At 36.1% G+C, this 144179-nt stretch overlaps 3 protein-coding genes and 1 long non-coding RNA gene across 7 annotated transcripts; 2 read left to right on the plus strand and 2 right to left on the minus strand.

The window, feature by feature from the left end:
- The first annotated feature begins 1211 nt into the window (after positions 1 to 1211).
- LOC131432923 (mucin-2) lies at positions 1212 to 103677 on the plus strand. 4 transcript variants are annotated; one of them, XM_058599517.1, is made up of 14 exons: positions 25854 to 26184; positions 26357 to 26812; positions 48740 to 50510; positions 84364 to 84481; positions 84612 to 85240; positions 85580 to 85703; positions 98906 to 100307; positions 100372 to 100539; positions 100610 to 101033; positions 101091 to 101259; positions 101428 to 101648; positions 101712 to 102496; positions 102554 to 102799; positions 103361 to 103677. In XM_058599517.1, the coding sequence occupies exons 3-14, from the start codon at positions 49021 to 49023 to the stop codon at positions 103438 to 103440; spliced, it is 5856 nt and encodes a 1951-aa protein (XP_058455500.1). In that variant the 5' UTR covers positions 25854 to 26184; positions 26357 to 26812; positions 48740 to 49020; the 3' UTR covers positions 103441 to 103677. The 4 variants fall into 4 exon arrangements, 3 of the variants coding, with proteins under 3 accessions (XP_058455501.1, XP_058455502.1, XP_058455500.1); XM_058599518.1 differs by lacking the exons at positions 25854 to 26184; positions 26357 to 26812 and adding an exon at positions 1212 to 1532; XR_009229994.1 differs by lacking the exon at positions 103361 to 103677 and having other exon boundaries at positions 25853 to 26812; positions 101712 to 102315; positions 102390 to 102496; positions 102554 to 102570.
- A 10532-nt stretch (positions 103678 to 114209) lies between these two features.
- On the minus strand, positions 114210 to 117904 carry LOC131429075 (uncharacterized protein K02A2.6-like). Its single transcript, XM_058593126.1, has 3 exons — positions 117806 to 117904; positions 114930 to 117398; positions 114210 to 114710 (listed from the first exon to the last, which is right to left on the minus strand). Exons 1-3 carry the CDS (start codon positions 117902 to 117904, stop codon positions 114210 to 114212), a joined length of 3069 nt encoding a protein of 1022 aa, XP_058449109.1.
- A 10046-nt stretch (positions 117905 to 127950) lies between these two features.
- On the minus strand, positions 127951 to 131303 carry LOC131432924 (eukaryotic translation elongation factor 1 epsilon-1). Its single transcript, XM_058599521.1, has 4 exons — positions 131118 to 131303; positions 130853 to 131065; positions 130665 to 130760; positions 127951 to 128156 (listed from the first exon to the last, which is right to left on the minus strand). Exons 1-4 carry the CDS (start codon positions 131196 to 131198, stop codon positions 128004 to 128006), a joined length of 543 nt encoding a protein of 180 aa, XP_058455504.1. The 5' UTR covers positions 131199 to 131303; the 3' UTR covers positions 127951 to 128003.
- A 2541-nt stretch (positions 131304 to 133844) lies between these two features.
- On the plus strand, positions 133845 to 135734 carry LOC131430881 (uncharacterized). Its single transcript, XR_009229580.1, has 2 exons — positions 133845 to 133940; positions 135227 to 135734. It is a non-coding gene; the product is annotated as an uncharacterized LOC131430881 (long non-coding RNA).
- The last annotated feature ends 8445 nt before the right edge of the window (positions 135735 to 144179 follow it).

Here is a 144179-nt window from a genome sequence, read left to right on the forward strand (position 1 = left end):
CTAAATTTTGAGGTCATTACTCGTTACCCAAAATTGGGGAGATGCACTTTAGTTGATTTTGGGTAGGTTTTGACCCAAAATTAGGTAGCGGCTGGTAAGAGTGTATAATTCAGATAAATCTACACTCTTACCAGTCGCTACCTAATTTTGGGTCAAAACCTACCCAAAATCAACTAAAGTGCATCTCCCCCAATTTTAGGTAACGAGTGATGACCTTAAAATTTAGGTAAATGTAAGTTTGGTACAAGTGTTATTCCATAACAAAGCACGCTACCCATTTTTACCAATCAACTCAAATTTGATTAGATAACAACTTAATTTTGGGTAGCTCATTCATTCGTTTTTGATATACACTAAAATTTGGGGTAACGATTGATGACCCAATTCTGGGTAACGAGTGATGACGTCCAAATTTAGGTAACTGTAAGTTTAGTACAAGTACATTTTTACCCATCAACTCAAAGTGTGAGTACATAACGACCTAATTTTGGGTAGCTTATAGAAAAGCTCGACAATAAGTGATTTCTCCTAAAAAATAGGTAGAAATGATTTGAAGTGTAAATCGTCTTTTTATACTATGGGCTTTGTTGAACAGGCTTTTTCAATGACGTTCGGTGGCCATATTTGTTTTGATGCGTATATATAATATGTATTACATATTTGTATCGCATCTGGGTGTGAGTTCTTTGAATGATCTGTGAAGTGAGTTCAGAAATTTTATAGAATATGTTTTATTTGAGCAAATTATTACAAAATAACAGTCACAACCCATTAAAAAGATTCTCTAAGCAGGCAAACCGTAGTACATCAAGCGTTTTTTATAAAAATAAGTGGCAACATGATTAAACATCTATGCTCAAATCAGAAGATAAATTTTAATCAAAAAAGAAACATGGTGCGCGTGTGAAATTTCTTGAAATTTTCAAAAGCTCAATGTGTGAAACAGAAGTTTGATGATACGTCTATCTTCCACCTGGTGTTATCGTTCAGCTAAAATGAGAAATAATGAATTATTGTTTGATATTATTAATGTATGAAACGAAATTACAATATATTTAGTGTTTTCTGGACATAACCGCAAAACCCATTCCTGCATGTTTTCGCAGATAACACTAAAAGTCGACATTGAATTGGTGGGATAATGAGCATAATCAATGAATTTTTTTTTGTGGATGTTGTCTATATCTTTGATTGTGAGCTGTAAGTATAACCTACTTTTTTAAACACGTTGGAAGGATAATAAAGTTGGAAGTTCGTCTACGATTAATTACTGTGCTGGTGTATACGGTAATAATACACTTGAAAGTTACTTTAATCGGCATTTTTTGATGAGCCATAAATTAAAACTTCAATAAGTGAACACTACAGCCAGCGCAGTTGGCATTATGATTTTGAAAAGTGCAACATAATAGTGACAGTGAGATCGACAGAATCAATGAGGATAATACTGTAGAACTAATAAGTATTGATTGTTTACTGAATGTACAACACAGCTGGTTTACAGGAACAGTTCACCCTACCGTCTCAAATAGGTTTGTAATACTCTCTCATTTTTATTTATATTATTTTATATCTGGTTTGAAATCTTGGTTGCTGATTACACAAATCGTTAAACTATATTGACAGCTTGAACATCGATTATTTTCCAATTGTGTTAGTTAATTTGATCTTGGTGATATATTTGTAATCGATAACCTTTTTGTTTGACTTATTTATGGCCTGAATCTGTAACAGGTCAAAGAAAAATGACTGTAATACTACACAAAGTTGGAGTAAAGTAAAGCTGATCGAAACTTTATCGACGAACCCAGCCAAATCTAACTAAGGTACTTGGATTTGGATAGACCAGGAAAACTAGGTTACATCGGTTACATATTTTGAACTATTAGGGGGTTTAATCACGCATATAATTGGTTAGTGCGATATTATTTTCTTTCGCGTTTCGTTTTCGTATTTTTTTTAGATGTGTTGAAGTTCTTGAACGCCATCTACATACCCAAGATTATAATATTTTTTTTCTTAATTCGCGATTCTCGTCTTCTTAGAATCATAATGAATGCTAAATCGTTTTTGAAAATGAAAAATGAAGCTCCACTAATCGCTCAAACCCCGGTATTCTCGGCATTTAAGAGCTAAGGCACTGTGCCTTATTTAATATATCTTTGAAAAAAAAAAACACTCAAAGCACAACCATTGATAATGAATTCTGCTCACTTTTATTTTTCAACAGAAATTTTCATCAAAGCTTTCAGTCGCATCACTCGCCCGGCAGCAATTCTATTTGAAGGAAAATGATCTTGCAATTGAAGATAGTTTTCTTCAACTTTCTTTGATATGTCGGAAATATCAAATCACTAAAATAATTGTGATACTGATACTGAAGACGTACTTGAGTACTGATTATTCCATACTATTCGCGATTTTATTCTCACACATTAGCATACACCAAAGTATAAACGATGCTTAAGAGATTCACATGGGTTTGTCTAAATGGACTTATTCGGTTCATAGCAAAAAAATTCTATTCGATGTATAATCTGCTTGTTAGTGAAGTTTTTTAGTTCACGAATTTAAAAGTCTGATTACCAGTTGGATGGCAAACTTCACATAATTTGCAATTTATTAGAACATTCTATTCATGAACAACATAAATTTGAACCAAGTCTGTTTTATTCTATTTAAATACAATAACTCGAAAACAATCCAACAAAATGTCAATTTTTATAATAAATTATACATGATGGCAAGTTGTTTAGTTGAGTTTACGTTTCGTCTTCGACTCATCAGTGCGTCAGCAGATTATGTTGAACTGCTGACGCAAACCCCCGGATCAACATAATCCGCTGAGCAGACGTAAAGTTAATGCTATTTGCAAGACACTTGTTGTGTACACAAGAAGTGTAACGTCTAAACTGACGTCTCGAACGAAACAAGTTTCGGCTTGCTGGCCGTACAGATTGTGGTAATTTGAAGGGGAAAAAGATTGCCTTTACCCCCAAATTTATGCTAGGTGCACATAACCATTTTTACTTAAGTTTACGTTTCGTCTTCGACTCATCAGTGCGTCAGCAGATTATGTTGAACTGCTGACGCAAACCCCCGGATCAACATAATCCGCTGAGCAGACGTTAAGTTAATGCTATATGCAAGACACTTTTTTGGAAACACAAAAAGTGTAACGTCTAATACATATGTATAAACATATGCATATAGACGTACATATATATGGCGCGTAAATTGAGACCTTGGTGTAAGCACGATTTTCTGTCAAAAGACACTTCGTACTTTGTTCGATCAAAAGGTTTTTAAGAGTCCAAAGTACACCAAGATCCAGAGTACACCAAAGATCTCGCTTTATATATGTATATATGTATTCATATATGCACGTATATATGTGTATATATTTATACATTAAATGATTAGTGCAATGAATGTGTTTATACATATGTATAAACATATGCATATAGACGTACATATATATGGCGCGTAAATTGAGACCTTGGTGTAAGCACGATTTCCTGTCAAAAGACACTTCTGAATTTCTCAACTAGCGGCCCTTACACGAGAATTATTTTTGTCATTTTTTATGACTAAGTAATGATGTATTTCAAATTTACATAGAAAACTCAACATTACTGCACCATACACGTTCATTAAAATGAACGGCCGCTACTGGTATCATTACTGGCGGTCACCAGTGAGCCCAAATACACGAACTCGTCAACCCCCACACCTTCCAAAACAATATTAAACAATTTTCAGATTTTGGTGCGATGGCGCGGATTTTGCGCGAATTTGAAGAAACATTATTACACATTTGTGAAAAACTTCGGGAATATTTTAATAGTTCTAAAAATAGATTTGTGTTATTTAGTTGAGTACTTTTTCCCACAATTTATTCATCTACACCAGAACCTGAATATTGGCTCTGAATTCAGTTGCCAAATACCGTGTTTGGACTCCAGATCAATAATTAAGTTGGTGAAATTAGCTCTAGAATTCACAACAGCAGGCTCAACGATAATTCCGAACCTGAACTACAGTTCCAAAATCTAGTTCCAGAACCCAAGATCCAAATTCATTTTCAACATGCAGATTCTGAGTTCTGGAAATGAATTCTAACACTGAATTTAGGAATTAACTGAATTAGGAATCAACTTCTGGTTCAGAAGGCAGTTCAAAAATTCTGGTATGGAGTTCAGATCAAAAATTTTGTTTAAGAATCCAGATCTAAAATTCATATCTTGAATTTTGTTGCAAAATTGTTGCACAATCAGAATTCGGGATACGTATTCCGAACTTAATATAAGGTACCAAATTCAGTTCCAAAATTACCTGTTAGAGGATACTTACCTAGACGTCCAGTCCCGTCTAACGCACAAGAAGAAATCGGTTTTCAACCATGGTTTAGCCTTTGTACTTGTTGGCTTGCGCCAACGTTTGATGAAAGCAAGTACTCAACTGATACCTACTGGAATACTTGCATCTCTTGGAGCACCACAGGGAGGACGGCGAACGATTTGTTTAATAACTTTCAGTAAGGTGCATCTGAATATCGAAGAACTCTTTGTAGGGGATGCAACGACTGTACTGACGCATTAAAACAATACCGATCGGAGAAAGGTCACTGGAAGAAATCGAAAGCAAGCGGAAGACAAAACCACTCTGGCCGAGAGCGTTTCCACCGGCAGTCACTTGTGTCCTGGCTGTAGACCGTTCGAAAGCACCAGAAGAATTGTTCGGATGAACTTGTTCACTTGCTTTTGCTTTTAATGTTTTCTATTCGAAGGTTGAAATCTATTGAAAATGTGTATTTATAGCTGAATCGGTTGTATTGTCTGATGTATCCTGGCTTCCCATTGGCTGCAGTGGGAGAATGAGCGGGAGTGATGGTATTGCTATTTGTTGCTTTGCGTAGTTGACGGGCGAGAGACGCGGCATTTCCCTCCACGGAATGGATCATTCTCGAACGTTCCTTATTGATGTGTTGGTGTGTGAGTGAATTGAATGAAAGGTTGACGCTTCGCTGTTACGAATGAAAGGTTGACGCTTCGCTTGCTGCGAATGGAAGGTTAACGCTTCGCTGTTGCGAACATACTCCCCGGGCGGAATGTGATGTGTATCATAATCTGTTTTGAGAAACTTATTTGGAATAATTAGTAAGATTGTTTTCTATAGGTAAAAGATATAACTTAGTTATTGGGCGGCGAAAAGTTATGTTCCCAACCCTTAAGTTAACTTGGCGAACTATATTATTCTCTCCAGGATACGCTTTTATGATTCGTCCTAGTTTCCAACTCTGCGGAGGTAAATTTTTATCTTCTACTAAAACTATCATGTCTGGCTGAACATTGGACATTCGAATACTATTTTCGTTTCTTGGTTGAAGACTTGACAAGTAGTCGCGGGTCCAGGTTTTCCAGAAATGCTCTCGCATTTGCCGAAGGAGCTTCCATCGAGATAAACGATTAGGTTTCATTCCTTCATATGACGGTTCAGGGATTGCCGTAAGAGGACGACCAATTAGGTAATGAGAAGGAGTTATTACTTCGATATCTGTAAGATCTTCGGAAAGAGCAAACAAGGGGCGAGAATTGGCTTCCACTTGTGAAAGCAAATGAGATAAGTCTTCAAAAGTTAACGAAATCTGTTTCAAGATACGCTTAAGATGTAACTTCGTACTTTTCACCGCAGCTTCCCATAATCCGCCGAATTCAGGGGCGTCAGGAGGAATAAATGACCAGTATATTTTCTTTTCGTTACAAAATGATTCGATTTTATGGATAGTTACATTGTCTCTGAATAATCGACATAGCTCGTGTAGTTCGGCTTTAGTTCCATGGAAGTTTGTGGCATTATCAGAATGTAATTCACGTTCAAAATCAGTAGTATTCTCGAGAAGAGCTTCATTATTAGCACACGATGTATGAATTGGGAATCCACCCTTACTAAGCAAGGAACGAAATTGTCGTTGACATTCTACCGTTTGTGAAATTGTGTCAGCACCGGTCAAAACATCGTCTACATAACAATCATCTTTCAAAAACATTAAGAAAGACGTTGACTTGGTTGAAGCGTTCAAAACTAGTCTAAGGTTTGTACTTGAACTATTGGGACGACTTACGTCGTGATGAAGTATATAATATTTAAGTTTTCCAGGCAAATCTTTTCTTTCATCTACTTCTTGACAATGTCCCAAAGATTCGTATTCTTGAATGAATTGAGAGTACTCATTTGGCAACTCGGGATTGCGCAAAAATCGTTTTTCGAAATAGAAAACTCTATGTGCTCGATTGTCGTCCAATTGTGATACATTATCGCGGAAAAGTACAATAAAGCGACCGGATTCATTTTGCTTATGAGTCTTGAGAAATATTTCCTCACATTTCTCCTCTCCTTCGTTATCAGATGGTTTCTCTACCAGTTCTTAAATTTCCCAAAAGCGCCGAATCATTTCATTCACGGATTCAGTTGATACAGAATAAACGCCTTGAGTATTATCGACAACATCTGATTTCTCACAAACTTCACCGGAAACAACCCATCCCAACTCTGTTTCACGAATCTCGGGTAAACCAATTGGCGCAGATAAGCACCCCGGCCTCAATAAGGAAAAGAAATGTTTAATGCCAATTAATAAATCTATTTCTGATGGTACGTGGAATTGTGGGTCAGCTAGGTGTATGTCTTGTGGAATATTCCATTTTAAGATATTAATCGGTTTACTAGGTAGTGGATTAGTGATACTTGGAACTATTAGACATGTTATAGAAGTTTTGTATTCATTATACTGGGAATGTAGTTCAATTGTCACAAGACCTTTCGTTTTGGTTCTAGAATTACTAACACCCGCAATTTCAACACTCACTGGAACAGCTTCAATCCCTAGTTTGTGAAACATTTTACTTGATATAAGGTTTGTTTGCGCTCCGCAATCTAAGAAAGCGCGACAGGGAATAGGTTGACCATGCTAGTCAATTAGATTCACGATAGCTGTTAGTAATATTACGTTCGGAAATTGTTTTCCACTTAACCAGGTTGACGATGAGACAGACATTGATGGAACCTTATTTATTTGCTCGCTGGATTGATCGAGGGGAATAGAGTTATCATAATATGTTGAATCTGTGTTAGAACTCTGAGGTGTGGAGGAATCTTCGGGTATATTATGGTATTCATGAAGAAGGGTATGGTGTCGTTTTTGGCATTTGGTACAGCAGTTCTTCGACGCACAGTTAGCAAAACGATGCCCACGGCGGAGGCAGTTATAGCACAATTGCAATTCTCTTACCTTCGTGAGCCGTTGAGTAATCGAGCTTTTACGAAAATCAGGACACTTAAAATTTGGATGGTTATTTCCACAGATCTGGCAAAGGTAATTATGATCTTCATATATAGTAGTATAAATCTTCACACTAGCAGGTTTATAGGATTGAATGAACTTTGATTGAGTAACAGTACAGGGATAATCAGATTCACAACGCTCAAGAACGCGACATTGATCCACAGACTAACAGACAGGACACTCAAATTAGATTCTTCAATCATTTTAACGGTCATTTCGAATATTCCTTTATTTGGGACAGTACTCACATGTGTCATGATGGCGCCACGTTACCCTATCAAAAACATCCTGTCTGTCATCTAGACTGTGTTTATTTTTTTCATTTACCAACAGAGTTGCCATTCATACAGAATTACCTGTAATGTATTGATTTGTATACGTCCATGCGAATTTCATGCAGGATACAGATTTAATACATATTGCCAAAACTATATACATAATTGTGTCTACTTCTCATCCTCCAACGCAATACAAAATCGAACCCGTTTTGTTACAATATTTACTTGCTTCTGGTCTGCCGCCACTTAATTTCGGTTACCTTCCAACATCGCGAAAAAGTTAAATATATTATCAACGTAATCCAATAATTTATTGTGACGATCCGTTTTCAAATATTTTGATGAAATCAGGCATCCCTGCAAGCAGCTGATCGGTGTTGACAAACGAGGGGAAACCAACTAGTAAAAAAACTTGTACATAACACAAGGGGTGTACAGGTAGTAAATAGTTCGCGCAGTACAAAATAGGTGGAACTAGTGCATCACGAAAAATTATTTTTATAAGAATTTACTCATACTGTCATGTCTGTTAGTCTGTGATTGATCCTTGAGGAATTGTAAAGTATCATCTAGATTTGGAAGCTCCCCATGTTGCAGTGTTCTCTCCCATTGTTTGTGTGTAACGGGATCAAGGCATGAGGTTAATAATTTGACTATTATCAAAGCACTAGAGCCGTCAACAGCTTGCTTCAGAAATTTCAAGCCTTCTATATGGCGATTACATGTTTCAATAAGCGCGCGTAATTCAGAATAGGATTCTTTATTCATTTTTCTCATACTAAGAAGGCCAGTAATGTGTGTGTCTACTATAACGCGTTTGTTCTTAAAACGCTCAACCAATGTTTGCCAGGCGTGGTCATAATTATTATCTACCAGAGTCTGTGAATCAATAATTCCGGCAGCTGCACCGATCAGAGCTTTATCAAGATAATGCAATTTAATCGCATCGGAATCAGAACAACGACCTATGATGTCGGTGAACATCGCTTTAAAACGAGGCCAATTTTCATAACTGCCATCAAATGTGGGAATTGGGGCTTTAAGAGGTTGTTGTTGCACAATTACTTGTGTAGGAACAGTAGAACTATTGGGCACAATAGGTGCAACTGCGCTGGATGAGGGTGTAATACAAAGTGATTCAATCAGACATTTAACACGCACCATGGCATCTGTATGGATGGTTTCAAATTCAGACATTTTTTCATCCTGGTCTTCAATTTTCGGGGTAGGGACTAATACGAGTATTTCTTTATGCAGTGTGTTGAATTCACTGTAATATGCGTCGAGCTTCTTAGAGAATACTCTCAACATAGGGAGACTCACCTGAGAAATATCATTTTCTGCTTTTTCTACATGCTTGAGGATTGCGGTGACTTTGGCCTTCACTTGACCACGTTGGTGTATGAGCGGCTTTACGTCGTCCATTCTGGTTGGTTTGCTTCTCTCTGGAGTGTATGCCAGCGGCATCGGGAAATCAGATTCAATGAACAGCTCTCAATTGAAACTAGGAGTTGATTAGCAATAAGAATTGGTTTGGCACTTGTTTTTCACACTTTTTGCATTGTCACTAAAGTTTCTCTTTAAACTATTCTTGAAAAGTTCACTATTTGTTCATTTTCAATCACTTTCGAAAGATAGTTTCATCATTCAATTTATATGGATTCGCACATTATCACACACTGCTGGTATCCGGTTCGAAGGACCATTATGTTGGCTTGCGCCAACGTTTGATGAAAGCAAGTACTCAACTGATACCTACTGGAATACTTGCATCTCTTGGAGCACCACAGGGAGGACGGCGAACGATTTGTTTAATAACTTTCAGTAAGGTGCATCTGAATATCGAAGAACTCTTTGTAGGGGATGCAACGACTGTACTGACGCATTAAAACAATACCGATCGGAGAAAGGTCACTGGAAGAAATCGAAAGCAAGCGGAAGACAAAACCACTCTGGCCGAGAGCGTTTCCACCGGCAGTCACTTGTGTCCTGGGTGTAGACCGTTCGAAAGCACCAGAAGAATTGTTCGGATGAATGATTAGTTCACTTGCTTTTGCTTTTAATGTTTTCTATTCGAAGGTTGAAATCTATTGAAAATGTGTATTTATAGCTGAATCGGTTGTATTGTCTGATGTATCCTGGCTTCCCATTGGCTGCAGTGGGAGAATGAGCGGGAGTGATGGTATTGCTATTTGTTGCTTTGCGTAGTTGACGGGCGAGAGACGCGGCATTTCCCTCCACGGAATGGATCATTCTCGAACGTTCCTTATTGATGTGTTGGTGTGTGAGTGAATTGAATGAAAGGTTGACGCTTCGCTGTTACGAATGAAAGGTTGACGCTTCGCTTGCTGCGAATGGAAGGTAAACGCTTCGCTGTTGCGAACAGTACTTGTAAAGTTTAAAATCGTAATTGATATGTGCCTAGCGCGATGAATTTTTCTCATTGTTTCCAAAAGTTTGAGAAAACTAAAATTTTGGGTTTTCATGGTTATCTCACACTGTTGAAAATTGAATCGTAAATTTTCTGACCATATTTCTGATGGCATGGAGAAAGAATTATGTTGTTGCGTTTTGTACAACTCGAGATGTTCACGGGGGGAGTGTTTAACCCCTAACCCAGGACAGGCGGGTATAAATATAGAATATAGTAATTTAGTTAAAAGATGTGAAAGATTAAGAAGCTCAATTATGAATATTATAGATAAAAGTATAATACCATAGAATGTCTCTACCAAATTTTATTTATTCCAGTTGCCAAAATATTAGAGGGGCATGACCCCTCCATGAAAAACTTTAGAAAGAGGGGACCAAAAAAATCATTAAAATTTTGGGAGAAAAAGTAAAAGTTCTTGAATTTGAGAATAGGTTTACAAAACACTTGCAAAATTGTTTACAAAGTTTCAAGATAACATCGGTAAAATTTTTAATATCATTGAAAATTCGTATGAACCTTCATGTTTTCGAGTTAGCTAATGATTGCCTTAATTTCAACAAAAATTGTTTCAGTAATTTAATCTTTAGATAATAATTGTGTTATGCGTATATTTGTGTGAGATATTAATTTCAATATCACTAACAGAATTGAGAAAATTGTCGGCTTTGATCGACTTATTATAGAATATGGTTAGATGTGTTCAGTGAATTTATGTTTAATTTTCCTTTGGTTCACAACTATGGATTCCATATCACAAGAATGTTGATATTGATGTCAACGAAGGAACAGTTGAAGATTGTCGATGATGGGGAATATTAATTTAGATTAAGCTTTTGGAACTGATCAATCATTTAATGATTTAAATAATCTATTTCTGTATCGATATCAGTCGAATTCCTAAACAATTTCATGGTTCAAATTATTTTCTTTATGAGATCTGTATCTTAGCCGTTTAGTTCTAAGGTTGCACAATATAGAATTAATTGAATTGAATATTACTTTTTTTGGAATCCTGAATGTTATTATTTTTTTTTGTTTTTTGTTTCAATTATAGAGGTTTTAACATTAATGTCATTCGCCTCTTCGGGCCAGAAAAACTTTCTGATCCTATGTGCGGGGTTGGGAATCGAACCCAGGCGGGCTGCGTGAAAGGCATCGACTTACCCATCACGCTATACCCGTCCCCCTGAATGTTATTGGTATATAATCTGAATCAGTCTGTTTGAGTAATCAGTTCACAACAAATGTGACATTGATCTACTAGAACCATAACGATTGTAGAAAGATTTCTCATAGAAGTTGAGCTATTACATTCGGGATTTCATCAGTAAATACACGGTGCTTTGGTAAAAGTCTCTCCAATAGAAATAGCTCCACGTCTGCTTAGCGGTTTATGTTGAATTGCCGAGTGGCGTGGCATTCAACATGAACTACTATGCACTGATGAGCTAAAGACAAAATGAAGTACAAACCCATGACTTGTAATCAAAATCCCTAGATCACCAAAAAAGGCAATACCCGTAAAATATTTCAATCCTCAACTAGTGGATCTATTATAAGAACAATTGCAGAAATTAAAAGTAGAAAAAGTGGCAAAAGCAGAATCGTTTTTTTTTTCAATTTGATCGAAACCTGGCACACGTTTCCTAAATGTCAAATCATTGGTTTTGCACGGATGAAGAGACCAATTCAACTCAAGACTGATTTTTTAAAAGGGCGTATGTTTTTTGCATGCACTTTCTTCCAATTGTGATAACTCGGAAACTGCCAATTATACAAAAAATTTATCCAAAAAGAAGTTGTAAGAAATCGAAGCACTCAGTTGTAAGCACTCTTGAAAAATATACAGTGTAAAAAGAAACAGTTGAATACTTTTTCAAAAATTAGAAACCCAACCGAAAAATAAAAAAAATTGAAAAACGTCTTTAATATTTTTCGAATAATTAACTGAAGCCTACATCTTGCTGCAAATTTGATTTACGTGAATTGAAAAATGACAAAGTTACAGCTAAACAATTTACCAACATTTGCAAAACTTGAAGTTTTATTTAAAAAAGTAATCATTTAGACACCAGAATATAAGATTTTCCGGACATCAGAATAAATTTGCTCATAACAAACTCTCTCCTAGGAGCAGTCGTTCTCGAGATATTTAGAGATGAAAAACAAAAAACTCGGTTATCGAAGATATGAAAAACAAAAAACTCGTAGTCGAAGAATTGAGAGTTTGAAGCGTAAGGCTGATTTGAATACCACATTAACCTCCGCCTGACTGATGGATTCAGCCCGACATTTTTCAAACTACTTATGATCAGGAAAAATCGTTGATTATTTTCGATAAACGTGATCACACTTATTTTTTTTTTACTCCTGGACAAGGGTGGGAAAAACTCGCTCATGAGGCTCGATTTTTTCTATTCATCAGCTCACCTCATGATTTACGATGCAATCCGTAAAAAGATGGTAAAGATGAAACTCATCGCTGATTTAAACAGACACACTCATCTATACAGAGCACCACTGACATCAAATTATGATAGTATTAGGTTTTGTACGATGACGACACAAATGAACTGCCGATGAATCAAGTTCATCTTTGACAGTTGCCGTGTACTTGTTTTGTTTTGCGACTGCAAGTTAAACATTGAAAAAATGACGAAAAAGTGCCTGTTAAAAACGTATTCCAGAGTGAAAATAACTAAAAAGATTGCCCTGTATGTGCATCAAGGAGCGATATATGTATGAATCTGTTGAGTGTGAGGTAGAGATGGTCGGGTATCGGGTATTTTACCCGAAACCCGACCCGTACCCGTACCCGACGGGTTTTTGGTCGGGTTCGGGTAAAAATTTTTATTTTCAAACGGGTACGGGTCGGGTACGGGTAAAAAAAATTTACTGCTTACTCGGGTACGGGTCGGGTCGGGTAAAATAATTTACTGCTTACTCGGGTACGGGTCGGGTACGGGTAAATTTTTTTTTCTGATCGATTACCCGACCATTTGTACTTCACATAAATATGTTTACACGTTGACGAGAATTTTTTATTGCAAAACAGTTGTTCCGAAAAATAAACAATTTGATCCAAGGGGTTTTGACATTCGCGCCTAGGACCAGACCTGAAAACTGGCATCATTTAAAAAAAACGATCAATCATAGTTACGTGAAAAGTTAAGTGAATATTTTACACCCTACTTTTTTATAACATATTTAATAAGACACACTGCCTTAGCTCTAAGATGTTGCGGTCAGACCCTACTTTTCACATAGGTTTAATGGACTGCCATTTTAAAGCTGTTTAATGCACAATCCAGTTAAAATTATTTGATTAATATATAAAATGTAGTGTAGTACTCATATCACATTCAGATACCAGAAAACTGTTATTTTAAATATTGGTTGGAGATTTTCAAAATTGACATATAAATCATTATTATTCTAACCATAAAAACATGAACATTTATTTCAGAAAATCTGCATAGAAGTTCTTCTTATTCTTCATTTCTGGGTGGTGTCACCTCACTTGAAATGACACCGATTGATGGCACAGCAAGTTGAACTATATTGCCAGTTCGATGTCAACATTTCATAAGGGCACATAAACCAATGAGAGTTTCTCTTTGTTTACTTTCTCTTTTGTGAATATCTCCTTAAATTTCACGTGTACCTACAAAGTATTCGTGTAGAATTAAAGACAATATCCCCATGTTTCCAACATTACCAAATATGTAACGAACGTTTGTATAATAACGCAGATATAGTCGAAAAAGAAAGTAAACAAAGAAAATCTGTCAATTGTAAATTAACTCGACGTCAACATTTCAAAAGGGCCTAATTTTGAAATGTTGACGTCGATGTATTTTACGTTCCTTTTCACTGAAAATCTCGATGCGTGACAGTCGCAAAAGTACGAGTGAAAATCTTTTCACGCGAAATGCTCAAATTTTAACCGTGTTCACTTGTTGAGGGTTCCAAGGGAGGTGGAAAAGAAGTTTAATGGCTGTAAAAACCACCAGCTCCCGTTAACATCGTTGGTGTGGGTTTGTGAGGCTTACAAAACGGGCATATTTGACAGATTAATTTAAATCAAAATCATAATTCATTTCGCTTTGTAGTAAAAAAAATGTAACCAAAAAAAATTTCTCACAAATGTTCAAACTACAGGGTGATTTTTTAAGAGCTTGAGAACTTTTTTAAACAATAAAACGCATAAAATTTGCAAAATCTCATCGGTTCTTTATTTTAAACGTTAGATTGGTACATGACATTTACTTTTTGAAGATAATTTCATTTAAATGTTGACCGCGGCTGCGTCTTAGGTGGTCCATTCGGAAAGTCCAATTTTGGGCAACTTTTTCGAGCATTTCGGCCGGAATAGCCCGAATTTCTTCGGAAATGTTGTCTTCCAAAGCTGGAATAGTTACTGGCTTATTTCTGTAGACTTTAGACTTGACGTAGCCCCACAAAAAATAGTCTAAAGGCGTCAAATCGCATGATCTTGGTGGCCAACTTACCGGTCCATTTCTTGAGATGAATTGTTCTCCGAAGTTTTCCCTCAAAATGGCCATAGAATCGCGAGCTGTGTGGCATGTAGCGCCATCTTGTTGAAACCACATGTCAACCAAGTTCAGTTCTTCCATTTTTGGCAACAAAAAGTTTGTTAGCATCGAACGATAGCGATCGCCATTCACTGTAACGTTGCGTCCAACAGCATCTTTGAAAAAATACGGTCCAATGATTCCACCAGCGTACAAACCACACCAAACAGTGCATTTTTCGGGATGCATGGGCAGTTCTTGAACGGCTTCTGGTTGCTCTTCACTCCAAATGCGGCAATTTTGCTTATTTACGTAGCCATTCAACCAGAAATGAGCCTCATCGCTGAACAAAATTTGTCGATAAAAAAGCGGATTTTCCGAATGGACCACCTAAGACGCAGCCGCGGTCAACATTTAAATGAAATTATCTTCAAAAAGTAAATGTCATGTACCAATCTAACGTTTAAAATAAAGAACCGATGAGATTTTGCAAATTTTATGCGTTTTATTGTTTAAAAAAGTTCTCAAGCTCTTAAAAAATCACCCTGTACTTACACTTGAAGGACTCACAGTTCACCATTTTCAAAATTGAATTTTTCACACCGGGAATACACGTACATTATTTAATGTTTGGTCAATTCACGTAAACGAATCGATGATACTCTATTCATTTTAGGGGATGTTCGTGATTTTTCAAGTGATTCTAATGTGATTTTTATTTGTGTGTCAAGATAATCAAAAGTCGCACTGTTTCGTAAAAACCATACCTACCCAAAATTGAATACAACGGGTATTACGACATTTTGGATAAATATGCTTCTCGAAAAACTTGAGTAGATATTACTCTCTTTTGTTGACATTTGTAATTGAGTATAAAGTACCAAAGACATTGGAAATCTATTCATGCTTCACAGTGTATTTATATGTTTAAATGTAAACAAGCATTTTAATGTATTTTACTTACAAACTAGAGCCTGATACGGCTCGCTATCTAAAACACTTTATTTTTTCCACCCTAAATTTCGGTAAATTTTTTTACTACTCATTCGGGTCGGGTACGGGTACAGGTAATTTTTAATCGGGTACGGGTAAAATTTTTTATTTTTTATCGGGTACGGGTCGGGTACGGGTAATTTTTTTTTATTATTGATCGGGTACGGGTCGGGTACGGGTAATATTTTAAATTTTTAATCGGGTACGGGTCGGGTACGGGTAATTTTTTTTGCTGATCACTCGGGTACGGGTCGGGTTCGGGTATAAGAATTTCTATACCCGACCATCTCTAGTGTGAGGCGACTTGCAATTTTTACATTTGAACGAAGAACTTCTGATGAACTTTTAAACTGTAAACAAGTACACGTCGACTGTCAAAAAAAGTTCATTCTGTTCATTTTTGTGAGGTTATGTCATGTTCGTGCAAAACCTAATTGATGGTTCTCAGTTTTGATTTCATAGCATCTAACTCTCATTCCTAGTTTTAAAAAGTGAGTACTAAGTTTGGCATCACTGTACCGAGCTACACCGGTGAGTGTATGTGTATGGCCGCTCATGGCTACTCTGGTGGATGGGGAATATAAGCGAGACATAAGTGTCTCGAGTGTCATAAGAATAAGAATCTAATTCAATATGTTGATGTACAAACACATCAAATCACAACTTACAAATCGTCTCTCAGTGGGTTCTAATATTTGATGTGCACTCAGCGCTCATTTGCTGATTGTTTGACACTACGATGTTGAGACGATGTTTTCACTACACAAATGGTTACCCAGTTACTCAATTCGCTCAGTGATGCTTCTGAAACCGATTTGCAGGTGAGCTAAACTCAGTGATGATGAAGTACGGAGTTGATTATTGTCAGCCCTGCTCTTGGATGCTGTCCAAAGTTACTTTAGAAACAACAAACAGGTAAAAATCCATCCGTTTGAAATGTTTTATAGAGAGTTGGAGGAACTTAATCATTTATTATAATGTATCAAAAGAGCTAAGCTATTGCAGTTCAACAAAATATTTCACACTTTTTTTTAAATACAGAACTCAAATACAGTCAACTGAAATTGTCTCATAGTACAAGAACCAGATAAATTTTGCAAGTCTTTGTAAATACAAATGTATGGTATAGTACCATGTGATAATGGCAATTCAAAGCAAATGGCATGGCTCGAAAGCTTGATGAACCTCCCGATGAGGGAAGTGAAAGGAATTTATAGCTAAAGATAACGCGCGCCAATAAGATTTTCAAAACCATGGAAAATTGTCAGTTTTGTATGTTTAGAGAATGCTCCTTTAACATTCCTTATCACCAGAGTTGGGAATAATACCGGCATTTCGTTACGGCATGCTTTACGTAATTTCAACATTCTCGTTCGATGCACCCCGTGTTCTATTGCGCAACCGGTTGTTTGATTCGCAATAAAATGAATACTAGAGAGTAATCACATGGATATTGTTAATTTGACAGCATTCACTACGCAATAGCAATACGCAATGCAAAATTAATAAAACAAAATATTTCGCACCACATAGTGATTAGAGCGAAAAAAGACTTTGTTTTACTTCGCGCTGGTTGATGCCAATGATGATGTTAATGCACTATTTTGATTCAACCCAATAAAATGCTTTGTGGCATGAATTTATTTTATAGAATTAGTGTAGGATTTCAAACATAGAGTAGGCGCTGCGTTTGAGTTACCTTAGCAAAACGTGCACTCCTGTTTTTTTTCGGTCAGGCACGTCTCAAAATCAGAAACAGACACAAAAATAAAAGTTTGATACGAAACGAACAGTGTCAAAACGAAAAAATGGAAGTCTAATCCGGGGCAAAATAAACGACCATAATTAAAAAACACTAAATTGTACAGGAGCTTACCATAGTTGGACAAGATTCTGCAAATGAGAAAGTTAACCTGTCACTGGATCCCGTACATACAAACTTTGGACTAAAAAGGCGAACGCAAGTGCATTTCGAGTACATGTTTGGCTGGATTATTATACGCCAAAGAACAAAATGATTACCCGATAATGGACTGAAGTCGTGCTTCGAAGCGGCACAAGTGCCACAAGTTTATCTGAGGGCCTCTCCCGAAACGAAATCCTGGCTACGGACCTGACTTCTGTGTGCGATATTCAAGCTAAATAGGGTAAATAAATCAGCTGCATAACATACGTTGTGGTCGAACATGATTTTCTTATCGTTATAATTATTACTTATTAAAGCCTATATGTTGATATTATTTGCTGTTTTCATTCATGATATTCAGTAGTATTGCCAAATTCTCGTGGTTTGACAATATTACTGTCACGCGAAAAGCGACCCAGAAATTCGTATCTGTACCGCTCTTCTGGAATCGGTTTTATTTTGTTTATCCCGTGCACGATATCAAACTCCGCAAATTGTGATCATCGTTCGTGAATGCTATGTTGTGCTTTCTTCATCCCTACTATTGTACGTACCGATGTAGTTTGTAACCCCTGCTTACCATCATTATATTCTCGAAAGTTAAAAAATTGATAATTGTCAACGCTTCGCGCATTCAAGCTCATACAGATTGACTAAAATTATCAATGGAAACGTTTAAATGTTTGAAAGCATCATCTTTCAATACTCATATTATGCCAAATTTATGGATTTCACTCATTTACCCGACCCTCTGATTACAGTTAATCTGATCTTGATTTGACATGATCATGATTTTTACTTGCGATCTGTTAAAATCGCTTGGGATGAAATCGGTAGTGATTTTTGTTATATACGTGATCTCAGATCACCAATAATTTTCGCTTTTGGTGATTTTTCCAACATTAAATATATTGAAATTCAAATCAATTATAATCAAATTAACTCCAATAATCAAATACTATGTTCTGATATATTGAATAAGATTGAAAGTCACGCTTGTCGAAATATATTCTCAAAGAATATTGCACAGCATTCGAAAACTAACCAACGCATGGGTGCTCTTCGGTGCCTCCGCGAAATTTAAAACACTCGGCTTCGGTGTTTGACGAAACTGGAAACATGCAACCCCGGTGTAGTCCGAAGCTTGAAACACCAGCGCCGAAAATAAAACACTGCCACCAGCACTGTGACTTCGGTCATTTATACACGCGGTTGCAGTAGTTATATGAAGCACGCGGTGCAGTTCAGTGTTTGAACATGCCTGGTAGCGATGTTCATATGCTTTACGCAAGGCCCTTTCACAGCGTTCTCGGTCTTTAATCGTTCCATTAATGTACCTTAATTCTTGCATTGAGGTAGTCCTCCAAAAGTATACTATGACGATCCTAGCTAACCGGCATCATGATCTTTCCGGTTGAGCCTTTCTTCCATGTACTAGCGCCACTTTGAAGCACAACTTCAGTTCATTGTCGAGTAATCCTTTTTTTCTCTGGCCTATAATCCACCCAAACATGTAGGGATGACCGGGGCTAGCTGGCCGAAGGAGCAGGTTTATTCTTTTTTCTGCAATTTTGAGTAAATTTATATTTTTGTACAGTAATATGCGTAACGCGAATCAATTATCATCCTAACTCCAAAAACATTGTACCGCTGGAAAGGGCATTCAAAACCATAAAAGATGGTATGATGGATTCCAGTTTTCTCTTATTTCGATTAGTGTAAATCGAGATTGTTCTCGTAGACATCCATTGGGGTAGATTGGCCGAGTTTTGTGCGGGGTTGGTTGGCCGAGTTGTAAATTTAGTGTATTCGTGAAATGCAAACTTTTTAGTGTTGCATTCATAGTTAATAAATATGCATGTACATACTACTATTCGCTCGGTATTATTATTATCTCATACATATTACTTACTACGAGTTACTATAGTTTTCTATACGATTCTCTCCTCTCATGATTCCAATTGATCTAAGTTGTTTCCACTAATAAACGTTTTCCATTGTTGGATTTGATGTGTAACACATATTTCATCATACTCGGCCAACCTACCCCGGCCCAGGGGTTAGCTGGCTGTTTTTTCCGCATTTGATTGTTAATAACTTTTTCCCTCGTTTTGCTACAGTGATAAAAAAATTCACAGATGTGCTCTAAAGATATATCTTGAAGACAAAGTTTATCAAATAGTCTAACCAGAATGAGTACAGAATTTCCGAAACGAAAACTCGGCCAACTAGCCTCGGTCTCCCCTACTCGAAGTGCACTTCCGTTCGTCATTTTAATTCTAAATAAGTATGTTCGGGATCCTGCGGCAGGATAATCTGACAGTTTCGTGATGCTGACTTCCTTGAATATCAGTTAAAATGAGTTTATAATTATATAGATGTATTCCAATGTTGGTCATCAAATATTTGCAAAAATATTTCCACTTTAATTTGTGATTTGTCCGTTGATTAATAACCTTGTATATCGTCACTGCAATCAAGTACTAAAAGATAGCTAAAACGGAAAGGTAAAATTTTTGGCTTGGTTTGACAGCAGTTAGACCGACAGCTGGATTAGATGGATTGGCTTAAAACGAAAACGACATGATGTAGTCTTAAAACTGAACCAAAAATTGCTTTTTTTTGCCTTTCTCTAAAGAAAGGTATTAGAATTGCTGGAAAACCCGGCTTTCGAACGGAGCCTCGGAGACCCATAGTGTTACATACCATTCGGCTCAGTTCGACGAGATCGGAAAATGTCTGTGTGTATGTGTGTGTGCACTTTCCGAAGATATTTATACGCGCTCAAATTTCTCAGAGATGGCTGAACCGATTTTAACAAACTTATGCTCGTTTGAAAGCTACTGTTGGGCCATTGATCGAGTTAAAAGATCAAATGGTTGTGATTTTTGGTTCCGGAGATATGATTGTAAAAGTGACGTAACGACCACAAAACGCGTTATATTTTTGTGCGCTCAATTTTCACAGAGATGGCTGAACCTATTTTAACGAACTTATGCTCGTTTGAAAGCTACTGTCGAGCCATTGATGAAGTTCAAAGTTCAAATAGATCATGAAAACGCACCATAGGAGGGAGTACATGAAATTTCCGACATCGAACATTTTGTTTGATGCCAAAAATCTTAAAATTGCATCAAACGTCGAGATTTAGTGTTATCTCAAAAAAAATTTTTTTTGAAAAAATCGACTTATGGGACTTTTTTCTGAGTTCCAGAAAAATCGATTTTCTCCCCCAATGGTGATTTTTCAAGATATATGAAAATTCCACTAAATGGACTAAGAAAGGTTTTTTTTTTTATTAGAATCACTCTTCTCATACAAATAGGCAACGCAAATGTCAAGCTAGGTTGGAAAAATGATGCCGACTGTGTGACATAAACACTGAAGCATGCTTTTGTGAACTACTCGAATCAAACTGAATCAATTGGTGTCAAAATTAGTGTCCGAAATTATTAAATAAAAGTATGGAATATGTTTTCATGAGACTGTTATGAAAGAAGAGAAAGGCATTATCACACCACTAGGTGAATTAAGAAGGGTTTTTTACAAATATTTCCTCTTCAACTGTACAAATCGAACAACTGTCACTGACCACCCACGATAAAAGCAAGTACTTTATTGTTTTAATGTTTGGTTCAACAACAGTATCAAATTTAAAACCATTATTTATGTTTGTGTTGAATTTGTCCGAAGTATGGGTTACTAAGACATCACATTATAAAAAAGGAAATATGAAATAATGGAAATTATTTCTACAAATGATACTATAGTAAATCACACAGCGGCGTTTTGTTATGTATTGATAGTAATATTTGTTCATCAAAAAATGGCCAATCTCTACATATACGCTCAGCATTCATGCTGAGTGGAGAGAAATGTCAAAGTCTGTTTATAGCTCTCCTTCGGTGGATATGTCGAGTAGAAGCTTTCAAAGATATTTCTACTATGAGATGGAAGCATATTAAAATACACTTCATTGATGGACTTCAGGTTGTAATATGAATACGGCTATGGCTGTATGACAGTATGGGACAGAATTAACAAATGAAAAAATTGATATATTCGACACAAATACTGTACTTGACACACTCATTCTAAATTTATACTCATGCAGTAAATATTTTCATTGCACGATTGAATAAAATGTTTGCTGCATTTCCGCAAAAACTATGTTTTAAAACTGGGAGAGTAAAAGCTCTCAGCATAGAAATCCCACGTGAGTGCAAAGCTTTAAGGGAAGTGGCTCATGTATTCATTACATTGTTAACATGAATTACTCAGTATAAAAAAGAGTGAATGGGTGAGCAAGTGTTTTTCATGTGAAATTCGTCTAATTATTTTAATGGTTAATGTAAAGCTACTGTTGGACCATTGATCAAGTTAAAAGATCAAATGATCTTTGATGATTAAAATGATCTTGTTCACTCCTGTCCAATAGAGATTTGAATCTATAGGGGATAGTGTGGCAAGTGTGCTACACTAAGAAATATCCAACAGTGCACAGAATGAAATTCAGCAAGCATGGGGACCGTTCATAAACCACTTAGACCAAAATCTTGCATTTTTAAACCCCCCTCCCCCCTCGTAGACTTTCGTAGACTTTCCAATTCGCTTTCGCAATTCCAATCATTTTGATTTTATAAATCTGTTTATCGTTTATGTGTTTATGGTAGTACTCTGGTAGTCTACGTGGTTTTGACATCTTCTTACGTGGAAAATCCGTTTATACATCCGTACCATCGTCTACAAACTTATTATTAAATTACAAACATATAAGTTTTTTAAAACTGTTCCTTTGAGGTTAGGTTTTCTTCTCATCTTTTATGACACGCGTGTTTCACAGCAATATGACGAACACACCCAGTAATGAACCGATTGAAAATTCGAATTATGTTGCAAATAATACAATGAGTTATATTCAAATTTTAACGAATATTCAACTAAAAAGTAAACCAAAAATTCGATCTGGTGTTAAAATTAAGTTATAACAAATCGAGAATAATTGAAGAACTCTTATTTTTATGGTCTCATTTTTATATTATTATTGTTATAATAATAATAATAATAATAAGAATAATAATAATAATAATAATTATTATTATTATTATTATTATTATTATCTCCATTAATAGCAGCAAATGCATTGCTAATTCAGTTAATATTCAATATTGTTTGACAAAAAGTATTGATTGGATTAAGTTCCAAAGTAATATTTCAAGTGTCTTAAATTCAATGGAAGAACTTCCCTTGCTGGAACAATATGACTTGCTCGTTTGTTCTATTCTGGAGGGCGCAGAACAAGCCCAAACCAAACGATTTCTTGGTCCGACGACTAACAGAAGGCCTCCAAACCCTTGGTGGGACAAAAAGTGCGCAGATGCTGAACACACGAAACAAAATGCTTGCATTTTCCGGTTTCAGAATGACAGGGTTATATGCACAAAAAAAATGAAAAAATAGTCACACACGTTTCTCGGAGATTGCTGAACCGATTTTCACAAACTTAGATTCAAATGAAAGGTCTTACGGCCTCGTACAATTTTCTTGAATTTTATTTGGATCCGACTTCCGGTTCCGGAATTACAAGGAGATATGTGCAAATTTATTGAAAAATGCGCACTTAATTTTCTCGGAAATTTCTTAACTGATTTTCACAAACTAAGAAGCAAATGGAAGTTCTTACCATTATTTAAAAAGTCCCCGATAATGTGATTCAGATCCGACTTCTGGTTCTGGTATTACAGTGCGATTAGTGAAAATTTTCAGTTTCATGAGTACTTTTTCACAAGCGATGGCGAAATGAGGTGCACATTTTTATAAAACTTACTGCTAAATTCATATGGTTGGCAGACCTTGTTATTTAGAGAACCCTACTTTGGGACTACTTGTCCCCGGATTCCGCTTCCGATAGTAGTGAAGAAAATCTCCAAAAATGGAACTCACTTTGATTTCTCAGCAGCGGTTTAACCGATTTTCACGATTCATGATTCAAATTGAAGCTCTCGTTGTCTTTGAATATACTGTGCAATTTCATCCAGATCCGACTTCAGGTTCCGGAATTATAGGGCATTCAATTTGCCATTCAAAACGACGATGCAAATCTAGTACGCGACGGTACGTGCGGTTTTGCTCCGTTTGCAGCGTGCTTTGTTCAATTTCATATAGCGTGCAGGGTTGCCACATTTAAATTTATATGTTCTGGTGAAAAAAATGTAAATTTCTAAAGCTTTTATTTAATTTGTGTTATTACAAAATCATGATAACGATGCTTTTCTATAAAAGTACACTTATTGCCGTCCTCATATCGAAAGTTTATGCAATCACTTGAAAACTAGTGAAAATTGGCCCAGAGGGCTAAATGTACTATATCATTCGACACATGTCATCAAGCTGAGCAATGTATGTTTCTGTGCGTGTATGTGTGTGAGTATGTGTCAAATAATCACACTCAGAAAATAAAAAATGTCGTTGTTCCATAGGTTGCTATTGAATTTCATGATGCTTTCATAGGGTGAAGTGTTGCACACCGCCATTTAGAGCGACGATACAAAAAAGGGTAAAATTCTTCTAGATTTGGCTTAAAAATAATTCAATTTGTAGGTTATGTAGGCTACATTAGTAACTTAAACGAACCGACTTCGCCTATACTGGTTCCAAGTTCCCAAGACACGCAATTTTCTCAGAGATGATTTGAGGCTCAAATAAAAGTTCTTATAGTCTCATAGGTTGCTGTTTAATTTCATGCGGGTCCAACTTCCGGTTCTAGAACTAATATGTGTTCTATCATTTAGTGCGATGATGCAAAATGAAGAAAAATTCTTATTAACTTGACATGACTGTTTACAAATTGAAAAGGTTATGATAGTTTATACCCAAAGAAAGTTTCTTATTTTGTTCAAGAATGAAAAAAAAAATTTCTTCCCAGAATCTTCTAGTGATATTTTTGAAAGTATAAGTAATATGAGAAAGGCATCATTACACCACTAGGTGGATTACAAAAGGTTTATATTATTAGGCATTAAAATTCCTGATGATGTTTCTGGCAACCTACATAACACCAGCAATAATCGAATTTGATGTGCAAGCTGCGCTTAAGATCATCATTGGAAAAAGCATGAAGTCTGAATAAAATGTGTTTATTTTTCGAGTAAATTGCAAGAGTTTTGGTGCTTCATTCTTTCGTGAAATGCAAGACTGATCACTTTCATCACGGCCAGATATGTTTCTTGTTTTAATCTTATTGTTACATCGAGGTTACTGGCAAAGTAACAGAGAAAAAAAAGATGGAATACATTGAGCTGGGTGGTTGGCTTGCCACCCTGTATAACGAAATGAAATTAACGAATTGAGCTGTCGTGCCAGCGATTCAAATTATCATTTGCCGTTTTTCATTGAAAAACACTGGTGGCGTGGATTGCTCTGATTTTGCACTTTCGAGCAGAAATGCAATATTCTGACGGTGTTTCATTGCCATTTCTGCTCGAAAGTGCAAAACCAGAGCAATCCAATCCACGCCACCAGTGTTTTTCAATGAAAAACGCCAATTGTGATGCGGAAATTCCGAGGACACACTTATTTCTTTAACCACAAGCAGTGCGGCTTTCGACTATTCTTTTGTAAAGACAAACCCCATAATATATATAAATTTAAATATTACCTTAAGAAAACTTGCCAAATTCTTCAGCATCTATTTTTCTATCTTGTGGCAGATTTAATATACGCTTTAGTTCACATATGACTTTTAATCAATTTAATAAGCATTCAATCCGTATGATAAGTCTAATGAATATAAAAATTGGGCTAAATTTTATTAACTTTTCGCAGACTTGTATACAATATTCTTGCCAATTTCATAAAGGCATGAACATATAAAATTTATTGAATTTTATTTAGATTATCTATTCCTATGAAGGTTATAAGCTGTCATATGTTTCTTTATGAAATATCATCTGCATACGACTCATATGATACATCCAATGGATATAACGAGTCAGGTTTCATCGGGTTTTCATATAAACTGTGTGATTTTTTCCAATTTCAATTATTTAGATTTTACGTGCATTTTTTATCAAAATTAAATGTTTCCATATAACTATTATAAATTAAAATCTACTTACGATTCATATTACACATCTAATGAACATAAATAAGATTTTCATTTCAGTGTATATTCGAACCATACTACTCAAAGCACATCTGTTAAAGGCTGTTCCTCTTTATCCTCTTTGTGACTTGAGTTCGAGAATTAATATCGTTGTGTATGTTTCACTGTGATACTGTCGTGCTGTTTATTGCATGTAGAGAGCAGAGCATCAGAGAAGCAGCTTGAACTGAGTAGCCATTTTTGTTACAACACAGTTTAACGCGTCACTTTGAGTGCTGGGTTTGGTATAATAATTGATGTTTTTTTCCCACAACCAAATTCTTCCTATTTTACTTGCTCGCATAGTGAAATTGCTCGATAATACAGTATCAAAGTGTAAATTACCAATAACTGAAGCGGATTAATAATGCTACAAGTTGGTTATAATGCTTAATATCTCACAAAAAAGGTTTGAATTTGCATCGGATAGAAGAAAGTCAGAAGAAAAGTGAAGTTGCATTTGGCCAAATAATCCCTCATCTACAAAACCAACAATACCGCTTCGGAGAGCAACTGAGCACGAGAGAGAATTGTTAAATGTATAAGTGAGGTGAATAAATTTGATGAATGTGAAATGATCAAGTATTTGTGCTTGAGTTATCCTAAATGTTTATGTAGAAACAAAAAGTGAAATATAGCGAATCCAATTTTTTTTCTGCAAAATATACAAGGGTGTTTGTGTGAAAAATGGATTGTTCATGATATTTTTCATTGATTTATAGAATGAATAGTGCATTTATCGCCCGTTACCGTTTTTGAAGTTATGAAATGAAGAAGAGAATTGTTTAATGAATGGTGGTGACAGACTGGGGTCACCCGGTGACTGCCTATTTCGATTGCAAAGTGAACGTCATAAAAGTGAAAAAACCTACAAAGAATTACAAATGTATGCAATAGAATTGAAGTGGCTGGATAAAGAGTATTTATAAAGCCAGTGGGATAAATATGAAGTTTGTTGAAAATGATCGTGATTCTTTTATACATTTTATGCGATAGTTCGGGCAGTACCAAATTAGTTCGAGAAAGCCGGTAGCTAAAAAATATTTCGAGCTGACATTATGGAATTTGATAAATATAGCAGCATAAGTATATGATGAAACAAAATATCGAGATTATTCTTCGCGTATTGTGAAACGTCGGCGAAAAATTTAGTCACAGAGTACTCCTTCGTTAAATTGGTAAGCCGACTAGTTCTCCATTTGTTACATTTGTTGTCTTTCTGTGTAGTATTTCACTTACGTCTATCGGACACGCGCATTCATGAAAATATAGTTTGATTTGAAACAATACAATATTTCAAACAATTTGTAACAATTACTTCAACTTTCGTATTTCGTCAATAGTTCGAGGATTATAATATATTTATCTTATGATATCAGGAACAGAAGAGATTTGTGTAGTTCCAATCGAGATATCGGCTTAGAGTTATTTTCTGAAATTATGTTTTTTTAGATTATCCTAATTTTCTCCATTGCATTGTTCCAATTTATCAGTAAGTATTAATTGGCTTAAAGAATGTGCTGTCGATTTGAGCACAACAATTTAAACTCTTCAGAACAATTCTCGGTTAATTTTTCAAAAGGGCGTATAAGCAAGTGACAGTTTCTCTTTGTTTACTTTCTTTTCTATTAATTACCAAGTGGTTTCCACGTTTATCACTCAACTCTTTGCATGAAATGATACTCGAAACTTTCGACTCGACCTCTATAATTGAAACAAAAAAAACTCAAATACTCATGTTCTTGGAGTTTTTATTAATTTATTGCGTAGTCAGCCATTTCCCAATCAGTTTTTCAGTTGGGCTTTGAGGAAAGTTACAGGTGAGCATAACTTCAGAAATTAGAATTAACAATCGCCAAACTTTTGAAAGCTGACTTCGAAAATTTACAAAATATAAAAACTTTCTTATCTTTAAGATCTGATCTCGATAATCAAGCTCTTGTTTTTTGACGTCGTGTTCGAATTGCGATCGTAACTAAGCTGAATTAAAGCCGTAATATATTAACGGGTGATTCGCGGACGAAACTAGATTTGACTTGCTGGCCGTACTAGCAAAAGTGTTTGGCAAATAGCCTTAACTTTACGTCTGCTGAGCAATTCATATTGAACTGCTGAGCCGTGTTAGCAGTTCATTGTCAACTGCCAACTCACTGATGAATAGAACACACGACATTTAATATAATATAACGCAACGCAAAAAAAAAACAAATGAAATTGATTTCTTCGCGTTGTTTCCCTTTAATAATATTTCACTAGGTACCATATCCTATCTAACGTCTCGGGCGAAAACGAGTAACGACCGACTATTGGCCGCCGCAGAATTTGAACATTTAGGGGTTTATGGTTTGTGCAAAAAGTACATATATCGGCCCTTAATACCATTCCCACTTCCACATTCACTTCACTTACATGTCACTTCAGTCGATTTTCCCTATTATCAGTATAACGCATAGTGAAATAATCACTAGTGAAAAATTCATTTTTCCAACAAAATTTTGGTGATGTGATGTTCGTAATAACCACAAACTCATCTAAGTAATTACTTTTTCCTCTGAAGCGACTTCCGTAATAAGGACCAACATTCACTTCACCTTTAATAAGGGTCACAATCACTTCACTTGGTTTTCACCGTCTAGTGATATCGGTAATAAGGGACTTCGTTTCGATTTCTTCGCGTTTCGTCTTCGGCTCATCAGTGCGGTTCATTAGCGATTCAAATTGAACCGTTAGGCGGAGATGGCAGATGACAGATGCCAAGCCAAAGGCGAAACGCAAAGAAATCGAAACGAAATTCGCAGAATTCCTTTTTTAAATGAAAACAAAAAAGAACTAGTTTCTTTTTTACATGTTTATATAAAAATTTATATAGGTTATTTATTTCGAGGTTTTGCGCACTTTGGAAAAAAATTGCTGATCAATTTGATATATTATTTGATGTATAAGAATTAGACTTCGAATGACAACGGGTAAACGAAAAGACGAAATGAATCTAATTCAGTTTCATCTTTTTCCTGCTTAAAATTGTTGAGTTATATTTTTTATATTGAGTCGAAGTAGGGTTTTGCAGAACTAGATAAAGATTTCTTTCAAGAATATTACTGCGTCGACGACATCGTATTCATATAAAAATCCTAATATTTACTGCATTCATAAACATGCTTGAGTATGAAGAAAATGTTTGCATGTAAACTGAGAATAAGAGTCCTGAATTACACCAGATATTGCATTGATTGACACAGACAATATGTTCAAAAAAGTGTTTTGCAAATAGCAGAAACTTTACGTCTGCTTAGCGGCTCAAATTGAAATGCCGATTTTTGCATTAAGCTGTTCAATTTGACCTGCTGTGCACTGATGAGTCAAAGACGAAACGTAAAAATAATTAAAATATGTATATGATTTCTTAACACTTCGATTGTAACGTTTTTATATCAGCTACTACTCAGTTCCGTAGATTTCATCGAAAGAAGAGTATAAATTTTTTGACGAACTTTTTTCATATCGATTGGGCTTTACATGCGCCTGAAAAGTTAACCATTGTTTAGAGCTTAGGTTTGATTTGGTTAGATTGGATGTGTGTTGAAAAACATGTTTTCCTACCTACAGATTGATTTACAAATTTTGATAATACATTCACTCAACGCACTTGAGTTTGAAGTATTAAGACTAGTTTGAAATATTAGGACTTGTTTGGGGAACATACGCATGTCTGGCGCATGGAAAACTGATTCATGTTTATGATATTCTTTTGTAGATTATGGTCCGTTTCCTTCGAGTTTATATAAAAAAAAAACTTTCCATTCGACATAATTGTTTGATTCTTCCGATTATTCCGATTGGCAATTCAATGCATAGGGTGCTGGTCTGACAAGCCAGTTGTCGTATGTTCGAACTTCAACCTGGAAGGATTCTTATGGCGTTTTTCATTGAAAAACACAGGTGGCGTGGATTGTTCTGGTTTTGCACTTTCGAGCAGAAATGGCAATGAAACACCGTCAGAATTAGGGCCTTTGTACCAATTAGGTTTTGCAAGGTGACATCGTAAATAAACTCGTGTTGAATAACGTTCACGTTTGACATGTACCGGTGGTTTGTTTATATTTCAAATTAGGTTTTGCACGAATATAACATAACCTCACTAAAATGAACAAAATTAATCAACTTTGACAGTTATCAGTGGTTTGTTTATGTGTTCATTGCGTTCATTCTAATTTGAATACGTATTAATAGATATGTAAACAAATAACTGACAGCTGTCAAAAGGTGAACTTGATTCATCAGCAGTTCATTCGAGTGGTTATCGTGCAAAACCTAATTAGATTTTTTACCGTCACTGCTAACCTCAATCGGATGAACACTTTTTGACAGTCCAGCAGTACTGTTTGTAAACAGAAATTTCTTTTGTTTGTTTATTGACAAATTGGATCAAACCATTTACGGTCCGTATCGCCTAAATAAAGTTTTAAAAATGACGAAAAAGTACCTGTTAAAAATGTGTTTCACAGTGAAAAGAACTAAAAAGATTGCTCTGTATGCGTTTCCAGCGTCAAGGAGCAATATTTGTATAAATCTGTTTAGTTTGAGGCAACTTGCAATTTTTAAATTCGAACGATAAACCACTGATGAACTTTTAAACTGTAAACAAACCACCGGTGGCTGTCAAAAAAAGTTCACTATGTTAATTTTGTGAGGTTGTGTCATGTTCGTGTAAAACCTAATAACACGTATTCAAATGAGAAATGATACGTGAAAAAATGAGAAATGATACATAAACAAAAAAATTGTTGGCTGTCAAATGACGTTCATTCAGTGAATTTTGTGAGGTTATGTCATGTTCGTTCAAAACCTAATAGCTATCTAATTAGTAGCATCGCAATATGATTTTGCTTATTACTCGACTTTCATTCAACGAATTGTGATGAAATCGGACACAATATCTGCTTCGGTTCTAAGAAGTAATACAACAGAAATAATAATTCGAAAATTGCGCATTACTGCGAATGCCACTATTTTTATCTTGCCCATGAAGTAAATCTATCGAACAGAGACAACATATCTCTCTAACTAAAGGTTTTCGTATATGAGATGACTAGACGACATGGTTGCTACGGTGCGAAAAACTCGATGAGAAATATCGTTACCAAAGATATGAATGCGCACGCCGGCAGCTCAGTCAACCGAAGAGCGAAAAAAAGATCGTCGATGTTGGCATCGGTCAGGTGCGGTTAGGCCTTTATTCACTGATTTTGCTGTAAAGCCAAAGGTTTTTCAATCCATTTTTTACACAGAAAATGTGCCACAGATCACAGATTTTCTTTACACTCTAGAAAAAAATAACAGGTTTCTTTAGATCTTCATGATTTCCCAAAAACTGACAGATTTTCTAGATGATTCGCCAAGATTTTCAAAGATTTTTATGTACTTTATGCATCACAGATTGTAAACAGATTCCTAATTTTGAAACAGATTTTTTTGGTAGCACTGTACGCAATAGAGAAATAAAAGTAATGTTATGGAACACCATGATGTATAAATTTACACTGGTGGTTTTGGTTGTGCTGGTAATTTTCTCACGAAATTAAGTATGGCGTCGGGATCCATGCATGTAAACATCGGAACAAAATATAATTCGGTATTCTTATTGCAGAGCTACTATGTGGAGTTTTCGGGTATGTAGCATAAATTTACATGTTATCCAGTATTTTACTCATTATAAATATAATATAAAACTATCTATGTATGAGTAGCCACCATCTGTTCAAGAATTTACCAAGGTATGCGGGTAGACTTACAGTAGCCCCTAAATCATTCACCGAGTAATGTTCACGTTATTGTTGTTACTGAAAAGAAAACAAAAAGGGTTGGGTGGATCCGTAGGTCAGGGAGCTTACGCGTGTACCGCGGGAATGCAAGACTCTTTTCCAACAATAACATCCAGCTAAACGATGAACAATTTCGCTTGAACCCACCTGATGGCTTGCTTGAGAAGGGCGCGTCAAACTTAGGCCTTCATGAGGAACAAGCTCCGTCAAGTGACTCAGGCTGGCTTTACACGTTTCCTCGTCTAGTCCTCAATTCGTATGATATCTTGATGCTCCCTAGCCTTAATATCCCAATGGTAAGTGTCAAATATTATAATTTGAGGTATGAATCAGGATGAATCAGGAATTATTGTTTTATGACAATTCGAAAGCGTCTATCAATACGAGAATATAATTTATGAAGCAGTTTAAATATAGTTAAATGTATATGTTTAATTGTACATGATGTAAGTGAACAGTTCATTGGCTCCAACTAGTAGTGATAATAATAACAGTAATAATAATATATAATCAAATATAATGTAACATAATTTTTTCCCCTTTTTGGGCTACTCTGGCCGAGGGTGGGGGTTACAAGGCTCCACACTTTCCATACCGGACGAACTAGGCTATAATGCCCAAATGAACACTAGTAACGAAGGAGGAAACCCTCCAGCATGTAACCCAAGCGACAGATTCCTTTAGGTTATCAATTTGAGACGAAAGATACGAGTATCTTCTATTGCAAGTTCGCCAGAGAGTTTATCACTTGGGCGAAAATGTGCTTCGCCCGGTAACCAGTCAATCATTGAGTCGGGAGTCTGTATCGTATTGGTATTTTGTCATCCTACCAACTGCTTCTGTGTCTTAAATGTCCTCGTCGATGAAACTTTGGAAAATTTCACATTGTATCCGCTTCGGTATTTGCCCTGCTTTCCTATATAGTCTTTTATGTCTAAAGCAGTACAAACGATTATTACTTTAAAGTTCTTAAATCAATGTAGATATGTTTGGTCTACTAACACTATCCATTCTAATCTACTCTGATTGTTTCTATCTTTGTCGATGTTACGTTACGTTTCCTTTGCCCCATTGTATTCCTTTTTTAACTATGCCGGATAAATCTGCTAATATCTCAAACTGATAGATTATAAATAATAAAAGAATAATCAATAATAATAACAATAATAAAAAAGTGATGTATTTACCTTATTTTTAACCATATCGCAGAAGTTAAGTTATTACATAAAATACCTATTATTCATTATTTTCCTGGGATACTCTGGAGTTTTTCCTCCTTAAACCAAAGTAGTTCAAATTTTTGACCAATCCCAGATATAAGAATGCTCGAAACCACCCAATGACCTATTGTCAATTTCAAGCAGTATTAGTCCTGTTCACTCCGTGATGGATCCAGATAACACAATATTTTTTTTTTTTTCATTTATAAGCGAACGATCGATCTCGGTATGGTCCGACTTTGTCAATACGAAGTATAAATTGACTCCCAACCCCATCCGCCAAGCGGGGGAACGCGCCTAGGGCTAATATAATGTTATATAATTTAATACATTATAATATAATGTAATTTAATTTATTACCATATAATACAATACAATATAGTCAAGTTCTAGTAGATTTCATGGCATACATACAGCGAGAAGGAATCTGGGGCCGTATGTTTATTTGAAAAAGCGCAGAGACTATGAGCCCTCTGTTATGGTGAAAAACATATGCTCCGAGAACCGGATTATCTCAAGTTGACATTCGAATTCTTTCATCACCAACGACATCAGCAGCGACGGGGAGATCCTTGAGCACATTCGGCTTAATACATAAGAAGAGGTAATCGTCTAACCACCGAACGAGCCGGAAAATTAACTTATCTTTCTTATAATTACAAGTTGTGCAAAGTAATGTGGGTTCAACCCGATATTGCGAATAATTTAAGCGATGATGAATCAACAGATTATTTAATAAAACAAGTGATTCCAGAAATATAATTTATAAGTGTTTTACTTAGAAAAATACCCAAAAAAGGAAAAAACTTAATTTTTCCATGAAAAAACCCAATTGACCGGGTTTCTTCCCACGGAATTATTTCCGAAAAAAAATCGATTTGATACATCACTGTGCACATTGCAATGACGACGAAACTGATTCGGTAAGGTGTAACTACACTCTAAAATCAGAGAATGTTTGAATGTACCTAAATGTTTTTAACTTTGACACAGATACCTTCTAACTGAAAGTGTGAGATGTGTGTTTATGGAATAATACGGTTCACGTGGACCATTTCATCAAATAACACCAAGTATTCCCATGCGAAATAACAGTTCGGCTGAAAAGTTCGTATTGTTTAATAGAAACACACTTTTTTTTTTGCCAAAATTCGTTTTCATTATTCAACATAATTGCCATCAGAGGCGATACAGCGATTATAGCGATCTTCCAACTTTTCGATACCATTTTTGTAGTACAATTTGTCCTTTGCCTCAAAATAGGCCTCAGTTTCAGCGATTACCTCTTCATTGCTTCTAATTTTTTTACCAGCGAGCATTTTCTTGAGGTCTGAGAACAGGAAAAAGTCACTGGGGGCCAAATCTGGAGAATACGGTGGATGAGGCAGCAATTCGAAGCCCAATTCGTTCAATTTCAGCATGGTTTTCATCGACTTGTGACACGGTGCATTGTCTTGATGAAACAAAACTTTTTTCTTCTTCAAATGAGGCCGTTTTTTTTTTAAATTTCGTCCTTCAAACGCTCTAATAACGCTATATAATAGTCACTGTTGATGGTTTTTCCCTTTTCAAGGCAGTCGATGAAAATTATACCATGCGAATCCCAAAATACAGACGCCATAACCTTACCGGCCGATTGTTGAGTCTTTCCACGCTTTGGGTTCGGTTCATCGCGTGCAGTCCACTCAGCTGACTCTCGATTGGACTCCGGAGTGAAGTGATGGAGCCATGTTTCGTCCATTGTTATATATCGACTAAAAAAAATCGGTTTTATTTAGATATAACAGCTCCAAACACTGCTCAGAATCATCAATTCGTTGTTGTTTTTGATCGATTGTGAGCTCACGCGGCACCCATTCTGCACAAAGCTTTCTCATATACAAATATTCGTGAATAATATGGCCAACACGTTCCTTTGATATATTTAGCGTGTCAGCTATCTCGATCAACTTCACTTTACGGTCATTGAAAATCATTTTGTGGATTTTTTTCACATTTTCATCGGTAACAGCCTCTTTTGGACATCCACTGCGTTCATCGTCTTCGGTGCTCATATGACCAGTACGAAATTTTGCAAACCACTTACGAATTGTTGCTTCGCCCGGTGCAGAGTCTGGATAACACTCATCAAGCTATTTTTTGGTATCGGCGGCACTTTTTTCATCAAAAAGTAGTGTTTCATCAACACACGAAATTCCTTTTTTTTCAATTTTTTTCACAATAACAAAAGTAGCTTCACTCAAAATTCAATATCTCACAAACTAATAATCAGACAGAATCAAATTTATACACGTATCTTTTGAAGGCTGGTACTAACTGAAAATGGTATGGATTTAATTCTAGTGGCGCCCTCTCATAGAAACGATACGAACTTTTCAGCCGATCTGTTACATGTAATTCTTGTTGCAGACAGCAATGTTGTCGAATGTAGAATACTTTGTAGTTTTCCTTTTCTCAATACCTTATTTCTTTCTTACTCTAACTTCATTACTCTCAGTACGGTACTACCATTAATAAATTACTCAATATATTTCTCAAAGGACCAAAACTGCTTATATTTCTCCGCATGTTGCATTGTTTATGACAGAACGCACACTACCCACTGATCTGTGGGCAATGTGTATTAACTCCATATTTCTGTTTCCTCTGTCCTTTGGCTCAGAAAGGGGAACGTAATCATATTCTTGTTGTCACTTCTGGGAGCCACAAACAGCGTGGACAACATCGTCTTAGAATGCGTCGTACAATGCTTGGTACTTTCTATGACATTCGTTACTTTCACTCAGTTCCTCACTAATGCTACACTCAATCATCAATCATCATTCATATCCCAAATTCAAATCATGCGGATGCAAAAAACACAAAAAAAACATCGACAAAGATAGAAACAATCAGAGATTAGAAAGTTTATTGTTAGTATCATTTGAATGTCCAGTCATGTCGATAACATTTTTAAATAATTAAAGTAATAATCACATGTACCGCTTCAGACATAAAAGAATGTATAAGAAATCAGGGCCAAGACGAAAGTGTATACAATACATAATCTCCCTAAACCAGGTCTTACTTGAGCTCTTGGGGGCTATTTAAGCCATTAAGGTGAAATGTAGCGGAATGCGAAAATCGCGTTTTTGATCAATTATTCAAAAACTAGACCGATTTTCGAAAAACCAAAAACACTTAAGTTTTCGAAATCAAATTTATCATAACTAAGTATTCTTAAAATTTTGAAATTTTGCTTTGCCGAGCCGTAATTGGTTTTTGAAATGTATAAACGGTCACTGTTCCGTCCCACGGGGATGATTTTAGAACTGAAAAGTAGTGTTTGTAGCAGAATTTCACAAAGAATCTGAAAATGCAACTCAAAATTATAAAATTTTAGCTAAAACAACCGAAAATTGAAAAAGTTTACATAAACTTTTTTGCATTTTTTTTATTGCTTGCACGGTGGGCACGGTGGCATTATATCGTGAGCAAAAATACATATAAAATTATGACGCAAATTTATGCAGCATTGGGTTTTGTGTTGAAATAGAAACGAGTTGAATACAATAAAATGGGTATTGTAAGAAATTGTTTATTTTCTAAGTAACTGTCATTTATAATGCTAATAATGTCCAATTCTGTTGAGTTCGATGCATTGATGTTGCTGAAGCAATAAAGCCTGGCTGTGTGATATCGTATAACATGTATTATTTTAGATTGTAGCAAGCTACTGAATGAAATGAATACAAGCCAAGTATTATCGTTCATTAACATGATATACAAACAAAGTGATAAACATTGAGGGTAAGCTTCGAGCCAGTCAGCATGGAAAACTTATTGGAATTCATTGGTTTTTCAATTATTATGAATACAATGAATCAACGCTTGATTTTGCTTTCAAAATCGATTGAATAATAAAGAACTACGAAATAATTTTATATTCAATTTCGATCCCCAAATATGTGCTTGAGAAAAGATTCACTAAATAATTTTAACTGCATGGTATGCAGAACTATTAGTTATAATTGAAATGTATTAAAAATGTAATCTATGAAATTATTATTTGATGATTTCTGGCACCGGAGGCCAGAGGCTGTTTGGTCTTCGGTTCGTTATCGTTGAAACAGACATTTCTAGACTATATAATTCCGAAAGTCGCTTCCGGAAAAAAGTTAATGCTAGTTTATGGTACTATAAAGTTTGTTCATTTCAATCTAAGTTCTCACAACCCAAGCTAGTGATGTCCGAGAAAATGTGCCGCTTTTATGAGCATGAACTTAGCGAGGCACCCCTCACCGATGATAACGCAAATAGGTGAATAATTTGTTGCTAATTAGTTACGGTAATTTTGAATTTGTTGCTCATTTTTTTTTAATTTTTTTGAGTACTTCGCTAAGTTCATATGAAGTTAGCGAAGCCCCCCTCTCATATATGCTTCAAAACAAATCGAAGCCCAGTGAATAATTTGTTGCTAATTTGTTGCTAATTAGTTACGGTAATTTTGAATTTGTTGCTCAATTTTTTTTAAATTTTTTTTGAGTACTTCGCTAAGTTCGTATGAAGTTAGCGATGCCCCCCTCCCAAATATGCTTCAAAACGAATCAAAACCCAGTGAATAATTTATTGCTAATTAGTTACAGTAATTTTGAATTTGTTGCTCAATTTTTTTTGAATTTTTTTGAGTACTTCGCTAAGTTCATATGCAGTTAGCGAAAACCCCCTCCCAAATATGCTTCAAAACAAATCGAAACCCAGTCAATAATTTGTTGCTAATTAGTTACGGTAATTTTGAATTTGTTGCTCAATTTTTTTAGTACTTCGCTAAGTTCATATGAAGTTAGCGAAGCCCCCCTCTCAAATATGCTTGAAAACAAATCGAAGCCCAGTGAATAATTTGTTGCTTATTAGTTGCGGTAATTTTGAATTTGTTGCTGAATTTTTATTATTTTTTTGAGTACTTCTCTAAGTTCATATAAACTATTCTTCTCCCGCGAATTAAGTTTGTGCGTGTTTTTGAAGTACAATTTTCTCTGCTTCTTTCATTTTCCAGAGGGTTAGTCGAACTTAGCGAAGTACTAAAAAAATTGAGCAACAAATTCAAAATTACCGTAACTAATTAGCAACAAATTATTCAATGGGCTTCGATTTGTTTTGAAGCATATATGGGAGGGGGCTTCACTAACTTCATATGAACTTAGCGAAGTACTCAAAAAAATTAAAAAAAAATTGAGCAACAAATTCAAAATTACCGTAACTAATTAGCAACAAACTAGCAACAAATTATTCACCTATTTGCGTTATCATCGATGAGGGGTGCCTCGCTAAGTTCGTGCTCATGCCGCTTTTTATTATTGCACACACATGAGTCGGCCTCTTTGGCTTGGTTTGAAATTTCTTCGGCTGTGTATGTGAATATTTCATCATACCGGTTGCACAAACTATGCTTTGAGTGCAAGTGTCAGTAGATCAGGGCCGCTTTTACACAGGCCCCGGGTCAATCGACCAAAAAAAATAAATTAAATGATATAACCGGGACCTTATTTGCTTTCATCACTTGTTCTCGGTAGTCCTCACACAAATATTGCTTGAACCCGGACCCATTGAAACGTGCAAGCGGCCCTGTAGTAGATGGATTTTTATTCTTGAAACAAGACGCACAAAAGGAAACAGACAGTTCGTCATTTCGTATTCAGCAATTCAGTTGGTCAATACATATACACATAACCTCATGTTAGTCACTCATAATTACTCATGATTTATAGCTCTAGTGTAAGAGTAATCACTAACAATAACGATTGAATTAGGATATATTCAAAGTGTGAAGAATTCAAAAATCCATTCCGTCCAGTCTTTTTTACAACCGAGAGCTAAGCCCACTGCGCTCAATCATTGTAAAAAGTTCTTGTTTCCATGTGTCCGTTTTTCGTGGTATGCTTTGTGCGATGGTTCGTTCAACTGAAGCGGATGAAATTTTGCGCGCATTTTATGACGCTACATTTCACCTTAAGGGTTGAGGCCAGTAGGTCGTGTAAAACCACGTGGCTCGCTGCGCGTATTACATTTCTCTCCATGCTCTCTCGCAAAATGACTCGATGTGGCTGGGTGGCCAAGAAAGATTCAATATTTTCGGTTACAAGTTTGACTACATCACATAAAATCCAATGCTTGTTTGGCAGCCTTTTTGAGCCGATTTTATTTCACTCTCATGTTTCGTTACGTTACCAGGAAACTATGGCAGAAAACAAGGGCCGATATATAAATCGACTTACCTTCACAAAAATAACATTCACTTCATTTTTATCGCGACAACATATGCACTATGTTTTTATGCACTAATTGCATTTAAATTTAATTATCTAGACATTGTCAGAATAGATTTTTGATCCACGCTTTTGAAGGCGAGATATTCAATGAACAAGTTGAAAGACGGCGTTTTCAGCTATGCAATTCTTCCTCCAGAAAAGACTTTCCGACCGTTAGAGACAATGAATCATTCTAAAATGAAACACTGAATAATCTCAACTAATTTTCTAAGAGATTGTCAGCTGGGTTTTTTTTTATATTCGTCCCCATTTCTTAGAAAATCCGATTTGAAACATGAAAAGAGCCCCCTCTAAATCATCTTCAAACACACTGGCCTCAGCCTTTAATTGTTATTTGATGATTTCAATTCCTGGAGCTACTCGTTTGGGCCAATAATTTTGAGGTCGTGAAAATTGAAGGTCATATTTTGCCAATGAATTTAGTTTATATGATGGACTTCTATGTATCGGATGATGAATTATTCATCAAAAGATAGAATTGACCGATTTGGTAACGGTTTTCTTGAGAGTTAAAAGTCCAATTAATTACTTTTTCAAGCATAGCAGCATTGAAGCATTTAAATCATACTTTTAAATATCGCTAATATCGTAAATCCAATTTTCAATCTCTTTGTTACAATTATCATTGAGGTAGGACACCTTACATTGGAAGCATAGGGTGAAAAAAAAACGGAAAAATCGGGAAAACCCAGAAGAAGTCAAGAATCTGGTCTCATCGGAAAAAAACCCGGTAATTTAAGCTAGATCAAACACGATTAACAGTTGTTACCATCATAATTTTTTTCTACAAGTGGAAAGTGGGATGAGCCAGTAAAAGTGTTGAAACAATTTATTGTCCCACAGGTTTTATGTTGAACATTCCATTGGAAATCGGGCCAACACCCCATGTTTCGTCCGATTTTTAAGGATTCGCAGGTAGTTTTAAATCAATCAGGAAACATCAAAGTTTCTTTAGTTGTTATCAATAACAGCACAATGAAAGCTCAATTTGAAAAATAAGGATAATTTTGATATTTCTGTTGGATTTTTATTAAGTTCAGTTGGATTTTTATTAGGTAGTAAGTATTCACTACTTACTTACCTAACAGCTATAGTCCTGGGGTATCCTTTGCTGTATCAAGCATACGTTTCCACATAAATCGGTCCATGGCTGCTCGTCGCCAGCCACTCAAGTCATAGATGCTTCGTAGATCGCTCTCCACTTGATCGATCCACCTGCGCTCCTTTGCTTTTTGTCAGAGCCGGGTTAGATTCAAAAACCATTTTCACTGGGTTACCGCTCGGCATCCCAATGACATGCCCAGGTCATCGTAGACATCCGATTTTAGTCGTACGTACAATGGGTGGTTCTTCTAGCAGCTGTTGCAATCCGTAATTCATACACCGTCTCCACGTTCCAAAGTACGCACGATTTCCTGCCAAAACACGTCTCTGAATTTCTCTTCTGATATCATTATCGGCGGTCACCAATGAGCCCAAATGCACGAACTCATCAACCACCTCGATATCGTCACCGTCTATCAATATTAGTGGTAGGAGACGTAGTGTTTCTTCTCTAGAGCCTCTTCCTCTCAGGTATTTTGTTTTTGATGAATTTATGGCCAGTCCGGTACGCCTAGCCTCAGCTTTCAGTTCGAAGTATGTTTCCATCATCTTCTCAAGGTTACGTGTCACAATATAAATATTGCCAGCGAAGCCAAAAAGCTGTACGGTCTTTCGGAAAATCGTGCCACTCGTGTCGATCCTCGCTCTTCGAATCGCACCTTCCAAAGCTATATTGAACAAGATACAAGTCCATCACCTTGCCGTAGCCCTCTCCGAGATTTGAAAGGACTCGAGAGTGTCAGATACTCGGACGTAGCACATCACTCTATCCAAATCTTAGAAATCATCCAGTGCAGTGCTCTAGCCAGTGCATCTCCTGCATGTTTGAGCAGCTCGCCTGGCAACTGGTCATTGCCCGCGGCTTTGTTGTTCCTCAACTTGCTTGCTTGAACAAATATTCAACACACTTGCAAAATTGATGGAAAAGTCTCAAGGTAACATAAGGAAATTTTTTTAATAAAATTATTAAAAATCATAATTTGTCTCAGTAATGTCATCTTGAGACAATAATTGTGTTATGCTCATATGTCTGTGAGATAGCCAACAGGCAGGGCCGGTGAAAGAGGTGGGTACGGTGGGTAGTACTACCCACCTGAAAATTCCAGAGGTAGGTAATTACCCACCTGAAATTTAAGGTTTAAGAATAAGTATTATTTATAACAATAAGAATATTTTTAATGTAATTCGGAAAAACAAAAAAAAACTAAATTATAGAACCCTACTACTCAGCTAGTAGAGTAATGGTGTGAAGATATACAGCAGAAAGGTAAGATGTGACAAGAATCATTTGAGTAAGCAGAAATCTTTTAGTAACTTAACTTTTACTTTTTTCCAACCAGAAGAGACGAGCTTAAGCATCTGATCAATGAATCACTCGTGTATTGGAAAGTATCGATAAAAAAATAAAATTACTCAGAATCTTTTGACGTAGGGCTACGTCCTTGTTTGCTATACCGATGTGCAGAAATAAAACTGTACAAACAGTGGTTTGAGCATTTACATCTCAACTATTTTTCAACTGATTTTCGATATCATTACACATACTACTTGAATATATTTTTATGCAACGATTCGAGTAGATAAATCTATATATTTTAGATAATTGGTGATTCAAACTTCAATGTGTTGGTTCTATACGTTGTCTAATTTTTCTTGTACCCCAAAACATTTTATCAGGATTTCCACGGTTTTCATAAGATTTCTGCTCTTCAATGAGTACGTTCCTCTTCCGTAACATCACCATCACCGCCCACGGTAGACCGCTCCAGTCGATGACCAGCATGTGGGCCCACCGCCGGGCCTTCGTAGGACAAGTAGTCGCTGGGGGCTAGGTTATTGAGAATATGGTGGGTGAGAAAACAGAACGAAGACCAATCCGTTCAATTTGGCCATTATTTTCATTGACTTGTGGCACGGAGCATTGTCTTGGTTAAAAATGGTTTTTTCGATGTCGCATTACAAACGCATGAATAATTCAATGTAATAATCACTTTAGATGGTGCTTTCCTTTTCAATATGGTCAATGTTTATTATTGTTCCACCTACCTGTTACATTTTCGGACGACTTTCTCCGTATGAATGCTAATATGACTACGGTGAAAAATGGTGGATCCAAGTTTCGTTCACTGTTTCATACAAACAAAAGAAATCCTTTTTATTACGACTTAACAGTGCTAAACAGTTCTCTGGATCATTAGTGCGTTGTTGCTTTTGTTCGATTGGAAAAAAAACCTTTAATATGAACAGATTTTCGCGTAAGATAATGAAAGCGCTTCCAGTTAATGTCCTAACCATTTCAGCATATTTAATTTTATGAACCTCAATTCTGCGTTCATTCATCGCGATTATCAAAACTTGCTTGACTTTTTCTGACGATTGCATCATTTGGTCCCGTTTGAAATCAGAATACACACAAATCTTTCTTTTCAATTGATCCGATTGCGGAACCGTTGCTTTATCCTGTATGCTGTAACTTCCATTTTTTCATAAGTGAACAAGTAACGCCACGGCGAGATCAAGGTGAAAATTTGACATCTGAAGGTTGGTTCTTTCGAAAAATGAAGTAAGTTTGACATTCGGGTCAGTCTTGGGACTTTTTGAGCAATGTGTTATGCACATCAGCGACTGGACTGTTTATGGATTTGTTTTATGCGCCGTTCGCTTCGCACGAGATATATTTTGATCGAAAATCGGCAGGATGACATGCGCGAATTCAGCACCTTCCCCAACGAACTTAACGGTCAAAGTAACTAAAATTCTCATAGAATTAATTTCGAAAATTCGCACACACAAATAAGTTTATACGGAACAAGGCAAGGCCACTGCACAGTGGTTCAAAAGCGCAATTTCACGCTTGTAATTGATAACTTATAGGAACGTGGTTTTTGAGTTACAAAATCTTCAGCAAAGTTGCTCAGAATGATAGACGCCATCTTTTAACAAATTTTATTTATGTGATTAATCCCCCTAAAAGTGAGATAAAAATATTATTTTAGTTCAGATCCAACATAGGGGCTAAGTTACTTCGACAAAGTTGTGCAAAAAGTTATTTCAAAAAAGTTTGCTGGAGGTGCTATTCCCGTAGCTGGAGTGTAATTCATGATGTAATGTATTTTCTGAAAAGGGTGTCCTAAACCAGTTTTTGTATGAAAGCTAATATATTTTCAATTTATATCAGTTTTTCATGTTCTACAAAGTTTTTCATCATTGAAAACTACACAACTTTCTCAACCATAGTATGCTGCTATCATTTTATTTTAATGAAATAGAGCCATTTTTCAAGTTTTTTATTAAAAAATTTCAACTTGTCTATCATCAAATGGGGCAGAAAGGTGCAGATGAGACTAGTTACATATTAAACTACTTGACAAGAGCTTTCATACCGTGGTTGAATTACTCGTCTGCGATCGTCTGCAGGCGAGATATGTTCTTTTCAAATATCCTTGTCTTTGACATTTGCAATGATAAGGTTCGCTTCATGTCATATCAGATTTCAGTATATATTCATTACTATGGTACTTGCCACAAAATATGATTTTTTTGCACATAGAAGTCTATAAATTGAATAGTTTGGTAACTGTTTTGTCGCTACTTTTAAAAAAGCAATCATTAAATCGAATTAAATTATGTCATTTTTTGGTAGAGAAAGTATGATCAAAATTTGATATTTGAAAAGAACATATCTCGCCTGCAGACGATCGCAGACGAGTAATTCAACCACGGTATGAAAGCTCTTGTCAAGTAGTTTAATATGTAACTAGTCTCATCTGCACCTTTCTGCGCCGTTTGATGATAGACAAGTTGAAATTTTGCAATAAAAAACTTGAAAAATGGCTCTATTTCATTAAAATGAAATGATAGCAGCATACTATGGTTGAGAAAGTTGTGTAGTTTTTAATGATGAAAAACTTTGTAGAACTTGAAAAACTGATATAAATTGAAAATATATTAGTTTTCATACAAAAACTGGTTTAGGACACCCTCTTCAGAAAATACATTATATCATGAATTACACTCAAGTTACGGGAATAGTACCTTCAGCAAATTTGTTTGAAATAACTTTCTGAACAACTTGGTCGAAGTAACTTAGCCCCTATGTTGGATCTAAACTAAAATAATTTTTTCATCTCACTTTTTGGGGGATTAATCACATAAATAAAATTTGCCAAAAGATGGCGTCTATCATTCTGAGTACCTTTGCTGAAGATTTTGTACCTCAAAAACCACGTTCCTATGAGTTATCAATTAAGAGCGTGAAATTGCGCTTTTGAACCACTGTGCGCTGCCCTAATACTCAAAACAAATATTGGCAGTGATTTTAAATCTAGTTGAGGAGTCCTATGTCAACAGTTCGAATAACCCCACAGTAGTGTTTCATGGCGTATTTAATCCTTAAATGTCCAATTTCGTTTTAAAACAAAATACCGAAAACGCTTCAAACTTCGAATTTACACGTTTCATGCAAATTAATAACGAAAAAATAATATTGTTAAAAAATCGAAAAACTACCCACCTGGGCTTAACATGTTTCACCGGCCCTGCCAACAGGACTCACAAAATTGGAAAAGTTGTCGACTTTGATCTTATCCACCGTTTGCAGAGAGTATTTGAGTTCCTTCTTTGAGAGCTGAAACTGGTTTCTGGGTATCAGTATAGAATTTAAGAAAGATTCAGAATATGGAATGATTTGTTCAGTGAATCTATGTTTAATTTTCTTTGATAGGTTCTCAACTATTCCATGTTAGGATCACAAGAACGTTGAAATTGATGTAGATGCAGGTGAATTGAATTCAGTCTGAACTTGTAGAGGTGATAGATTCATAACTTCCGTAATGTAATGATTCAAATTATGTATGACTGAATCGATATTTCTCAAAACAATATCAGGGTTTACATTCCTTTCGATATGAGATCTGTGTCTTGGTCTATTAGTTCTAAGTTGGTATAATATATAACTAATTCAACTAATTATTGCTTAATATAAAACCCTGAATGTTATTATGTATATTTCGGTACATAAACTTCATTTTACAAAAATTATGCAAATTTTTACCGGACGATCAGTTTTACGCAAGTTTTTATTACAGAATACTGTAAATAGAAATACAATTCATACGGTAAATCTGAATAGTCGCTGAGTACGGTAAAAACCATACGAGAAATTCCAGGAATGAGTAGACGAAAAAGTGACAAAATCAGAATCGACTTTCTCCGATTTTGGTGAAACTTTGCACATGGCTTCAGTATGGCAAACCATAAATTTTGAACCGATTGAGAGGTCAATCCGACTCACGACTAATTTTTAAAAAGGGCGTATGTATTTTTGCATTTCACCAAAATTGGCTTTTTCAAATCGTTGTAACTTGGAAACCGTTAATTGTACAAAAATGGTTTTCAGGGAGAAGTCGATTGAGCACTCTAAAAAAAATATACACTGAAAAAAAAAATTGTGATCGCTAACTAAAGCCTGTGCTTCCATATTTTTAAAGAACGTAGAAGGGCGCCTGCGGAAAAGATTTAATTTTAATCACTTTTATCATCATTGTGCTCAACTTATACTTACAATCCATAATTAACTCGAAGATAATCGCATAACACGAATAACAAATAACGAATCATTTAGACATTGAATTTTGTCTAAGATTGACTCCATCTTACTCAATTTGATCAAATTCAACTTAAAATCAATATGGCGTGCTGACAATTGGATTCGTTAATATTTATAGAACGATCCGTTAAAAACTGATAAACTGCTGATCGTTCAGTACTATTTCTGTCAAATCTACCGAATTATTTCAAAGTACAAACTGTTCGGTATAAAATTACCAAGTTTTCGGTATATGTATTTTAGACAGCCGAATTTCGGTCAAAAGCTAAGCAAAATACGTCAATTTATGTGAGCATAGCGGATAAATCGGTAATATCGATTAAAGTGAAGAATTTTTCCGTAAAACATTACCGAACTGAAAATCCGAAAATAAGTGTGTATCGTTTATTGATTAACCGATACATTAAAAATTAGTGTCTTAGAAGAGCAAGTCGTGGCAGCTGAGGGTTTTGCTAAATCTTAGGTATAAGTACATCTAATGATTTGGAATTGAATTTTATTACATAAGAATTTAAAAATTGTTGTCTGATAGGACATTGCTAAAAATTACTTTTATATTTCATAACAATCAGAGCATGACAATTCATCTGAGGGTATCGTTCATTGAACAGACGTGCTTGCAAGCGAATTACTAAAATTTAAACAACGTATGTCCATATGACAATTTGTTGTACCATGGTCGAAGCCCTGACAATGACGATATTGTGTTAGATTCGCTGTGCCAGCATGCTGTTTATAATTTTCCCGCTTAAAACCAATTTTAATTGCGTGATATCATAAATTGAAAAGCATCAATCTAAAAGGTGAGTGGATTGAATATTTATGAGGTGAAATTGATCTATTTCGTGATTTAATAAGAGATGCTATTAAAATTTTCGCAACCAAAGTTGTAATTTTTAAAATGTCTACCGATTTCGTTACCGGCACCCCAAGGTGTTCAGTTACCGGCAACTCATTTTTTCGATCGCGAATTGCGAAAAAGATGGTCAGTGATATGCAGAGATGCCAAGTCTGTAAATTTGCCTGTAAATTATAAAATTTCTTAGATAACATTTAAACCTTTTTTCGTCAATAATACGGTAAGTAAGCAGCGCACCAATCGGCTCTTTCGACTCCAAATCAAACGTCAGGAGCACAAGTATCTACACCGTCGAATATATCAAGTTCTTCAATATCGGCAACTAGTGATACAAATAAAGATTCAAATTTCGAGTACGACGATAACGAGTGGGATGTTGGTATAGGAGATCTGATTATTGACCTAGATGCAGATATCGAAAAGTCATCCGTCAGTGACCAATCGGCAACAATATTAGTTAATTCAAGTACTACACCACCAACGTCGTCTCAGGCATTGAATTCAATACCATTGAGCACACAAAAGAGTGACAACTGTAAGACAGATTTGAGAAAAACACAAAGTGTTAATCCTTCCTCAACATTAACGAAGGACTCCAAGGAATCAATATGATATGCAGAGATGCCAAGTCTACAAATTTGTCTGTAAATTATCAAATTTCTTAGTTAACATGTAAAGCTTTTTTCGTCTAAAGACTTTTTACAGACTTTTGAAACTTCGATTGTTTGCAGACATTCGTCAGAAATTACAGACTTTTGAAAATGGGCGTGATCTTTTCGTTTTTGCTAGTTCAACTTATTGTATTACCTGGCATCTCAGGTGATATGCAACACGTGGACAACTTGACGGCTTCAATACAACCGTCATATAAGTAAAAACATTGGTTTTGTTAGTCATGACGACTTCAAACAAATCGTCCAAGTCAAGGAAAATGAAGTTTAATGCACTGATAATGGCATTAAACGTTGCTTAGTGGATAAGAAGCTAATTAATTCGACTGCAGCAACGAATTCAATCCCGCGAAGCCGCTGAAAGACTGGCCTAATCAACACCAAAGGCGCCACCATCCAAATCATTGGCCAAGAGAACCAAGGCGAAGTCACCATCAGACAATGAAGAATTGTCCAAAGTACGTCGGAAAAGAATAAATTTCGTTTTTTCTTTGAATAATTGCAGTTTTTACTTATATTTTTCCATTTTTAGCGAAATTTTTTGTGGTGCCGGTAACCGAACACCTTTTTGAAATTGCCAAAAGTTATAACTCTACTAAATTGATAATAAAGTTTTTTTCAATCGATTGAATCAACTTATTTTAGTGGATATGGGATATCTGTTGAAAGCTTGAATTGAAGGAATTTAAAAAAAACTAAACAGAGGCGATTTGAGCCTATTCCAAAAACCGGGAATATTAATCTCGCAAACCGGGAAATTTTTGATTTTTCCAATGACTGAACGGAATCACATATTGGAGAAGCCAATGAATGATAAACTCACAGAAAAGATGATTTTTTTGAAAAAGATACGCTCAGAGACAAAAGTCGAAGCTGTTTTCTTACGCAATCCTTGTATACGCGGTATCATTTCCGCCACTTTGAGCTGTGGTGGACACGGCTCTGCCACAAGACTGGGTTTGGTAAGCGCACATCTAATATGGTCTAAGTCGCCTCACGACAGATATTATATATACAAACATCTCTGTTCATCAGACAACAAACGCTAGTCTATTCGCTCTATACCTATTCTTCCGCCAAAGCACTGGGTAGAAGAATATATTTATAATCACTTGTTGCCTTCTCTATTGTGTCATTAACCGCCTGGTTATTGTTCGAGGTTTATGAGCAGTGTTTTTCGGTCTTGAATCACGTTAGAAAAATTATTGCCTACGATTCTAAACCATTCGGAGCGGTTTACAGAGGTTTTATGGTCCTCATGGCTGCCAGCCTGCCCTCTTAATAAATTGTAGAGCTAACACCCACGCCATCTGTGAGAAACGTAGGGGTGACGACTTAGCCCACTGTGGCGAGCTAAAACCACCCTCTCCTATAATCAATCTCAAACATAAATGTAACTTACTGGTGACAATTGGTTAAATTATCATTTTGTCATAAACTTTGTATTGATTAAACCATTAAGATTCATTCAAACTACATTTACTGTAATGTATCATTTTCTTTCTTTTTTCAGCTTAAAATGGTCGTATTGACCCAAGGGCTGGGGCCCTTCATCTCCCGCCGTGACTTTCTTGAAAATGGAATTTTTGAAAATACATTAGAAAATTACAACAAATCCAATTGTTCTACAAAAAACTACCTTGAAAATAAGATTCAATTACTATTAGAGACCGTACTTAATTTTTACTTCGTGCGGTTTGATTTTTCTTCGTCATTGTTTTTCAACTTTAGCGAAGAAAAATTATCGTTATTCGAGGGCCCGCCAGTAGCGGAGGCCCTTTTTGCTCTTTCTGCATGGATTCAATGAAACGTAGCGAGGCGAGCACCGGCCACCACCAAAACAAGGTGGTTTTAACGAACCAAGCAACAGACAGCAATAACAAAGTAAATCTTAGCGGTAGTAATTTGAACAATAATACGGTAAGTAAGCAGCAGCACCAATCGGCTCTTTCGACTCCAAATCAAACGTCAGGAGCACAAGTATCTACACCGTCGAATATATCAAGTTCTTCAATATCGGCAACTAGCGATACAAATAAAGATTCAAATTTCGAGTACGACGATAACGAGTGGGATGTTGGTATAGGAGATCTGATTATTGACCTAGATGCAGATATCGAAAAGTCATCCGTCAGTGACCAATCGGCAACAATATTAGTTGATTCAAGTACTACACCACCAACGTCGTCTCAGGCATTGACTACAATACCATTGAGCACACAAAAGAGTGACAACTGTAAAACAGATTTGAGAAAAACACAAAGTGTTAATCCTTCCTCAATATTAGCGAAGGACGCCAAGGAATCAATCACTGATATCAATTTAAAAACAGTTGTTCTTGAGAGCACGCATAGAAAAGAAGGAACCACGTCTTCTACACCATCAAAACATCACTCTTCCTCTTCCTCTTCCTCTTCCTCGTCATTGTCATCATTTAGTTCCGGGCACCATCATCACCATCATCACCACCATCATAAGTCGAATAGTGGTACGAGTAATTCGTCGAAGCACTCGGTGTTATTGAGCCAGCTAAATAGTAATAAAAATTCGAATCCGCAATTTCTTTTACAATCCGAGATTTCTGGATCAAGACATCATCATAACACTTGTAGTATTAGTAGCAGTGTTAAAAACTGCACTAACACTGGTACCGATCTAAATGCACTAAAGAGTAATAGGAGTAGCAGTTCTAGCACGATGTCATCCACGACTAGCAGTTCAGGTGGTAAATCAGCCACCAAACTTTCTGTTGATCATCAAGCTACTTTAGATAAAGGATTAAAAATGAAAATTAAACGTACTAAACCTGGAACAAAGACTTCGGAGGCAAAGCATGAAATAGTAAAAGCAGAGCAGAATGGTACTAGTTCGCTATCTTCAACAAATGTGGATGAAATCAATAGCAGTAGTAACAGCAGTTCTAACTCTAATAATAAAAAGCATTCATCACAATCACAGTCCCAAACGCAACAACAGATATCTGCTAGTCCAAATGTGTCGCAACAGCAGCAGCAGGGCACTAAACGGGGTAGTAGCGGACATCGAAGAGACAAAACGAAAGATAAAGCTACACATCACACTCAACGCGATAAAAATGAGCACAACAACAGTAGCAGTAGCTGCAGTAGTACTTCAAGTGGAGAACGGGGTTGTAACTGTACACATGAAATGCAAGTGAATGGTATTCAGCAACCTTGTTCTAGCATATCCTGCATACGAAATAGAACCTCAGATCAATCAATGGGACCGTTATCGCAGCGGCTATCAAATCAAAATAACTCGAGGTAAGCATAAATACTACTTTTTATTTCTTAACAATATCATGTCAAAATATTAAATTAGTATGTAGGTGGCTACACTTTGAATTAAGAAATCATCTATTGAATCGATTAATAATATTTGTTGCTGTTTCTTTTAAAAAGTCATTTACATTGAAATTGAATTTTGTTCTGAGCAATACTCAGTAGAGAACATTATTCAACTTGATTCAGTGTTTCATTTGTTCAAACATAATTGATCGAACTATGGGATATGATGAAAACAAGGTGGATTTGCAGCAAACAAATAGTTGATGTAATGAAAATATAACTGCCAGGGAGCCATCGGAAGTAAACTGCGCGATGACAATAACTACTGAACATGTTTCTTACGCGGTAAAGTCAACAGGTTTGACAATAATTAAAAGCTGTGATTTGAACAGTGTTACTGTTAGGGTGACCCTTCCAACCTTTCCTTTTTGAATATTATTATTGTTATTATTACTATTATTTATTTATTTATTTATTTCTTATCGGGTTCATCGAAAATATGTCTAAATGAATCGACGGAGTGGGAAAAAGCCTGTATAAGTGAACAAATTTCATGCCATTCTCAGACAGGCACAAAAATCACTACCTTTTAAACAACAAACACAAAACAAAATGTAATTACAATGCATTTCATTCTTTCTCCGAAGCGACGGGAAGGCTCATCAAACTCAAAAATCTGTTCAACAGAAGTAAAAGCTCGTGTGCACGCAGTTATAGGTTCGTAACTTCCAAAAAAAGTCCTGTGAAATCCGTATTGAAGTAGTGTCGTATTTCGCAATGATCTGCTTGGTACTCGAAATCTAATCTGCGGAATTCTGGAGCATCAAACTCACCATTTATCAATTTTGCAATAGTTAATGCTTGAAGAATTTTTCTCCGGCGCTGTAATGTATAGATTCCCAATAATTGGCATCTGTCCGGATATGATATGATCGTGATGCCATGCAAACAAAGCGTTTCAGAACACGCTCAAGTCTAAGGCTCCACGATGTTTGATACGGACACCAGATTACTGAAGCATTTTCCTGAATCGGGCGGACGAGTGAGCAATATAATTTTAGAGATGAATCTCAGCTGACGTGAAGCTTTCGAAATAACTAGCGACCGTTGGCATCGAACGTCAGTTTGGCATCCAGTTGTACAAAAAGATTACACACCACAGTCACTCTAGACAAAATTGTTCCATCAATGTTATAGTCGGAAATAATAGGGCATTTGGTTATAAGTTTATTTTCCTTGCACCAATTTGATAATAAGTTTATTTTCCTTGGACCAATTTGCGAACCTTAGCAAATCTTGCAGTCGTTGGCAATCCTCAACACTACGAACGGCGATATACTGTTTTAAATCATCTGCGTAGATTAATTTACAACCAGATCCCAAGAGCAATGCAACATCGTTGAAAAATACAACAAATAACAAGGATCCTAAGTTACTACCATGCGGAACACCTGATTATTCGAGAATTCGAACGACGCAACGTTATTCATTTTTACACGCAGTTGTCTATCGGAAAGATTTGAGTTCAGCCAAGACACGAGTTGCGACAATAAACCAAGTCGAGACAATTTACACAACAGTATTCGATTATCAATATTGTCAAACGCTGCTTATAGCTCGGTGTAGATAACATCCGTTTGTGCTTTTGCCTCCATACTAGATACACATTGGACGTGAAGGTCAACAAAATCGTTGTAACTGATCTACCGGGCATAAATCCGTGTAGATTAAATTAAATGTAGTTCTTTGTACGATCTAAAATAATACCACTCACAATTATCTTGAACAATTTCGATGGAGCTGAGAGGCTGGTTATTCCTCGATAATTTACAACATTTCGTCGATCACCATTTTTGAAAACAGGATAAATATAGGAATGGTTCCAAAACCGAAGAAATTTGCCTTGCTCGAACGATCAGTTGAAAATTACACTTAGTAAGTCCAGCTATGGACGATATGCAGCGACACAAAACAACGGCGGGTATTCCATCCGAACCAGGCGAAAAAGATCGCAAATCAGATGGCACATTTGCAACTGCATCGTCCGCTTCGCTAGGCGATGTAGAATTGCTCGAAAAAACACCAGTGAAAAATTTTGCAAACCACATGACTCAGGAACAGAAGTAGCAACTTCAGAGTCAAGAAATACGTTGGTTGGATGAACATTTTCTCTTTGAGTTAACAAGTCGCCAAAAACTACCAGGATTACGTTGGATTACGATATGCATTAACATAACGGTATAAATTAATGGCTCCCACCATGCTTTCGGTTGAACTGTTCTTCCTGAGTTGAGTCTATTGAAATGTAGAATTGTATTCACCTCTCACATTTCACGAACAAATCATTGGCAACATTGATTTTTGCGAGCATGGCGCCCTCAGGCGAGTCCGCATCGAATCTCGTACTTTTAAATAGGGGAGAGAAATGTCAAATTCTTAAATAGGGGAGAGAAATGTTATTTCGACTCAATTTTTCAATGAAATTCAATAGTTTTGAACACTTTCAATAGGCGTTTAGTGGCTTACATCTTGTTTGTTAACTGACATGCGACTTAACGAAAATTCAAGAATTAAATGATTGCTGAACTTCTAATTGAAAACTATCAAATGTTTGAGTATCATGGAATACCGAGGAATAGCGTGGAATAGAATAACATAATATAGACCGAACATGTGAGCAAACCACTGATATCAGCCGAACGATGTTCATTCAGTTACTTTTGTGAGGTTTTGTCTTTCTCGCGTGAAATGGTAGAGAAAGTGTATGCAAGAATGGTAATAAAGGCCAGCGTTTCAGCTCAGGACTAACGATAGACCAATAGTAGAGATAAAAGTAGGGTAACGGTACCCCCTTTATCTCATCTCCTTTAGTCATCTCATATACGAAAACCATTAGTTAGAGTGAGATCTGCTGTCTATGTTCGACAGGTGGCTTCAAGAGTAAGAAGCATTTACTTCGAGTTTGCGCGTCGGTATAACAGCAGTATTTAACAATTTTCGAACTACTTTTTCTGCAGTATTGCTTTACATAACCGATTCGTATTGGATTTTATCACAATTCATTGATTTAAAATCGAGCAATCGGTAAAATGGTGACTCAACTAATGAGATGACTATTGGTACATTAACCCTGGTTAGGAATAAAAATAATAACTCAATGTTACCATGTTTCCCAAGTAGCACGTTAAGTTGCTGTCCTGTATTTTTCTACTGATAGTGCAATTTATCAAATTAGTTTATATTTCTATTCTAGTAACTGTTGTGCTATGGAAAAAGCGCAATTTTTCTTTGTTGTGCAACATATCTTTAAGTTCTTCCGTTGTTGGGAACATTTATTCACAATTATTGTGCAACTGATACAAAAACTCATGCATCGATCCCATTACAAATGCTACAATTAAATCAGCGTAAAAACGATTGTGAAACTTTTGAAACTACTACGTAATGTAAACAAGAATTGAATTGATGTTTACAAAAAAATAGCAAACATAAACTCTAATGAATAAGTTTCAGGTTTGATTTCCAAAACAACTGCTCGTAACACAAACATGGAACTTTAAAAATATTCTGCACATAAATAAATGGTAATACTACATATTGTAGAATTGATCTTTCATGTTTTAGTACATAGAAAATCGACAACGAACTGCATTTTTATGATGAAACATGTCTTCGTACGCCTGAAATTTTCAAGCGCCTTTGAATGTACGTGTTTTGATGATTGCACATCAATTTCTATGAAAATAACAATATATTCTTTTCAATGAATATGATCGGAATGGTGTTCAAAATATGTATAAGAAAGCTATCAAACATTCATACATTTTTTCAGGCGATTTTAATCATATTGATGTTGATGTTTCATTTAATCTGAAAAATCTTGAAATGAATCTTTCTTCAATATTTTCCAATATGGCATCGAGGATAACAGTGTGTTGAAAAGAAAATGGTTCACCCAACGTAATGATTTATTTCACCTAAATAAAAGAAAATATAAACGTGTAAATATTAAAAAGAGAAATTTTTGTTTTTATTTGTATCAAAACAGTTGTTTTTATATTTATCAAACTAGTTGGCTTGAACAACAATATAATTTAGTCATTCATCTTAGTGAACCCGACTTTTGTGATGCGTACTGTAGGTGTGCTTTAGTTGCAAAAACAAGTTGCTCAAGCGGTAATGTATAACTAGGAGAGTAACTATGATGAACTTAACTTTTTATCTTTAAAAAGTGATGTCAGGTCTGTTCATTTTTTTCGCGAGATAAAAACCGGATATAAATTATCTCATTGTTTTTTGTTTTGACTGCATATGTAATGCTGTATTTCTGGAACTTTTATGATAATATTCTCATGTCGGCAAGTTTTGCGTTCATTTCAAGCAGATAAATCTGCTACAAATTATTTGCAAGTTTCGAATTGTGTTTCTAAAAATGAAGAAATCTGCACACACTGACCTAATATTTCATGAGGCAACCAAGACTATGCGGACTCGGCTGCAAAATTGTTTTTACTGCGAGGTTTTAAATTCGGCTTACCATTTTTTGCCTTGCGCAATAAGCATAATTTCACTACAACCATTTCGGCATATGTTGAGTCGGATACAATTATGACAGTCATTTGGAAAATTTTTGATAAGTTGAACAATTGTTTTAGTTACTTGGTTTTCACATGACGATGTGAAAATTTTTGCTGAGCTTCTATAACAGCTAGTGAAACGTGAGCAAGTTTATGATTTGCTGCACAATTGTTTCAGATGTATCTTAAATTGTTCTATAGTGATTTTTTGGGTAGTATTGTAAAACTTAACAGTGATAAGTTGCACAACAGATTTTAATATATTTGAAAATCTTTCTGAACTTATCTAACATAAAAAAACAATTCTAAAACAATTGTAGAACCTCTTGAAATTTCAATAAGTTTCATTTGCTACTTGGGTTACATGTGCAATACATGTATGTATATCTGTACATGTATCTATGTATGTATGTATGTGTATGTATGTACTACTGTAAACAAAAAGTAGGAAGTCTTGAATTATTTTTCGCAAGGAAACCTTATTCGTCGAAATTTTTTTTATGTTTGTATGACTGTCAGTGACATCTGTGCCAATTGTCACGTCAAAATATTCATTAGTGTTTTGTATACGCCTGCCTTTTTGAAGTATTAAAAGTGCAATCGGCGAAGTTTAAAATGAGTGAAATTATTCAAAAAAAAAGTTCCAATAAATTTTGTGTGCGAAATCAAATTTTTGGTGCCAAAACGTTCAGAATGTTTCAAAAGGCCTTCGGTGATAATTTGTACGTTGCGAGCAAGTGTTTTTTATTGGTACAAGGGTCGAGAACGCGTTGACGACGAACCACGTCCAGGACAGTTTTTTTTATTATCGGGGTGTGGTGCACTCCGAATTCCTTCCGACCGTCGAAACTGTCAACTATTTGAGTGATATACGTCATTTGAGTGAAGCTGTTCGTAAAAAGAGGCCGAAATTATGGGCCAACAACTCTTGGTTTTTGCACCGTCGCATATTGCATTGATTCTTCGTGATTTTTTCGACAAAAATTCAACCAATATCGTTCCGCAACCACCGTATTCGCCTGATTTACCTTCGTGCGACTTCTGGCTATTTATCAAACTCAAACGACCGCTCCGGGGAAACCGTTTTGAGTCAATCGAAGACATCAAACGTAAATCGCTACGCGCCTTTAAGGCGGAAGTTGACTAACAACCGTTTCGAGGATTCGAAAAAAAACGTTGGCACAAGTGTATTAGGGCTGGGGAGGAGGAGTTTTTTTGAGGAGCCCTAGCACAAAATTTGGCTAACCTCTAAATGAGTATGAAATAGATTTGGAAGAATAAATAAAGAATTTTGAAATTATGAACAGTCTTACTAGTTTTTGAACACAGTAGTATATGTTATATGTATGAAACTACAAGAATTGAATCGATGTTTACAAAAATATACCATACATAATTTCTAATGAATAAGTTTCAAATTCGATTTTCAATACAACTACTCGTAAGCATGGAGCTTTGAAAATATTCTGTACGCGTGAAATGATAATGCTTATATTGTTGAATTGATCGTTTATGTTTTTATGAATAGAAAATCGACAACGAACTGCATTTTTATGACGAAACATCTATTTGTACGCCTTTCAAGCGCCTTCGAAATGATGTGTTTTGATGGTTGTGCTCCAATTTCTGTATAAATAACAGTCCATTCTTTTTAATGAGAATCATTGGAATTGTGTTTAAAATATTGTTAAAATATTGGATTAATTTTGAAACAATCTTGTGCCAATTTTCGGATTGTTTTGATCAAATTGATATTCAAATGAACCTAAAAATCTAGCAAGATATGTTTTATTTTCCAATATTTTTCAATATGTCATCGATGGTAACAGTGTATTGAACAAAAAATGTTTCAACGTTATGATTCATATTATTCATCGTAATGATTCATATTATATTATTTCAGAAAGAAATGCTCTGTGTTTTGTTTTTTTTTTATCAAACTAGTTCAATTCAACAACAAAACAGCCATGTGCTGGAGTTGCACAAACAAGTTGTTCAAGCGGTAATAAAGACTGTCCCAGAAAGTATGGACGCAACCAAAAACCGCTGCCATTTCGCAATTTAATTTAATTTTTATGGATGCGTCCTGTTGTTTACACTCTTCTCTAATAACTTGTGCAGTTGTTTATTCGTTTTAATTAGTTTGTTTCGAAATGCGTGGACTTTCAGCAGAACAACGTCGAAAAATTGTGTACAAATGATGCACAGAACGCGAACTGTCACTGAGAAAGATAGCAAAAATGGAAGGAGTAAGTGAAAAAGCCGTGCGAAATGCAATCAGGAAGTTCGGTGAGGACCTTTGAGGATAAACCGAAAACGGGTCGAAAAAAAGATCCTGCTACCCCTCAGTTGGATAAACGTATACTGAAGGCGTTCGAGCAAAAGAAGGAGGTTTCAGTTCGGAATGTGACCAAAAAAGTGGGCACTTCGAAGTCAAATGTTCTTCGTACTAAAGAATGTTTGAATCTTCGAACCTATAAGAATCTTGCTTCTTGCCACTACTCGAAATCAATGGTAGAATGGTATACTATCAAAAATGTCACTCGTCCCAAAAAACATGAATCCACCAAATTGCATACAACTTTGACCAATTGAGGAATTTTGGGCATTAACGAAGGCACATCTTAGGAAACATGTCTCGGCAGCCGAAACCATTCAACAGTTCGAACAAGATTGGAAAAAAGTGTCAAAACTTGTCGCCAAGAAATCTGTACGGAATTTAATGAGGAACGTTCGCAAGAAGGTGCACCAGCTAGTCTGCAATGGCTAAGTAGCAAATGTTGAGAATGATATTCTGTTGTTGTAGTCTAATATTATCAGTATATCGAATAAAATTTGAATATCTAACACTTGTGAATTATTTACAGCGAAATCAAAGTGCGTCTCTGGAACAGTCTTTATATACCTACAAGAGTAACTTTGATGAACTTAACTTTGCGTTCAATATCGATCAAAAGTTATGTCAGGTCCGCTCATTATTTCTGCAAGATGAAAACTTATACAAGCTCTGATTGAGTTTTGTTTTCATTGCGTATGTTGTGTTGAATTTCTGTAGGCTTAATGATAATGTTCTCATGTCTGCACGTTTTGCGCTCATTTCAAACAGATCAATCTTGCACAACTTTTTTTTAACGAAAAAACTACAAGGATCAGCCCCATGGGGTTGTTAGAGCCATTGATGTTAAACAAGGCAACCAAAATTTCTAATGATCTACAATCAAAAAGTTCAATCCATCGTCACACTTTTGAATCCGCAATTGCACGAGAGTCTGCTTAGATTGATCTTAATAAGGAACCAACTCCGAACATCGTTTGTCTTGATTTGTATTTGTTTTATAGACGACGAAATTACACCAATATCCCAAATGTATGCAATTATATCTTTGTACATACGGTTTCGATATTTAAGCTTCTCTTTGCCAAGCTTGTGTTCAAGTTTTGTATGCCAGTAGTTATTTTTATAGCGTTAAGTTTCTCTACCATTCTGCGATTTCGGTTGGAGCGATAAACTTTTTCTTATTATCAATCGAGTTCATCTTATATAAATTAGAAATTAATCTTGAGCTCTCAAAATTTATCCATGGAATTTCATCCGAGCTTAAATGACACAAGATCAATGCATACCAATTAAAGCTTCAAATCGTTTTATGGCACTTTTTGTCTTGCTGTCTAGCAAAAACCTACCTCTAGCATGCTACGCGTAGGACTGAAACGTTAACTATAATTTCGCTTATATTCATAGATTCGCGTGCTTCCAACAGCTTCGCTTTTGCATCGATTGACCAATCAGAGCGATACTTTTCCTTTGATATATCGCTTACTCCTTAAAAACCGCCATCTATGGCAGGGAAATCCGGTATGCCGGAGATTTTAGCAGACAAAATAGGACACTGCTCGCTACTAATTAAAATTTCAATCATATATACTTGAAAATACGTGGCTTGATATACTCAGATCAAAACTTAGAAATATTTTCAATCAAATGATGAAATAAGATTAATAATTGATACAAAATAGACTGAGCTGTAAGTGATTATGTGTACAATTATGTGACAGCCATTTGGAAATTTTTTTGATAAGTTGCACAATAATTATAGTTACTTCCTGTTTACATGAAGATGTGATTTTTTTGCAGTACTCTTGTAACTGCTAGTGCAACAAAATTGGTAATTTGCTGCATAATTGTTTTAGATGTACTCAAAGTTGTTCTACAGCGATTTTCTCGGTGGTAATTTGAAACTTAGCAGTGATATGTTGTACAACCGATTTTATTATGTTTAAATGTTTTTCTAAACAAATTCAACATAAATAACAATTGTGGAACATCTTTAAATTTCAACAAGATACATTTGCTACTTGGGTATCGCCATCAGTGTTTCAATAAACAAATATGATTTTAAAAAAATAGCATAATTATAGAATCTTGAAAATTTTGCTCAAAGTTCTTAAACATCCTAATGTACAAAGATAACCTTTCTTCAGAATACATAAGGTACTCTAATATCCTACGAGGCACGTACAAGGTTCTATTTAGTTCAGGATTCATTAAAATCATTTTATCCATACCAGAAAAACCGAAAATTGAAGAACAAAATTTTGATTTTCAAGATTGAAATATCTTGCTTATTAACCCTTTCACGGCCATAAGATGTCCAGGACGAAATATGTCAGTACAACATCACATTTTAGCTATTGTGGGTGTAAAGTAAGAGAATATCACCAGAAAAACATAGCAGGGTGCATAAGTTTCTTATAATTTCATGGGAAATATTTTTCCCTATAATTTTCAGAAATAAATAAACGAAGAGTTGGGTTTATTATATCGTAATTTAATTTATTGTTTCAATTGTCAGAATAGTAAAATAAATAGTTAGATATAGTATTCTACGAAACGATTTCGTGTACTCGTTTAGTACAAGTGGACGTTGCACATAACACATTTATTATGTGTTCTATTTTCTATACGCCGTTTTTCGTTTTAGTGCAATAAAGATTGAATCTTTTTTATTTATTCGTGCAGAAACACATTTGTCGGCTTGGAAATAAGTTGTTTATAACGTGCAGTACAAAAAAACATCGATTTAATAATAATTGAAGAATCGACGGTTACAACTTGATGTGTAAGTCGATGCCTTTCACGCAGCTCACCTGATTTCGATTCCCGACATCGCACATAGAGTCAGAAAATCTTTCTGGCCCGAAGAGGTGAATGACCTTAAGGTTAAAACCTCTATGATCTAATAGAAAAAAATCCAATCATCTTTTCAACAGTAATCAAAATCAAAACCGTTTTTTGCCTAAGGCGTTCATTACTCTAGGTATCCTAAAAATAAAGCAAAATTTCAGAGTAGTGCATGACACAAAAACCTGGTTTAATCCACCTTGTTGTGTAATGATGCCTTTCTCATGTATGATATCGTGGTATTCCATTCAAAAATTTTCTCTTCGATTTTTGAAGGAAACCAAGAGATTGTTTGTACATTAACTACTAAAACATACAGAATGGAACAGTTATCTGGTTAGGCGTTCTATTAAAAAACGAAGTGGGTTCACTATTGTATGTACTTCCAGCACCGGAACCCGAGAACCGGTATAATCGAAGTGGGTTCCTACGGCCACTAACTAACACGACGTACAAACTCTACTAGTTTTTATTCAAATTTTGAAGATTTTATACAATTTCGCCATCGCACTCTAAATGACGATTTAAATGTTCGTTGTATCCGAAAATATGCAGCAATTTTCGGTATGACCATAAGATCTTTCATTTAACCCTAAGATTGGGAATAACGGTTTTGAGTCCAGTTTACAACATTTTATACGGTTTTTGTTTCGCCGGTTTAAGTGACGGTGTACAATATTTAACACACTTTACCCTATAACTTCGGAACCAGAAGTCGGATTTGGATGAAATTCAGGAATTCCGTATGGGACTGTGAAACCTTCCATTTCAATCTATGTTTGTGGAAATCGATCAAACCATCGCTGAGAAAAGTGAGTGAGATCCATTTTGGAATATATGACCACTATTTCCGGTGCTTCCGGAACCGGATACAGGGAACCAGGATAGCCGGAATCGGTTTGTTTAGTTGACTACAGATAATGGCTATCGATTTGTGTAGTCTTGGGACTAGTTTAGAAAGTTTTTTACGTTTTTCGTTTCGCCGCTTTAAGTGACGGTGTACAAAATTTAATACACTTTTCCCTACAACTCCGGAACCGGAAGTCGGATCTCGATGAAGCTCAGGAATCCTGTATGAGACCGTAAGACCTTTCATTTGAATGGAAGTTTGTGAAAATCTGTCAAAATTGAGATAATTTGACACACACACACACACACACACACACACACACACACACACACACACACACACACACACACACACACACACACACACACACACACACACACACACACACACACACACACACACACACACACACACACTGCTCAGCCCGATGAACTGAGTCGAATGGTATATGACACTTGGCCCTCCGGGCCAATTTTTACTAGTCGGTTTTTCAAGTGATTGCATAACCTTTCTATATGAGAAAGGCAAAACGTCTTTCATTTAAATTTTAATTTCCAGTTTTAGTACCGACATTCGTTACTTTTACTTAGATCCATACTAATGCTTCACTCACTCATCAATCATCACTCATATTCTACTATGCAAATGCAAAACATACATTTATTTCCACTTCCATGATTGTAGATTAAGTACACCATCAAGCCATTTTATAGTAAGTATAATTTCTATTTAATATCTTCTTCAAATAATTCAGCAACGCATTTGCACATGGTGAAAGGATCAATGCATAATCCCTGGCCAACGCCAGTGTTCAGTTGGACAACATAGACTAGTTCGTCTGGTGAGAAACTGAAATTGTATATCCTGGATCCATAAATGGGCCCGGTTTAGAAATTGCGCTATTCAGCTGCCCGACCGGTAAACTCACAAAAAAATCAAACTGATGACTAGAGAGTGTCTCAGGGACAGTATTCATTTATGCATGCGAGCACTAGACATTAGACATTTGATGCTGCCTTGTGGTGGCTGTCGTTAAAAAGCAGTACTGCTGGGAAGCCTGACTAGCAGTCCTTTGAAAAATATATGCCCCGCTGGACTAGCAAGGGGTTCAGGGTCGATCTTCATTGTAACCTACGACGGAATGAAGCTGTTGTGATTTATTTTCGAGTTAAATCTGCTTCGCTTATCTGCCTTGCACTAACATAACATTCAAATTGAAACATTTTTGATTCAGCTCATCAGTGCATTAGCAGATTATGTTGACTGCTAATGCCACCTCGCGGATCAACATAATCCGCTAAGCAGACGTAAAGTCATTGCTATTTACAACGCACTTATTTACACCGAAGTGCTATGTCTATCCTGACGTCCCAGGCGAAAACGAATTTACGACTTTATGGCCGCAAACATATTTTAGTCATTTTGGTGTTGGTACCTCGTGGGTACCGATTTGTGCAGAAGTGCACATGACTGTTTTGATTATTTTACGTTTCGCATTCAGCTCATCAGTGCATTAGCAGATTATGTTGACTGCTAATGCCACCTCGCGGATCAACATAATCCGCTAAGCAGACGTAAAGTCATTGCTATTTACAACGCACTTATTTACACCGAAGTGCTATGTCTATCCTGACGTCCCAGGCGAAAACGAATTTACGACTTTATGGCCGCAAACATATTTTAGTCATTTTGGTTTTGGTACCTCGTGGGTACCGATTTGTACCCACGAGGTACCAAAATGACTAAAATATGTTTGCGGCCATAAAGTCGTAAATTCGTTTTCGCCTGCACTTCGGTGTAAATAAGTGCGTTGTAAATAGCAATGACTTTACGTCTGCTTAGCGGATTATGTTGATCCGCGAGGTGGCATTAGCAGTCAACATAATCTGCTAATGCACTGATGAGCTGAATGCGAAACGTAAAATAATCAAAACAGTCATGTGCACTTCTGCACAAATCGGTACCCACGAGGTACCAAAACCAAAATGACTAAAATATGTTTGCGGCCATAAAGTCGTAAATTCGTTTTCGCCTGGGACGTCAGGATAGACATAGCACTTCGGTGTAAATAAGTGCGTTGTAAATAGCAATGACTTTACGTCTGCTTAGCGGTTTATGTTGATCCGCGAGGTGGCATTAGCAGTCAACATAATCTGCTAATGCACTGATGAGCTGAATGCGAAACGTAAAATAATCAAAACAGTCATGTGCACTTCTGCACAAATCGGTACCCACGAGGTACCAAAACCAAAATGACTGAACATTTTTGAGCCAAATTTAAAATCATTTTTGACGTAGAATTACGTCTTTGTTTAATATATAAAGGAGAAAAACTCAAAGTACGGAAAGTAAACTGGTACAAACGGTAGTCAGCTTTTGAACATTTTAGGCAGATGTTCGATATCATTACTCCCACTGCACAGTGGTCCAAAACTGTAATTTCAGGCCTTTAATTATTTTGCGGCCTTATAGTAAAAAATTCTTTTTGTTGGTGTCTGCTGCAAAATTCTATGGGATACTGACGCGGTTTTGTGGGAATGGACAAGCATGTTTCAGTTCCAGTACGGGTATAAAGACAGACCTAATAATCAGTTTTTGTCTTGGGCAGTATTGTATAGTATGTAATCTGTGGTATTTTTACTGAAGAAAACATTTCGCTAACTATAGCCGTTAATTCATTATGTGGTAATTTTAGTTTTACTCACTATGATGTCTTTGCCTTTGCGAAATTTGAAGAGACTCGAGGGCGTAACAAATCATTGATTGCTTTGACCAATCGCGTCAGTTTAATCGAAAAACCCTATTCGTGCATAATATGTCATAGCGGATCGCGTATACTTCTATGTCGTATTCTGCTCTAAAGTCAATAAAAAGATTATGTGTGAGTAGATACGTTGTATTTGCGACATTTATAGAGTAGATTTTGCCAGATACGGCCCTACGAATTCCTGTACACAGCATTCAAATGCAATTTTGCTAGTTACATTTTGCGAGAAACATAATTATATATTATTGTTTTAATCCACCAAGTGGTGTGATCGTGCTTTTTTCCATTACCCTTTACTTTGGTATTACATTCCTTTTGTGGAATTTGTCCTTCTGTTTCAACAGACTTCGCAGCCGATACTTAGCGTATAGAACCGTTGCATGGCTAGTGCTACGATCCTACTGACACTGAAAACCCTTCCAGATCAGGGTTCGAATATACAACAACTGGGTTATAAGATCAGTACCATATGCATTGAACTATCAACCCGGGACCTTAAGGTAAAATGTAGTCTCAAAAAAGGCGCGCAAAATTTCAATCGCTTGAGTTGACTGAATCGTCGCACAAAACCATAACAAGAAAAACCGACACATAGAAACCAGAAATATTTTCAGTGATAGAGCGCAGTGGCATTACCACTCGTTTTGTTGGCTTGTAAAACAGATTCATTGATTCGTAATAGATTTTTGAATCCTTCACACTAAAAATATATCCCAGTTTAATCGTTATTGTTAGTGATTACTATTACAAGAGAACTATGAATCAGAAGTAATTATGATTGACTAACATGAGGTTATATGTATATGTATTGACTAACTTGCTTACCATGTATATGCCTGAATTTAATAGCATGCATGGATTCTCCTTCAAAAGAACAATTGAAGACAAGAAAACATTCCAGTATTTTCGGTATCTTTGACGGTAGTTCACCAGATCCTTCACACCGATGAGATGAAATTTATGTAAATGTATGCACGCATGATAGAGCGCGGTCGAATTTCCTTATCGAATAAAACCCTGTTAAAATAAATTAGTGGGCCTAAAATCACTGCCAATATATTCTATTCTAATTGACTTTCATTGTCATCTTCGAATAAGTAGAAAGTTATTATCTTTTTTGTGTTAATAGGATCGTAGCATTAGCTATGTAATAGAAGCCATGCTATGAATCGGCTGCGAAGTCTGTTGAAACTATTATCTGTTGTTTCTGTTCTGATCCTCTATTCAGTATAATGGTACATTTTCCATGAACGTATATATTTTTGAATTCTGGTTATGGTACCAGTTGTTTTGAGTCTTTTCTTTCATTCGCTCTCTCCATTGCTGTCAGGAACAGAGATGTCCATCTCCTCTGTGTGACGAAGAGCAAGTATAATTTCTCCTCTCGCACTGACAACATCACCGAGAGCTCTTCTCTTCCACACATATACACCACTGTTATATAAAAAGTGTGCACGCATCATGAGAGCGAGTTATTAGTCATCTAAGACTCGCTGTGGATAGACGAATAACCTACAACGACTAATTTCGATTCTGTTTTATCTTTTATTCGCAGCTGCCTACCTACCCAAGCTATGGGTAAAACGCGCCATAGATCCGAGAAGGATCCAAAGGATGCTAAGCGTCTGAAGCCAAGTGATGTACAGGTAAACGATCGTTTGCTGAATAACAACCAATAAGCTAATCTGCCAGTTGATGTCGAAGAGGAACTGCAGAAGAAGGAAAAAATACCGCCTTTCTACCTGAGTGGCTTCCAACCGACTCTACGCTCGGATTTCAACACGCTGATCAGCAAAGGACTACAGCAACAATCCGTTTATGTACTGAAGGCTACAAAATAACTGTTCCGGCTTTGAACCACTACAAAGCAGTGGAATGTTATCTGAAGCAGACAAAAGTGGAATGCTTCACACACAATATTGCCGGTAACAAACCTATGAAGGTTGTACTTCGAGGACTACCCGACATGATGGAAGCCGACCTAAAGCAGGCACTGTCGGAGGCTCGACTAAAGCCTGTGATGGTGTTTAAAAGGAAACGACACAACACGGACAATCGAAAGTATCGAGATCAACTGTACTTGGTTCATCTGGAGAAGGGCTTCATCACCATGAGTCAACTGAAAACGATAAAATCGTTATTCCATATAATCATCAAATGCAAAAGTATAAACCGGTACATCGGGATGTCACACAGTGCACGAACTGTTTGAACTACGGCAATGGAGCGAGGAATTGCCACATGAAAAGTCGATGCGGGAAATGTGCCGAATCACACAATACCAACGATTGCCAACTAAATGACTTCGCTGTAAAATGTGTGAACTGTGATGGCGACCATCCAACTACTAGCAAATCGTGTCCCAAACGTGCTGATTTCACAAAAACTCGATAACAGGCGTCCCGCAAACAATCAACACCCAAGAATGTTCCACAGAAGGATGAAATTGATTTGCCACGGCTCCCACCGAAGAGGGATATTCCAAATTTGCCGTTACTCCCTCACAGCAATCCAAAAGATTCAGCCGCTGGATCACAAAAAGATTCTTCCTCCAAAATCTTTCCTGGATGGGGCAATATTCAACCACAAGCAAAGGATGACTGGTGACTTATTCTCTGCTGAACAACTGATCGTCATTTTGGAAACAATGACAACAAAACTACGAAACTGCAGAACGCGGTTAGATCAAATCAACGCCTTAGGCAAATTTAACATGGAATATGCAATATAATGAGTTGGTTGTAGTAAATTGGAATGCTTACTCACGCAGAAGCAAAACTGCTGAATTGTCCGACTTTCTTCAAGAGAAGAATGCCGATATTGCTATTTTAACTGAAACTCATCTTAAACCTGAAATTTCTATTTTTATTCACAGGCTCGGCAGGACAACTACCAGAGAAGGGGAAGTTTCCATTGCCATTAAACGATCCATTTAGCACAGGTTTCTGCCTGCCTTTAAATTGCAACTCATAGAAACCATCGGAATTGAAATTACAATGACGATGGGACTCATCATCATCATTGCAGCGTACTGCCCCAAACCAACAAATCTTCGAGATGGTACGTGTGCATCATTGAAGCGAGATCTGGATATGCTCACTCGACGACAGAACAAATTCATTGCTGGGGACCTGAACGTACGGCATGAGCTGTGGGAAAACAAAAGACAGAATCGAAACGGATTCGTACTTGCCGAAGATTACGAAGCTGGACAGTACAACATCCTCGCTCCGGATCAACCAACGCGACTTTCCAGATCGGGAGTTCATTCCATTTTGGATATATTCATCAGCAACATTGCCATAGACAGCTCTCCGGTTGTCTTCAACGAGCTCTCTTTCCACCACTTTCCAGTAATATTGACATTGAGATCTTCACCAGAAACAGTGCCTATTTAACCTCGGGGGAACTATTATCGCACCGACTGGGTCCAATTTCAACAAATCGCCGACCAACTTATTAATATAGATTTGCCACTAGATTCCCCGATGGAAATCGATGCGGCCCTATCTTCCTTCCAGCATTCAACCCAGTCGCTCGTGATAGGACGGTTCCAGTACAACATATGCCGAGTTCCTCTCTTCAAATTGACAGTGTCACCAAGAAACTCATCCGACTTCGAAATATCTACCGGAGGCAGTATCAACGAACTGGCATCCTAGATAAGAAGACCTCTTATAACACTATTTGTCACCTGGAGCTGTTAGTGGAATGTATTCAACAGTTGCACTTTTTTGTACCATTTAATTCCACTATTTCACTGTCACGTTATTACACTTTCACAAAGTCACTATACTTTAATGGAGCATAACAAACGTTACAATACAGATACGCGTATTTCGGAATGTTACTTACATCCTTCTTCAGTGTATCGGTTTTATAAGTTTTTTTTAACAAGTTTCGGCTTACTAGCCGTACAGATTTTGGTATGTTTGAGAGGTAAAGAGCTTTTACCCCCTAATTTATGCTAGGTGCACATAACCAATTTCACTTGATTTTACGTTTCGTCTTAGACTCATCAGTGCGTAGCAGTTTATGTTGAACTGCTACCTCCGACCTGACGGTTCAACATAAACCGCTAGGCAGACGTAAAGTTAATGCTATTTGCAAAACACTTCTTTGATATTACACCTAAGTGTAATATCAAATTCGTTCGGGACGTCCGTTTTTACAGACTCCTCCGCAAAACAAATCATACATTGCATCTACACTCGTATTATTGATTACGTGAAAAGAAGGTAAATCGTTGAACTTTGATCGGCCCGTTATTCCTGTTTCATAAGGCTTATTGATTTCAATATCTTTGTTATAATTATTGATAGCTCGCAAGCAAATGGCACATTCTTCATAAGCTTTTTGCATTTCATGCCTCGGTTTTCGGCAGAATCTACAGTAGTATCTTGCGTTGAAACTGCCGAACAGAGAGTAATGTATGTACCCCTAAATTATCTTCCTGGAACAATCAGAGAATACACCTAACCTTAACTTCGACATCTTAACATTTCATTATAATTCCATCTCTTTCTAAGGTTTGGAAAGGTTCTATTAGTGTTTCTATTAATTGTTGAACTCCTATATTTTGAATAGTCATTTTTCGTACAACACCAGCAACAAAAATGTTACACAACTTTGATGCATATTCCTCCGGTAGAACAGGAAAAGAGCAATATATTCCGCAGACAGAATCTACTTCATTGTGGGGTCCATGAACATCGTTAATTTCATATTCATATAGAGGGATAAGATAGCTTTGGTCTTGTCTACTGGAATACTTCTCTTTGATATCTTTCCACACCCTACCATTTACGTAATGACATTTTTCCGATGACTGCTCTAAAAGTTTTATACGTTCAATGGTTCTATATAGTAAACTCTTTGGTTCGAAAAACTTTTTGATTTGAAAATGGATGGGATTCAATACTAGATAAGGATTACGGCTTTCTTTCTCTGGATCAGCTACGTTTGTGCACATACCATTGTATAGTACATTTTTTTTTCATAAATACGTTTATTTCATAGGCAATATACATAAGTTTTTCTTCGCCGTGGCATCTACAATACATAGTACTTTAAACCTAATACATTTCGAATATCCTATTAGTATGTTGGTATTCATTAGTTAATCTAAACACTGTTTTTATCAAGCGAGTTGCTATTATAAATTACATTAAATGAAATACATTTATTTTGTACATGATCTTATAACTATTTCAGGTTTGTTTGTATCAGTTCATCACTTTTATTTAATATAAGATAGCTGGCTATTGGTTGAACTCATGGAAGAGAAAACAATCTAACATAAAATAAAATTTAAATTGGAACTCCAATGGACTTAATGAAATAATAAAGAAGTTTCATGTAAGGAACGTCACGACAAGCAAGAATGTCGCGAACTGGGACATTGGATAGTCTACCTTGGGTACGCAAGGAATTTATTAGTTGAGATCTGACATCACGATACTCCACGCATGTCCAAACAACATGGTCAATATCGCGGTAACCTTCGCCACAAGCACAATGATTAGTCTCGGAAAGTCCAATTCGAAGGAGATGTGCATCTAACGTGTAGTGATTGGACATGAGTCTGGACATCACACGAATGAAATCTCTACTCACATCCAATCCCCTGAACCATGCCTTTGTCGATATTTTAGGAATAATTGAGTGCATCCACCGACCCAGATCATCTTTATCCCAAGAAGCTTGCCAGCTGGCAAGTGTTCTTTGGCGAGACGCGCTGTAGAATTCATTGAAAGCAATTGGTCTCTCATAAATTTCACCCTCAATAGCACCACGTTTGGCTAAAATATCGGCTCTTTCATTGCCTGGAATGGAGCAATGAGCCGGGACCCAAACTATTGTGATTTGATAATTATTATTCAATATGACGTTCAGGCACTGTTTTATTTTGCCCAAGAAAAAAGGTTCATTTTTGCCAGCAGCCTTTGAGCGAATGGCTTCAATTGCACTCAGACTATCTGTGAAAAGAAAATAATGGTTTGGAGATAATGTGACGATTACACTCAAACTATAATGAACTGCTGCTAACTCTGCTATATAAACAGATGCAGGTTCTTGAAGCCTAAAGGAGACCGAAACATTATTGTTGAACATACCAAACCCTGTCGCTTCTTCAATTCGCGATCCGTCCGTGTAAAACATTTTCTCAGAGTCGATATGCCTGAACTTACTTGTAAATATTTTTGGGATTTCCAACGAGCGTAGGTGTTCCGGAATTCCACGCACTTCGCGCTGCATAGATGTGTCGAAAAATAAAGTTGAGTCAGGGACATTTAGGAGGCTGACACGGATAGGAATATATCTTGAAGGGTTGATTTCCTGTGACATATGGTTAAAATATACAGGCATGAATCTTGTTTGAGATTGAAGCTCAAATAGCCTTTGAAGTTATTAATAACTAGGGGATTCAGTACCTCGCATCTTATTAGTAGTCGCGACGAAAGCTCCCAAAAACGATCCTTCAATGGAAGAACTCCCGCCAGAACTTCAAGACTCATTGTGTGTGTCGAATGCATGCAGCCTAAAGCAATTCGCAAACAACGATATTGAATTCGCTCTAATTTGATAATATGAGAGTTTGCAGCGGAACGAAAGCAAACGCATCCATATTCCATCACTGAAAGTATCGTTGTCTGATACAATTTTATTAGATCTTCCGGATGAGCACCCCACCAAGATCCGGTTATTGTTCGAAGAAAATTTACTCTTTGTTGGCATTTTGTTATCAGAAACCTAATGTGTCCTCCCCACGTGCATTTGGAATCAAACCACACCCCGAGGTATTTGAAAGTCAAAACCTGTTGGATCATTCTTTCCATCATATGAAGCTGAAGCTGCGCGGGATCATGCTTTCTTGAAAAGACGACCAGCTCTGTTTTCTCCGCAGAGAATTCGATACCCAGATGGACAGCCCAAACGGACAAGTTATCTAAGGTATCTTGCAATGGTTTTTGCAGATCAATAGCTTTGGGTCCAGTAACTGAAACTACGCCATCATCTGCCAATTGTCTTAGTGTACATGGGGATACTAGACAGCTGTCAATGTCATTCACGTAAAAATTATAGAGGAGCGGACTGAGGCAAGAGCCTTGCGGTAGACCCATGTAGCTAATTCTGAATGTTACCAAATCGCCATGTGAAAAATGCATGCGTTTCTCTGACAAAAGGTTGTGCAAATAATTATTTATAACCGGTGGAAGTCCATGTTGGTGAAGCTTGTCTGAAAGAACATCAATGGAAACTGAATCAAATGCTCCTTTAATGTCTAAAAATACAGATGCCATTTGTTGCTTTTGAGCGAAGGCAATTTGGATGTCAGACGAAAGTAATGCAAGGCAATCATTCGTCCCTTTATTTCTACGGAAGCCAAACTGAGTATCTGACAACAAACCGTTCGTCTCGACCCAAGTGTCGAGACGTCGTAGAATAATTTTTTCGAACAATTTTCTGATGCAGGACAACATCGCGATGGGTCTATATGAGTTGTGATTGGAAGCTGGTTTCCCCGGCTTTTGAATGGCGATAACTTTCACTTGCCTCCAGTCAGGTGGAACAATATTTTGCTCAAGAAGCTTGTTGAACAATTCCAACAAACGTCTTTTTGCGAGGTCGGGCAGATTCTTCACCAAGTTGAATTTAATTCTGTCCAACCCAGGAGCGTTATTGTTACAAGACATGAGTGCTATGGAAAATTCCATCATTGAAAAGGGGCTATCAATGGAACCATTATTTGAAAAAGATTCCCTAATAATGCTATGCGTAGGAACAGAATCTGGACAAACTTTCCTCGCAAAATCAAATATCCATCGGTTCGAGTATTCCTCACTCTCATTTCCTACGTTACGATTCCTCATTCGTCTGGCCGTATTCCAAAGAGTGCTCATTGAGGTTTCTCTTGACAAACCTTCGACAAAATGTCTCCAATAGCTACGTTTCTTGGCCCGAAGTATGCTCTTGTACTTGGTTTCTAAAGTCAAGAATTTTTCAAAATTCTGAGGAGTTCCTCCTCCTCGTTTTAAAAACGTCTTGAAGGCATTTTGTTTCGCGTGCTTAGCATCTGAGCACTCTTTGTCCCACCAAGGGTTTGGAGGCCTTCTGTTAGACGATGGACCAAGAAATCGTTTGGTTTGGGCTTGTTCTGCGGCCTCCAGAGTCGAACAAACGAGGAAGTCATATTCTTCAAGTGGGGGGAGCTCTTCCATTGAAGTTAAGGCACTTGAAATATTACTTTGGTATTTAATCCAGTCAATATTTTTTGTCAAATCATATGGAATATTAACTGAATTAGCAATGCCTTTGTTACTGCTAATGGGGATGAAGATTGGTAAATGATCACTACCGTGTAAATCAGGAAATACTTTCCAGGTGCAATCTAGTCGAATTGAAGTCGAGCAAAGAGATAAATCTAATGCACTTGGACGTGCAGGAGGTCTTGGGATCCGTGTCATGCTACCCATATTTAGTACCGTCATGCTAAAATTGTCGCAAATATTATATATTAAGGATGATCTGCTATCATTGTAAACGGAACCCCACATCATTCCGTGCGAATTGAAATCTCCTAAAATCAAACGTGGAGCAGGAAGGGCTTCGACAATTTCATTAAGCTGTCGTTGTCCAACTTGAGCTCTTGGAGGAATAGATACTGAAGCAATGCAAATGTCCTTTCCTTTAATGTTTATTTGACAAGCAACAACTTCTATACTAGAAGTCGAAGGAATATTTAATCTATAAAAGGAATAACATTTCTTAATTCCTAAAAGCACTCCACCATACGGAGAGTCTCTATCGAGACGTATAATGTTAAAGTCAGTAAAATTTAAAGCTATATTTGATGTAAGCCATGTTTCGCACAAAGCAAATACATCACATTTTTGACTATGCAACAAAACTTTAAATGAATCAAGTTTTGGCATGATGCTTCGACAATTCCACTGCAGAACAGTGATTGAATCATTTGCGGCGGATGATAAATTATCCATCAAATGATACAAAACCTGAAAGAACTGGCCATTGAGCTGATAACTGTTTCAAAAAAGTTCTAGCTATTGGAAGGAATGCCATTATGATAGTCTTTAGAGGTTCAGAAATATTGAATGCTGCGAAAATCCATTCTACAATTTCCGAAAACTTAAGTAATCCTGTTGGTGAATGTGAAACGGAGCCCACTGGATTATTGTCTTTTCTTGAGCTAGTTCCTGGATTGGTTTGTGAATTTGACAAATCAGGAGGCACAGTTTTTGGTTTTAAATTTGGCTTTTTAGCTTTAACACGGGGATCTTTTTTTGAAGATGTAATTTTAGGTGTCTTTTTAGGTATTTTGTGGTTTGTTAATCTCCTCTTAACAGACCCTTGAGGAGTGACAAACGAGGTATCTTCACTATTTACGTCGGAGTCAGATTCCTCTGGCTCCATAAGATTTGAAAAACCGTTTTCGGTTTCCAAGGGGGAGATATGTATAACCGTTTTAAGCATTTCTGCATATGTGCGCTTAGACCGTGCTTTTAAAGAAAGCTTCATTTTGTCTTTACGCAACTTAAATGCAGCGCATACTGAAAGATCATCATGAGGTCTCTCTCCACAATAAACACATTTTTCTACATCTTTATCGCAAAGATTATCCTTATGAGGCCCTTGAAATTTGATACATTTGGACTTATTACTACAGTAAGTAGCTGTATGCCCGAATTTTTTACAGTTCGTGCAATTCATAACATGCGGTACGAAAAGCCGAACAGGAAGACGAATTTTATCGATATAGACATGGCTAGGCAACGCAGATCCGGCAAATGTTACACGAAACGAATCTGAGGGACGATACGACTTTTTTCCATCGACAATAGATGCTGAGTACAATTGCTTGCACTCGAGTATCTTAACTCCCTCAAGCATGGAGTTTTTAAAACGACCAACTCCATTTTTAAGTAAATCATCGGCCGTCAGACTTGCTTCAGTCACAACACCGTCAATTTCCACCTCCTTCGATGGAATGTAAACTCGATATTCAACAGAAAATAATTTACAGGTTGCAATTTCGTTCGCCTGTTTCAAGTCGTTGACAACAACTCGAATTTTATCTCTTTTAACTTTACATATTTCTTTAACTTCAGAGAAATGTGATGTCAAATCCTTGGTAATTTGCTTCAAATTTAAAATCTTTTCTTTTTTTCGAAGATAGACTATCCATGGCCCAGTGGTACCCTGTGGATAATGTTTAGCCCTCGGAGTATTTAAACTCTTACTAGTATCCGGAATCGGATTCGGATGATCTTCCATGAGATCATCCATTACATTAATTTTTTTTGTAAATTAATAATACCAAAATAAAAACTTATGTTTAGTAAAATTTCAGATATAAGAAATAAAAAATAAATTAAATTAAATCTACCTTGTAGCTGATGTCTCAGTTCCTTTATCGTGAAGAACGACGTGAAGCTCTTCCAACGATTTCCAATTGGCAGTCTTCTGCTGTTTCCAATTGGCAGTCTTCTGTCGTTTACTGCTACCTCAGTTGCTCTGCCGTCGTTGTGAACACCACTGCACTTGCTGTGCTGCCTGTACCTGATCCCAGGTACAGTGCTTTTGCTCTTGGCGGCGATCAAATGCGATGCTTGCAGTGTAGCACCTCGCGATATATGCCTTCTCTTTTGATCCTACGCAGCGTACAAATTCTGGTACCTGGTAGATCAGCACTGGGTTGCTTTAGCACCTTTGTGCCTTTGCACCCCTTCGTCTTCGCACCTTTATGCGATGGCACCTCTGTGACTCGTCACTTCTATGCTCTCGCACCTCTGTGTTTCTACACCTCTGTGCGTATGAACGGGATGGCCTTCGTTGCTAGCTTTCCAGTCGGGAAACGCCCCGAATATTGCGTTTGCTATGGGCAGTTTAACTACCTGAAGCTTAGAATTGTCTCGGTAGCAGCCGTTAACTCACGAGCCAGTACAATCGAAACACAACCTCTTCGCTTGAATGGTTTTTACTGAATGAGTATAGTACAATTATTGTTGAAGGTTCAAAAATTCCTCGATCATTCAAAACTAAAAAATTTATATTCTGTGTTTATCATTTGAAATGATGACTTCATTAAATTTAAACAAGATTCCAAACAAAAATCTATTTCAGGTTTGTTAATTTTTATATCCAATGATTCAATGCAGTCGGCGAATTTTGCACATATATTTTGGGTTACCCTTTGTACATCACGGACATCTTGCCTTGAGAAATTTGTCCCTTTTGTGCAAAGAGAGTGAATTCTAAAAACAATGCTTGCATATCTGTAATATTAACTTTGATATTATTTATATTATCACTTTCCATTTCAACATCTTCATATAAAGAATAACGGTTTTTTACGATTAATTTACTAGTGTTCGATGATTCCGATATTGGTTCTTCAGTTGGTGGAAAAATGTGTTGCTTGAAATGACGCTTAAAAGAGTAGGTCTTGATGAAAAGCTGAGGACATCCAGGAAACGGACAACGATACTCAAACTTTGATGGTGGTCGATGTTCTTCGAGATGTGCCAAGAATGTTTGTTATGCAGCATTTAACGTACATTATTGAATAAATTTAATCAAATTTTTCATTGAAACGTAGTTACTGTTTTTTTCAGCACCATATACAAATTTCAATATGAATTCACAAACCAGTTTGGATACTTTTGACGTGGGTAGTCCGAGCACCAACGAAAGTTTCACTAGAACGTCTAATTCTCTCACTACATTGGGTAGCACATAATGAATATTTCCAAAACCATTAACGCACTCTCACACTGGAAAGATATTACATTCTCCCATGACTATTAATTTCATAGCACCAATTTTTTCTGACTCAAAACTGTTTATCTTCTTCAACTCTTCAAAAGCGTCTTCCTTTGATTTTACAATGCAAAAAGTGTCGCTTCGTTCTGTAGTTATGGTAGGTTTGAAATCATTAGCAGCTTTTACAGGTATCAGCAGTGTGTTTAGTCCTCTCAGAGTTGCGAGTAAACGAGTATCTGAAATATATGTTAAGAAAAAATCATGAAGTTGAAATAAAACATACAACTCTCTGTAACTTTTTAATATAATTGCTTAAAACTATTTTACCAATCCAAAGAATGTTCAGTATCGGTTATAATAGACAAAAATTCTATAACTGATAAATCTTTTCCATTTTTTGCGATGTAGCGGGAATCGGGTCTAACAAATTTTCCCACTTTTTTCATTTTCTAATGGATTTCCAAATCCAAGCAACTGATAATCGATATCCAACTAGTAGATAGTAGATTTCTCTTAAACAATTTATACCAACCAAACTTACCAGCTGATACCCAAATTCATATCCAAAATGTGGATATTCATTGAAAAGCTTAGGCAGTTTCCGTTTGTCTTTAAGGAATGGTTTTCGTCCGGAAAGGTTATTTTCCAATGAGTCATGACACTCGCCCGTGGTTGACGGTTTAGCTGCAACGACGAAATTGCTTTGATGATTTCTGTAGTGGGGGCCTCTGAAACTCCAGATGACGCTGATTGACGACTCTCTTCAAATTTTAATTTTTTTTTCGATCGCTTTGTCTGATATAGTTGATTCGACTATATTTTTCCGCCGGGGTTTCTTTTCTTCGGGATATAATATGTGTCATGTGCACAAATAAAATGAAACTATAATAAATAAATACTGTGATAATATCACTCTGCATACCTTTTACTCCTTCTTAAACAATTTCACGACAGCCGACGCATACTCCGATAGTTACTCTGTTGTAGGCTTCCGTTTTCTGGAGAGATGGTATATTGCCACAACGTCTGTGACAAATTTCTGTACCTCTGAAGACAATGCTAAATCATCCGCCTTTCGAATAAGCGCCGCTCCAAAGATAGATTGCTTAAGCTGATTCCTTAATACATCCGGTGACAGTACCCCGACGTCTTTGATCGCATCAAGTTCAATGTTACTGTCAAGCTCTGTTTCAGATGTATCCTGTTCACTTTGTTGTTGACTACAACCTTCTCCGGTGTTTTTCGTTTTCAAAGGGTTCAAATCTTCGATTTCGCCAGTATCACGCGATGGATTGTTTTCAAATGTAAGATAATTGGTCGCTTCAAGAATTTCAGTTTTGATTTCCTTCTCCTCGTTCAGGGCAATGTCCTCTTGATCAACAATTACTACGTTTGATAGATTCTGTAAAATGATTCTCTTAATAATGACACGTTTCTTTCACGCCATTCCGATATCCACGTTCATATTACATGGAAATTCCACGTTGCTTCGGCACGAGAAAGCGCTTGTTCGATTTTCTCTCGTGGCCAAGTTATTAATGCCACCGTATCTACGCCACACTCTGTATAATACAATGATTGTGATATTATTTTGGAATCTTGATCTAAGTAAAATTACCTTCAAATGCAGCCAACGCTGTCGCAGGGACTTCGAGATCCGGCAGTAACTTTGTTTCTAATGCCATTTTACTTTTCAAATACTGAGCGTATGCTTTTTTCACTCAAGGACTGCTTATAAAGTTCATTAGCTCGTCGTATGAAAATTATAACAAAATCGCACGTATTTTACAAACTAGTTGATGGTAATTACACGTAATAAACTTCTTCCAACTTTTTTATAATATTCAATATCGCTTCACATAAACCTTATAATCTTCACTGTCACTTTTCATAATGTTTGCCATCACTTCGTATGAAATTTAAATCCCAGCTGTATACACTACGCAAACACACTTAAATTTGTCATACGAAATACATTATAAATATCGTCAGTTTAGTTATCGTAGTTTTCATTAGTGCGTCATATGAAATTTATTTCGAAGCCGTATGCCTTTCACAAACAAGATTATTGTCATCATACGTGTCACAGACATGATATGTTAGAAAAATAATTATTATAATAAGTTTGCTCAGTGCATATCAATAGATTTACGAGTAACAACCTCTAGAGCTACCTACCGAAAAAATGTAGTAAACACTACAGATTGTAGATTGACAGAAACGTGATCCACATGTAGTATTTATTACCGAAACTCAAGTTCGCTAAGTTTGCGAAAATCGGTTCAACCATATCTGAAAAAAGTGAGTGTATATTTTTCTCCATTTTTGTGTGTACCTTATGATCAAAAAAGAACCGGAATTTTCATTTTAAAATTCCCGCGCTTGTCCAATCGGTAAACTTTTATTCTCTCAACGTTGGCAATACTTTTATATACATTCTGTCAAATTTTGACGCATATCGTACGATTAGTTTTTGTTCGGCGTCTATACAAAGAAGTTGAAAATTTTTTTTAGATCGATTGTCAAAAAAAATCTTCATGTCTGATGATTCTACATGTTCATTTTTAATGAATGTATGTAGCATTGCAATCTCAAAAAAAATCCTTTACATTCAATAGTTAAAACAATCCTTTTTTCCATGTAGTATCCATTAACTTGTACATGAACACTGAATTCGTCAAATAATCATATCATTAGTTAAGTCACTACATCATTTGGCTGAGTACTCCGTCTACAATTAGGGAATGGCTATAAGTTAGCTTCTGAGAATGAATATTTGAAAAAAATTATATGAAAAACGTGCAATATTTCTGTAATAGCGAAGCGAATATGTGGAGTGAACATACCTGTTCCGTAGAACAATAACGCGGGGCACGTGGGGATTCCGAAATTCTTTAGCAAATCAAACCACCGTTTTAGTGTAGTGCAATTTTAGGTTTAAGCTGTAATATATTTTTAATTTAGATTAAGTTTCAGTAATAATTCTAATTTTTACTCACATAAATCGGTATGCCTTTATAATTTTACGCAGTCTCCTGCACCTAGTGCGAACTTCTAGCTCTATGCAAGGAAAATGTAGGTTAGAATTCAATTTTTACCTAAGTTTCAATTATTTACAATAATCTTTCTTCGTAAATTTAAGCTATCAAGTTTTAACTAGGCTCAATCAATAAGTTTAAACAAAATTTTAAAGATTGTAATTTTTAATTATATTAAATATTAGGTTTAAGTTTTAATTCCTCACAGATAGCTTTTTAATACTCGTTTTCGGTTTATTCTATTAACTGTTTCTGACAGTTCTTTCCACTACACGCTTAACTACTTGCCGCCACTCGCTTCGTTGATTGTTTCATGGTTAACAGTGCTGCCAGTTCCAACAATACCAGCTGTCATCTTTCCTTTGAGCTAACGCATTAAACAACGATGCATTTGATGTTATTAACTGTTATAACGATATAATCATTTCATCCAGAAATGATATTTACGATCTGCATTTGGTAATTGCTCAAGTAACCCAAACTTCGGAAAGAAGGAATGGCTTATCTTCAGCTACTTTCAAAGTTAATGAGTAGCATCCTAGGCCGCCCATTTTCAAGTAATTGTCCTCAGTGTAAAACTCACCCAACGCAACTGAAGGAACTTTAGCGCAGAAAGAAAGTTAGCTCAAAGCTTGTTCTGTACCTTCAAGTTATCAAAAATTTCTCGTCTACTTTGAAGCAGTTACCGCAGCAGAATCGTGTCATTGATGCGTTCAATAATTGCATTTGTTTAACTCACGCCTATGATAATGGTAAACGAAATCAAAACTTTTGCTCTGCTTATGGTAAGGCTTGAATAGTATATAGGCAAAGCTAGAACAGTCATATGCATAACACCAAGTCATTTGGCAAGCAATGAGATTTGGATACCCAATTAAGCACGTGGCTCGGAATGAAGAATCTCATGGATCAAGTATGCATGTGAAATATTCACACGAATCAATCACACTCGTTGCGTGCCAAACAATTTTTTCAACGATCTAGTATTCTTTCCTTAGACGGCCAAATACTTACTTATATATAAAAGGTGATTTTTTTGAGGTTAGGATTTTCATGCATTAGTATTTGCTCAGATTTTTTGAGGTTATGATTTTCATGCATTATTATTTGCTCAGTATGCTTTGACATTTCATCATGAATAGACTTACTAACGAGCAACGCTTGCAAATCATTGAATTTTATTACCAAAATCAGTGTTCGGTTCGGAATGTGTCAAATTCGACAAATTTTGTTCAGCGATGAGGCTCATTTCTGGTTGAATGGCTACGTAAATAAGCAAAATTGCCGCATTTGGAGTGAAGAGCAACCAGAAGCCGTTCAAGAACTGCTCATGCATCCCGAAAAATGCACTGTTTGGTGTGGTTTGTACGCTGGTGGAATCATTGGACCGTATTTTTTCAAAGATGCTGTTGGACGCAACGTTACAGTGAATGGCGATCGCTATCGTTCGATGCTAACAAACTTTTTGTTGCCAAAAATGGAAGAACTGAACTTGGTTGACATGTGGTTTCAACAAGATGGCGCTACATGCCACACAGCTCGCGATTCTATGGCCATTTTGAGGGAAAACTTCGGAGAACAATTCATCTCAAGAAATGGACCGGTAAGTTGGCCACTAAGATCATGCGATTTGACGCCTTTAGACTATTTTTTGTGGGGCTACGTCAAGTCTAAAGTCTACAGAAATAAGCCAGTAACTATTCCAGCTTTGGAAGACAACATTTCCGAAGAAATTCGGGCTATTCCGGCCGAAATGCTCGAAAAAGTTGCCCAAAATTGTACTTTCCGAATGGACCACCTAAGACGCAGCCGCGGTCAACATTTAAATGAAATTATCTTCAAAAAGTAAATGTCATGTACCAATCTAACGTTTAAAATAAAGAACCGATGAGATTTTGCAAATTTTATGCGTTTTATTGTTTAAAAAAGTTCTCAAGCTCTTAAAAAATCACCCTGTATATATATATATATATATATATATATATATATATATATATATATATATATATATATATATATATATATATATATATATATATATATATATATATATATATATATATATATATATATATATATATATATATATATATATATATATATATATATATATATATATATATATATATATATATATATATATATATATATATATATATATATATATATATATATATATATATATATATATATATATATATATATATATATATACAGGGTGATTTTTTAAGAGCTTGAGAACTTTTTTAAACAATAAAACGCATAAAATTTGCAAAATCTCATCGGTTCTTTATTTTAAACGTTAGATTGGTACATGACATTTACTTTTTGAAGATAATTTCATTTAAATGTTGACCGCGGCTGCGTCTTAGGTGGTCCATTCGGAAAGTCCAATTTTGGGCAACTTTTTCGAGCATTTCGGCCGGAATAGCCCGAATTTCTTCGGAAATGTTGTCTTCCAAAGCTGGAATAGTTACTGGCTTATTTCTGTAGACTTTAGACTTGACGTAGCCCCACAAAAAATAGTCTAAAGGCGTCAAATCGCATGATCTTGGTGGCCAACTTACCGGTCCATTTCTTGAGATGAATTGTTCTCCGAAGTTTTCCCTCAAAATGGCCATAGAATCGCGAGCTGTGTGGCATGTAGCGCCATCTTGTTGAAACCACATGTCAACCAAGTTCAGTTCTTCCATTTTTGGCAACAAAAAGTTTGTTAGCATCGAACGATAGCGATCGCCATTCACTGTAACGTTGCGTCCAACAGCATCTTTGAAAAAATACGGTCCAATGATTCCACCAGCGTACAAACCACACCAAACAGTGCATTTTTCGGGATGCATGGGCAGTTCTTGAACGGCTTCTGGTTGCTCTTCACTCCAAATGCGGCAATTTTGCTTATTTACGTAGCCATTCAACCAGAAATGAGCCTCATCGCTGAACAAAATTTGTCGATAAAAAAGCGGAGATTTTCTGCCAACTTTTCTAGGGCCCATTCACTTTCGGGCTTCATTCACATTCGTTAGTAAGTCTATTCATGATGAAATGTCAAAGCATACTGAGCAAATAATAATGCATGAAAATCATAACCTCAAAAAATCTGAGCAAATACTAATGCATGAAAATCCTAACCTCAAAAAAATCACCTTTTATATATATATATATATATATATATATATATATATATATATATATATATATATATATATATATATATATATATATATATATATATATATATATATATATATATATATATATATATATATATATATATATATATATATATATATATATATAAATAAATATAATGAAGTGTCATTCCACAGCTTGGCGAATTAAATACTTTTTTGTATGTACAAACCTGACGAAAGTCGAAACGGATTACACAGATTAAGACTCTTGTAAATCCGTCCATTCTTTCTAAACGGATGATAAAAGATACCTAAAATTGCCTACTTTTAGGTATTTTTTTCAATAAAATGAGCTGGGACACTTACATTTATTTAATCTCAAAAGAGCAACCCGTGCTATTCAATCTAAAATTTTTAATTATTTTTTACGATATTTAGTTCTTCACTAATGAAATAACTTTTTTTTGCCTTTCTCATATAGAAAGGTTATGTAATCACTCGAAAACCCGACTAGGAAAAATTGCGTCATATACCATTCGACTCAGTTCATCGAGCTGAGCAATGTCTGTGTGTATGTGTCAAATAATCTCACTAGGTTTACTCGGAGATGGCTGAACCGATTTTGACTTTGATTAGATTCAAATGAAAGGTCTCACGGTTATAAGGTAAAGTGTGTTAAGGCCATCGTCCAAGTACCATGCGCGCGGGTGGTTTTAGGAAATGTTCGATGAAAATTTCGAAAAATTTGCCAAAACCAAAAACATACAGACCTTTGAAATACATTTATCTATCTACAGGGTGAAAATGGCTGGAAAATTCGGAGGATTTTCCGAGTCTTATCAAAATTAGCTCTGAAAAATGAGTGTTTTTGTGATCTTTCACAATTATCTGGAAAAATAAAGCGATGACATAAACTTTTTTCTTCAAATAAACTTTATTATGGATACACAGATTACATTCGGACACATTTTTGGAAAACCTTTTCACGCTTTTCATAGAAAATCCACGAATTTCAAAAATTTCCACGAAATCGGTTATATGAAATTCGTTGATTTTCCATGAAAAGCGTGAAAAGGTTTTCCAAAAATGTGTCCGAATGTGATCCTTGTTGCCAGCATGAGGTTTTTTTTGAAAAAAAAACTTCATTCCATCGAATTATTTTTTCAAATAATTGTGAAAAATTACAAAAAAAGCTCATTTTTTCAGCGCTATTTTTGATAAGACTCGTAAAATCCTCCGAATTTTCCAGTCATTTTCACCCTGTAGATAGATAAAAGTATTTCAAAGGTGTTTTTGGTTTTGTCAAATTTTTCGAAATTTCTATCGAAAATTTCCTAAAACCACCCGCGCGCATGGTACTTGGACGATGGCCTTAAATATTGTACATCGTCACTTCAACCGGCGAAACAAAAAACTGGTCTCAAAACCACACAAATCGATAGCCATTATCAGTAAGCAACTAAACAACCCTATTCCGGGTATCCTTTTCTCAGCGATGGTTTGACCGGATTCTATAATCTTAGATTCAAATAAAAGGTCTTACGGTCCCATACAGATTTCCTGAATTTATTTTGGACCCGACTTCCGGTCCTACGCGAGCAAAGCACTGTTTCATTCTGTATGTTATACTAGTTAATGCACAAACTATCCCTTGGTTTCTTTCAAAAATCCAAGAGAAACATTTTGAATAGAATACCACCCTGTTATATATGAGAAAATTATCATTACACCACTGGATTAAAACATGTTTTTTATTATTGGGAACAATGAAATCAAACAAAACAAATTTGAAAAAGTTTTTCTTTTCTCTGGTAAAAATATATACGATGGTATCATCATTCAAAATAAATATTCAATTATACTTTGCACACGATTTTAACATGTTGAATTTTCTTCAATGTTTCAATTGTTTGTTGAGATGTAGTTGTCCCGTACGCGAAATATTAATTGGGAAGTCTTCAAAACGAAAGGCGCATTCATAAAATAAACCACGTCACTTCTACCTGCTTCTAAATCAAATCTCGATGAACCTTACAAAAGAGCATATGACAGTTTCTTCAATTATTTTGTCAGATTCCAGTAATTTCCAATAAATTCTACAGTACACATCGAAAGTTTATGATTTTTGTCATTGTCCTATGTGAAATATTAGATGGAAGGATTTCTGATTGGACCGTAATAATCGCGAGAGAAAGTAAATAGAGAGAAATTATCACTTGCATTTGGAACCTTTTCTAATCTTCGTCTTCAAATTCGTCTATGTCAATTCGCAACTTTGGAAAAAAGCGTTTGTGAGCGCGTGTTTATTTGTGTATGTTTGGGGTAATGTGGGTGTGTGTGATTATTGTTTACTTATGATTGTACGAAAAAGATAGACATCATTGCATGAATAGTTACCACAAGGAATTAGCACTATTATGATACTTAAAGATATACGTGAACACATTTCGTACCCCTGACAATGTTATGCATTTCAAATAAACTTTTTTTTTCGTTTCAGTACAACTTCTTCAAATAGTTTATTCTCTTCGAATTCAAATACGGGTTCATCTTTAAGTAGTAGTAGTAATAGCACTCCAAATGCACCTGGCCCACCATCCTCCAAGGACAGTAGTAAGGTAGTACCGTTTATAGACATTTATTTGTAATGTTAGAAAAAACAAAGCACTGATGTGTGCAACTATTTTGCCAAAGAGCCGTTTTTAATGAATTATCGTCTATGCTTTTTTATTTCTTTCGTGTTAATAGGGTAAACCAGTGGTACCAACCGCGATTCATGCATCGTCCCAGATCTCTTCCGCGGCTGTCACCAACAGTTCGCAGATATCCAACCTGCAGCACTCTACCTCAGCTAGTGGTAGCAGTTGTGGTGGAAATGGTGTTACTGGTTCCAACAGTAACGCAAGTGCCAGTACTGGCAGTAGTTCTGGAAATAATGTGTTGAAATCCCAATTACAATCGACAGCACCACCAACAAGCTTGTTGAACGCACTATCATCAGGAGCGTCATTAACACCTAGTTCCAACGTAGCGTTGACTTCCGGAAGCTCTCATTCGTCTAATAACGCATTGTCTATGATTGGGGAACTAGGGGCTGTAAATGTAAAAGAGGAAAAAAGTAGTACTAGTCCACCACCAGCCAAACGCCATAAAGGTGAACCAAAAGATATGGTTGACGTATGTGTAGGAACATCGATTGGTACAATCACTGAACCAGAATGTCTTGGGCCATGTGAGCCTGGTACGTCCGTTACGTTAGAAGGTATCGTATGGCATGAAACTGAAGGGGGAGTGTTAGTAGTAAATGTAACTTGGCGAGGTAAAACCTACGTTGGAACTTTGATAGACTGTACGAAACATGACTGGGCACCACCACGGTATGCTTCAAACAATCATTATGTTTATTTATTCATATATATATATATATATATATATATATATATATATATATATATATATATATATATATATATATATATATATATATATATATATATATATATATATATATATATATATATATATATATATATATATATATATATATATATATATATATATATATATATATATATATATATATATATATATATATATATATATATATATATATATATATATATATATATATATATATATATATATATATATATATATATATATATATATATATATATATATATATGTATATACATAATATTTAAATTTTATTTCAGATTTTGTGATTCACCAACCGAAGAATTTGATTCAAGGACGCCAAAAGGAAGAGGAAAACGTGGGCGTAATTCAACGTTATTCCCTATTAACGACCTCAGTAACTTCACGGAAACTCGGAGCTCTGTAAGTATGAAACACTTTCAAAGCTAACACCGAACATAGCTTTCCGGTACACGTGTTTATGAAAAGTTTGGGTGCTATTGTTATTAACTTGGCCTTTACCTCTATTTGATCGTTGCACTGCTGGTCCAAGTATAATTATCGCATATATAATTAAAATCCCATAGGATATGGGACAATTAAGCAAAGAACGTCAGTGCAGCTCTGACTTAAGTTCGTCAATATATCAATAAAACCCGACAATCCAACTATCACACGAACATAGTTTTGATATTCTCACCCATCACTCCTCACTAATATATTCCCAGCCATCTGTTTGCCTTCTTCGAGTTCATTATTTTTACCTCATCTCTATTCCATTATCATTTTAAATGTCGCTATATACATATTGTTAGACATACAGAATAAATTTCACTTTTACAATAAAAAAAACCACCGCAAACAAAAATCGTGCGACTGAGTATAACTCCTAAGTTCCTTACAAAATATAAACAATTTTGCGAATTATTATTGCGATTTTATAGACCACTAGTCGAATTACCCGGCGTTGCTCGGAAATGTTTTGTGAAGGCTAGACCGCAAAAAAAAATTATACAAATTTTCCTGCCCATTGAAATACTCAGATTGTAGTGAAACAAAACTTAGACGGCAACCCGATAGAACAATACTACGTATATGTTCAGATTGCGCACGACCAATGCCCCATCTCAGATCTAACAATAATCATAATTTTCACGATGTTCTCGTAAAATTGCGTCAGTTTTATGTTTAATTCCTTTTGCAAGGAACATTTAAAACACCGTTCTCTCTAAAAATACCTTCTTAGTAACCTCTGAGTTCCAAAAACTATATGTGCTCGTAACGTACTTGAATTAAAGTTAACACTTGCTACTTCTTTCTTATTTCAAAAATTCTTATGACAACATTATTTCCACGTAATCGATCAAGATCGTAATACTGATTATTTTATAATGAAAGGCTGTTAATCATCATTCAGTTAATACAAAAGTTGTCGTAAACTTATTTTCACATCCTTGGGTCGACAGTTTTCTCAATGTACATACAAAAATGCACATTGATTGTATGATTTCTTCGTCAATTCAGATCAATGTTACCTCTCTTTGCTAATAATACTAACTTCGATGACATAACGATTTGAAACTTGATGCTTCCTTGTTTCTGTAGTCGAATTTTATGACCACGGTGTTTCTTTCTCTGGGTCACGAGAACGAGCAAGTGTTGATATTTTAGTTGCCTTCATGTAGGTAATGTTTTTATTTTATGTAGGTTTTTGGGTTTTCGTGGAAGGGTGCTTTTACGGGTTTTTGTTAAGTGCGTGTGGTCTGGGGTGTGTGAAAGATTTAGTCTTAAATATTCATATTACATGGTCTGGAATGTGTGAAGAGATTTAGTGTTAAAGGCTCATATTACACTCACCTAGTTGCTAGAAATTGCAGCACTGGTCAGAAAGTTCCATTTTCCCGTAAAACCCGATCTATTTTACTTTGTACTTTTCATATTTGGGGCATTTCCTACACTCCCTCTCCCTCAAAATAACTTTATATTCTTTTTTGATGTGAAAGTAGTATCTGTATTAGTCAATAAGTATTGTTTCTCGTCGAATAAATTTCACATTGAACTCCTCTTCTGTTAGTCAACTTACTACAGCTCTCTGCCATCTGAGTAGTGTAGAAAGTATCTGTGCTTGTCAGAAAGTGTCGATGGGGGGAGATGAAAATTGATTTTTCAATACCTCTTTCTCCTAGTCTAAACCTTCCGGCCCCCTTCGTTTGTCGACAAATAAGATAAATTTTACAATAAACACCCCTATTTAAAGGCACAAACCTTTTCCACCCTTTTGGTCACCTGCGCAATGAATATCTGATTTTCAAAAAAAAATAAATAAAAAAATCGTATTACCATCTCTGAGTTGCAATTATTCCGATATACAAAAACAATTGGACTGAGAGCTTTTTTAATAGACACTTGCCGTTATGCCGTTACAAACATTCCATCCCCCCCCCTTTTTTTAGATATACTTACTACTATAATAAATGATTTAGCTAAATTGTCACTTGATCGTTTCTCCAGAAGTAGCTCTGACCAGCATCAAGGAGTAAAAAAGAAAAATTTTCGGTGAGATCACGTTTATCGAAATAGGCTAACATGATTTTTTCTAGGTCATACATAATTTAAAACATGTCTGGATAGACCCATCTGTTAGGTGAAGAGTGAAGATGGTATTCAAATCGGCCTTACGCTTCAAAGCTCTCAGTTCTCCGATTACGTGTTCTGTTAAATTGAACAATACTTTGGTACATGGCGAATAAGAAAAGTGTTTAAAACAATTTGGGAAAACGTTATTTTACTCATTTGGGGGTTTTGGTACCTCATGGATACCGGTTTGAGCTAAAGTGCGTAGTTTTATTTATTTTACGGTACGCCTGGTAGTGACTAAAAAGTAAAGATTTCAGTTTTGATCAATTTTTTACCAACGTTTAATGGAAAATTGCTTACATTTTATGAATGTAAATTTTAAATCTTTAATAAAAAGTTAGCAACACTGCTTCAATGCTGTATTAGATTGCGCAACACAAAATAAACAAAACTAGATATTTTCTGTTACAAAAGCAGTTTTCCAGAAAATAAATAGTTTTACGACAACATTCCCTATTCACGTGTAAAATTAAAGGTTCCTATTTTGCGGGTTTACTCATAGAAGGTACGTAAATCTAGATATCGTAATAATTTCTGCAGGAGGAAATCCATATAGGAATGTGTTTGTTGCTAATCAAATGTGTCAGTGGTAGTAAGCTGAAACTGAAATAATTTTTCTCGAGCAGTTTTAAGAAAAACGGAAAAGTTTTAGACTAAGATTTTCGCCTTTCTTGAATTGCAATTTTCAGCAGAAAGAACTGATTGGTTTATTTTTCAACCATATGGAGGATTTATTGATTAAAATCAGGGAAAGAAGCGCCGGAATTTGTTTTTACGCACACATTGTTGACATTACTCATACGCTTGCAAAGAGTCTTGCTCCTTAAATGGAATTTATTTTCTTTTAAAACGACGTTTGACTTATTCAAACAGTGCAGATGTCTAAATGACTCGAGAACGGCTGTTTGTAGGAGAAAGGTCGTAATGAGCAAATTTATTTCTTTTAATCTGCTCAAATATTCTGGTGTATAAATGACTATTTTTATAGAAAACTATATATATATATATATATATATATATATATATATATATATATATATATATATATATATATATATATATATATATATATATATATATATATATATATATATATATATATATATATATATATATATATATATATATATATATATATATATATATATATATATATATATATATATATATATATATATATATATATATATATACTCCATAATTGAAAACAAATAACCAAAAGTTTTGCAAATATTGGTAATTTTTTTGTTTCAATTATGGAGTGAGCTCAATATTTTTTTACAGTGTATATTTTTTAATAGTAACCAATCGATTTCCTACAAATTCTCATCGACACCATTTTTGTACAATTTACAGTTTCCGAGTTATCACGATTTGAAAAAAGTGCATGCAAAAATACATACGCCCCTTTTAAAAATCAGTCTTGAGTTGAATCGGTCTCTCCAGCCGCAAAAAATAAATGGTTTATTATTCTAAAAACGTGTGCCAACTTTCGGTCAAATTAAAAAAAAATAGGCAGATAGTATGGGTAGCTGGGTAGTTGTACCACAAACGAATTTCCAGACATGACAGTTACGATCTTTTTTTGGCGCACATCTACGGTCCTCCGTGAAACTGGCACCAATGGTGATAAGTTGGTTGCACTGCTGAGTTCCCATCATACATTCATAATGTAAATGTCAAATCATGAGAACCCTTTCGATTCGGTAGCTCATTTGTATATATTGAGATTTTATGGCACACAATGCAATTAATATCGCGCTCCACCAAGCGGTAAGTGCGGTCATTCCAGAAGGTGCCGGGAACGAATCACATTTTTTAAAAATATTTATAAGCACGTACATGTCTTTATTATTTATCTTTGGTTGTACCTATATAGTATGGGTAGAATTACCCACTCGGAATTTTCGAGTTTTCTAATTTACCGTGAAAAATATGAGCGCGTTAGGTATACTTTGTATACTGTCGACCCGCGTTTTGCCTCGCAAATCATAAATCTGTTTATGGAAATCTATAACACTAAAAATGTTAACCATTTCGCGAATTATTTTTAACTTAGGTTAAAATTTGACAGTCGAGTTGTCGTTTTCAGAAACATGGTTATTTTTGACAGTTCGAATACGGATTTAATTCATACATATAATGCAAGTAATTTTGTTAATGATTTAATTGAAAGAGATTTTATTGGCAAGAAAATTTTTGGATTGAATTATTAAATTTTGTTAGAGATTCGCCGAAACGCGTTGCACAATTTAATTGAAGATTGATGCGGAAATCGACCCAAGTAACCATAAACATTTTCATGATAGCACTAAATTTGCATGAAATCAACATTATTATGATATAAATATCGTATTTCCTTATAGTTTCCTTATATTACATTTTGGTGGGGAAAGGGTTCCAATCAGCTTTTCACAGCCCTGTCCAAAACGTATTGCCCTCCCCGTTAATTTGTATCAGGCCGAATTAGCGCATGCGCGCCATATAAACGCCTCTTCCAATATGAGGAAATTACATTGTTACCCAGCATTTTTTTGATAATGTTGATTTCCTTACCTTTAGTTTTGTGTTACCTTATCCTCCATTGTTCAATTCAACTTAGTTTCCTTGTATTTCGATATCTCTTCTTCTTTTTCTCTTCCTTCTTTCTTTTTTCCTTTTCCTTCTTTTTTTGATGCGCTGCTCTGGACGAGTATGATATTTTTCCTCCTTTCTTCTTCCTTCCTTCCTTCTTTTTTTATTCCTTTCTTTCTTCTTCATTCCATTCTGTTCTCTCCTCTTGTTCTGTTCAGTTCTAGAAGCGCTTCTGCTTCATCTGATTCTTTCTCTCATTGTCGGCGTGTCATGCAAGCAAGATAAAGAAATCAAGGGTTAGTGTAATGTATATACATTGTGTGTGTTTTGCCACTCAGAATGGTTCAACGGATAAGGAAATGTAAACATGACGCTAACGCTCAGTGATATTTGACTATTACGAAATATAATTTTACTCTTTAATTATTTAGCTATCACCCCTAGAACATGTTTCCATTTCATTATCTTCGATTGTTCATTATCTGTGTTTACCATAAATTCAGGCTTTTTGAGCAGCAAGTAAACCTAGACTCCCAATCGAAATGTATCACTACCAATTTGATACAACGCACTCAAAGGCACGGTAAAATGTATATTGTACATACACACAACACCACATACATACACACACAGTTACACACATCCACACATGCATACATATCCACATGTATTCCACACATTACAACATTGAGTTACTATTTCTACTCTAATAGATCCTAACTAAAACTAGTGTGCCAATAGTCATCTCATTAGTAGAGTCACCATGTTATTTTAGCGATCACTCGACTTTTAATAAATGAATTGTGATAAAACCGAATACAAAGTCTTTGCCTCTTCTTTAAGAAGCAATAACGCATAGTAGTAGCTCGGAAATGGTTCAATACTGCTGTTTTAGCAAAGCAAAATGTTCCAAATTTCATGTTACTTCTGAAGTTAATCTATCAAACAGAGATAACAGATGTCACTATAACAAATTATCGTATATGAAATGACTAATGGATTTGAGATGAATGGGGGAACCGTTACCCAATTTCTATCTCTTCTAATGGTCGATCGCTAATCCTGAGCTAAAACGGTGACCTTTATTACCATTCTTGCATGCAGTTATTCTTACACTTCACTCACACATCATCGAACCCATCAGGTCCCAAACGATACATCCTCACAATACAAACTGGATGAACATCGTTTGACAGCTATCAGTGGTTTGTCCATTAGTTAAGTTATTATTATTTCGTTCTATTCTACAATATTCTATCTCATTTCACAGTAATCCATTGTACACAAACCACCAATAAACGTCAAATATGGACTCGTTGCACCGTTCACCTGTCATCGTGTGAAACCCAATTGGGATACGTTCACTCCACTTAACTTCCACTTCACACTGGTAATAGGGACCGGTAGTATGAAAATAAAACATAAAAAGAGCTCAGTTAAGCCCTACCGGCCTCTCCAACCCCGGATGTTGGAGCGTAATGCAATCAACATCTTATTCACTCACAATCGAAATGTATCACCATATACGGTTTGATACAACGCATACATACATACATGTATAAATATATACAGGCGCCAGGGCATACTGACATACACACATACATACATACATACACACACATGCGTACATACATATACATATATACAAATATGTATTTCACACGCAAACATTGTAACATTGATTTACTATTTCTATTCTAATAGATTTTAACTAAATTCATTGTGCCAATAGTCATTTCATTAATAGAGTCACCATATTATTCTTCCGATTACTCGACTTTCAATAAATGAATTGTGATGAAATCAAATACAAAATCTTTGCTTCATCTCTGATAAGCAATACCGCATAAAAGTAGTTCAGAATATGTACGATATTGCTGTTATAGCGACGCGAAATACTCCTAATTTCATCTTACTCTCGAAGTCAATCTATCGAACAAACACAACAGATCTCGCTCTAACCAATGGTTTTCATATATGAAATGACTAATGGATTTGAGATGAATGGAGGTGCCGTCACCCAATTTCTATCTCTTCTATTGGTCGATCGTTGGTCCTGAGCTGAAACGGTGGCCTTTATAACCGTTCTTGCATTCCACTTCACTTACACTTCACTTACATATCACCTCATCCATCAGATCCCACACGAGCACAACACAGCCTCACAGAATAAACGTCAAAGATGAACTTAATTCACCATTCAACTATTCCGTTATCGTGTGAAACCTGACTGGGGTACGTTCATTTCACTTAATTTCCACTTCACACTGGTAATAAGGGCCGGTAGTATGAAAATGAAACATAAAAAAGAGCTCAGTTAAGCCCTACCGGCCTCTCCAACCCCGGATGTTGGAGCGTATTGCAATCAACATCTTATTCAAATCATGCCTCACTCAATAAGCTCAATAATTAAACTAAAAGTTATAACACATATTTATATTAAATTGTAACAATAATTAATCGTATCTGATGATGTTTGCAATACCGTCAAGCCCATCAACCACGGGAGGGATATAAATATCGTATTGTAACCTTAACATTGCGTTTAAGCCATATATTTGGATATATGCAATTACGTAGCATCATAGTTGGCTCGATGTAATATTAAAGCTAATATAAAATGTACAACCATTAGCGATTTTAGATTTTAGACAAAGCAGCACTTCAACAAAGAATGTAAAAAAAAGTTTCTGGATTTGAGACGATAATCAAAGATAAAATATCAATCATAGGAGATAAATGTAGAGACCCCACGGGTAGAAGTGATTTGCAAACCAATAACAAATTTTATTATCAAAACTAAACATCTCAATTGTAGAATTTAATATTATTTAGATTGAAATAAGAGTTGAAATATCAAAAATCATAAAAAGATTTTGCATGAGAAAATAGCAGCTAAATATGTATAACATGCCTTCATCGTAATATCAAAGAAAGAACAAAATATTTATAGAAAACGAATTCCTCAGTTATTTGATATTATGGCATTCAGAATAGAATAATATCATAAGCATCTTATCTGACTGATGCAATTTATTCAATAGTATTTTATTTGAAGATAGACTCACTAGATCAACTAAACATAATGAAATTGAAATAACTCATCAATAACGAAATAAGATATAATAACTAATTTTGATGCTAAACAGATATTGTACAATTTCTTGATTCCTTTGACTAAATACCAAGAATATATCAACTATCGTTATGACAGCACAGAAACATCTAGACAAGGTATGATGGTAAAATTTGTTATTATTTTGATATTTGTTTGTTTTTCACATTTACCCGGGGCTACCCAATAAATACCTTCGAAAGATAATCACCATCACAACAGACATGTCCACTGTACTGTTCAAAGCAGTTTTTTGTGCTTTTTCTTGTTTCAGTTTTGGTCGTGATAAAAAATAAAAAATAAATCAGGTGATAAGTTTATTTTAACGCCATTTGCAAAACTGTTTTCAATCTCTCAATTTTGACATTTGCCCAATGTTGTACATTTTTTATAAATATAAAAAATAGGTATAGAATTCGCTCAAACTTTAGAAAAACTAGTGTGATCAAAATCGGTCCAGCCATCTCTGAGATCTCGACTTCTTTGTTGACAACGCACATACAGACACACACACACATACAGACACACACACATACAGACACACATACATACAGACACACATATACAGACACACACACATACAGACACACATATACAGACACACACATACAGACACACACATACACATACACACTACACATACACATACACACATACACAAACACACACACAAACAGAGAGAGAGAGAGAGAGAGACTCGGTTCGTCGAGCAGAGTCGAATGGTATACGACCTTCGGCCCTCCTTAAAAAGTCGGTTATCACAGTGATTGCATAACCCTTCTATATGAGAAAGGCAAACATATTAGGTAGAGTGAGATCTGCTGTCTTTGTTCGAAAGATTGACTTTAAGAGTAAGATGAAAATAGGTGCATTCGCTTCGAATTTTCGCGCCGCTATAACAGCAGTACACTGAAGTCTTTTTTTATGCGAGTTTACGTACCGCATGAAAAAAACAGCATAACTCTGAAAATTCGCATAAAAAACCACATAACTCTGAAACTTCGCATAAAAAAAACCGCAGAAAGGAAACCGCATAACTCTGAAAATTCTCTTAAAAAAGTCACATAAAAAAAGACCTTAGTGTATTGATCAATTTTCGAAGCATTTTTTGCGGTATTGCTCACCGCAAATGACTACTCATGTAGTCATTTGCGGTGAGGACGACATATTAAAAACGAATGAATCGAATAATTCCAAATTTTCCAAAGTGGCTTCTTATTACTATAACTAGTTCGCAAACGGAGGATTTTGCGGAATTGTTTGCTCGATTTGCGATGATTATTCCGAAAAAAAAAAAATATACAAATATTGATTTTTTCGGGAAAAACATGGCATTTTTTGCAAAATCTTTTGTTCACGAATTAGCTTTAGCAATTAGAAACAACGCGTTAATCGATTTGTTATAGTATTTGAGATATCATGCTCACGACAAATGACTGCAAGAAAAAGCATTTTGCGGCAAGGGCCGTACAATCTACAATTTTCCACATATAACGATAATTTTTTCACAAAAATAATAGCATAACCCCTTAACTGGAGCATCCATCATAGAATATCAAAATGCGATCGGGACTAATGAGATAGTGAGATAGTAATTGTACTGCATCTTTGTTTACATCTCACCGCGAGGTGACAATAGGATGTATCTAAATGACTACTATATGTTTGCGATTATAAAGTCGTAAACCGAACTAAAAGCGAAACGTAAAACAATTAATATTGAGAAAAAGTCAGTTAAAACGTAAAACAATTAATATTCAGTAAAGTCAGCCTTATTACAAAATTAAACACTAATACAAGATATCGTAATTTCGTCGTTGGAATATGAAATCTGCCGCTGTAATGAAACTTTATGTAACACTAAAAAAGCAGACGCGTTGATTGACAATTTGTATAGTTGCACTAAGAAAATACATAGTCGGTTTAAAAACACCATACGACGATGTTCTTTCTACATAAATTATGTTGATATGAACATTATGTATAGTGCTTTCAAACTTGACAATCTCTATCCAACTATATTTTTATTCATGGTAACATTATTATATTCTGAAGAAGAACTTACTCACATGGTAGTCATAACTATATCACTTCTCAACTTTATGGTGACCGAAAGTTCAATTCACCTTACTTGTAATTGTCATTGGGAGTTTTTTGTTCTTTTTTTAATGATTGTTAAAATTACCACGCCAGAAAAGTCATGAAGACAAATAGTAGTCAAGTAGTAGATTTTTTGTTCTAGTGCTTATTACAATACGGAACATAAGAACAACATAAGGAACAGGTATATATATATATATATATATATATATATATATATATATATATATATATATATATATATATATATATATATATATATATATATATATATATATATATATATATATATATATATATATATATATATATATATATATATATATATATATATATATATATATACACGTAATGAAATTTGCACTGCGTTGGTGCATCAATGTTGGGTACTTTCGTTTTCGTACAGTTGCACAGTTGCGGACACAAAGGGCTCAGTTTTGACAAGAAGCTGTTTTATGGGGCACAGAGTGGCACACTTAGGTTCACAGTATATCACGTGTTTTTTAGAGGCACAATATAGTTTGTGTTAAGCGACTCTCCCAGCCCGGTGGCCAAGGATAAGGGCGCTACAGCAAGTGCTATCGTAGCCAACATCTGGGGCATTTGGTGGGCAATCAGAGTGCTCAGAGTATGGTAAACAAACATTCGAGCGTTTCAATTCGAGTAAAATCTTAATTTCCTTATCGTAGTGATGATATTCTGATCGATAATTTGCGGGGAAGTGCTTTAAAGGGTACTGAATAAACAAGTAGTTTGTAATATCCAATTTTTTGTCAGCCATTCTTCTTCATTGTTTTGGTTTTTGCAGAATGATGCTGGCCACAGTTTCATGACGTCATAGCAGGGGGCTGGACTCTCCCCTTGAATGGGACTGATATGCGAGCACTTTTCTAATGGGACATTGAAGAATTGATGTTTTTTTACATTTTATTGAGCAAACCAACAATTTCAAGCAAATTTTGAAAAATTTTACCAAGCTAACTCAAAAATGGTGAAAATCGATGAGGGACTGATACGCGAGTATAGACAATATAGCTTAAGGAGGTCAGCTTACGCGACGAACATTTTTGAAGCCTATTTTAGGAGATTTCAAAGTCGTCGAGAAAAAAATAATTGTTATATTCCATCATAAATAAAATGAACCTAAATTCCCCAGTTTAATAGTACTAGGCCCGACGAACGACCATTTATTAGTTTGAAGCCAGTTCTAACTTAACGATATTAAGAAATGCAAATCCTGGTTAAATGCCACACTTCAGGATGAGATAAAGAAAAGAGGTTATTTACATTTTTTTATATGAATGCAAGATATTTGCATACAAAAAGAATATCATTTATTATTGTATTTCGATTCAAAGGCAAACATAGTCATCAATTTCCATGTACATGGTCGAAGAGATCGATCATGAATTAATATTTACTTCATTGTGTTTCTCCCACAAATAGTACATGAATCGTTATCTGAGAAAAAATAAACAAAAGCATTGTTTTTATATATTTCACATTATTTTTTCACTAAGTAACAGTATCTCATTGGTTTGCTTATAGTAGGTAAAACCTACTACTTTAATTTTTTGCGGAATCTATATCGATTGTAGAGGATAGGTACCAAACCACCCTAGTTTTTACTCGAAACGTCAATTTTCACGAACACAATCAACAAACTACACACAATGTAATAAACGCGTGTATTCGTTAGAATTAAATAAAACGGGTAAAATGTATCTTCAAGGACAGCACTACAAGTTTGATGGCCTCCGCAACATGATAGATAGTAGATAGTTGATAATAATACTCGTTTGACCTTTGGAAAAGCGCAACAAACTCTATCGTTTTCCTTTGCGAGACGAAATACACGCTCTTACATATATTCGTGCCAATACATCGAATCGATTTACGAGATCTCGTAAATGTGGTATTTATACCGACGCGGGGTCTCACTCGGATTTACCCTACTCTGTCATTCTTGATACTTTGAGACTCTGTTTAAAAATAAAACGAGTAAAGGATTAGATTTTTTTTGTTTATGGGAAGCTTCAAAGAAAAAAATCAAATTTGTCTTTTCTTTTGCGGTCTAGAGTGACGGTACCCCCATTCATTTCAGCTACTCAAACAGTCATTACAAATTCGCAAACCATTAATCAGAGTGAGATCTGCTCGATTCATTGACTCTAAGGTAAGATGAATATAGTTGCATTCGCAACGAGTTTTCGCGTTTCTATAACAGCAATATCGCACAACTGTCGAATTTATTTTTCGATTATATAGGCGCATCTTTAGGTTATTCGCCTCTTCTTTCTGATCCAATGTACGGGATTCGGAATCGAACTCAGACGCAGCTCGGTTAAAGGTAGCGACTTACCCATCACGCTATACCCTTCCCCTTTAACTATTTTTTTTTCGATAATACTTCTTAGAGCCGAAGCGGAGATATTGTTTTTAATTTTATCACAATTCATTGATTAAAAATGGAGTAATCCGTAAAATAACGTGGCGACTCAACTAGAGAGGTGATTATTGGTGCAGTAACCCTATATAAGTACTAAAAAAACTAACAAAGTAATCTTAATTCTTTAAGTTTGATCTAAGTTGCAAATGTGACAAAAATGCCTTACAAATTTTAGCTGAAACAATCAAATCATTTTCGAGATATCATAGAAGCAGTGTACAATAAATGTGTTGCTGGGAAAATAATGGCGTTTTCGTTTTTAATTTGCACTACAGCGGTGCAGTGCTACACGGAAGTATGAATAAACGAACAAAAATGACGAAAACATAGACAGTAACGATTGACTACTATAACCGATTCCATTGAACAGAGCAACACCAAACTTTTGTAAGTGCTACACCAGTGATATCGGCGCAGAAAAAGTGTAGCACTGGTGTAGTGCGATTGGCAAAAACAAACGAATTTCAGTGCAGTTTAAAAGTTGAACGAGGCAAGCATGCTTCGTATACATGCGCACGTACACGCGCGTTTAACTTTTCGATCAATTTAAATCTCGATAAATCTTTCACCTACATAATGTGTACATGTTTTAGACGACATTTCCAAAAAGAAAACGATTTTTTATCTGAAACAATAGCTGACCCCCTTGAATATGCTCATAAACGGTACCGGAAGGGAAGCTACTGTGAGGGCCTAGGTGTAATTAATTCACTGTATAATTTATCGTCTACCTTATTCTTTTACTTGCAGATGCATAGCAAGCTGCGGAATGGTGGAGCTAAGGGTCGTGGTAACCGTGGAACTACTACAACTGCTGAAAATAGTTCGTCAAAGACGACAGCAACATCAACTACTACCACGGCAAGTACCTCCTGTGGCACGACCACAAGTGCTAGCTCTGATACACCATCAACGTCTCCTGTCGCTTTTTTGCCGCCACGATCGGAGAAACGAAAATCGAAAGACGAATCACCATCACCAGTTAATGGAGGTGGTGGAAGCGCAAGTAGTTCGAGCGGCACTGTGATAACCTCTAACAGTGTAAGTAATGCAAATGCCAGCGGCATTGTAAATAATGGCACCCCAGGCACACAAAGTGTTGTCAATCCTATGACTGGTCTAAATGTGCAAATTTCTACAAAAAAATGCAAGAGCACTGCGTCGCCGTGTGCGGTTTCGCCAGTTTTGCTGGAGTGTCCTGAACAAGACTGTAGTAAAAAATATAAACACGCCAATGGACTGAGATATCACCAAAGTCATGCACATGGTAGTGTTTCATCGATGGACGAAGATTCATCTCATCCTCCGGAATCCCCTCAACGAATAGCACCTCCAACGACCCCATCTCCTGTACCTAGTGTACACACATCAAATCTTCCAACGGTGCCATCTTCAACCACGACATCGTTACCAGTAACTAGTGCTGCACTGACAGTGACAACATCTGCTACTAGCGCATCACAGTCTATCGTTGGCACTACCGTAACAAGTAGTGCTAGCCAAAGTACAACGACTACGAACACCATAATCACTGATGAAACATGTGCAAATATTCCTATTAGTACATCGCCATCTCCCAGCTTACTAGTAGCAGCAAATGTGTCAAACGCTTCGCAGTTACAAACGTCCCTACTCACTGTTACGACACAACCGTCATCTGTCACATCCCAAATTGGGTCACAGACAATAGTCACTTCGCCAACTACCGCAGGGGGTAGCATTACAACTGGTGTTGCCTGCCCCAGTCTATCACATGCGGTCGGCAATACGACTTTATTGAACACAGTTTTAGCTGCTAGTCAGAATTGTTCTACTTCCAATACTCCACCAACCCAAGTTTCGAACATGTCACAATCTCAGCAGCACCAATCAACAATATCACTGTCTCAAGGGAATAACACTCAGTCTATCACTACGAGATGTGATACGACTCCGAAAGGCAAATCAGGAGTATTACGCTTTGGGCCGCTTCCTAGCGAGGGTGATCAAAGTGCGCGACTTACACCAGTGACCCAATCGCCTTCCACTATTACGGGAACTACAGGGTCTCTTCAGCCAGGAACACAGCAAAATACTTCTACTCGACCATCCAATGTTGCTATAACTGGTAACCTCTTAGCAATGCAACCATCAACTCCCGGAACACCGGAAGGTAGCAACTTAACATAAATGCATTATGTATAAAAATCTTACAACTATTTCCTTCTCTTTTATAGGTCTAAGCATAAAGTCACAGAATTGCCCAAAGCAGAAGAAAAATCGAAAATCTCCTGTTCCTTCGGATTTTGATGTTGCTACTGCAAATCGCAATGAAGATGTTCAGAGTCCCGCGTATAGTGACATAAGTGATGATTCTGCACCTGTTGTGGATACTAGTGATCTAGGTATTCTGTTAAGAAAAATTTTTCATCTAAATCTCGCAAAACTTATATATCTTTTATTTTCAATAAACAGATAAAACGAAAGGTGCGCAATTAGTCGATGTAGGCAAAAAGTCCAATGATAGCATCCCAGGACAGCTAGCCCCCTTGTCTGGTTACGGTATGTATCCTTATTACCCAGGCATGCCTCATCAACCACCATATTATGCGCCTGATCACTCGGGAAAACCTCCTGGTTTAGGACATTCTCCTCTTGGCCCCAATGCTAACGTAGATTATAAAAATAAAGAGCCGCCACTTGATCTTATGAACAAGCCAAATCAACACCAGCAACAACAACCACCACCACCACCACCTCCATCTCAACAAGGACAACCTCCTCACAATCAGCAATTGTTGACTGGGGAGGTTGGCGGTCAATCGAACAAAGAAATCACAAGTGTTCCTCTTACGCATCCCGGAGCAGGAAAAATGATGCAACATTTCTATCCTTACGGGTTGGTACATTGATGCTGACTGATACAAAAAAAAACTTTATATTGCTTTTATTACAGCTATATGCCCACTGGGTTTAGTTACAACATAGATCCCAACTATGGCCCTGTGCCTATGATATCTGAAGATAGTAAAATAGGCCAGCAACAACACCCGTCTGGTCAAATTAAAGAAGAACGTATCAAAGAAAGTCCTAGTCCCAACGATTATGCAAAGATGGGACCACAGGTAAGTTATCGACTTGTGTATGTTAGTTTATTATTCAGTATTGACAAAGTTGGTAGAATAAAAATGAATTTCAAAAGAGAAAGATCAAAGATGAATTCTTGTCGCAGGAGTGAAATAAAATCCCAGGTAGCATTCATGAGATCTGTTTTTTTTTGCGATCGTTTGTAGATGGTACCTACCAAACTAATAAAATCGGAACCAGTTGTTGTAAAGGATATTAAGACTGAAACTACACATTCGATGCATACTAAAGAGCAGCCCCCACAAGGACAACCTACGGGACAGTCATCGATAAGTGCCTATGGTGGCATGTTCCAACGTCATAGTTTAAACATGGCACCGTCGTCACAACCACCGCAGCATATGAATCGAGAAGAAGATTTGAGACGGTACATTACCACTAGATATATCATTCGTTCGTTTAAAAAATATAATACATAATTGTATTACAGTATGTTCAATTACTCTGACCAACGTAGATCAAGTACGTCAGGAAATTCATCTGCATCAAATCTAAACCCGAAGGATGAACCTGCATCTCCGTCACAATCACAAGCCGGTCATCAGATTTCCGGAACAGTACATAGCCAGTCAGCATCACAGTCCTCATCCAACACTTCTCATCAACAACAAAAAAGTTCCAAGAGTGCATCAACGTCTCAACCACAAATGAAGCAGCCAAAAGATATCAAAACTGAAGATAAAGACCTGTTGAAGGTCAAACAAGAAGGTCAAAAACCTACAATGGAAACTCAAGGACCACCACCTCCACCAACCTCTCAGTACTATCCCCATTCACTGTATATGAGCGCAGCTCCATTTGGTTTTGACCCCAATCATCAGATGTATAGGAATATGCTAGTACCGACGGCATCATACAGTGCACCACCATATCACTTGCAAATTCCACGATATACAACTCCCGAGGACTTGTCACGAAATCCTAGTACAAAGGCACTCGACTTACTGCAACACCATGCCAGTCAATATTATAATTCGCATAAAATTCATGAGCTAAGAGAGGGTGCGCTGAAAAGTCCTACCAGCAACGTCAAAGTAAGCGTATCTAGTCCCAATCTTTCTCAGCAATCCAGTCAAAATCCTAACATGTGCATTCCTCCATCAAATAGTAGCATCAATAGTTCAGGATTATCGTTACAGCAACAGCAACAACAAGCTCCACCATCTGCTCATCCGCAGCAACAGCCACCAGGTGGTCCCTTACAATCTTCACAAGGTGTGTAGTATAAAATTCTGAAAATCAAGCAATTATCTAATCATTCCTCTTATTCAGCCCTAGTCAGTGGCCCAAATGTAGGTAGTGTTCCTAGTAGTGGAGGAAATGGAGGATCTGATTTGACAAAGGATCCTACCGGTACCGGAAGTTTAGTTCAAGGCTCAACTACTCCCGGTGCACCTCCACAGCAGCCAGGTCAACCAGCAAGTGGTGCACGGAGTCCACCACCTCAACGACATGTTCATACGCACCACCACACACATGTCGGCCTAGGCTACCCGATGTTCCAAGCACCTTACGGAGGTAGGTGGATTTTTTTTACTTACCAGGTGACTGGGGTCGATTAGAACACTTGTCTATCAGTGCGCTGCATCGAGGAGCAAAGCTCTGTACACTAATGATTACACACCAAAATTCCATTTACGATGGTCGGTACAAATTTGACTGAATTTGACTCAAACATTTTCGACAGATGAAGAAGATGTAATTTTCACAGTTTACTAACATCATTTTCATTATCAATTAGTTAAGGTAAACCATGTTTATGCTAAATCTAATTTTCTAACGTGATCGGTGCTCGTTCATTGACAGATGATGGTGTTTTAGAAAATCCGATATACCAAATGTTTTATTTAGCATCGCATAATAAGTGTACCGTGAGCAGATGATTTTTTTTAGAAATTAGGTGTGACGTAATTTGTGCATGACACCTTATGACTGACTCTCATAGCGAGTGCCTAGTCATCTCGAATCCTTCTTTAAAGTGAATGTTGACAGGTGACTGTTTTGCCGTTAACAGGAAAAAACGCGATATGTGTTGTCGTTTAAAGTTTAATTAATTTCAATGTGTTTCTTTTATTTCAGCAGCTGTTCTGGCAAGTCAACAGGCGGCGGCAGCTGTGACTGTGATCAGTCCGTTCCAGACTGGACCTCCAACGAAGTGAGAAGGAATAACGTTATGAGTAGGCAGTTTGAATGCAAATACCGAATGCCAACTAAAACTGTTTCGTTTATTACGATGACTAACCGAACATCGTAACTATTGAAACCTAGCGTACAGCAGATGCCCATGACAATTGCAGTCGAACGAAAGCAAATGTGTGATAGAATAGTTTTTACAATCCTTCAAGTTATGAGGCAGTATCTGATTTCTTAGCGCTGGAATCCGATGGGTTGAATGCGCCACAAATCTAAGCATGGATTGCGGCAAACGCTGACAAACGTTTAACTCATCATACTCTGGAGTCGGACAGTATGCATATTAAGGAAATAAGTGAAATTTGTTTTTTACTTGGGTACTATGGATGAGGTTTTAACTGGAATAGACACATCGTATTGCATAGAACTTAAATAAGAACTATTATAGCTTTAGTATTGTTAGCCTAAGCGTAGGAGTAGTTTAGAGGCGAAGTATCTATTTTTGTACAAAACTCGAAAATAAGCAAAAACACTACAAATTTTACTGGGAGCGCAACTTTATGGTAAAAATAGATAATTTTGATCATTTGTTGTGAGTTGAAAAACAGTATGTAAATAAATATTTGTCTCACTGAATACCAATCCATCGATATCAAAAACGCGATTTAGTAGTCGAGTTCCAAATTTTTCAAAAATGTCAATCAAAATACTTTCATTTGAGAGCACCGATGTAAATGTTAGAATTTTGTCAGCATATGTGTAAATATAGTTACTTTACCAAACAATATAGTCTGTTTCATCTTGAATGTTCCATGTATAATGGTATACTTTAAAAAAAAAATACAGTGCTTAAATTAATTAAGTATTGTTTTTCTGTGGCTTATACTTTGTGGAATCTCGGGCCATTTTTCGTCATTGTGAAAGTCTGAATATCATTGGTTATGTTTATGAACCAACTAATTTGATTTAGCTTGGGAACATTCAAGGTCGCTGTATGACTGATAATTTTTAAAACAAAAAGCATTACTGCAAGCTAGTCTTTCCTGCAAACGAGCTATTTGGATTCAAAGATAAACGAACATGCCGAAGTCAGAAAGAAGCCAATCCAAACATGTGTATGTACGTAGATGCAAAGAATTGTGCTTTCCATAAACGCAATTTCTTTCAATATTTTGCACTATCGTTGATGATGAGTAAAGGCAACTTACGCCACATTCACTCGAATAAGAATTGATAATACCAGTAGCCATTTGGAAAGTATAAATAAACTAATGATGTACGACTTAACAGAATAATCCTTATACGTCACCAAATAAGGAAGTTATTTTGAAAACGAATTGTAAACAAAGCTTTAGGTGTGAAAATAACTATAGTGAGATACAAATATTTTACCGAACAATGAAGCTTGTTGATCATGACGAGTACCCCAAACCATGCTGATGCGTGGGGAATAAAAACATGTCATTCTAAGTGGAAGAAAATGGGCTATGCGACGGTCTGTTTCTTGCCATACTGACAAACAGTGATGATCGAGACATTTGACAGCAAAGAAATAACATCCGAGATTAACAGTAATTTAAATGTAAAATTAAAACAAGAACATATAATTAAATTTAAAACTATTATGTATAGAAATACATTCCTTGTATTAAAGCATGGTAACAATAAAATAACTATAAAATATTGTAGGTGCAAGTTTTTTTTTATTTGATGTGACGGTCCTAGTTGTTCATTGTGTATCTGTCTTGTGTTGTCGATATATTGAAATAATTATTTTGAATTCATAATACAAAATGGAAGACTTGAGCATTTATTGTTAAAAGGGTAAAGCGTGATGGGTAAGTCGATGAGTTTCACGCAGCCCACCTGGGTTCGATTCCCAACCCCGCACATAGGGTCAGAAAGTTTTTCTGGCCCGAAGAGGCGAGTGACCTTAAGATTAAAACTTCTATAATCGAAACAAAAAAAAAATCGTATATTTTATCTTGACTTGTGTGGAGAAATTATTCCGATATTTTCTTGTGGCAGCAATAATCTGAAATTATTTCGTTTCCGTGTTTGACTTTATTGCAAACATAATCGGATACGACAAATTAGCGGGCAAATTTAACATAAAAATTTGATACAATATTTTGATTCATTACTGAATGTGTGATAAATGAGATAAGATGTTGACAATGACAGAACAGATTAATAACCGGTGAATCAAGTTCATCTTTGAAGTCTATTGGTGGTTTGTGTTTTCTAGTACAGTGTGGAATGAGATATTATGAAAGAGAATTATGATCTAAAAAGAACATGTGAGCAATCCATTGATAATTGTCAAAAGATGTTCATTCAGTTTATCCTGTAAGTAAAGTGTAAATGGAGAGAATGCAAAAACGGTAATAAAGGCCACCCTCTCATCTTAGAACTTACGATCGATCAATACTGCATATACTTGCATATCAGTCCCATATTGAAAATCTACAAGTTGAGAAAAAGATGAATACATAATTCGGAAATAATTCGCTTTTTTCCGCTACTATGATGATTGATCCGTGATACTATTGACTCACATACATGGATTTCATTAAAAACTTTTCATCTGGAATGAAATATTGCATCTTTTGTCATACGTTTATATAAAATCTGTTACGCAACAAGATGGGACTTTTGTTAACGAACGAAAAGATACTCACATACTGGTCTTAGCATGCTGTGCTTCTCTCGCACGTGCAAAATTTCATGTTTGACTTTCCATTCGTGTGAAACTTTTAATCGTTCGACATAATTAATTTTGTGTTATCCTGTCAGGTTTTCTTGCAATTAAATTTTAGGTGCAGACGCTTCCACGGAAGACAGCTCAAACAGTGACTTTGTAGGTTTCAATGTCACCAACACCCGTGAGAAATATTCTGAAATCTCTCGTTCAGTACAGTACTTTCGAGAGAATTCTAATTTGAAATATTCGCAAATGCCGACATCTGATGTTTGTCAAAGTTATGGAAAAAGAGCTGAATCTTTTCCTAAAGTTGTTACTGCAGAGGGGTTGTACGACTTTCTCTCGAAAACCATTTCCCAGAAAATGAAGCCACGAAGTATTTTCCCCAGAATGTACCGTTCTCCAGAAAACCATATTCATGAAGGTACAAATTAGAAGAAAGACATACATCAGAATGTATCATTCTCCAGAATGCCATCTCCCAGAAGAAGCAAATACCTAGAAACTGTTTCCCCAGAATGAAAAATAATACAGAAACAACGGGTGTGCGTTATCCGGCCGAAATTTGTTTGGCATAGCTTTTGAGGTTTGTTTGCGGGGGCCGCCGCTTCCGACGGCGGATCGGCGGCCGACTCAGCCGTTGTCGCCTCGGTGGTTTAGTGCAGATATTTTACCAGAAAAGCATCTACGAGAATCAGGCGCGTATACATGGGGGAGTTTTAGGGGTTCAAACTCTTCTCGAAACTAAAAAATACCATTGTTTTTTCTGTCTTTAACGTTTAGGTAGCATTTGTATTCTGTGTTCTTCATATCACGGCGAAATATACTTTCGATAAATTCTTTCAGAATTTTTAGTTTCTTTAAATCTGTACTGTTAGTTTGTTTATTTTGGTGATGAGAGGTGCTGGGTCAGCATAGTTCATAGCTGTAGTATCCGTACTGTTAGGCCTTTCGGAATTTCATACGACTCACTACACAAATTTATATATAGCTCCAGAACCCTTTATTCGACCGCTCGGTAACACGTTTCACATTCAACTAACTCTATTCCCTACCGTACTCTTTTCACAGTCCGCTCTCAGACTCTACATCTCTCTCCTAGTCCAGAATAACAAAATACAATTGATATTTATTTTTCAGTTTTGTCTAATGAATCAATAAATCTTCGTGGTATTTTCTTGGTTCTGACAGGTCTAGTTGCACTGTTGTCTTCTTGGTTCATTGGTCTGGAACGCTTTTGTCCCTTCTCCCTAATCAGGTCTGGATGATGGCCTCTAGCTGTGGAAGGAATGGAAATATTCTCGGATGGTTGTGGAATTGAAGTTGTAGTCGGTTGCTTCGATGATGATGATGATGATGATGATGCCGGTTCCCCCAATGACTGTTTCTGTACCGGCCACTTTCTCAAATGTGTAACACAGCGACGCAGTGTCAATCCTTCTGTGTTCATGACTGTACAGTCATTTCCAGCTTTACTTACTACCGTGAATCGTTCAAGTTTAAATGTCGGTTCCAGTTTACCTCTCTCGAAGTTCCGAACCATAACAGAATCACCGACTTGAATATTTTTTTTTTTTTTTTCATAAATACGTTTATTTCATAGGCAATATACATAAGTTTTTCTTCGCCGTGGCATCCACAATACATAGTAGTTTAAACCTAATACATTTCGAATATCATATTAGTATGTTGGTACTCATTAGTTAATCTAAACACTGTTTTTATCAAGCGAGTTGCTATTTTAAATTACATTAAATAAAATACATTTATTTTGTACATGATCTTATAACTATTTCAGGATTGTTTGTATCAGTTCACCACTTATATTCAATATCCTATAGTTGGCTATTGGTTGAACTCATGGAAGAGAAAACAGTTTAACATAAAATAAAATTTAAATTGGAACTCCAATGGATTTAATGAAATGATAAAGAAGTTTCATGTATGGAAGGTCACGACAAGCAAGAATGTCGCGAACTGGGACATTGGATAGTCTACCTTGGGTACGCAAGGAATTTATTAGTTGAGATCTGACATCACGAAACTCCACGCATGTCCAAACAACATGGTCAATATCGCGGTAACCTTCGCCGCAAGCACAATGATTAGTCTCGGAAAGTCCAATTCGAAGGAGATGTGCATCTAACGTGTAGTGATTGGACATGAGTCTGGACATCACACGAATGAAATCTCTACTCACATCCAGTCCCCTGAACCATGCCTTTGTCGATATTTTAGGAATAATTGAGTGCATCCACCGACCCAGATCATCTTTATCCCAAGAAGCTTGCCAGCTGGCAAGTGTTCTTTGGCGAGACGCGCTATAGAATTCGTTGAAAGCAATCGGTCTCTCATAAATTTCACCCTCAATAGCACCACGTTTGGCTAAAATATCGGCTCTTTCATTGCCTGGAATGGAGCAATGAGCCGGAACCCAAACTATTGTGATTAGATAATTATTATTCAATATGTCGTTCAGACACTGTTTTATTTTACCCAAGAAAAACGGTTCATTTTTGCCAGCAGCGTTTGAGCGAATGGCTTCAATTGCACTCAGACTATCTGTGAAGAGGAAATAATGGTTTGGAGATAATGTGACGATTACATTCAAGCTATAATGAACTGCTGCTAACTCTGCTATATAAACAGATGCAGGTTCTTGAAGCTTGAATGAGGCCGAAACATTATTGTTGAACATACCAAACCCTGTCGCTTCTTCCATTCGCGATCCGTCCGTGTAAAACATTTTCTCAGAGTTAATATGCCTGAACTTACTTGAAAATATTTTTGGGATTTCCATAGAGCGTAGGTGGTCCGGGATTCCACGCACTTCGCGCTGCATGGATGTGTCGAAAAATAAAGTTGAGTCAGGTACATTTAGGAGGCTGACACGGATAGGAATATATCTTGAAGGGTTGATTTCCTGTGACATATGGTTAAAATATACTGTCATGAATTTTGTTTGAGATCGAAGCTCGACTAGTCGTTCGAAATTATTAATTACCATGGGATTCAGCACATCACATCTTATTAGCAGGCGTGATGAAAGCTCCCAAAATCGATCTTTTAATGGAAGAACTCCCGCCAGAACTTCAAGACTCATTGTATGTGTCGAATGCATGCAGCCTAAAGCAATTCGCAAACAACGGTACTGAATTCGCTCAAGTTTGATAATATGAGAATTTGCAGCGGAACGAAAACAAACGCATCCATATTCCATCACTGAAAGTATCGTTGTCTGATACAATTTTATTAGATCTTGCGGATGAGCACCCCACCAAGACCCTGTTATTGTTCGAAGAAAATTTACTCTTTGTTGGCATTTCGTTATCAGATACCTAATGTGTCCTCCCCACGTGCATTTGGAATCAAACCACACCCCGAGGTATTTGAAAGTCAAAACCTGTTCGATTATTCTTCCCATCATATGAAGCTGAAGTTGCGCGGGATCATGCTTTTTTGAAAAGACGACCAGCTCTGTTTTCTCCGCAGAGAATTCGATACCAAGATGAACAGCCCAAACGGACAATTTATCTAAGGTATCTTGCAATGGTTTTTGCAGATCAATAGCTTTGGATCCAGTAACTGAAACCACGCCATCATCTGCCAATTGTCTTAGTGTACATGGGGTTACTAGACAGCTGTCAATGTCATTCACGTAAAAATTATAGAGGAGCGGACTGAGGCATGAGCCTTGCGGGAGACCCATGTAGCTAATTCTGATTGTTGCCAAATCGCCATGTGAAAAATGCATGCGTTTCTCTGACAAAAGGTTGTGCAAATAATTATTTATAACCGCTGGGAGTCCATGTTGGTGGAGCTTGTCTGAAAGAACATCAATGGAAACTGAATCAAATGCTCCTTTAATGTCTAAAAATACAGATGCCATTTGTTGCTTTTGAGCGAAGGCAATTTGGATGTCAGACGAAAGTAATGCAAGGCAATCATTCGTCCCTTTATTTCTACGGAAGCCAAACTGAGTATCTGACAACAAACCGTTCGTCTCGACCCAAGTGTCGAGACGTCGTAGAATAATTTTTTCGAACAATTTTCTGATGCAGGACAACATCGCAATGGGTCTATATGAGTTGTGATTGGAAGCTGGTTTCCCCGGCTTTTGAATGGCGATAACTTTCACTTGTCTCCAGTCAGGTGGAACAATATTTTGCTCAAGAAACTTGTTGAACAATTCCAACAAACGTCTTTTTGCGAGGTCGGGCAGATTCTTCACCAAGTTGAATTTAATTCTGTCCAATCCAGGAGCGTTATTGTTACAAGACATGAGTGCTATGGAAAATTCCATCATTGAAAAGGGGCTATCAATGGAATCATCATTTGAAGAAGACTCCCTAACAATGCTATGCGTAGGAACGGAATCTGGACAAACTTTCCTCGCAAAATCAAATATCCATCGATTCGAGTACTCCTCACTCTCATTTCCTACGTTACGATTCCTCATTCGTCTGGCCGTATTCCAAAGAGTGCTCATTGAGGTTTCTCTTGACAAACCTTCCACAAAATGTCTCCAATAGCTGCATTTCTTAACCCGAAGTATGTTCTTGTACTTGGTTTCTAAAACCAAGAATTTTTCAAAATTCTGAGGAGTTCCTCCTCCTCGTTTTAAAAACGTCTTGAAAGCATTTTGTTTCGCGTGTTTAGCATCTGAGCACTCTTTGTCCCACCAAGGATTTGGAGGTCTTCTGTTAGACGATGGACCAAGAAATCGTTTGGTTTGGGCTTGTTCTGCGGCCTCCAGAATCGAACAAACGAGGAAGTCATATTCTTCAAGTGGGGGAAGCTCTTCCATTGAAGTTAAGACACTTGAAATATTACTTTGGTATTTAATCCAGTCAATATTTTTTGTCAAATCATATGGAATATTAACTGAATTAGCAATGCCTTTGTTACTGCTAATTGAGATGATGATTGGTAAATGATCGCTACCATGTAAATCAGGAAATACTTTCCAGGTGCAATCTAGTCGAATTGAAGTCGAACAAAGAGATAAATCTAATGCACTTGGACGTGCAGGAGGTCTTGGGATCCGTGTCATGCTACCCATATTTAGTACCGTCATGCTAAAATTGTCGCAAATATTATATATTAGAGATGATCTGCTATCATTGTAAACGGAACCCCACATCATTCCGTGCGAATTGAAATCTCCTAAAATCAAACGTGGAGCAGGAAGGGCTTCGACAAGCTCTTGGAGGAATATATACCGAAGCAATGCAAATGTCCTTTCCTTTAATGTTTATTTGACAAGCAACAACTTCTATACTAGAAGTCGAAGGAATGTTTAATCTATAAAAGGAATAACATTTCTTAATTCCTAAAAGCACTCCACCATACGGGGAGTCTCTGTCGAGACGTATAATGTTAAAGTCATTAAAATTTAAGGCTATGTTTGATGTAAGCCATGTTTCGCACAAAGCAAATACATCACATTTTTGACTATGCAACAAAACTTTAAATGAATCAAGTTTTGGCATGATGCTTCGACAATTCCACTGCAGGACAGTGATTGAATCATTTGCGGCGGATGATAAATTATCCATCAAATGATACAAAACCTGTAAGAGCTGGCCATTGAGCTGATAACTGTTTCAAAAAAGTTCTAGCTATTGGAAGGAATGCTGTTATGATGGTCTTTAGAGGTTCAGAAATATTGAATGCAGCGAAAATCCATTCTACAATTTCCGAAAATTTCAGTAATCCTGTTGGTGAATGTGAAATGGAGCCCACTGGATTATTGTCTTTTCTTGAGCTAGTTCCTGGATTGGTTTGTGAATTTGACAAACCAGGAGGCACAGTTTTTGGTTTTAAATTTGGCTTTTTAGCTTTAACACGGGGATCTTTTTTTGAAGGTATAATTTTAGGTGTCTTTTTTGGTATTTTGTGGTTTGTTAATCTCCTCTTAACAGACCCTTGAGGAGTGACAAACGAGGTATCTTCACTATTTCCGTCAGAGTCAGATTCCTCTGGCTCCGCAAGATTTGAAAAACCGTTTTCGGTTTCCAAAGGGGAGACATGTATGACCGTTTTGAGCATTTCTGCATATGTGCGCTTAGACCGTGCTTTTAAAGAAAGCTTCATTTTGTCTTTACGCAGCTTAAATGCAGCGCACACTGAAAGATCATCATGAGGGCTTTCCCCACAATAAACACATTTTTCAACATCTTTATCGCAAAGATTATCCTTATGAGGCCCTTGACATTTGATACATTTGGACTTATTACTACAGTAAGTAGCTGTATGTCCGAATTTTTTACAGTTCGTGCAATTCATAACATGCGGTACGAAAAGCCGAACAGGAAGACGAATTTTATCGATATAGACATGGCTAGGCAATGCAGATCCGGCAAATGTTACGCGAAACGAATCTGAGGGACGATAAGACTTTTTTCCATCGACAATAGATGCTGAGTACAATTGTTTGCACTCGAGTATCTTAACTCCCTCAAGCATGGAGTTTTTAAAACGGCCAACTCCATTTTTAAGTAAATCATCTGCTGTCAGACTTGCTTCAGTCACAACACCGTCAATTTCTACCTCCTTCGATGGAATGTAAACTCGATATTCAATAGCAAATAATTTACAGGTTACAATATCGTTTGCCTGTTTCAAGTCGTTAACTACAACTCGAATTTTATCTCTATTAACCTTACAGATTTCTTTAACTTCAGAGAAATGTGATGTCAAATCCTTTGTAATTTGCATCAAGTTTAAAATCTTTTCTTTTTTTCGAAGATAGACTATCCATGGCCCAGTGGTACCCTGTGGATAATGTTTAGCCCTCGGAGTATTTAAACTTTTACTAGTATCCGGAATCGGATTCGGATGATCTTCCATGAGATCATCCATTACATTAAATTTTTTTTTGTAAATTAATAATACCAAAATAAAAACTTATGTTTAGTAAAATTTCAGATATAAGAAATAAAAAATAAATTAAATTAAATCTACCTTGTAGCTGATGTCTCTGTTCCTTTATCGTGAAGAACGACGTGAAGCTCTTCCAACGATTTCCAATTGGCAGTCTTTTGCTGTTTCCAATTGGCAGTCTTCTGTCGTTTACTGCTATCTCAGTTGCTCTGCCGTCGTTGTGAACACCACTGCACTTGCTGTACCTGACCCCAGGTACAGTGCTTTTGCTCTTGGTGGCGATCAAATGCGATGCTTGCAGTGTAGCACCTCGCGATATATGCCGTCTCTTTTGATCCTACGCAGCGTACAAATTCTGGTACCTGGTAGATCAGCACTGGGTTGCTTTAGCACCTCTGTGCCTTTGCACCCCTTCGTCTTCGCACCTTTATGCGATGGCACCTCTGTGACTCGTCACTTCTATGCTCTCGCACCTCTGTGTCTCTACACCTCTGTGCGTATGAACGGGATGGCCTTCGTTGCTAGCTTTCCAGTCGGGAAACGCCCCGAATATTGCGTTTGCTATGGGCAGTTTAACTACCTGAAGCTTAGAATTGTCTCGGTAGCAGCCGTTAACTCACGAGCCAGTACAATCGAAACACAACCTCTTCGCTTGAATGGTTTTTACTGAATGAACTTGAATATTTGTAACAGCTGCATGTCGACGATGATCTGCATATATTTTGCCTTTTAATTTCTTGATGGCATCAGACTCTCGTACTCCCTCTTCTCGATACCAACTCGGATCCGTCCTTAACGACGGCAACAAATCTTTTATCGGTCGTCCAGTGAACAACTCAAGAGGTGCTTTGCCTGTAACCGAATTAGGGGTCGTATTATACATATGTACGTACTCTGCAACAGCCTTCCTCCAATCCGAATTAGTAACCCTTGCAATTCGCAGTGCTTTCAATATTCCCTGATTCTGCCTCTCCACTAGGCCATTCATTTGAGGCCAGTATGGGATGGTACGCACCAGTCGAATGTTTTTTGATTTACAGTATTCAAGAAATTCCTCACTGGCAAACGGAGGGCCATTATCGCAACGAATAGTTTCTGGATAAGTCTGTTCTTCAAATACCTTTTCTAGTGCCTCTATCGTTTTAACAGCTGAAGTTCCCTTCATTTCAATTGGTTTAATGAATCTACTAAAGTAGTCTACAATCATTAGAAATGTTGCGCATTCCTTTGCGGAAAAAAATCAATTGCGATCTCCTGCCATGCCCTTTCAGGAATTTCTTTTCGCTGCAATGGTTCCGGGGGTCCTTCTGATCTCACTGCAGCGCAACCGGCACACTCTTGTATCTTTTCTACCACATCTCGATCCATGTAAGGCCACCATACCTTTTCTCGGAGGGACCTTTTCATACTAACTATTCCCGGATGACCTCGATGCGCAATGTTGAGTGCCCTAGACCGCAGGGCTAAAGGCAGAACAATTCTGTCTTCACGAACGATAATACCGCTAACGATTCCTAATTCTTCACTGAACGCTTGGTAATGAATTAATTCGTCCTTCCATATTCCAGTCTCAATTGCTTCTTTGACCCCTTTGAGTGCTGTGTCTTGTAAAGTTTCATACCGAATTTCATCTAGAGTGATAGCCGATGGTCCATCGCCGACTGCGCATAAGTAATGTTCGGCGTTATCATCAAAAGCTTTACTAGGCTGGCAACACAATCTTGAGAGTATATCGGAAACATTGGTAAAACCTGGAATGTGCTTTATCTCGAAATCATAAGGCTGGAGGCGCAAGGCCCAACCTTCGGCTCGGATACAAGCCCGCCTTCCATCTCAGTGTGGTGCTCCAAATATGTACTCCAAACTTTTATGGTCGGTAAAAATGGTAAATTTTATTCCAAAAAGGTACAAGTAGAATCTCTCTACCGCCCAAACCACAGCTAACGCTTCCATCTGAGTCTGCGGATAAACCTTTTCTGAGCCAGTTAAACATTTGGATGCGAAACTGATTACTCTAGGAAGGCCAGCGTTATTTCTTTGTACAAGTACGGCACCTAAACCAACCGATGAAGCATCTACATACAGCTCAGTGGGATCATGTGGATCAAAGAATCCTAGCTTACGCACATTGTCAGCTAACTCTTCTCGTAGATCGTTGAATGCATCTTCCTGATCTTTTCCAAATATCGGTACAGCACCGCGGACGAACTGGCGCAACGGTTCTGTTCTAGTGGAGAGGTCAGGGATGAAGTGGCCTACAAAATTAACTAACCCCAAGAAGCTTCTCACTTGCTCTTTAGTCTCTGGTTTACGGAAGCGTTTAATTGCGGATATTTTTTCTTCTGATGGACATATTCCAGCCGAACTGACCCTGAATCCTAGGATGTCTAGCTCTCTCACCGCTATTATACATTTACTTCGGTTCAATTTCGCATTGTTCTTTCTTAGGATGGCTAACACTTTCTCTAGTCTGTGATCGTGCTGCTCTTGCGTTTGGCCGGTGACGACTATATCGTCTATGTAGACAATGACACCATCTATACCCAGCAACATTTCAGTCATAATTCTTTGAAATATTTCTGGAGCGCAGTTTATGCCAAACATCAGCCTCTTGAAACGCATTAGTCCTCTGTCAGTCATGAATGTAGTGATGCCCCTTGAATCGGGATGCAACTCCACATGGTGAAATGCTGATTCGATATCCAATCTTGAAAAATAGATTGCGCCTCTTAGCTTGTTCAGGAAAGTTTCAATAACGGGAAGTGGGAAATGCTCTCTTTGGATTGCTTTGTTGGGACATTTCATATTTATACACAGCCTAATATCATCCTTTCCCTTCGGAATTACTACCATTGGAGATATCCATATTGGAGGACCAATAGCTCGTTCGATTATATCGGTGCGTAGTAGTTCACAAATCTTCTTGTCAACTTTTTCCTTCATTGATTCGGGTACTCTCAAATACGCAAGTTTCCTTGGTGTTACCGAGTTGTCTATGGACAACTTCACTGACACATTTGGAAATTTTGGAAACGGTTCATTGACTTCTATATTTTGAACTGCAGAACCCACTTTCAATATTTTTAGCTGTTCTGCGGTCGTTTTGCTCAATAAAGACTTAGTAGCTCCTTCTATGACAAAAAACTCTGTAAAACATTTTGGCTTCGCCTCGTTAACCGAAATCCACGCTTCAAAAAATACAATAACATTCAATGGGTTAGAACTAGCATACGCAGTAAACTGGCGATTACAAGGAAACTTCTTCTTACAAACGGTCGTTTTATTCATTGTGAGCTCGTTCCACACACTTTCAGTGATCGTATTAATAGCAGACCCAGAATCGATTAAAAAGACGACTGGGAAGTCTTGGATCATGCAAGTAATCATTCCATCATTTCGAGGGTGTATTGTAACCTCAGCAATGATATCCGACTTCGGTCGACATGGTAATTCTTCCTTCCAGGTATGTGACTCCTGAAGAGAATTATTAGACTCCCTTTGCGGACCGACCCGCTCGAAACGATTGCTATTTTGATAGGGTTGTCTGTTCCTACATTTTCTTGCGAAGTGTCCGACACGTCCACACGCATTGCACCGAGCGTTTCGTGCATAACAATCACCCTCGTTTCTATGATTATTCGCACCACATCGGTTACATTCCCGATTGCGCTGATTCGATGCAAACTGCCGTCTTCTTGAATAGCCAGTAGATGCTTGTGTACCATATGGGGTGAATGACTTTGTCTGTCGCGGTCTATTTTCGTTAACTACTGCAATTGCAGAAGGTGGAAGGTCCTCGTTGAATGGTTTGATCTTGGCCTTTTGTTTAAGCAAAATTTCTCTGTTGATCGCGTAATTGGTGAGCTCATCAAGTCCCATAACGTCTTCAAGACCTTTATCCCGTACACGCTCGTCGCGAGCTCCCATAGTTACCTGTTGTAGTAGCTCCTTTTCTTCACGATCGAATAACTCACATCGCGATGCCTGAGCACGAAGTTTTAAGATAAACTCGTTGAACGATTCATCGCTGCCTTGCTTCAATGAACGAAACACTTCCAACTCAATGCGCTCATTTCTCTTTCCAATGAAGAATTTGTTTAACCTTTTTATAGCATTGTCGTACTCCGGAACTTCAGCTGGCGCTAATGGTGGTTTCACCACTTCAGGGTAAATTTCATCCGAAGTAGGACGCAAGTTACAAAAAATACGTTGGAGATTTCTTCCCCCACAATTCAACAAAAGCAATCTCTTTTCCCACTGAGTCTCGACATTATTCAGTTCTAACATCAACTCGAACGCCCTGTACCACTCCTCCCATTCACGTCGCAAGTCTTGCGTAGTAACTCCATTGTTAAACGGAAGCAGATGGAAACGTTTAACCTCTTCCAGATTCATCTGTGAAAATAGATATAACAAATGCAAATAAGTTCATCGGAAGCATCACAAACGGTAAAGAGTAACAATATGATGCTTTTTTCTCTTAGGAACCAAAGATGCCTATTCACTAATAGAATTGAACGTAATTACAACTAAATTGGTGTCAAATTGGTTCGCAAAACCCGACATAAAATTTATTATGTCATCAACGAACCTTCTGTTGATGAATCTTAATGGAATATTGATGTATTCAAAAACTCAATTCATTTAAATATAGTAGCCCTGTCACTTATATCACAGGCTGTCTTCCGTATCTAACGCGCATCTAAAAAAAAAAATATTTAAAACCACCACTCTCGGCTCTTCCAATTCCATGTACTATTCTGTGTATTTCGAGAACCGTTTTCACCGTCTCTCATGCTTACACTTTTCAGCATAATTTTCTGGTCTAGCAGGCATTTCTGCGCCTTGTTTTTTTTTTCAAAACTCTCGCTCTTCAGTCCATAGACTGGACTAGCAGGCATTTTTGTGACAAACCAGACTCGCTCTCGCTCTTCAGTACAAGTGGTAGTGGGTTAACAGGTGTTGGTGCGCTTTGGTTTTTTTTTCAAACCAGACTCGCTCTCGCTCTTCAGTCTATCATACTGGACAAGTAGGTGTTAGTGCGCTTTGGTTTTTTTCCAAACCAGACTCGCTCTCGCTCTTCAGTCTATAGACTGGACTAGCAGGTATTTGTGCGCTTTGGTTTTTTCCAAACCAGACTCGCTCTCGCTCTTCAGTATAACATAGTGGGTTAACAGGTGTTGGTGCGCTTTGGTTTATTTTTTCAAACCAGACTCGCTCTCGCTCTTCAGTCTATCATACTGGACTAGTAGGTTTTAGTGCGCTTTGGTTTGTTTTTCAAACCAGACTCGCTCTCGCTCTTCATCATTTTTTTTAAGTCTCCGTTTTACTAAGCAGAAACATTCCAGCCACCAATACAAGCTTGCCATAGCCAGCGGAGCCCACCATCACACGCCTAAAACTCACAACCTGGATCAGATAGCAGCAGGAAGAGAAAAATATGGCGCCCCTAGCTTCGTTATTTCTCCGTTTCTTTTATAATGAAAAATAAATTCAGTAGCGTAGTTTCTCTACAATGTCTATTAATAATAATACTATAGTTACCGTTGATCCTACCGGCTGCGCCAAATTGTAGTATCCGTACTGTTAGGCCTTTCGGAATTTCATACGACTCACTACACAAATTTATATATAGCTCCAGAACCCTTTATTCGACCGCTCGGTAACACGTTTCACATTCAACTAACTCTATTCCCTACCGTACTCTTTTCACAGTCCGCTCTCAGACTCTACAATAGCGAAACGTTTTTTTTTTTGTACAAGCCCTTATACGGACAGGTTGATTCGACTTGGATGCATAATTTCGCTTCTGATATAAATCAGCCAGCACTTGATGATCGAGGTAGCTTGAAATCTGACAAAATAGCAGAACTCGGTAGCAGAACTCGGTAGCAGAACTCTGACAAAGTTCATTGCCTCTCATGGAAGGTGAACGGTGCGTAAAAATACACATGTTTCATATCTTATGATCGAAAAAGAACCGGAATTTTCATTTTAAAATTCCCGCGCTTGTTCAATCGGTAAACTTTTATTCTCTCAACGTTGGCAACACTTTTATACACATTCTGTAAAATTTTGACGCATATCGTACGATTAGTTTTTGTTTGGCGTCTATACAAAGAAGTTGAAAAATTTTCGTGTGGCGACTTTTATAATGGATGCAACTTTAGAACAACGTGCGTGCATCAAATTTTGTGTTGCAAATGGATTCAAGTGAATTAGCTGAATTTCATTCAAAAACAGCGTCGTGTTGATGTGGCCAAAGAGATGATTTCCAACGCAGATAGTGACCCCACATTCATCGAATGCATCATAACTGGTGATGAGGTGTGGATCTATGAATATGACGTCGAAACCGCACAACAATCTACCGAATGGCGCTTCGAAGGCGAGCCGTTGTTCTAAATTTTCATCCATTATAAAAATCGCCACACGAAAATTTTTCAACTTCTTTGTATAGACGCCAAACAAAAACTAATCGTACGATATGCGACAAAATTTTACAGAATGTGTATAAAAGTATTGCCAACGTTGAGAGAATAAAAGTTTACCGATTGGACAAGCAAGGGAATTTTAAAATGAAAATTCCGGTTCTTTTTTTATCATAAGGTATAAATATGAAATTGTTTTGAATTTGAAAATGATGCCATCTTTCTAAGATGTATTAGAAAATGTTCAAATGTTGATTTTCATCTCCTGCACAAAATGTCATGAAAAAGGATGCTGTACACTGTCTTCTCGGTGCTGTACACAGTTTTTCAAATGCATATTAAAATCATGTTTAACTTTGCTTCCAAACATCGATTTATCATGAAACGCTCAAAACTCCTTTTACTGTGATAGAGAGGAAAAGTCATTTGTAAATAATGTCAATATATCCTTAAAAACCAGTTTTAATCCACCTAGTGGTGTAATGTTGCCATTCTCATATCAATCATCCTATCATATATAATATTGTGGTATTCTTCAAAATAATTTTCTTCGATTCCTAAAAACAATAACCGAAATCAGTTTGTTTGACCGCCGACTGATAAAAAACTATTAATTGGAGAAGATTTTAGCACAGACTAACAGACAGGACACTCAAATTAGATTCTTCAATTATTTCAACGATCATTTCGAATATTCCTTTATTTGGGACAGTACTCACATGTGTCATGATGGCGCCACGTTACCCTATCAAAAACATCCTGTCTGTCATCTAGACTATGTTTATTTTTTTCATTTACCAACAGAGTTGCCATTCATACAGAATTACCTGTAATGTATTGATTTTTATACGTCCACGCGAATTTCATGCAGGATACAGATTTAATACATATTGCCAAAACTATATACATAATTGTGCCTACTTCTCATCCTCCAACGCAATACAACATCGAACCCGTTTTGTTACAATATTTACTTGGTACCGCCACTTAATTTCGGGTGAAAACTACCAAAACAATAAAAAATAGTCTAGATGAACAACGTTGAGTCAATTAAATTGTTAATCGCGAAAAAGTTAAATATATTATCAACGTAATCCAATAATTTATTGTGACGATTCATTTTCAAATATTTTGATGAAATCAAGCATCCCTGCAAGCAGCTGATCGGTGTTGACAAACGAGGGGACACAACTAGTAAAATAACTTTTACATAACACAAGGGGTGTACAGATAGTAAATAGTTCGCGCAGTACAATATAGGTGGAGCTAGTGCATCACGAAAAATTATTTTATATAAGAATTTACTCGTACTGTCATGTCTGTTAGTCTGTGATTTTAGAGCGATTTAGATAACTTTTTACGTTTTTTCGCCCTTTTCAGTGATGGTATACAATTTTTAACACACTTTACCGTATATTTCCGGATCCGGAAGTCGGATCCAGGTGAAATTCAGGAATTACATATGGGACCACAGGACCTTTCAGAACTTCAGAACCTAAGTTTATAAAAATCGGTCGCGCCATCTATGAGAAAAGCTAGAAAACATATTTTCATTTTTTTGCACATTTTATCCCATAACTCCGGTACCGGAATTGGGATCCAAACAATATTCAGGAATTTTGTATGGGATTACAAGACCTTTCATTTGAATCCAAGTTTGTGAAAATCGGTTCAGCCATCTCTGAGAAAAGTTAGTGCACTTATTTTCACAATTTTTTGCACATTTTACCCCATAATTCCGGAACCGGAAGTCGGATTCAAATAATATTCGAGAATTTTGTATGGCATCACAAGACCTTTCATTTGAATCTAAGTTTGTGAAAATCGGTTCAGCCATCTCCGAGAAAAGTTAGTGCAAAAAAACGTTACATACACACATACGCACATACACACACATACATTTTGCATACTCGACGAACTGAGTCGAATGGTATATGACACTCGGCCTCGGTTCAAAAGTCGGTTTTCACAGTGATTGCATAACCTTTCTATATGAGAAAGGCAAAACTGCTAATTTGGACATAAAACTTGTTATAACTAAAAAAGAACGGATCAAAGAACGAAAACAGTAGCGTTCTGACTGATAAAAAGACCTTTCATTTGCAACTAGTGCGACCACAATCGGTTCAGCCATCTCTAAGATCTACGCCTCTTCATTCTTACACACACACACACACACACACACACACACACACACATACACACACACACACACACACACACACACACACACACACACACACACACACACACACACACACACACACACACACACACACACACACACACACACACACACACACACACACACACACACACACACACACACACACACACACACACACACACACACACACACACATGATTGGTATATGACACTCAACCCACCGGGCCTCAGAAAATTGTTCCAGATTTAGCGAAATCTATACCTATTTTTAACATATTTTATAATATTCGGATATTCAGAAGTGTGAAGGAAGCGTGCCAGTTTTTTCCGTATTCACGACATCCAGTTATACCTCTGATATTACCCACCCGCCTTTTTCTTAAGCGAAAACGACATTAGTTACGTTTATCAAAGCAAACCTGTCAGAGTAAATGCGATGCGATAACACTACATCGCTAAATGATTTAATAATAATAAAATAATAGCGAATTGCAGTGCAGTGAATACCCAAAAAAAAAAAACCAACACATATTTGGCATACTCGCATACAGAGCCCCGACCTGGAAGGATTCTTAGTGTCAGTAGGATCCATAGTACTAGCCATGCAATGATTCTGTACACTAAGAATCGGCTGCGAAGTCTGTTCAAACAGAAAGGTCATATTCCACAAAAGGAATGTAATGCCAAGACTTTGCTTTGCTTTGCATACAGAGCCGCATTGCACACCGACCAAATAACTACTCATCGAGCGGATGTAGCTAAGGGCTCACGCTGAAGGATAGTTCCTTGTGTTTAGCTACGTTTAATGAAAAAGAAGTATCTATGATTACCTTCATAACACAACTTTGAACTGAAACCATTTGCAAGCCACCGCTTCGAAGAGATGTGGCGATTAGTGCGCATCTAAGCTTTTTGAAGTATTACAAATAAATTATTTCTTTTTTCTAAATCGTAAACATGTCTACAGAAACTTAAAACCTTGCTTTACAGTATCCTCAAATGAACGATTACAATTATTATGTTGCTTACGAACATGAAACCTACAAAATGTTCGTCATTGGTTTCCAATAGTGTGCAAGGGTAAGGTAATAGTTCGCAGGGGTACAAAATTATGCGCAAAATGAATTTTTCATAATACTTATCCGTAATACTCGATGATAAAATCGTTTGGATCGAAAAACTTTTACTGAAGTAAGAAAAACGTGTATCGATTAGAAATAATTTCTAATGACTGTTTTTAAATTCACGTCTATTGTATTGATATGAAATTAAGGGTCGGGTAGGGCCTAACACTTTTGAAAAATCATTTATTATTTTCTTTCTATTTTCTGATAGTAAAACATTTTAAGAATATTCTGTGAAATTTTGGAGCCTATCGAAACAAAACTCAGCGAGTTATGGGCCTTTATCTTTGCCGATCTCATACTATGAAAAAATAAAAGCTGCGCACACAGGCCCAAGATTTCTGCTTCGATTGACTTAAAAACTTGACAAAACATTCTCGAAATGTTTCATTATAACACAATACAAAAGAAAAAATAAGGCATTTTGAGAATGTTAGAGCCTACGTGCTCCCTTGAGTAATACATTGTTTCCTTCGATTTTATAGACAATAAACTTTAAACGCGTTTTACTCAAAAGCAGGTTTGAAAGTCCGTGTCCATCGTCATTCAAAAACTACTGCACCAATTTTTTGTTTCAAATTTTGCACACACTTTCTACATATAAAAAACCAGACCCCAACGTTTTCCTTTTCGTTGTTTGTTACTATGGGAAGGTTTTACAGCTACAAAATGGCCGATTTTTTCGAGAAAAATCGTACTGTTGAATTTAAACAACCACCAAAAATTCAAAAAATTAAAAAACAAAATCAAACAGAAACGTTGGGGTCTAGAAAAACTTCTACTCTAACTTTGCTGCTTTGATTTGTTCACTTCTGATTAGTCTGCGCTGAGAAACAGTGGACACCACAAATCATGATTTTTAAGAAGCGTCCTCAAAAATGCCTCTTCACCGACTTATTTCTCAATATTTCTCCACGAAAAAAATACAAAATGTTGTTCGAATGACGCTTTTTATTATACAAAATATTTGAATTTATTTTGTTGAACGATAGTTCTGAAAAAATTCTCAAAAATGATTATTTTTTTCATCATGATAATTGTTCATCCTTTTATAATTAAAAGAATTCAAACCATGAGCAATAAGTCTTTTTCCATGAAAATTAATTATAGTCAGAAAATGCGTTACTAAAGGAATATATTTCTTTCAAACCTCGTAGCTGCAATTTTCTACCCGGATATAACATTGAACCTTCTGTCTCAAGTGATGTGATGGATTGCTGAGTAGATTTATGGTAAGGCAAAAAATAGACATTGAAGAACAAGAACTACTGAGAATGTTTACTTGATCCTGAGGCAAATTTATTTCATAATTGTGTTATTTTACCCAATGGCTGACAGAGAATTGACAACATAAAATAACGAACAGAAAATTGACATCATAAAGAACTAAACACCGCAACGCCTTCCATTAGGCAAACATCAAAGGTTACATTTTGTTTGAATATATCTGAATGTATTCTTACAAATTTTATATGACAGTTGTTGGTAGAGTAGTATTCCGAAGGCTAGCGTAAACCGAAAAATAAAATCGACTGTAAATTCGAAACACCAAATAACAAAAATCAGAAAAATTTCCTTGTTTAACCATTTTGTTTAGTTTGTTTAATAGATATAACATCATAAGCCGTATTAATCTACCTAAACATTTTTAACAAGACGATTTTGCAAACGATTTTTTGAAAAATATAAAAAGAAAAAAATGTTCCGCGGTATTAGCAAGAATTCGACATAGAGTTTGTTTTTATGAGCTTTGATTCACTTGTGTTTTTATGCAGAGTTTCAAATTCTCAAACAAAAAATCAAAACGGGAGCAATGAACGCAAGTGTACACGTTATTTTAGATGTCATCATTTCTAAAAACAAATAATAATTATTAATGATTCAGATTAAAAGATTCTATTCTGCTATTCAAATGCATATTCTCTGAGACATTTATCAAAATCGCATATAATGAACGTTCATCCCACCATTCCATTTAAAATCACATTTGAAATCTAGTCTAGTGCGTTTTGCTTAAATTTCAACGTAATCAGTATAAATGAATCATGATCCGAGATCTTTTAATCTTGGTGTATTATCATAACATGATAATATACTATTTTCCCCAAATCATCGATACTTTTTCTTGCATGATGTAAATCCTCCCTATATCGAACTAAGCATAATTGCTAATATATGAAATGCAAAGTGTAAAGCAAACCGTCGACCGTGCGGGAGAAATCAAACGGATGACATCATTATAGCATGTTGTGATTGGCTCGTGAAATCATAGGTCGATTCAAACTAATTTTTGAATAGTACGCTATTGGAATATTGTAACGAAGTTGCCATACATGTTTAAGTTAAATGCTGTAGAAACGATTGATTGTTAAATTATATCAATCCATCAAAAAATGACTGAGTTCTTATCGTTCAAAATTATGACAGTAAAAGGTTTCGCGACTAGTTTTGAAACTGTTGACATCCGGCCCCGAGTAGTGAGGCATTTTCATTATAGAAGAGAAAGTTAGTTTTGTTATTGTTAGAAACAAAAATGGCTTTTATCGTATCAAAGAACGCTCACTAGCAACTCTTCACAAGATTGAATCCGTGCCATCAAAGAGAGACGGATATTATCGCAGCAACAAAAACCCGGAATGGCTCATTTAACATAGAATAGACATCAGTGCGAGGGCGAATTTCTCTGACATTTCTGAGAATCAAAGGTTAGCACGCTGCTGTGGGGATTCTCTCTGAAGCAACAAACGGTCGCTTATTCTCGTTTCGCGATCCGATTCTATACAGGCAATTGATAATTGCGATAGAATCATTTTACTATTGCCGCTTATTCTAGCTATGTGCATGTAACCTTTGTATAAGTTGTGTCTATGAAAATGTCTGTGAATGCTCCACACAAGGGTTTTGAAATATTGCAACCTAGTATGAGAATCATCAAGTTGAATCATCGATTCGATTTTCTGCGATAATTGTAAACTTGCGATTCTCTCTTGGGAAATTCCACACAGCAACGATCATTATCAGACTGTAAATTTTTTTAAGGGCGTTAAATACTCAGAGTCTGAAGGGAAGCAAAAAAATGTAGCTAAATTCTCTCACGGTTCATGCATTGAGAGACTCGAGTTCTTGTAGCATCTTCTACCGGATTGAAAATGTTGTATACAATATAGATAGCAATACAATTGGTTAGAAATAGAACAGATTCTTGCAATATTGCATTTTTAGTAAATGTGATTATGTTTAAAATAGAAAAATATTCAAAACTAAAACTACATTTTATAATGAGAATAGTTTTGAAATTGATTATTGAATGTTCCAGCTGATTTTATTGTTGAAAAAACTACCAATTTTTTGCTTATCAACAAAAGTTGAGTTGATTTTATTGGCAAAATCTTTGTTGATTTAATTTTAATTTATCTTTATGTTGATAAAAAAATTTTAATCCTTTCATCTATGATCTAATTTGTATAATGATACAACACAGTTTATTGTTTCATTGTTTCAAAAAGTGAAATTTCATCTGCTCATTTCTCTTTCCTGGAGCATTTTAACAATCCAAGCGTAAGTATAGTATTGATAATCAGTAATATTAGAAACCTCATAATATTACATAATACGTTTTCTTTACAAAAAAAAATGTTACAGGATATCTCTATTTTAATCGATCTGCAAGGGCATCGCGCCATGATTGGGTTTGGAAATAATTGTAATTTCATTAATGTAAGTAATTAGAATTGCTAAAATAAAATAAACCGACAAAAAATGTATCAAAAATAACCCTCCAAATTATTTGGAAAGAAATCATTTTACTCTTAACAACAACAATAATAATAATAATAATCATTTTAGGTGTATCATTTATTTCAACTGCCAAGTTTATAAATTCAAAGCACTATAAAGATTACCTTCATTTAAAGTTAGTTCATTGTAAACTGATTTGGCAAGTTAAATTTACTATGGAATTGTTTGTTGAGAAACTGACAGGAATGCACAAGTCAAATATTTGTTGTTTTTAACAAAATATTCGTTGAAATAAACTAATTAACTGAGACAAATCAAACATCTAGTTTTGTAGTTTCAAGCAACAATATTTGCTATATTAAACCAAATTATTTTTTGTCACTATTTCAATCAAATAAATCGTTGCGAGAAACCAAAATTTAGTTACTTTTACAATATTTTTCTCTGGGTGTACAATCTACGGTCGTTAATCGAAAACCGGGAACCAGATAGGCCAAAATTAATTTGTCAGGCTGTCTGCTGACAGTGACTTACGATTGGAAAAGTTTTGAGGCGAGTTTAGAAATTATTTTACGTTTTTTACTTCGCCGCTTTTAGTGACGGTATATCTATTTCAACAATCTTCACCCTGTAATTCCGGAACCGGAAGTATCAGGACAACATACAGTAATTCAATATGGGACTATAAGATCTTTCATTTTCACCTGAGTTTGTGCAAATCGGTCAAGCCATCGCTGAGAAAAGTGAGTGAGATCCATTTTGGAATATATAATCTGTTTTTGCGGTGCTTCCGGAATCGGAAACCGGAAACCAGGATCTATTTGTTTGATTGTCTATTGATAATAGCTAACGATTGGAGTAGTTTCGAAGCCAGATTAGAAAATGTTCTACTTTTTTTGTTTCACCGCTTAAAATGGTGGTATCAAATTTTTAGAACTTTTAACTCTTTAATTCCGGAACCAGAAGTCAGATCCGGATGAAATTTAGAAGTTTTATTTTGGACTATGAGACCTTTCATTTGATGAAATCGGTCACGCAATCTCGTAGAAAAGAGAGAAAGTTATTTGAAATAGGATTTTTTACATTAATCACCCTGCAATTCCAGAACCAGAAATCGGATCGAAATAAAATACAGGAGCTTTGTATGAGATAATTATACCTTTAATTCAAATCTAAGTTCAGGCGTCTCTGAGAAAAGTCAATGTACTTATTTTTATTTTTTTTGGGGCATATCACCCTGTAATTCCGGAACCGGTAGTCGAATTCGAATAAAAATCAGGAGCTTTGTATGGGTGAGTACGAAACAATGTGACATACATACATACATACATACATATACAAACAAACATTTTGCCTTATTGGCGAACTGAGTCGAATGGTATATGATACTCGACCCTCCGGGCCTCGGAACAAAAGTCGGTTTTCACAGTGATGTTATGCAAATTTTTATATGAGAAAGGCAAAAACGTTTTAAAGAGACTAGTAAATTGCAGGAGGAAAATCGAGATAAATATATTTTCGTAACATGTTAATGAAATGCTTAGATGTGGGTTCCCGTCGCCCATCCTAGTAAATGCAACGTGGAAAAGTTGATCAAGCTCTCATCCTGTCGAATTGTTTTTTGTTGCTGGAGATGATTGAACCAGCGAGATATGTTGAGATAGTGCTCTTTGTCCAAAGGCTGCAAGTTGATCTGTATAAATAATTTAAAAAGATACAGAAATTTAGTGTAGTACATATATATATATATATATATATATATATATATATATATATATATATATATATATATATATATATATATATATATATATATATATATATATATATATATATATATATATATATATATATATATATATATATATATATATATATATATATATATATATATATATATATATATATATATATATATATATATATATATATATATATATATATATATATATATATATATATATATATATATATATATATATATATATATATATATATATATATATATATATATATATATATATATATATATATATATATATATATATATATATATATATATATATATATATATATATATATATATATATATATATATATATATATATATATACGTATGGGGCATTCCACGCAAAAATTTTTTTTTCGTCTAACTAGTTTTTTTATTTTTTTATTTCAATATGGAACGTGGAATTTTCGAGATATGACAAAAATTTGCCAAAGACATGAAATGTGCGTCTTTTCCTTAGTTTTCAAATAAGCGATCCCATAAAACAACCTTTAAAGTTTATATAATGAAAAAAGTTAATAATTAATGAACAAATAAAATAATTTCAAACTTGGGCCTTTTTTTTTAAAGAAGCCTTGACTCAATATTGGCAAAATTTCAGAGTGGAAAGATCAATACTTTCGGAGCAGTGAATTTTTCAATTACGACCCGCACGCGCGGACCGTAATGCAGCGCAATTCGCTCGGATACGGGCTTAGAAGGCTATCCGTATTATGCCAATCCGACCGATCCGAGCTCTCCGGCGTTGATTTTTTTTCTGCTTCGGCTATGGCTGAGCTGTGTGTATGTCCAGCTCAACCATAGCAGAAGCAGAGAAATGTCAACGCCGGAGAGCTTGGATCGGCCTAATGCGCCTTTAACTTGTCGACACATGTCGCGCCGCAGATCGAATCCTAACTTTGTCAATTCATTGTTAGCAACGTTTCAGTTAAGATCGCGGTGTAAAAATGAATTCAAAATTAAAAAATCGTTGCTGCAATCCATTTAATTTTGAGATTCGTGTTAGAAAAAATCAAAAACATTCGTTGCGTCGGGTTTCTTCTTCCCAAATGATGTTTTGTGTGTACCGTGTAGGCAGAAAGCGAATAAAATTGGGACAAAGGATTTACGTGAGTATTAAAATAATGATGACATACAATTTTGGAAAACTTGCGAAAATTATGCAATTTTCACTATTCAGCTGTGGGGGAAAATTCTTATATTTACTTACATTATAACATTGCATTTATCAAATTTTAAAATATTGATTGCCTTTTTAGAATGAACCATATTTGCCTTCCGGTTATCTTACCGAATTGAAACAAAAATTTCATACTAAAGATGCACTAAATCGGAAAGAATGAGTGTGAAAAATGCTTTTTTGGGCAATGTAAACAATGTCCAACTAATGATCAGATGTCAAAAAAAAATTCACGTTGTTTTCAAAAGGATGAGGTATGTATCTTTATAATGGTAGATAAATTTTAAAAGTCGAACTTCGAACAGCTGAGATATGGACAGCCAAAGTAAGCGTTCACACATTTTTTAACAGACTTTAGTTGGAACTTTTTATAATAACTTTGAATAGAATATTCGGTTTTCCATCGTTTCAAATGGATTTTATTCCGAAAGAATTTATCTTGCTTATGGTAAAAAACGTTCTGAAATCGGTCCAAAAATGGCTAAGATATAGTCCAGTCAAAATTGGCGTTTCCACTTTTTTACCCCCTTGGTATTCGGAGTTTTAAATAAAAAAAAATCTCGATCGATCGGTTGAAGCCTGCATACACAATTGAGAATGATCAACCACAACACCCTTCCATCGATCGTTCGGCTACAACTACACAGACCGATAGGCCGACTGTAGTCACTCGCACTGGACGAGTTAAGATTCTTCTTCGCTATCACTGATCGCCGCCCAGTCTAGAAAGGGGGTAATGTAGCATCATCGATGCAACAAATCAACGTGAAATCCCTGCAACATTCGCACTGGCCATCGCAGTGCATCTCATACGATATCACTCATGTCTACCTCAAAAGATCTCAAAAAACAATTGTTCCGTATTTGCCCTATCCTTTTTCACGTGATATTAAAATTGAATTTATTGTACCTTAAGCTATAGACAAAACATTTAATGTTATTGATGCACAGAATAAAGCAGTATTACTTTGAAATCGAACAAGCTGTTTACGTTAAACCTAACAAGAAAGCCCATAGATAATATATAATTAATTCAATAAAAATATGCCTTGATTTCATAAATTCAACTTTGAACTTTCTGAAAAAATTTCGATGGCCCTGTTGAAAAATAAACGGCTCTACTATGAAAATAAGATTTCAATATTTCACCAGGAATTTCATAAGTCGATCTTTAATAAATTTGTGGTAGGATATCCATAGTTCGCCCTTTGATAGTAAATCGTCCCACTTACCAATGTATTTTGGATGGCATAGAAAACTACAACATCGGCCAAGCTGAGGGCGTGATTAACCAAATATGATCGAGTTTCAAGGTAGTTATTCAGCTCCTATAACAAAGGAAAAACAACATAAATGTGAAATGCAAGTACTTTTTAGCATTACAGTTCATTTGAATCAGGCATAAGCATTCACCACATACCTCTAATAGTACTTTCGACACATGTTTATCTTTTACACCTGGTTGAACAAATAAGACTGAGTAATCAATCCATTGTGCAACTTGAAGTTCTGTCTCAATATCCTTGAAGCTATCCTGTATAAGCTCATTCTTGGATTCTCGTGCTAATGACTGCAAAATCGAGGAATACCCGGAAATACTCTCATTCGTTTTGGGGATGTATCGCGTAATGATCTGAAACATGGATACTTTTCTTGTCTGATATGAATGAAATTAGCATGTTCACCTTTTCGGAATTATATCCAATTTTTCCAGGAACAACTTTCATGAAATTAGCCGCCTTTGTTACGTGTTCAATCGAACCCATTGCTATCACCAGTAGTGGCGATTTTCACTCAAAATTGCAATCGATAAAAATAACCTAAACAGGATCAGCTATTTATTTTTTGTCAGAGATGCCAGGTAAAAATTTCAAATATCTTCAGACAGGGTTGCAAAAGTCAACAAATCCGAAAAAATCAGCAGTCAGCAAGTATGGTAACAGAGGTATTTTGGCCACTTCATATATTTTGGCCCACCTAAAAAAACTTTATGGATTTAATCGGTATTGAATAATCCATCTTGCATCAATTTGAATCACATTAAAGGTTTTCAAAGATACCTCTGTTACCCTTTGTCTTGCTGGCAGCAATTTCTCTAAAAAGATTGATACGCTAAGCTGCACGCAGAGAAATGGAGCATGTTTAAAATAAGAAAGCAGTTAGTGGAGTTTTTAAAATGATTTATGTTCATTTCAAGCTGGAATATGATTGTTTTGAACCAATTTCTTCCTTAAATATTAAAAAATAGTTACTGCTTGATTTGAATCTAAATTTGAATCTGGTTTAACTAAATGAAAAATTTATTTGCTCCCGATGATTTTTTGTTGTTGAAATAAACTAACTATTTATTACAGGTCAACCAAAGTTGAATTGACGTTATCGAAATATCCGTGTATGATCTTATTTGTGTACTGGTACAACTAAGTTTACTGTTCAAATGAACCGTAACAGTTTTATTTCTAATAACAAGAGCAGTTTTTCTCGCGAGAATACTCCAGGGCATTTTTTTATCTCCCGCGAATAAATTTTTTGCAAGTTTCATAAGTAACGTTCACATACATTTCTTTAATTTCCTAGGAGATTTTCAATAATTCAAGTGTATGTATCGATAATTGGGAATATTTTGAAAATTGCATAACATTACATAACACATTTTCTTTGCAAAAAATATTTCATGGATCTCTATTTTGACTGATGGAGCACCGAATCGTTGGATGCTATATAAAATTTTAAAAATCATGGCTTGATTGTGGAATGTAAATAATTCAATCATCTAGCGATAAAAAATGCAATATTTAAAAAAATTGTATGTTAGGAAACTGAAAACAAATAAAAATAGTATCGAGCATTACTTTGTAAATTAGTTTGAAAGAAATCATTTTATTCCTAAAATTAAACAAAAATGTATGGTTTCATCAATCAAAAGCGTTAGTTGAAATAACTAATTTCTTTGAAATTTATTTCAACTAAAAGGTTCTGTGAATTTAAAGCGTTACAATTATTGACTTTAACTAAAGTTCGTTTCATTCAAAATTGAATTAACTGTGAAATTGTTTGTCAAGAGATTAACAGGAACGCACAAGTAAAATATTTTTTATTCTTATCAAACTATTGATTGGAACAAACTAATCCACCGGGAAATATAAACGATCATGTTTTGTAGTTTCAAATTGCAATATTTGCAATATCAAACCAGATTTTCTTTAGTCACTATTTCAACAAAAATATTCGTTCGGTGAAACCCAAAATTGGTTATTTTTACATTTTTTTTCTCTGCGTGTGAGTTGGCGAGCAAAAGAAAAGCGAAAAGCTTGATTATCAAAAGTCTGCGAAAGTCTGCATAACAAAAAATATCTGCAGCACTAGATACGAAATTTGCAGATTTACAGATAAATCTGCAGATCTGGCATCTTTGGACCCTGCCGAATTATAATTCAGCTGTTCTTCAAAGAAGGGCGAATCTTACAAAAGTAAACAAATCGAGTTTCTCTCTCCCACCAATAAATAGGGATGGTACTCGGAAGCCAAAGTATCGATACCTGGGGTATCGGGATACCAAAACTTGGGTATCGATACAAGGTATCAAAAGGCAATAAAGTATCGATACCTGTAAGTATCAATTGATACTTGCGCAGAAATCATTTAAAAATAAACTAAAATTGTCGACTGTGGCGTTATTTTATGATGTACAGAAAGCAAAAAAGAATTGTAACAATCTCAATTTAATTATCAATCAATGTGAATAAAAATTAGACGTGCTAAACATCAAATGCAATAATTTTCTGTTTCAAGAAATATTGCAGATAAACCACTCGATATTACATCAAAACAACGTAGTATGTAGTTTACATCAGCTAAACTAAAAGCCAATTTCTATTGCTATTATTCCATCGTTATTATAAGCACTGAAAGAGAGTGGAATAAGTGTGAAAAATTAAAATGATTGAATTCTCTGAGAGTATGATCTTTTACGGTTTTCTCTCATTGCACTCTCTTTAAGCGCACCTGTGGGAAGAAGCGAGATTGTCGAGAACGAATTTTAACGACGGCTAGTCCACATCATACCAATACATTTCACGCAGCCCATCTGGGTTCGATTCCCAACCCCGCACATAGAAAATTTTTTGGGCTCGAAGAGGGGAATGACCTTAAGGTTAAAGCCTCTATAATTGAAACAAAAAAATGCTCCGTCGTAATAAGAATTGATTTCAATCTGTTGCGATACTGTAAGTATCGAGACCAAAAGTATCGATACTAACAGTATCGCTCTGATGCGATATCGATACCAAAAATACCCGATACTTGAAAGAAAGTATCGATACCTTAAAGTATCGACTCGGTATCGGACATCCCTATCAATAAATGCTTCAAAATCCCACCCCGGTGACACGATTGTCATCTGCATACAGTTGGCTTGAATCCGAAATTTTTGGTTCTTTGGTTCTAGGTCGCTGTTAAATGTTGTGTTTAAGCAGTGTTCACATCTTTCTTCATGCGGTTGCACCAATGTAAGAAAACGATTTCGACGGAATATAATCAAACTATAACTGGTTATAGAGAATGCAAGACTAGAGTTATACTTATATTGGATCTGACGAAAATAACTTTGGACATCAGTGTGGTTTGATTGTAATAATTTTTGGATGTAATGTAATATCGGATGCGCACCATACGCTTCGCATTTAGTTTCCTCTTGCTTGAATTTTCAGTGAATGAGTGATGAAACTGAGTTTCCAGTGATTTGGGTATTGAATACCAGTGATTTAAAAGTACTGCTGAAAGTGACAGTTTAAATAATTTCTGAAATGAAATGTGTTATTATCAGTTGCTTTGCAAATTTTTCGAAGTCAAAATATGGCGTTTTCAGCCACTGGTAATAATAAGCAAATCATTTCTGCTAGCAATGGTTTCTGGAGGAAAATTAGCGATAATATCATAAATTTTGCTAGGTTTACCTTCTGATAAAAGCGAGTTGGAAAATGGTTAATCGCCATTCAAATATTTACAGGCCAAACAATATAGAATGCTTCAAATCGAATGATTTGTGGGGGGCACTTCAAACCGAAAGAAATAAATGTAGTTGGAAGACAACTTTTGGTCAAAGATACGATACCAGTTATTTTATACCCTAGCTCAAGTAACGGATCTCAATTCTTCAAAAAGTTTTTAGTTTTTATTTTAGTTTTTAGTTTTCTTTAGTGAGTTAACAATTCGCTGATTGAAAGTCAAGTAATACCCAAAATAGGACACTAATTAGATGACTACTGCGATCGCCCCCCTGATACGGAAGCTTGTTCCTGAAACCGACGCATTTTGTTTTGGTGGCGTTGTTGTCTACAATATGTTAAACTACGTTCATACCGACGACACGACCTGCCACTCGTAACTGGTAATGTCAAAACGAGTCGAAAACTGTTGATTTTAGATAACAGTTACCAGAACCATGGCTACGTATATTTTTCTAATGGAACGTACTATATATATAACGCCAAAACAAAACAAAAAAAAGTTATATCTGTAAACCAAAAGAAATATGGATTTCTGTGATCCGAAAAAAATTGGATCAGCTTAGCATTTACCTTCGCCCAGAACACCCCGAAAAGGCAGACATATAGCAGTTATTTGACTAGATGTTCATAGCGCATGGTGAACGGGTGGCAGAAAATATTACATTCGATCGGATTGCCGTCGGGCGCAGATTGATTAGAAAACAGTAGCAGGGCATATTCGCTTGTACTAGTTATGAATCATCGTTTTACCATGGACCTTAACTCTATTTTATCCTCCATTGCAGATCAAATACTTCGGTATGAATAAATCCGTTGGTCTTACCTCGCTCGCCGAGAAAAGCGAAGAAAATTCGTATGCGGAAAAAATAGCGATCGTACACGTTCTACTGTGAATAACCATCGTACCGGGACCTTCCCGAAATTGGATTACTGAAATTGGAGCATACAGCCGAGCGTAATAATCCTGTTTGTATCTATCAAGAACCATTATCTCACATCTTTATGCGAAGCGGACCATCTACGAATGGTGCGCCATTCTATCGTACGAGAATGAGGGCGTCTATGTTTGAGTCAGGGCGCGGACTTGCCTATTTACATTCTAGAATTCTATCCAGACCGTCGGGAACAAATTTTACGACGAAGCTCATTTGATTCTAAAGCGACGAAATGTGATGGTCGCGATCTTGAATGAGACTGTGAGCTACTACCTACTTTTACAATCTTTTGTTTGATTTTTGTATCCGTATTCTACATCATTACTATTAGAACATTAAAAAACTCTCGATCGATAAATTGTTTTTATTTCTCGATCATGAATTCGATTTTTTTACGAAACGTTTTGCAACTCCTGTCTTTGAGAGTCCACCACCGCATGAGCTAGAACATGTTGACTGGTTAGTAATTCAATTGCGTAAAATGGAAAGATTTGATACCTTCTTCGGATTTCATAGTAGAAGTAACTGGTTCCATGCTTGAAGCACTAACAGATCCATATATCCATAATCTGTACAAAATGTGTACCACGAGGCGGTCGCGACACTTATGAGGAACCGTAGAGTTTCATCCCTATCAGTCTTAGCTCATTTCTCCTTAAAACAGTGGAACGCATAGTCGATCACTATATCAGAAATGTTAGTTTGGGCGTGCATCCGCTACAAGGAATGCAACATGCTTACCAGCGTGGAACTACAACCCTGTTACATGATGTTGCGTACAACATTGAAAAAGCTTTCTCACAAAAACAATCTTGCTTGGGAGTTTTCCTAGATATTGAAGGTGCCTTTGATAACGTGTCTTTCAATTCAATTCTAGAAGCAGCCCTTGGTCATGGCATACCTTCAAGTATCACAAATTGGATACACGCAATGCTTAGCAATCGACTTCTTTGTTCATCGCTTCGGCAATCAGATATTAGAAAGCTAAGTGTCTGTGGGTCTCCTCAAGGTGGTGTACTATCCCCACTTTTATGGTACCTAGTCGCTGATGGTTTGTTAAGGAAACTTAATAACCTTGGATTTCCGACTTATGGTTTTGCCGATGATTATCATACATTGATGACCGGTATAAGCATTAACACTCTCTTTGATTTAATGCAGGGCTTGATCTGTTGAACAATGGTGTTGTCAGGTTGGATTATCTGTCAATCCGGGCAAAACATCAATGGTGCTTTTCACTCATCGTAGGAGAATCACAGGAGCTCGTCCGTCACAATTATTCGGTTCAGAGGTCACTGTGGTTGATCAAGTTAAATGAGTCGGAGTTATACTTGATTCAAAACTGAATTGGTCTGCTAACATTGACTTCAGGATTAAAAGAGCTTGCATGGCTTTCGGCCAATGCAGACGAGCTTTTGGAAAATCATCTCCAAAGCATGGTCCTAATGGCGATGACAGGAGCATTCACGACAACTCCTACTGCTGCTCTAGGGGCGCTACTGTGCATTAAACCACTACATGTGTTCCTGAAACAAGAAGCATTATCTTGTGCATACCGTCTTAAAGTTACATGGCTTTGGAACAGTAACTCTATAGACTATGCTACTAGTTACACTCGCTTGTGGTCTCAATTGGTTACGTGGGATGAACATTTACTCGCTCCTAGTGACCTAACTCTCACATGTAGTTTTCCTTTCATAAAATTCAATGTGAGCTATCCTCTTCGTGAGGATGTCTTCGTGTCTAGTTGTTTGGAACGACAACTTGATGAACACATAGTTTGTTATACGGACGGTTCTCTGTTGAATGGTCGTGCTGGTGGTGGTGTCTACTGTCGTGAAATGAGGCTAGAGCAGTTCCATTCACTTGGTAGATACTGTACTGTGTTCCAAGCGGAAATCTACGCGATTCTGTGTGAAATACAGTCGGCACTGCAGCAGAGAATCTGTGGTAAACAAATTTATTTTTGTTCCGACAGTCAGGCAGCCTTGAAATAACTCAGTTCGAATGATTTACGATCGAATCTAGTGAACGCATGTCGAACTAAAATTGAAGACCTCAGCATTTCAAATGCAGTTTACTTCTTATGGGTACCCGGCCATTCTGGTATTACTGGAAATGAATGGGCTGATGAGTTGGCTAGAGCTGGTGAAACGAATGACTTCGTTGGTCCTGAACCAGCTTTACCACTTTCAACTAGTTGGATAAGGCACAAGATTCGTTCTTGGATTGCATCCAAACATGCCAGCTACTGGCGCAGCTTGCAAACTTGCGCTCAGTATCTACTGCATTTTTCCAAGAATCATTGCAGTATTCTGGTCAGAGCTTTGACTGGACATTGCAAACTCAATTATCACATGGCTACTATTCAGCGTGCTGAGTATTATTCGTGTGATTTGTGTGAATGCGATGATGGTACTTCATATCATCTGATATGTAATCTGAAATGTAACTCAACAACGTATCCATGTTTTTGGTTCTCCATACATGGTTGAGTCTGTGTATGTGGAGCTACAATTAAAGGATGTTCTCTCGTTTCTCATCCAATGTGGTAAGGAGCTATAGTCAGAAGGGTTCATCGTTCTTCCTGGATTGAATGAATCCTTTCTGTATTCACCTTAAATAGGGTTTAGCAGATTGTTTGGCATCCTTTATAGGGTACCGAATTTACTTCTGCTCTTACATACTGCGAATCGTTCTGCATTCTTCCGGGAGTTCAGAATGGTGTCGCTTTTGTAAAATCTCTAAATCCTCTCGGGGGTTGGAGGTTTTATTAACTGTGCCTCATTCATCAGAAAGAACGACAGCAGACTTTTCGTGACCTCGTAGCGGTTCAGAATTTTCTTCTGCTTCCACTAAATGGATTCCCAGCAAATTGTTCAGCATCCTTTCGGGTTGCAGAATTTACCTCTGCTTTTTTTGTGTCGTCAATTTTCCGCATCCTCCTAGTCCAAACCTTACCATTTCCTTTCAATACCTCCCTCTTATATATCGGGAAAATGATGCTAAAAACAAATTGATGGCAAGGCACGAATTTCCAAATATCAAGGGAAACGTGCCATTTGAGCCAATTTGTTCTGATTACTGATAGTAAAAAAGGGCGAAACTATTTATTTTCTTTATAAGGTCGTAACTTCATAATTCAGTCAGGACGCATAGAAGTAAATAAATCGAAAAAGGGCGAAATTCTTTTTATGTTGATTTATTCTGTCGATATGAAAGGAAAGTGGTAAAATTTGCATGCATCAAAAATTGATCTGAGAATATACGATAATTTCTAAATAAGAATTAAAACCAAAGTCGAAACATTCATCTATGTTCTTCTCCATTTGCTGTCAAAGTTAGATTCACCATTTTATAACAACAGCTGAATTGTGATTTTCAAAGGAATTTCTTCAACTTCTTCTAGTCATGTTGAGTTGACATCAGATCGTCGCATACAGATCTAATACAGAATACAGATTTCCTATGTTTAGTACAGATTTATAATGATATTATAAAAAGCATGAAAGAAAAAAGCATGAAAGAAATCTTTTGTGTAGATATTTGAGGATCAACACTGAAATACTGTTATATTACTATTTGAAACTAATTTGAACTGAGCTCTAAACTGAGGATTGTATGATCTAATTTGAGAATGCATATTTGGCGTTGGAATTCCTTGTCAACTAATGTAGTCAACATTTTCAAATAGATAATTGTTATTGATGAATTGATGCAAACAATTATATTAATTCTTTAAATAATTGTACCATTATATTGCCATAATCAACTGGAATAACATCTATTAGTATTAACTTGTGAACAAAAAAAAAGGTCGCAACAATTTCGTGCCTGTAAATTTTGACGAATGTCTGCGCAATAAAAAGTGTCTGCAGCACCATATACGAAATCTGCAGATTTACAGACAAATCAGCAGATCTGGCATCTCTGGTTGACAGTTGTCAACTCGAGTGAAGGCCACTCGTTGTTCTGCATATTTTTTTTCTATTTTTCTCTTAGTGCAGCAGTTAAGGTAAATCAGACCCTGTCAGCTTAAAGCGAAATCAATTTTCAGTTCAGCAACGACATCGCACGGCATCACATTCAGCATATCATGTCAATTGTATGGATGCGCAGTGCTGCTATTTTGACGCGCACGAATTTGACATCTCTCTCCCCTACTTCTATGTACGAGATTCGATGCGGACTCGCCTAAAGGCGCCATGTTCGCAAAAAAGGATGATGCCAATGATTTGTTCGGGAAATGTGAGAGCTGGATATCTTGTTAGTATGATGTCTTTGGGTAAATGTACACTCAAATAAAAATTCACGTTCGATTCAGTTGAAAAATCACGTAAAATGGTTTCACATGTCAAATTGAATATTTTACGTTACGAAAATGAATGTTATACGAACATCCCCTAAAATGAATAGAGTCATCACATAAGGTTTACGTGAATTGACCAAACGTCAAACAAGCTACGTGAATTTCCATTAAGAAAAACTCGATTTTGAAAATGGCGAAGAGTGGCCCTCAAAGTGTAAGTAGTGTAAATATTTGCGAAAAATGTTATTTAATTGAAATTTGTCACTGCTTGCTTTTTAAGCTATTGAAATTATATGCTAATTTTCTAAAATAAATGTTTTATTTTTCATGGTATTTTTTATTTCATAGATTTATATAAAAATCTGAAATCTCCCTTTTGACTTCAACCAATATATAAAATAGTAATTCTCTGGTATATAAATTTGATATGAACTGATAGGTGAATGTGATATGAACAGTACATTACATTTTACCTATGAAACACGTAACTTTTACTGGGTTATGCATTAAACAGCTTTTAAATGCCAGTCCATTAAAACCTACGTGAAAACAAAGACATCATATTAAAAAGATATCCAGCTCTCACATTTCCCGAACAAATCATTGGCAACATCCTTTTTTGCGAGCATGTCGCCCCCAGACGAGCCCGCATCGAATCTTATACATAGAAGTAGGGGAGAAAAATGTCAAATTCGTGCGCGCCAAAATAGCAGGGTTGCGCACCCATACAATTGACGTGATATGTTGAATGTGATGCCGTGCGATGGCGTTGCTGAACTGAAGATTGACTTCGCTTCCAGCTGACAGGGTCTGGTGAAAAGTAGGGTGGAAACCTTTTATATAAATTTTCACGTAACTATAACATGATTATTATTTTGAGTGTAGTCCTAACTTGAGATTCTCAAGAAATTCAACCACTAGAATTGGACGAATTGTCGCACAAAGCATAACAAACAAATATTTTCAGCGATTGAGCGCAGTGTAAAACAGACTCTGTTGATTCGTTAAGGATTTTTGAATATTTCACACTTTGAATACACAATCCTAATTCAATCTTTATTGTTATTGATTACTAATACACTAATACACAAATTGTCATAGCTTATGTGAATTAGTCGAAAAAATATATAAAATATTTTGAAAAATGAGATTTTCAAAGAATTCATACTTATATTACCCAATGATATTCATATAAACAGGCCAAGCATTGAGAAATGGCCTGAAAGATTTGAGAATCTTGATTTAATCCTTATTTTCGATGCTGACGATAAGTTGTATAAATTTGGAATAGTCAATGTTGGAAATTTTAAATACATGGTTTATAACTATGCCTTACCGCTATTAATTCTCAATTGATTCACTTTTAGATGTTAGATATGTACGGATCTGGATGGTTAAGATTGGAGTTAGAGGACTAACAATTTTTTGAAAGCAAAGTGTTTAGGCAAGTTAAGTTCGAAAGTTAAAAAATTGAGTATTTATTAAGATAGTGTATTAGACTAATGCGAATGTCTTGGGTTGTTATAATAAAATGTAAACAATAAAAGTAAAAAACGAAAAAACTTTAAAAAGTGCACATTCTTCATTTACGTGTTTGTTTAATGTTTTTACGGCAAGATTTCAAATATAGGGTTTTAATTTGTAACACATGTTCTAGTAAGATTAAAAACAAATGCTTCATGAGGAAATATTTCTGCATCAGTTGTTTCAGATTGAAAGAAGCCTAAAAAATGATCGTTATGATGCCTGGCTATCATCACAAGACTTTCACAGAAAACGTAGTCCAATCGTACACTGATAAAAATATGCACGATCGATACATATGTAAACAGTTTTATTTAATATGTTTTTTCATTTTAATACATAGTCAAAGCGATTTGTTTCAAGATTTCATGTGCAAATTCACTAAGATGCCAGATTAGATTATTTTTTAATTAGCTTTGATGTGTTTTTCCTTTGGATGTGATGTGTTTTGCTATTGAATCGAACTACATGTGTAAAACACTTCATTTTCTAATGAAAATGAGGACAGCGGCCCTTATTACCGTTCTCACTTCCACTTTCACTTCACTCACATATCACTTCACTTGATTTCAACTATTACCAGTATCACGCTCAGCGAAGTAATCAATGTAGTGAAACAACTGCAAGGATCAGCCCCATGGGGTTGCTCAAGCCATTGATGTGGAACAAGGCAACTAAAATTTCTATTGATTTTTTAATCAATCGTCACATTTTTGAATCCGCAACTGTACGAAAGTCTGCTTAGATTAATCTTTATTAGGAACCAACACCAAACACGCAAACCCATAATATAGACTCTATATTTTTGTACATACTTGCAATACGGATATCGATATTTAAGCTTGTCTTCACCAAGCTTGTGTTCAAGTTTTGTATGCAAGCAGATTTTTTTTTATAGCGTTAAGTTTCTCTACCATTGTGCGATTTCGGTTGAAGCAATAAACTTTTTCTTGTTATCAATCAGTTCATCTTATTAAATATAAATTAGGAATTAACCTTAAACACTCAATATTGACCTTGGGGTGGTTGCAAATTTCTCAGGTGAAAACGACATAACCTGAAATTTCATCCGAACTCGCATGACACAAGATCAGAGCATACCAAGTAAAGCTTCAAATCGTTTTATGGCACTTTTTGTCTTGCTGTCTAGGCATGCTACACGTAAGACTGAAACGTTAGCAATAATTTCGCTTATATTTATAGATTCGCTTCCAACAGCTTCACTTTTACATCGATTGACCAATCAGAGCGATGTTTTCCCATTGAAGAATCCAACCAACTCTTTTGCGATCGCTGCGCTGCCCGAGTGGCGAGCTTTGAACTAAGCGATGGTGATAATTTTCAGATTTTGCCTGAAGATTCGAACAAAATGCAGAGTTTTTTTTTCTCATGAATCGAATACTAACATACAAAAACGTGTGAAAATTTGGTTAAAAAATCGATCATGATTGATTCAGTAACTTTCCGTGGTATGTTAGATTGATATTTATGGAAAAATCGTAACATGAAATACCAAATTCGAAGAAGTGAGGTTGGGTACTGTTTTCATATCTGGGATATTCTTTGTTTTTTGGGTTGGATTTTGAGATTAATTGATAAATTACGATCAAAAGTTTTATGACTAGTCTATTTACTCATGTTTTAGCATCTAAATCAAATCTGTATGTGAACTGAAAATTTCAAATTTCATCCGTGATGGCCAAGAGTATAGGACAATTTGAAATCATATGTTTGATGGCAACACGTGAATAATCATTTTTCTTACCCATATTTGTAAGTTTTTGGCCATCTGAATTCTTTCAAACTCAAGTAAATTGAAAAATTCGTCAAAATTTTCTCGTATCTCGTGGTGACCACGCTGATTGGATTGTTCAATTGATATGTCGCTTACTCCTTTAAAAGTTTCGTCTATGGCAGAAAAATTCACTATGTCGGAGATTTTAAACAGACAAAATAGGACACTGCTAGCATTAATCAACATTTCAATGATATATAATTGAGAATACATGGCTATGATCATTCATATCAATACGTAGTAATATTTCCAATCAATTGATAAAATAATATTATAAATTAAACTGACTAAGCTGTAAGTGTTCAAAACCTGACCATATTTCTAATTGTATTTACCCTTGAATTTCTAATTTTCATCCCTATATAGAAAACAAAGATATGTTCCACATAAAAAATATTTTTTTCCAACAAAATTTTGGTGATTTGATGTTCGTAATTACAACAAGCTCATCTAAGCAATTACTTTTTTATCTGAAGTGACTTTCGTGATAAAGACCTATATTCACTTCACTTGGTTTTCACTGTGAAGTGATACCGATAATAAGGTAAAAATCACTTCACTTGGTTTTCACTGTGTAGTGATACCCGTAATAAGGGCCAGCACAAATGTATGTGCAAAACACTTGAATCGATAAACTGTGTTTCAATTGAAATCTATGTCAAAAACAATGTGATATTCGTATAAAATTCATATAGAATTTAGAGGTAACGATATATCCTATCGTTTTGATGTGCATTTCAGATAAATGTAGCATGATTTCCACTAAAAATCAATAGTTATTTGATAGTTCAAATGCTTTGCACATTTGAAATTATTTTCAGTGTAATTCGACCAGTTCCTCCGTTAGACCCTCACGATTCAAATTATTTGCTCAATTTTCTTGGAAAACTATTCCTTGAGGAAAAACATTTCCTGATAGTTTTAGTTTTTTTTTCACGTTTGGTTTCAACATAACAACATTGGTAGTAGGGATGTCGTAATATCGATCGATTAATAACCCAGATAATCGAGTAATTTTTAATCGATTAGTTTGAAACTAATATTCGATTATTAACCTACACTGATAAAAATTTGCACGATCGATTCATAAGCGGTCCTTACACGAGAATTATTAATGTCATTTTTAATGATCACTAAGTAATAGCGGCCCTTACACGAGCATTAAAAATGTCATT

Source organism: Malaya genurostris, chromosome 2 (assembly GCF_030247185.1).
Source record: "Malaya genurostris strain Urasoe2022 chromosome 2, Malgen_1.1, whole genome shotgun sequence".
NCBI lineage: Eukaryota > Metazoa > Arthropoda > Insecta > Diptera > Culicidae > Malaya > Malaya genurostris.

Bases quoted from the DNA above. Each gene is read 5' to 3' on its own strand.
- LOC131432923 (XM_058599518.1), top strand. From the start codon at position 49,021: ATGGATTCAATGAAACGTAGCGAGGCGAGCACCGGCCACCACCAAAAC. The intron at 50,511-84,363 runs GTAAGCATAAAT...TTTTCGTTTCAG, and splicing joins TCAAATCAAAATAACTCGAG to TACAACTTCTTCAAATAGTT. The intron at 102,800-103,360 runs GTAGGTGGATTT...CTTTTATTTCAG, and splicing joins GTTCCAAGCACCTTACGGAG to CAGCTGTTCTGGCAAGTCAA.
- LOC131432924 (XM_058599521.1), bottom strand. From the start codon at position 131,198: ATGGGTTCGATTGAACACGTAACAAAGGCGGCTAATTTCATGAAAGTT. The intron at 130,761-130,852 runs GTATGTGGTGAA...CCTTTGTTATAG, and splicing joins TGTCGAAAGTACTATTAGAG to GAGCTGAATAACTACCTTGA. The intron at 128,157-130,664 runs GTAAGTGGGACG...TTATTTATACAG, and splicing joins ATGCCATCCAAAATACATTG to ATCAACTTGCAGCCTTTGGA.
- LOC131429075 (XM_058593126.1), bottom strand. From the start codon at position 117,904: ATGCCTGCTAGTCCAGTCTATGGACTGAAGAGCGAGAGTTTTGAAAAA. The intron at 117,399-117,805 runs GTAAGCATGAGA...CTATTTTCACAG, and splicing joins AGAAAATTATGCTGAAAAGT to ATGAATCTGGAAGAGGTTAA. The intron at 114,711-114,929 runs GTAGAGAGATTC...TTGTGTTGCCAG, and splicing joins CGTTAGCTGTGGTTTGGGCG to CCTAGTAAAGCTTTTGATGA.